At 36.1% G+C, this 144,179-nt stretch overlaps 8 protein-coding genes, 2 long non-coding RNA genes and 1 pseudogene across 16 annotated transcripts; 5 read left to right on the forward strand and 6 right to left on the reverse strand.

Moving 5' to 3' along the window:
- Positions 1–16,830: 16,830 nt before the first annotated feature.
- On the reverse strand, positions 16,831–17,862 carry LOC121252994. The gene is made up of 2 exons (XR_005938316.1): positions 17,817–17,862; positions 16,831–17,700 (listed from the first exon to the last, which is right to left on the reverse strand). It is a non-coding gene; the product is annotated as an uncharacterized LOC121252994 (long non-coding RNA).
- Positions 17,863–18,669: 807 nt separating this feature from the next.
- Positions 18,670–26,000, forward strand: LOC121252993 (pentatricopeptide repeat-containing protein At5g48730, chloroplastic). Of its 6 annotated transcripts, none has more exons than XM_041152867.1 (4): positions 18,670–19,238; positions 20,273–20,679; positions 21,143–21,872; positions 25,669–26,000. In XM_041152867.1, exons 1-3 carry the CDS (start codon positions 18,792–18,794, stop codon positions 21,858–21,860), a joined length of 1,572 nt encoding a protein of 523 aa, XP_041008801.1. In that variant the 5' UTR covers positions 18,670–18,791; the 3' UTR covers positions 21,861–21,872; positions 25,669–26,000. The 6 variants fall into 6 exon arrangements, with proteins under 6 accessions (XP_041008801.1, XP_041008800.1, XP_041008797.1 ...); XM_041152866.1 differs by lacking the exon at positions 25,669–26,000 and adding an exon at positions 24,742–25,547; XM_041152863.1 differs by lacking the exon at positions 25,669–26,000 and adding an exon at positions 24,586–24,731 and having other exon boundaries at positions 21,143–21,876.
- Positions 26,001–36,858: 10,858 nt separating this feature from the next.
- Positions 36,859–67,333, forward strand: LOC121252995 (annotated as a pseudogene).
- Positions 67,334–68,023: 690 nt separating this feature from the next.
- Positions 68,024–70,116, forward strand: LOC121253346 (trihelix transcription factor ASIL1-like). The gene is made up of 2 exons (XM_041153372.1): positions 68,024–68,030; positions 69,011–70,116. Exons 1-2 carry the CDS (start codon positions 68,024–68,026, stop codon positions 69,838–69,840), a joined length of 837 nt encoding a protein of 278 aa, XP_041009306.1. The 3' UTR covers positions 69,841–70,116.
- Positions 70,117–74,561: 4,445 nt separating this feature from the next.
- Positions 74,562–81,612, reverse strand: LOC121252996 (phosphatidylinositol/phosphatidylcholine transfer protein SFH9-like). Of its 2 annotated transcripts, none has more exons than XM_041152870.1 (14): positions 81,148–81,612; positions 80,736–81,045; positions 80,103–80,202; positions 79,282–79,548; positions 79,106–79,183; positions 78,911–79,012; positions 78,778–78,827; positions 78,457–78,556; positions 78,225–78,314; positions 78,026–78,133; positions 76,959–77,043; positions 75,731–76,119; positions 75,555–75,632; positions 74,562–75,100 (listed from the first exon to the last, which is right to left on the reverse strand). In XM_041152870.1, the coding sequence occupies exons 1-14, from the start codon at positions 81,152–81,154 to the stop codon at positions 75,050–75,052; spliced, it is 1,815 nt and encodes a 604-aa protein (XP_041008804.1). In that variant the 5' UTR covers positions 81,155–81,612; the 3' UTR covers positions 74,562–75,049. The 2 variants fall into 2 exon arrangements, with proteins under 2 accessions (XP_041008804.1, XP_041008803.1); XM_041152869.1 differs by having other exon boundaries at positions 74,562–75,103.
- Positions 81,613–92,816: 11,204 nt separating this feature from the next.
- LOC121252997 (probable LRR receptor-like serine/threonine-protein kinase At5g48740) lies at positions 92,817–98,327 on the reverse strand. The gene is made up of 16 exons (XM_041152871.1): positions 98,002–98,327; positions 97,050–97,566; positions 96,509–96,960; positions 96,293–96,410; positions 96,139–96,207; positions 95,980–96,048; positions 95,826–95,894; positions 95,648–95,719; positions 95,478–95,546; positions 95,175–95,410; positions 94,891–95,096; positions 94,625–94,751; positions 94,474–94,542; positions 93,752–93,941; positions 93,530–93,662; positions 92,817–93,225 (listed from the first exon to the last, which is right to left on the reverse strand). The coding sequence occupies exons 1-16, from the start codon at positions 98,090–98,092 to the stop codon at positions 93,007–93,009; spliced, it is 2,706 nt and encodes a 901-aa protein (XP_041008805.1). The 5' UTR covers positions 98,093–98,327; the 3' UTR covers positions 92,817–93,006.
- A 3,446-nt stretch (positions 98,328–101,773) lies between these two features.
- Positions 101,774–103,281, reverse strand: LOC121252998 (60S ribosomal protein L13a-3). The gene is given in 5 exon segments (XM_041152874.1): positions 101,774–101,912; positions 101,914–101,959; positions 102,157–102,230; positions 103,010–103,254; positions 103,257–103,281. Coding segments are annotated over 5 exon segments (417 nt in total). The 3' UTR covers positions 101,774–101,885.
- Positions 103,282–106,034: 2,753 nt separating this feature from the next.
- LOC121252999 lies at positions 106,035–107,977 on the forward strand. The gene is made up of 2 exons (XR_005938317.1): positions 106,035–106,169; positions 107,499–107,977. It is a non-coding gene; the product is annotated as an uncharacterized LOC121252999 (long non-coding RNA).
- Positions 107,978–111,566: 3,589 nt separating this feature from the next.
- Positions 111,567–113,722, forward strand: LOC121253000 (cytochrome b5). The gene is made up of 3 exons (XM_041152875.1): positions 111,567–111,817; positions 113,009–113,075; positions 113,336–113,722. The coding sequence occupies exons 1-3, from the start codon at positions 111,731–111,733 to the stop codon at positions 113,584–113,586; spliced, it is 405 nt and encodes a 134-aa protein (XP_041008809.1). The 5' UTR covers positions 111,567–111,730; the 3' UTR covers positions 113,587–113,722.
- Positions 113,723–115,967: 2,245 nt separating this feature from the next.
- Positions 115,968–121,475, reverse strand: LOC121253001 (BTB/POZ domain-containing protein At5g48800). Its single transcript, XM_041152876.1, has 4 exons — positions 121,118–121,475; positions 119,561–119,627; positions 117,113–118,285; positions 115,968–116,779 (listed from the first exon to the last, which is right to left on the reverse strand). The coding sequence occupies exons 1-4, from the start codon at positions 121,210–121,212 to the stop codon at positions 116,246–116,248; spliced, it is 1,869 nt and encodes a 622-aa protein (XP_041008810.1). The 5' UTR covers positions 121,213–121,475; the 3' UTR covers positions 115,968–116,245.
- Positions 121,476–129,539: 8,064 nt separating this feature from the next.
- LOC121253003 (cyclin-dependent kinase inhibitor 4) lies at positions 129,540–132,536 on the reverse strand. The gene is made up of 3 exons (XM_041152877.1): positions 131,849–132,536; positions 130,051–130,254; positions 129,540–129,916 (listed from the first exon to the last, which is right to left on the reverse strand). Exons 1-3 carry the CDS (start codon positions 132,289–132,291, stop codon positions 129,847–129,849), a joined length of 717 nt encoding a protein of 238 aa, XP_041008811.1. The 5' UTR covers positions 132,292–132,536; the 3' UTR covers positions 129,540–129,846.
- Positions 132,537–144,179: the final 11,643 nt, after the last annotated feature.

Below are 144,179 nucleotides of genomic sequence, written 5' to 3' on the forward strand. Positions count from 1 at the left end.
CATAGGCCGAAATATCGGCCGGTACCGGCCGAAATATAGGCCGGTACAGGCCGAAATTCAGGTACCGGCCGGTATTTTGGCCGGTACGGAACAAATATAGTACCTGTACCGGCCGGACGGCCGAAACGAAAAATTTCGGCCGTACCGGCCGGTACGGTACGAAATTTAAAACTATGATGTAGGCTCTATAAAAGGACATTGCCGAAAATAGGCAAGGTCTTTTGCTCAAGTTCTCAATCTTGTTTCTAAGGATTCTCGGCCACCACTATTTTCTCTCTAAATTCTTATATTTTCTCACACTTTCTCACCAACCAAACGCCACCATTCTCTTCACCATTTTGAAAACCACCAAGAATACTTCTACAATTTTTCAGCTAGAGGAAGAACTCAAGGAGATAAGAACCATTTCATCATTTCTTGCACATACACACACGGCCAAGAGGGAAAACAACATCCACAAGTTTTAATTTTAGGGTTTCCCACATGTACACTTTCACTTTAGAAACTAGGATTTTTCTTTAAGAGAAGGAAGAACCCGAAAATATTCTTTTGTTTCAAGCTCTTGAACACGAAGTGAAGAGGGATTGAAGGCCACGACCATTACTTAGAAGAAAGACTAGGGTTTCTTCTCTCTAAGAGTTTTGGGCTCTAACATTTTTCATGGGAAATCATTTTTCGAAAACCCTAGACACACACACATTCACTCTTATTTCGAGACTAGGATTTCTCTAGTTGTTCTCTAATATGTATTGCATGTACTTTTCAGATTTTGTTATTTTATACTTCAATTTTTTTTTTTAAGAAAACTTCCAACTTACTTTTGATAGCACTTGTATATATTTTGTAAACTCTTGTTTGTTTATCATTACTTGAATCTTGTTATATTGTTATATGTTAGGTTTTGGTAGAGGAATGTGATGCTATGTTTCCATGATGGTTTGTTGAAGTGTATTTTGAATATGCCATGATTAGGGTTTCGGTTTTGACATGTATATGTGCCATGCATGCTTAATTTGATATATGAATGTGTAGGAGTATGAGAATATGTGTTGTGATAATGAAAGTCCATGTTTGGAGGACTTGTATGTTTCGGCCAAGACCATATCAAGGGAATCTAAATCTTTTTTGGGTTTGGATACGTGTGATTCAACTATGTTTACATATATTCATCATATGATTGCATGTTCTAATGTTTTCAAGCCATATTATAAGATGCACATTGAGAATTGGACCATACATGTTTCAGGTTTTATATGTAGCATGAGTATGGTAAAGTCTAACATCATGTGTTCATGTCTCATGCATTGAAGTCTATGTTTTCAGAAAGAAAAGAGTCAAAGTATGTTTTATCATGACTCCAAATACTAGGACGGGAAAATGCCCTAGTGGAACTCCCTACCACTCTGGAGTGTTTAAAATCGACTGGAGACCCTTGGGTCGACGAAGTATAGTCGACGAGCCTTAAATGGTTTCTTAAGGAAAGGATACCGGAGCTAGGTTGCATCTAAAGCTAGTGGGTGCCAAACGGTGAAGGTGAAGTAAGTGAACTGCCATAAAAGAATAAGATGATGTTATGACGTAGTCACCTCAATCAAGTAGATCATTGGTTGATGTGGAAACTAGCAAGAAACACACGGTAATTAAGGGAGCCGTGATGCATCCATCCATGTGAATCATGAAATGAACAAGGCATTTGAGCTCCGTGTTATGATATGTCATGATATGCTATGATATGCCAGGATATGTTACGATGTGATATGATCACAATATGAAAATATTATGAAATGATAAAAATGGTATGATATCTTATGACAAGATCAAGTAGCCAAACTCAAATAATATGACTATGTGATAAGAAGTCTAAAAGATGAAAATATTTTTTTATGAAAATTCTATGTCGCATATGTCAGAGTTTATGTCCATGTATTTATCTATGGATTGCAATTATTTGTGGTTTATTCGTATTTGCATGTGATATCTACTGTATGTTGACTGTTTACATGCTGAGATTTCTTGAAATCTCACTGTGGTAGTTTCCACTACCATTCCCGGTGGGGAATGATAAAATTTGTGATAGGTTTAGATGACAGAACACAAGAGGATCAAGGTACCCTTAATCACTGGGCACCAAGACCAATGAGAGCTCATTGGAGCCCTCTCTTTTGGATAGGATAGAGAATGTCAACCGACTCATTTTCGAGACATTACAGCTTATAGAAGAGACGAAGAGGCTAAGGAATAGAGATAATCGCTTTTTGGAAAAGAGAAAGAAGACGGATTAAAGAAGTACCTTTAAGAAAGAAAAGAAGAAGGGGACCATGGAAGTAGTAATAGTAGTAAAAGGACATGAATTATGATTTTTGTGAATACAATATTTTGATGGTCCCTTGTTTTGGGAGTTGTTTAAAACAATTATCTATTTTAGAAAGAACAATTATAAAAGTTTTAAGCTTTTGGGATTTTACATTCGGTGCCATGATTATTATATTGCCACTGTCCTTATGCAGTTAAAAGAATTATCCGTTGCAAATTGCTGCATACTGCTATATTTATAAGTGAATTGCATCTTATTTATCATGTACGAATGATATGTAGCCTTGAATTACATGTCTCGACGTTTCTGCCACCGTTCAATCCCAAGCGAGAGCTGGGGGCGTCTCACATGTACTATAATTAGAGGCTTGAAATTATAACAATTGATATAGGGCATACTTCATATCATACATCTTACCATATACAAATATTCAACAGCAGCATATTTACTTGCATATATATTAGAGTAATTGTTAATTTTTATATCATGATAAATTATTGATAAATCTTACATATACTTAATGCTAGTGTATGCACTCGTGTATATCATAGAGTAGTTAATGGTTCTATTGTGAGATACTTAAATATGACTGTGAGGGGATTTTTTCCCGGCCCATGGAATTTCCTAGGCCCAACCAATGAGGAGGGGATTCAATAGAAAAAAGATAAGAGAATGAGATGGGACAAGAAAAGATTAAGGTATGGAAATGTTTGGAGGCATGAGAAAGCAAGGTCAGAAGAGGAAAATGGGAAAAGTAACATAAACCAAGGAAAAACAATGTGTCAAGAGAGAAACATTAGGAAAGTGACTTAAAGCAAGTGGAGGGTAGGAGATAACAGGCAAGAGGAACTTACGGATTGGAGACCTTTTTACACTCTCTTTCTGGGAGGACTTCGACTTTTTCAAACTTTGGGACTTCTTTTTTCATCTAGAGAGCTCCAGAGATAACTTCTTCTCCAGAAAATAGCTTTGCACCTTCCATTGTACAATGCGAAATGAGCGTCTACTAGAGATTGTAAACAAGTTTATTATAGTGGAATCTCCCATCCCAAACCTCAGTAGACGTAGGCCTCTTGCTGAACCATGTAAATCTGTATATTCATCTTTATTTATTTTTTGCATTTAAATACTGTTCATCACCATAAATGTATGAACCGACATCATACAGTCACACTAGACCACTGCCATGGTGTCCATACAGCACCGATTGAGGCCCAACATCTCTCAACACGTCTCGAAAATTGATCTCTCTGCCTTTTTGGATTGTGCGCATTTTTTGACTTTAACAGTTAGTGTCATCTGTGGGATCGAGATTTTTTTTTATATACCGGAAGGGAAAAAATGATGTTTTTTTGGTGCGCTAAATAATCTCCAAATGAGCAGATGAAACTTTTCCAGATAATAATTCTCAACCAATTATCTCTGAAGGAGTAGATGAAACTCTCTTAGATAAGTTTCTCAACCTTTCGACTTTTATTTTTATAAAAAATATTGTTGTAGAAAAAGGGCGAGTAAACTTTTCCTCGGCCAAGCAATTAAATGCAGTGCACTTAAGCACTTTCCAGACACGCAGTGTATAGGGCCAGGAATCCAAACTCCCTAGCCACTTGAACTGCAAATACTCAATTTTGAGCATGCTTTATAAGTAAAGAAAGGTCGAGGTACACCGACAGCTCGCAGGCAGGGACCAAGTGTGTACTGTGCACCATGGACATGGTCATGCATGGCATGAACAGTGCCATGCACGTACCACGTTGGGTGCACGACGACGTGCACTAAGAGCTTGCGGCATATAGCCACGAGCCCAGACCATTCACCGGTGGCCTCCGCACGAACCACAGACCGCTTCTGATGGTAGAACCGTCGGACTCTACCGACGGGATTCCGTGAGCGGTGCACTCCCATGCGCACTTCAACTCGCACAAAGGGTAGCAGTCCTGTCCTGCAGCGGCGCGACTAGGGGACCTCACTGCCAGTGTCGTCTATCCCCGATGGACTAATCTCCAGCCACCTTGGCAGACGAATGCCGTCCCGCGGCCATGCACGGCTTGGAGTCACAACGAACTCAAGGCAGACTGTTGCTCTTTGTTCCCGCTCGCCCACGGCTAGAGGCCCCCACTCATCGGCCACTACATGTCGGCCAGCTCACGGGTAGACTCACCATGCGACCTCCTCTCCACGGCCATGCACTGTAGCCATGGGCAAAATAGCCAAGGTCCTCCAGCAGCCGAGGTCCTCTTCTCATCGGCCATATGCAAAGCGGCTTCCTCCACATGGCCACCAAAGGGCAGGCAAAATTGCACTTTACTGATAAAGCTCCATGGCCTCCATTTGTTGGCCATAAATTGCAGCCAAAATGCTCCACGGCCTTAGCTCCTTGGCCAGAACCACTCCCTTCCACGGCCTTAACAGACTCTCCTTGGCCATAGACTCCCCACGAGCATGGACTCCTCGGCAACCACTCTTCTCCACTCCTCAGCCATTTGCATTAGGAACTCATCACCAAGCACGACCAAGACACTTGTCACCAAGAACTCATCAGGAACTCATCACCAAGAATGACCAAGACACTTGTCACCATCAACTCATCAACTGCATGCTTTTCATCTACTCGAACTAACCTCATCTATGCAGATCGCCAAAAAAAAAAAAAAGGCAGGAGCAAGGAAGAATAGGAAAAAAGAAAGAAATGAAAAAATGGAAGCGGAAATAAAAAGAAGGAGCAAGGAATAGAAGAAACGACAAAACAACTACGGGCAACTTCGGTCAAGCAACAGACAAGCAACAACCAAAAAAAAAAAAAAAAAGAAGAAGAAAGAAGAGGAAGAAGGAAAAATAAACAACAACGGACAGAAAATCAGTCGTAGCAGCTAAACACTTCGATTTGTCTCCTTAAAAACTTGTGTGAATTCTATTTTACTAACGCATTTATTTTCTATGGTGTGAAAATCGACTAGTTTTCATCGGCAAAGTCAACTCCAATAAACGAAAACTTCATTAACAACTTACCTCTCTGCGAGGTGAAAGGAAAAGGTAGGCCTAAAAGGATGTCTTATCCCTCTTGTGGAGGAGTACGGGTCGGTCCTTAGCCACCCGAGGACAAAATCTCTACCGACGGAATCTACATTAGCAAAATCTTCATCAACAACTTACCTCCCCGTGAGGTGAAAGGGAAATGTTGCCTTACCCCTCTCACAGACGAGTGCGGGTCGACCATTGGCCACCGGAAGACAAAGTCTCCACCAATGGAATCTCCATCAATAAAATATTTATCAGCAGAATCTCCATTAACAAAATATTTATTAGCGGAATCTCCATCAACAAAATTTTTGTCATCAGAATCTCTATCAACAAACTATTTATCAGCAAAATCTCCATCAACAAAATATCCATCAGCAGTATCTCCACAACAAAATCTCCCTATAAGGAATCTTCACCAACAGAAACTAACACTCTTGTAATGCATGAATGTGCAAATGAAAAGAAAATCTAAGGAAAAGCAGTGGGACTAAGCAAAAGAAAAGAAAGGGAAGGGGCAAACGAAAAGAAAAGTTAAGGAAAAGCGACAGGACAAAATGAAAGGAAAGAAAAAGATAAGAAAAAAGGCTTGGCGAGGTAAGGCAACTAAGGAAATATGAGTGAAAGAAAAAGGCAATTAAGGAAATAGCAGCGAAAGGAAAAGGCGACTGAGGAAATAGGAGTGAAAGGAAAAAGCGATTAAGGAAATAAGAGCAAAAGAAAAAAGCAACTAAAGAAATATGAGCGAAAGGAAAAAGCGATTAAGGAAATAGAAGCGAAAGAAAAATGTGAATAAGGAAATAGGAGCGTAAGAAAAAGACGACTAAGAAAATAAGAGTGAAAGGAAAAAGCAATAAAGGAAATAGAAGCGGAATAGTAAGCCGACTAAGGAAATAAGAAATGGAAAGGAATGCGGCTAAGGAAATAAGCGCGAAAGGAATGGAGCTAAAGGAAATAGGAGCAGGATAGAAAGCCGGCTAAGGAAATAGGAAATGGAATTGAAGTGTGGTTAAAGGAAGTAGTTAAGGAAAAGAAGATTAAAAGAAATTGAAATGACAAAGTGACGACATGAAGGCTCGGCGGGGTAGAACCCCACCTAAAGATCGACATGAAGGCTCGACCAGTGGGAAAAACCGACAACCCAGTAGAATGAGGCGAGGCTAATGGAAAACAGGCTAAAAAATTCTCATTGGACACATCTGATAGAAATTAGCAGGATAACTATGAGGGAATTTTTCCCTGACCCATGGAATTTTCTAGACCCAGCCAATAGGGAGGGGATTCAATAGAAGACAAAATATGAGAGAAAGAGAGGGGATAGAGGGGATTCAATAGAAGACAAAATATGAGAGAAAGAGAGGGGATAAGAAGAGACTAAGGCATGGAAGTGTTAGGAGGCATGAGAAAGTAATGTCAGAAGAGGAAAATAGAAGTGACATAAAGCAAGGATAAGCAAGGTGTCAGGGGAGAAACAATAAGAAAGTGACTTAAAGTGAGCGGAGGGTAGGATATAAAATGCAAAAGGAACCTACGAATTGAGGACCTTTTTACACTCATGGTAGCACCATATGTTTAAAAATTTTCAAGTAGCACAATTGCATATTGCATAGCCCACTATACAGTCAACATGGATTTTTTTATTGAAAATGTTTCGCCCAGATAATTACAAACTTTATAATTTAATGTGATATCAATGCTCTTAATCTAATGTGATATTGTATTCTAATTTAATTTCGTCAAATAAAACAAGAAAAAAAACTTTAGTTACCATAAAATTTTAAATGAGACCAAATTCTAATTTAATGATATATAAGAAAGATCTATAAAAACATTGTTGACAATTTGCAAGACACCCCTTAAGACTGGCAATTTAAGAGCATTGACCAGTGCCAATTATGAATCGTAGACAAGAATAAAAACAAAAGTATAAAAAAATAAAGAAAAAATATATAAATTAGACAATGTTATTTGATTTTGTAGCGTATACAATAGTACAATGTCACAATTTCCAATCATCTTCAGCATTGATTATGCATTCATTTTCCCTCAAGAATATCACAATTTTGCGATAGTGTTTAGAGGTTTGAAATGAGAGCAAAAAATATTTGCATGTTGAAATTCGATTCCGACATCTGCTTCATTTTACAAAGTCAGAAACTTAGAGGCAGAGTGGATTTGGAGTCCGATGTTTTTGATATCCTCTTTTTTTTTTTTTTTTTTCACTATATCAATTCATGTTTGATCAATCACCCTTCGCCCATTAATCGCAGCACACGCTAGGCTACTGTGCTCACTAACCCGTTATCTTCAAGTAACTGTGGAAGTGCTACCAAATAAATGGCGCTAGTACCACACGTGCCTCCCCTTCACGTGTGGATACATATTATTGCCATTAGAAACCACATCCCTGACTCCAAGTTGTTTAGGTTTATTCCATCTTATCCTACCTCATTGGCGCATGATCTATATACGTTGTCACATGGACCAATTGTACTATTTAAAATCCTTTATACTAGGCTTGCAGAACGACCCGATTCGATCAAATTTGACCCGACCCGACCCGACCCACAGGAAAGTCAGTATCAACTCGACTCGACCTGACCCATAAATCCCGTATCAGGTCGAACCTGTTCTTTTTTGCTTTCAATCATATCCTTCATTGCTTCACCCTCATAATTTCATTTGCAGACCCATGCCCCACTCTTGCTCCTCTGCAAACTCCGCATTTCCCACATCGTCTGTCCCTCCTTTTCCACTTCCACTTCCACTTCCACTTCCTCTTCCTCTGACTCCACCCCTCCCAAACCCACCCTCCCTCTGCAGGTACACCTTGAGGGTCTTCACGTAGTCCTCGAAGCCGAGGGTGGTCATGGCCAACCGCAGATCATTACCATTGATCGTCGTTTCTTTGAGATCTATTTAATTTTTTTGAGATCATCGACAACCTTCACCTCGGGAGGAAGCAAAGGCTTTGGGTGGAACCTCGTATCAGTGTTTGAGACCTTAAAGGAGATATCCATATCAGAAGGTTTGAGGAGAAGTTTTTCCTCAACATAATCCCTCTTTGCTTGAACAGAAACACAAATTCACTATTGTCCTTTTGTTGTGGTGATAAGAAAATTTTTGAATAAGGCAACACAACAGACAGACCCTTTTACAGATCATTTCTTTTCTGGTCATACCCAACAAATTAGATCTGGAGAAGTATCACCGTGAGCTCACTGTGCAGATCTGGAAGGAAGCAGCCAAAAGCTTTAGAGCACAAAGCAGATCTGGGCAGATGGAGAAGATTGTGACTAGGAATGGCAACAAGGAACATCAATGGTGAACGACGACGACGACAAACTACAACGATGAATGACAATGATGAACGGCGGGGTGGCTAGGCCAGGTTTGAGGAGAAGAGCTTGGTTCAAACCTGTGTTTTGAGTTTTGAGAGTGTGAAAATCAGTTTCTAAGTCTTTCGACGGACATTAGGTGTATTAAACCCGTAAATGGATTGGATCCGATGAACCCAACTTTTGTCGGGTGGGCCCAATCGGGTTGAGCGGGATGATCAGCCCATCGAGCTTCTTGCATAGGCCTATTTTATACCATATATCATCCACATAGCATAATTTGATTTGTAAAATTCAGATTTTAATATTTATCTTATAAGTAAATTATGTCACGTGAATAGTATGTGGTGTAAAGGCATTCAAATAAAATTATTATCATAAATATTAGGGGTACTATCCGCACTCTAAGACAGAGTGTCCATGATTTTGGGGCCCATAACCCCGATAGCGCCCCCTATGGGCAGGTGCCCCCATCCAGATGTCGGGGGGCGAATTGGCCCCCCAATCCGTCCGCCATCCTGTCCAACACTACATTACGAATTCCAGAGGACCAAAATACAAATCTTACAAAATAAAAATCTTACAGAAATTCTAAAAAAAATTAGAGAAACCATTACAGATCATATAAATCCAAACAAAAATCAATAAGGCCCCGTTTGGATTCAGAACGGAAAGTGTCTCATCTCATATCATCTCATCATTACAACTTTTCCAAATTCTTATACGAAATATAATAAACAATTAAACATTTTCAAATCCTAAAATAATAATAATATTAAAAAATAAGATTTTTTTCAACTTTCATTTTTCATATAAAACCATCTCTTCTCATCTCTGAATCCAAAACTTACAGATAAAAAAATTTAACAAATTTAACAAATAACCAAACAAACAAACAAACCTAAAAAATACAAAATAAATTCAATAAATGCACAAATCCATAGGCTACGACTGCAGTCATGGGTCATATAGATCCGTGCACAAATCTTTAGAGATCTATGGGCATATTTGTATGGCCCATGGTCACCATGGTTGCGGCTGTGGGTCATTAAACTTGTAAACTTGTCACAGTGTCACCCACAGTCGCATCTGCCAGCCACACACACCTAGCCTATGGAGTTCTAATGCCAATTATGGCCCATGACAATGGAGAGAAGTCCTCAGCCAGCATAGAGGCAGAGGAGAAGAAGAATGGAAGATAGATGAGAAGAGAAAGGAGAGAGAAGAGAGGATGTTGGCCATTGAAAGAAGAGGGGAATGGGAGAAAAGAGTAGGAGAGAAGAGGGGATGGCGCCTGGGAAGAGGGAAGGATAGAAATGAGAGGTGGGACAAAAAATTTACCTTTTTATAATTAGACTTATGTCTTGAAATGACACCGTTTTAGGTATCATTTTGAGATACCTAAAACAACATCATTTTTTTCGTTTCAAATCTATTATATATATATATATATATCATATGTAGGTCGAACAAGGTATATCTTGGGCAGGCTGGGGCCTCGTCCCTGCATGTATTTTTTTTTTAGTAAGGCCCTATTTGGATTGAGAGATGAGATGAATTGAGATGATCACAAGTTTTAACATGCAAGCGAATGTCCTGTAGCTCGAATTTGCCCGGCAGGGCCGACCTAGGGGGATGGCAGGCTGACTGTCAAAGGCTACTACCCCTGATAAATATCTATATATGTTTAACCTTTCCTATCCGAGAATCTATGAAAAATTATGTTTGTTGCCAAACATGGCTTAAATAAAAAGAGTTCTTCTATACTTAAGCCACTACAATAACCAACACCACACACTACTTATGTGGATTTTATTTATTTATTTATTTATTCTACAGGAAAACACGCCCATTTTACTCACAGACAAACTTTTCGACTTTTTTCCCAAATCAGTCCATTCAAATTTTTCTCCCTCCAACTTCAGCGTCGCCTCTCTCGCTCGTTCCTGCTACTCTTCTGCCATTGTCCTTCTGCCATCATCACGGTATTCGTGGTGGCATTTGTTTACCCATTCTTTGGTAAAGTGTTGCGTCATCTCTCTCTATCCCAAATGTTTTTTTTCTTTTTGGTTACCCATTTTGACGATTATTAGGTGTTTGCGGTGGCATTTGTCCGTCGTCCCTATGCCGTCTGTCGTGTCGTCTATCATCTGCGTTGTGCTATTCCTGCGAGGTCACCCATTTTCGTGAGGTCCATTTTACTGTTGTCTGCCAAAACTCGATTCCGATGTGTTATTTAATATGCACTTTGGTTGGATTTTTGAGATGTTTCTTAGTCTTATATCTTAGAGAACCTGATGTCAGTTGGTATTGGACATTGCACATCTCTATGTGGCTTGTTTTAGTGCAAAATAACTGGCAATATATCATACTTGTCCTGAAAAATATACAGAAAGTTTTTGATGTAATACTTGCTGGTTTGGAGTTACTTTTAGGGACTTTTTTAAAAAACTTTTGGCAGGATTTGCATCTCTTTATGGACAGGACATCATCACTCCAGTTGAAGTGAGAAGTGTTTTTGATGGATTGAATCTCTGTATTAGGCTGAGTCGGTTTTATATAGTGGTTGAATCTAATTTTTGGGAAATTGTGAACTAGTTATAAGGAACTGATTGTATTCATTGGGAATTAGTTGATGTGTCACACAATATTCTTGCTCTCAACTACAACTACTTTGTTAAAAAAGAAGAATGAAATGAAATTCATTGCAAAGTTGTAAATCAACACTAATGTTGGACTAATGTTTTTTTCTTGTAATAGAGTGATGGACAAAGAGGAAGATAAAAGGTCACCTAGGCCTTCTACACTAATTCCACCGACTCAAGTACGATACATTGGTCCTTCATAATGTGAAGGTCTTACTATTCCAACTAGTTAATGTATTTTTATTTGTGTATTGTAGGTCTCTCTCTATCTAGGCAATGCTTACTACTCGTCATTTATGATGCATCCAAATGCATATCCGAATTCATATACATATGCATGGAGTAGCCAGGTACATTCCATTTTAAACTTTCAATTTTTTCCCTTAAGTACATTGTTACTCGTTCTAACACCTTGCCTGATTGCAGCCTCCACCAATGCCACATTATCCAACAACGTTCATCTACCCTCCGTTGACTAATGCTGAGGGTTCGGGTCGTCTTCAACAAATGACTTAGGTACATTCCTTTATAACATTTTATTTTATTTTTTTGGATGGGTGCGCTGTTACCCGTTTTAACACCATGCGTGATTGCAGCCCAACCAATGGCACCATTTCTAACAACGTTCATCTATCATAAGTCGACTAATACGGAGGAGTCAGGCCATGTTCAACAAACGAATCAGGTAGATTCATTGATGATCTTTTTTTTTTTATGCGTGCATTGTTACCCGTTCTAACATTGTGCCTAATTGTAGCCCCTACCAATGCCACATTTTCTAACAACGTTCATCTACCCTCCATTGACTAATGCGGAGGGTTTGGGTTGTGTTCAACAAACGATCTAGGTACATTCCTTTCTAACTTTTTTCTTTTTCTGGATGGGTGTGTTGTTAGCCGTTCTAACACTGTGCATGATTGCAGCCTCCATCAATGCCACCATTTCTAACAATGTTCATCTACTCTCCGTCGACTAATGTGAAGGAGTCAAGTCATGTTCAACAAACGATCCAGGTACATTCATTTCTAACTTTTTATTTTTTTGGATGGGTGCATTGTTACCCATTCTAACACTATGCCTGATTGCAGCCCCACTAATGCCACATTTTTCAACAATGTTCATCTACCTTCTGTCGACTAATGCGAAGGGTTCGGGCTGTGTTCAACAAATGATCCAGGTACATTCCTTTCTAACTTTTTATTTTTTTGGATGGGTGCATTATTACCCATTCTAACATCGTGCTTGATTGCAGCCCCCATCAATGCCACCGTTTCCAGCAACGTTCTTCTACCTCCATTTACTAATGCAGAGGAGTCGGGCCATGTTCAACAAACGAATCAGATAGATTCATTGATGATTTTTTTTATAAGTGCGTTGTTACCCGTTCTAACACTGTACCTGAACCCCTACCATGCTCTCTATCGAGTACCGAAGAGGAGTTCAGAAGCTGTGAAAAGACTGCAAGTAATGCAAAAACTGTGGAGACTGCTCCATTTATATCTGAAAGTAAAAATAATGTTGGTAATGACGTAGAAACAGAAGTCGAGGAGATAAATGAAAAAAATTCTGGTAATGACCGAGTTGAGGAGGAGCCCAAACTTGGTATGGAGTTTTCCACTGATATTAAGCTTATGACCTATTACATGCGATATGCCAAGCAACAAGATTTTGGTGTTATAACACAAAGGACGAAGAGAGAGGCTAATGGGAGGGTGAAGTCTTTGATGATTGGGTGTGCGAGAGGCAGTAAGTAACAATCTAACCATAGTAATATCTAGAGGCCAAACCCAACTATTAAAACGAAATGTAAGGCAAAGATAAATGCTCACTTGGTGGAGGGCACTTGGGTGGTGACTACTGTTGAGATTGCACATAATCATAGTACTGTCAACCTACAAAAGTCTAGATTTTTTAGATTGCACAAGTGTTTAGACGAATACAGTCAAAAGATGCTTGATTTGAACGATAGAGTAAGTATTCGAATGAACAAGAATTTCAGAGCATTTGTTGATGTGGGTGGGTTCGAGAATTTGCAGTTTCAAGGAAAAGACTACCGAGATTTTATTGATAAAGCTAGACAATTAAGGCTAGGTAAAGATGGTGGCGAAGCTCTGACTGAGTACTTCAAGATGATGAGGTTGCAAAATGATGGTTTTTTTTATGTGATTGATGTGGATAAGGAGTTGAGGCTGAGAAATGTGTTGGGGTGACGCGCATAGTAAAGCAATGTATGAGTATTTCAGAAATATTATCACTTTCGATACGATATACCTAACAAATAGATATGGTATGCCGTTTACTCTATTTGTTGGTGTAAACTATCATGGGCAGTCTATACTGTTAGGGGCTCGCCTAATTTAAAGCGAGGACACAAGTACTTTTGTGTGGTTGTTTTGAGCATGGTTGGAGTGCATGGATGGTCGTGCTCTAAAAGTGATCATAACAGACTAAGACCGAGTAATGAAGAGTGCTATTGTGTTGGTATTCCCACACATTTGCCATATATATTGTCTATGGCATATAATGGAAAAACTGCCAGAGAAATTGGGATCTCGCGCTGCCTTCAATGGGGGGTTGAAGGTTGCCATCCAGAGTGCCCTATATGATTCATAGACATGTGCTGAATTTGAGGAGAAGTGGGGGCAACTTATTCAGAAGTATGAGCTAGGTGAAAATGCATGGCTACAAGGGTTATACAACGAGAGGTCATTCTGGGTACCGGTTTACCTTAAGGGAGTATTTTGGGTTGGCATGAGCACAATACAACATTCTGAAAGCATGAATGCTTTCTTCGATGAGTTTGTGCATTCAGGTACGACGGTGAAAGAAATTGTCGATCAATTTGATAATGCACTGAGGAAGAAGGTGGAGGTCGAGACGACAACTGATTTCAATTCCTCCAACCAAACCCTCCCATGGTCATCCACATTTCACATTGAAAAGCAGTTTCAAGCCGTGTGTACGAATGCAAAATTTAAAGAGGTCTAAAGAGAGTTATGGGGAATGATTTTATGTAACTGTATACTTATCAGCAAGGAAGGTTGCATTTCAACCTATGATGTTTGGGATAAAATTACCACTAAGGATGACCATGTCAAGAGCATCAAGTACACTGTTTACTTTAATGATGAGGAGGTTGATGTGAAATGCACATGTTGTTTAAGATAAAAGGGATTGTCTGTAGGCATGCATTGAACGTTTGTCAGATGAATAAGACCCATACGTTACTGGAGAAGTGAATCTTGGATCGATGGAGGAAGGACTTAAAGAGGAGATACACAATGGTAAAAAGTAGCTAGATGACTTGAGACAAAATGTAGACTCACAGAGGTATGACTTTGTGGTGAAACGATGTGTGAAATTAACAATCTGTGTATCATCCAGTGATGCCCATGTTACTGTATTCATTCGCCACTTGGATGAGTTTGAGATTGAATTTAAAGAATTAACACTTGAGTCCGATTCAACCAAAGTAACAGAGACTGTGGTCATGGATAAGGATAAGAAGATATTAAGCCCACATGTTGTCCGATGGAAAGAGAGGCCGCCAACGAAAAGGAAGGTTCCGCCTGTGGAGAAGACAGCAGCCAAGCGAAAGAAGAAACATGTAATAAATTCTTACTTGTATTAATTACGTGCGTTGCTTCCCATTGCATGCATATTTCCTTTTAACGGACGTGTATTTTTGTAAATAAAATTTATTTAGACACACAGAAAAATATTTGATGATACATCATAGAATTGTGAGGTATCAAAAGCTCAAGAAAGTGTTCAGGTAATACATTTTTTCTATATTGCTTCCCACTGCATTCATAAGCACTTTCTAAAGGCGGTTTTTTTTTTATTATTTATTAAGATACCCAGTACGGCAAGGATGATTTTGTTGTTCTAACATAGTGCAGTACTGTCACACAACCAACACTGCCGGGCAATGAATAGGTGCTCTAAGAAGACTATGATGTAGTTTGGGAGATTGTTTATTTTGATGTATTTTTCATATTGATGTATTTTGATGTTTGGGAGACAATGATGTTTTATTCTTAGTTTGGGAGACTATGATATATTTTTCATATATAGATGTATTTTTTATATATTGATGAATTTTTGAAGTATTTTGATGTAATTTGACTAACGTCATTCTCCTTTGTAATTAAGGGACGAAAATTCTGTTATTTGTGTTTTAGCTCCATTTACAGCTCCTTCCCCTGATTAGAACTTATTATATTATGACCATTGTTACAGCTCCATTTGCTAGAGTTTGCAATTTCATTGAACAAAGATTCTCAATTGCGTACTCTAAGATAGAAAATGGTGTATTTAGTTGAACAAAAGTGTGTGCATGATTTCCAACACAGGGATTAACATTAATCCAAATAGTACTATTAATATAAGTTAATCCAATGTTGTTCAAAATAAATTTATAGTCCAAGGCAACCAAAAATTATTACAATTGATAACACCCAATAAATACATAATAATATTCGTGCACATCTATTCTCTACGAGCTACTTTCCAATTTTCTTCTCTTGCTTTGAAAGAACACTCTCTCTCTCTGCACTAGTTTATCTTTCGTTTTTTGAACTTCATTCTCGCGCAACAATAAATCGTCCTCTTTTTTTCGAGCTGCATTTTTTCTTGTGTAGATTTTCTCCTTTACCAATGCGAGTATATTTGTCCATATAAAGAATTGACACATTGCTTCTCCCTGCATACAAATTGTTAATTTGACAAACGTTAAATATGACAAGTTAAAAAGTAATACAAAATTATAATAAAAAATATGTTATACTGTGTTATACTTTCGGGCAGGTGTAAAATTTCTTTCCAGGATTTTTGCTAGTATGAGAGGTCTTTAATAGGGCTTTCAAGCCACACCAACGAGTTGGTGCTTCCATTTAAAACTCATCAACAACACATGACGATTGACTTGATGCCATAGGTGATCTAAATGAAATATTGAGCGTATTCAAATGCATCATCATCAAAAAATGATTTCCATACAAAAAAGGAGATCAAAACATGACTCAAGTTTTCTGAACCAAGCTTAATCAACACTCGTGGGGTAATGCTTCAAATCTGGTGTTCCAAATCTTATTTTCCAAATTCTGTTTTGCAAATGGCAAAAGTGGCAGAGGGGTTGGCTGGCGGCTAACTTACAACCCATGTGCCTGCAGTGTCAAGCCTATGGATCTCACAAACTAGTTGGTATGACAAACTATTTGATGGCTGAATTATGGACTTCAAAAGATGCAATTGCATTAGTCTTATCAATTCCCTATAGTACAGAGTTTATGCTTCACCTAAAGATTAAGATATTGCACATTCTTCTAGTTCATATATACAAAAAATGCCTAAAATGTATGCTGAATGTATAGGGTATCAATTCTACTTGTTTCATTTACCATAGACCTAAGCCCTAAAAATGTGATCATATAAGGTCTGATCCAATTAAGGGTCAGTCTGCTCTTGGGGGTTAACTCACCCACATTGTTGCCTTTATGTGACATTTGTATTTCGACAATCAAAGAAATAATATTACTGCTAACTGAAAAGTGGAATATTTGATGTACTAATACATGCCAAATCTAAGGAAGTATGATCTTAAACCATTCTTTTTGAATTTTTAGAACTAATGCTTTTGAATAGATATAGCTTTAAGGATCATCCAGGCACCTCAGCCAATAGATAATTTGAGAGTTGAAAGGGGACTCTTTCAGGCAGGTCATAACTTGAGGTATTGACAAACATACAGTTCTCGAGGGAGCAAATTTTGGAGGAACAAAGTGGCATTGTGGAATGAAAGATAAAAAAAGAATTGAAGTTATCTTCAACTTCATCTAACAAGGTCTTGTGATTTTGAAGTTGTGTATATCAACCTAGGACCTTTGCTTGGGGTAACAAGTCAATGGGTCAACTTTATGGACTTTAGGGTAACCCTTCCAAAAACCAATCCATTCATTTTTCACAAATCCAATGAACACGTATAACTATCAGCGTAGGTAAGTGAAATTCAAAACCATGCACACAAAAATCTCTTTATAATCTTGTGCTTGTGTGATGACATGCTTGTGCAAATCATGTGGCAAATTTTTGTTTAATCATATGGGAATACACTCTTGTTTTTTTATTCTTTTTCTTTCCTTTTCTTTTTAATTAATTCCATCTCTTAGCTTTTGGGGTGAAATAGTATGCAGTGTGGCTGTCAGCCAACCATCACAACTCATGAACAAACCTTTTTTCCTATTCCATTCATCAGTCAAGGCCGAAAAATATCACTGAACATAAATTACCACTAGATAAGCCATTAGAATATCTATCTGTGTTCCTGAGTTCCTCTAAATACAATTACGATAGCATTAAGATCTTTTGCCACTCCAACAAAGCCCTACAATGGTTAGGCATAGTAATATCAATGCCCAAAGAAAACTCAAGTAAACAAATAACAAGATAAGATCGGGAAAGAGATGCTAGTTTAAATGCCAGCATGCTAAGATCATCTACCTGTAAGCAGTGCTGAATGTCAACAACTAACTCTATGACTTCATATTCCTATTTCCATTTAAAAAAGCACCAGTCTAGCTGTTTTAGTAGGAAAAATGGCAAAACACCATCTTCTAGCATTTACAAAACTTAAAACCCACTCTTGCAATCACCTAAACATAGGGAGTGGATAATACCAATCTAGATACCTTGATCAAAGCATCACATCTTGCACATGCCCAAGTAAATAACTGTGTCAAATCTGCTACGTACACCTGCAAGAGCAAAAGTTTCTTTGGGTCACCAATTTCATGTTACAGAATCTCTTGGCTATATTATCTGATGCTAAAAGTCTTGGCAGTTGCATCATAAAGAAAAATAAGATCATCTTAGTTCAAGCAACACATAACTAAGGAAAAATTCATAATCTAGTCTAATTATTTTGGTAGAATGCAGCACTGCGCTTAGGGTTTCTTCGAGGCAGATTGATAAAGATGAAGGAGTAGAATCGACGGATTCGTAGATGGAGGGGGGGAAGAAGGAGGGAGGGGGAGATTCGCGTAGAGTAGTGTCTGAGATGCTTCTTACGTGGAGATGGATTCGCATATGGAGGGGCAAATTCGCATCATTTAGGGATTTGATTCGTGATGTTCATGTCACCTCTTTCGTGAGAGATTCGTTATTCACAGATGGAGGGGAAGCAGCATTTGAGATGCTTTTGTGGCGAGACAGATTTGCAGATGGGGGGGCCAAATTCTTGGTGTTCGCGTCGTTCGCCTCTTTCGTGAGGGATTAGACAAGAGTAGATGGAGGGGAGTTGGGCAGGAAATAACTCAAAGCCATTGGACTATTTACCCAAACCCGGTCAGCCACATCAGCTGTGTGGTGTTAGCGGCTAGACCGGATATATTGAAATAAAAATGCCGAAAAGATATAAAACCGTTGTTTTGTGCAAAGCTTCACTAAAATCTCTCAGCTCCACAGACTAAAAAATCCATGGCCTCGTTCTCCAATCCCACCCACCCATTCCCACTGTCGTTCAATCGCGGACCCACTTCAAAAGCCGTGCCTGCGCTATCACAACCCATACCCATACCCGGACCCAAACCCAAACTCCCCTCTCCTTCCTCTCCTTCTTCTTCTTCCATTACCTCTAATACTAACCCGGAGAAACCAAATGCATTAACAGTGACTGATAGAAGTGAAATAAGAGTAAGAGACACACAGAAGCTAAAGAAGCGCGAAGCCAGGGAGAGGAAAGAGGAGGTAAACAGTAAAATAGCGTCGAAGAAAGCAATCTCCGTGATACTGCGGCGAGAGGCCACCAAGGCCCTCATTGAGAAGAAGAGAGGCCCCACCAATTCCAAGAGGCTGCTTCCCAGGACTGTGCTCGAAGCTCTTCACGAGAGAATCACTGCTTTGCGCTGGGAGTCTGCTCTCAAGGTCTGTCAGAATGTTTCCCTGTAGTATTGAATGTATATGTGGAAATCTAAAGCCTAACGATTATATGGTAGACTTGGAATCGAGTTGGATATGCTTTTTGTTTATGAAAAATGGGCTTTTGGTGTTCTTGTTTAGTCGAGGAGTTGTGCTGCTAAGAAAATTGTAGGTTAAGGGGGTGTATTGGGATATCGGATAGTGGGCTTTGTTTAGTTTGAACACATATTTATTTCTTGTTGATATTTACAAACCAACCATAAATAATTTTGGATCCTAAGCTTAATTCCACGCTTTTTTAAGTTTAGGATATTTGCATTATCAGGAAAATCTAGAATTTAGTAGACGGATTCCAGGTTTTAATTTTTTTGTATGCTTGTTACCTATATATAAAAAAAGGTTTGTATGGTTATGTCTAACTTTGAAGCCCAGTGGGTACTTCCGAAGAAGGGAAGAAGGACTGAATCACTTGAATGGTGCAATGTAAAATGATACAATTGGGGAAACCAAAGAATGGGTACTACCAAAGAAAAAGAAAGACATTGGAAGAAAAGTGGAGAAAAGATAAACTTGATTGATAGAATCAGCATCCTTGTGCATTATGTGGTGTATTTGGACGGAAAGGAATGAGCGTTGCTTTGAAGATAAGGAACACACAATGGCCGAGTTGAAGAATTTTTTTCTTCACACTTTAATGTGTTGATTTTCCACTATTGTATTGCATGGGGACAATGTTCAGGATTTCTTGTCTTTAATTTATCGTTTTTAGAATGTATTTAGGTGTTCTTATGTATACTTCTTGTGTACAAGGGCTATGCCTATTTCATTTATATATATACTATCTATCTTTTACTATAAAAAAAAAAAAAAAAATCAGCATCCTTGTTTTAACATATTGTATGTTATTTAATTATAGTTTCTAATTTTTTTTTTACATTCTGGTTTGGTTTCTGTAATGCAATCCAAATTCTATTTAATAGAAACTAAATTAGTCATGCCAGGGTTTTGTTTCATGATTAAGGTATCTTTTGTATTTACAGGTTTTTGAATTACTACGTGAGCAGCTCTGGTACAGGCCCAACTCTGGAGTCTACATCAAGTTAATTGTGATGCTTGGAAAATGTAAGCAACCTGAAAAAGCTCATGAACTCTTTCAAGCGATGATTGATGAAGGCTGTAGTGCAAGCCGTGAATCCTATACTGCTCTGTTATCTGCATATAGTAGGAGTGGTCTCTTTGACAACGCATTTTCCCTCCTCGAGCATATGAAGAATACTCCTGATTGTCAGCCTGATGTGCAGACTTACTCAATCCTCATAAAATCATGCCTACATGATTTTGCCTTTGACAAAGTGCAGGCCTTGCTTTCAGACATGGTGGCTCATGGAATCACACCAAACACGGTCACATATAATACTTTAATCGATGCCTATGGGAAGGCTAGAAAGTATCTTGCCAATCTCACCTCACCTTTTTATGATTTGTTTGTGTCATCTGGTTGCCAATAAAATAAGGGAACATAGTTACACCAATTTTTTAAGTGTATCACGAAAATCAAGAAAACGAGCACGAGGGAAGTACATAGGAAATTTTACTAAAATCTTCTTTTTTCATTACTTGCCATTTCTTTATATGGGGAGAGAAAGGTGGACAGACAGCAACCATCTCTTCCACTATTACTCTAAACTGCTACTCCATTCAGACAACTGCTGTTGCCTTTATAACTGCTGCTTCCATCATTTTCACTTCCCATGGCATCACTCCCTCTTCTCCACTTGACCAAGTTTGAGAATTGTGTTGGCTTCATTTCCGTACATTTTATTTTTATATTATATACTTGGCAACCAAATGAAGCATGATATTATACTTCAATCTCAGAGCAGTAACTTATTATCTCTATTTCTTAAAAGGTTTGCAGAAATGGAATCGATACTTGTGGAAATGCTCCAAGAACGGGGTTCTGAACCTGATGTTTGGACAATGAACTCCACACTCAGAGCCTTTGGCAGCAGTGGGCAGATTGAAACAATGGAGCAGTGTTATGAGAAGTTTCAGAGTGCTGGGGTCCAACCAAACATTCAGACATTCAACATTCTCCTAGATTCCTATGGAAAAGCTGGAGATTATGGAAAAATGAGTTCTGTAATGGAATACATGCAGAAATACCATTACTCTTGGACGATTGTTACCTACAATGTGGTGATAGATGCATTTGGGAAGGCCGGAGATTTGAAACAGATGGAGTATTTGTTTAGGCTAATGCGGTCAGAGAGGATCAAACCAAGTTGTGTTACACTTTGCTCGCTTGTAAAGGCTTATGGGCAAGCTGGTAAACCTGAAAAGATTGGTGGTGTTTTGCGTTTTATAGAGAATTCAGATGTAGCATTGGATACCGTGTTTTTCAATTGTTTGGTGGATGCTTATGGGAGGATGGGATGCGTTGCAGAGATGAAGGAAGTTCTTGACATGATGGAGCAGAAAGGATGTAAGCCCGATAGGATTACATATAGAACCATGATTAAAGCTTATTCTGTTAAAGGGATGACTACCCATGTGAAGGAGCTCCAAAATATGATTGGATCAGCTGACAAGACTCCGCCAGAGATGGGGAAGCCCGACTTTCGATGAAAAATTTTACAGGTGATTCCTTCCTTATATGCACACCATTTTGTATACTAGTAACTCCTATTTATGAATACATTTGTATTAAGATTGAAATAGATAAAGACAGCAGTATCACTAGCCTGTATTTCTTTTGGTTGTCTTCGGTCTGATATTGTGACCCGCAAGGCATAACCTGACACCCACTTGCATTGTTATCTGCAACTTGTAGAAATATTATCCATCATTGATTCTGTGATGGATTTGATTTTCCAATCAGCCAAAACAAAGTGCCAGTTACACAGCAATGCTGGAGAAGGTGTACCATATAAGTAAAATAGCTAGAAGAGTGCTCAATTTGACATATACAAGGTTTCAATTCCAAACTATTTCAAATGGTATATACATGTTTATCACCTATTATCTGTCTAAATAAACAAAGAAAATAAGTACATTGTTCAATGAGTGACTAAAAAATAGTGTGGTTTGGATAGATCTTAGATGGTAAAAGAACAGTGGGGTTTTGAAATGTCTTAGATAAAATTAACTGAAACAGTATACCACTTAATTCGTTAACTGCAATATGAAGGAGTGAATGTAAAATGATGTGCTGAACTTTATGAACGAGGGATAGGAGAAACGTAGCAAGCTAGATTGTCAGAGGATTAAAAAATTAACGGGAGGCTATGATATCTTGGAACAAGGAAGTGGTGTTTAGACTTGTACGATATCGTAAGTGACACGAGAAGGGGACAGAAAAGTAGATCTTCGTTAGAGAAATTCCAAAACCAAACAAAGGGAAGTATTATTGTTGTTATTATTGAGCAGTATTGTCATATCATCCATCAATTTGGGTTAACATAATGGAATCGCAATTTCCCAAGCATATGAAATTTAGAGCAGAACACAAATAGTGTAACTACTAATTAATGGAAGAATACTTTGGGAGAAGATGCCATCTGTAATTCTTTACTTTAGTACTCATTACAAGTATTGATATGATTGCAACCACATCAGGTAGCTTAACAAATTAAAGAATAATGATGTATAAATAAGCATTACATGTAGTTATTCTTTTCCTTTTAGTTTCAAAACATGATCTATTTTGCATGTTGAAATTGGATTGTCATCAGTATGTTCCACTCCCTCTTTCTTTTTCTTTTTCTTTTTCTCTTATTTTCATTTTGCTCTCTAACTCCTTTCGTGAGAAGGGCCAAAAACTTTATGATGTCGCTTCATGGATTTACTGTTTCTGTCTCTGGAGATGAATTTATCCTAATCTTACCCTACAGTTTCTTATCCTTCTGAATCACCCTTGCCAGGACCACGTATTCTACCATGCCCTATCCCTCAAGATAACTCCTTCAGTCTTTGTTTACATCCTTTTTACCTTCCTATTTACCTTTTCCTGAACTTCCTTCAGTCTTTAACCTAATGTCACATTGCCATATATCTCAGCTTTTGCCTTTTGTGTCTGAATATTTATCCTGGTTTCTTATCTCTGTTTGTCCACTCTAGCTTTCCGCTTATTGATGTGCCGTTAAAAAATTGCGCCATCAAGACTCGTTGAATTTGACGGTTTTCATATGAGACAAAATCAGGGATGATGCATCATTTTTTTATGAACAAAGCATGTAATACCAATAGCCTATTTTCTTGAGAACTCACCATAGCGTAAATGATGGGATGTTCTGGATGAATACATGTCCAGAAAAGTTTTTTTAATAAGAAAAAAAGGAAAAAAACTCCCAAAGGTGGTTAAGGTGAAAATTGGAAATGCAAGAATCTGCAATTTACAATGGTCATATATCGTATGCCTGTTTCAACCTGTCTTAGATTCCCTGATTTTCTGCATTCCTCTGTGTGTTGACTGGTCTGTTATTGCTAGCCCTCAGTTCTTTTTGGGGAGATGTGAGAAGGAAGCTTTAGTGGCCCATCTCATGGGGAGAGCTGGTGATCTAACCCAATGGAATGTGAGCTTTACCAGGGTGGCCCAAGATTGGAAGACTGACAGCTTTGAGGATCTCTTTAGACTCTTGTACTCCATGAAACCAGGCCTCCAAGGATCTGATACGTTGTGGTGGGTACCTGCAGGTCTTGATTCGTTCTTTCTATAAGTCACTCACACAATCGCATAAAAATCACTTTCCATGGAGAAAGATCTGGAGAAACAAGATGCCCCCCAAAGCTACATTCTTTGCTTGGATAGTTTCTCTGGGTAAAATTTTGACGATGTATCATTTATGGAAATGCAGTGTGATTATAGTGGACTGGTGCTGTATGTGTAAAAAAAGTGAAGAGTTTGTAGATCATCTTCTACTACATTGTGAGGTTGCTAGAATGTTATGGGAAGATGTATTCAGACAATTAGAACTAACCTGGGTTATGCCTACCACTGTGGTTGAGCTTCTAGCCAGATGGACAAATCTAGGTTGTATTCCACAAATCACAACTATGTAGAAGATGGTTCCTATCTATGTTATGTGGTGCGGATGACAGGAGCGTAATGACCGAACGTTTGAAGACAAGGAGCGCTCATTGGAAGAGCTTAGATTACTTTTTGTTAGAACCTTGTTTTTATGGGTCAAAGCTGTTGATTTCAGCGGCCTTGATTTTCATGGTTTTCTTTTTTTTTTTTTTATTTCTCCTTCCTAGATAGGTGTCACCTCTTGTATACTTGGCTATGCCTATTCTTTTTAATGCAATCGTTTACTTATTAAAAAAAAAAAAGGAAAAAAAGATATTGTATGCGGATGAGGCACTTGGTTGAAGATCTGTTGCTGCTGTGAAGTTTCTTCTTCTATGCACTAGCCAGATCTTCTATAGGCAATTTCCTCTGACTTGTGGGGGCAACTTGAGCTTCTGGTAACGGGTATACGTCCAATTTGAGTTTGTATATGTCTTGCAGGTGAACTCCTCTGTGAAGCTACAAAATATATCATTTTTAGTGTCGTCTTGACAATGTATAGTAGGAAAATGCAGAAGTAGTACTGATTCTCCAGCTGGTGAAGATTTCCAACCTTCTGCTTCGAAGGTTGTGGTAGACTCCATTACTCTTGACAAGCCCAGCCAAGGAGCTGGAAAAGCATATTGAGTTCGATATTTGTAAACAGCTTCAACATACAATAAAAGTAGCATATTTTCATACTGACCAGTGGAGGGAGAGTTAGGAGGCTTGCCTTGAGGATATTGAGCCGGATCCAGGCTTTGAACTGCTCCCGGCTGTGGATCTATGCTCCAGTCCCATTCCTACAGTGGAACTGAGAAATCTAGTGCTTCTTGGTGAAAGGGCAGTCCCGAACTTGTGCCCCTTTATCTGCATGGTCCTGGAAGATGATTTTGAGAGCCGAGAGAATATTTTGCTCCCATTGTTGACTGGCAATGGCTAGAGCTTTTCCTGGTAGTAATTCATCAACCTTAGAGTTGACCTATGTGGCAACCTTAGTGGAGGACCTTCTAGGGGGATTTTATAAGGCAACTTTAGAAATAACAAGACAACAGACGAGAAGTTCTGTGCACCTACAACTCTCATTTAGATGTAATGATTCACTATATGGTACCGACCACCGGGTTTGATGTTGCAGAGCTAATAAACTGCGGCACTAGAGAAAAGTCTCCCACTTTGTTGGTTTTTAAGTTTCAACCTCATGAGCTTGTGCTGCTGCTAGCCGTAATTCAAACTTGGCATGAACCGAGCTTTGACTTGCTGTTGAACTTTGCTGTGAACCTGAAAAATGTATGCCATTAGTGGCTTAGACTTTGTTTTCGTAACACATTAGGAATAGGGACGTTAGGCACCATTTTTGGTGATGAAGTCTTTATGGTAATGAAGCAGGAACCCGTTAAAAAAATCTAGCAGATCACAAACGGACCTCTTTGAACAATTCTTCCTTCTCAACCTGCATGATTGTTCAGCATCAACAAGGTTCCTGGTCCCTGGCTGGACTCATTGGCGTTCTGGAAGTGATTTCTGGCAAGAAGAGTTTATTTTCAAGGTAAATGCATGGTCAGTTACTCTCGGAAACATACTTTTGATTAGATACCTGTCTATTAATATTCAAAATGAGCGATTTTATCTTACTCCTCTGAGCCAGGTGTCAGATCTATTTAACTTGGATTTGGTGTCGCAACTGCAACATAACAATTTAATTTGGATATTTTCGATAAGGGCCATATCTTCTTGACCATTTAGTCGTCTCTACATTATGCGATTGTGCCATTTCTAGTCATAGATCTATCATTGAAAATGGACTATTTTTAGCTTCAAATAAAAGCTCCTTTCTGAGCTCTCTCCCTGTTTCTCTACCATGCATTTTTATAGTTGCAGCACTTTCTTCAACCTCACCGTGTTGATATGCCTCCGATCTGTACTGCATTTTGGAGAAAAGTAGGGAAGAGGAATTAAAACCAATGTAGCATCTACATTGGAGTAGTCAAAACTCTACTTATGAGTTACAGTAAATCTTTCTCTAAATTTATTCAGCCACTATTCATCTCTAAAATAATATTTTACTCTAAAAATATTTCTAATGGCTACAATTGGATAATTAGGTTGAGGAAAAAAATAGTGAGGAAACAATAATTTCAAGTAAAAATTAAATTATTAATTAATATATGAAATGTATTTGTAAGATATAAAAAAAATATTTTTATTAAAATATCTAATATTATATTATTATTTTGACTTTTATTTGGATAGTTTAATGTGGATTAACCTCTCTAATGATTTTGCCTCAGCTTTTAGTCAAATTTTAGACTTGACAGGCCATTACCAATGCTCTTAGAGTATAGAGGGAAGGAGCCTTTAAATATTACATTCGATTAGGCAAAGATTGCAGTTTAAGATCATATGTAACTGAATCAAGTAACCCACTGTCGACAGGGAGAGAGCGGGAAAAAAGAACACTGTTGAGTATGAAAGGGGCAGTTCAAGGAGATAGTACAATATAGCCTAAACTTTGATTATTTTCAGGTATGCCTTGTCAAAATTGATTTGTCTAGTAATCGCATCATAAATCCCTATTTCTATTACCTTTTAAAAAAGCGCTATAAATCCCTATCATGCAAGCTTATTAGGTTGATTAGAATGCTTTCATGTAGTATTTCCCGTTCTATGTGATATCATTCTCAATTACACTTGTCAATTTGTAGTATATTTTAAATGATTCATAAATTAATCACTTAAAATGCGACGCATTAGTTGGTATGATTGGAAATAATAAAATTTAAGATGAACAATAATATTTCTCTCATGCTTAATCTCTAAAAAAGACTAATTGATAATTTTTGTATTTTTTTACTTTTCATTGAGATCTAGACAAATGAATGGAGGGAAAATTGAAATACTAATCTCTTTTGAACTTTAAAGATATTTACGCCTTGTTTATTTTCGCATATGGATATATGAGTTGAGATTAAAATTAAAAATTAAATAGAATATTGTTAGAATATATTTTTTAATAATATTTTTGTTTTGAAATTTGAAAAAATTGAATTGTTTATTTTATTTTGTGTGAGAATTTGAAAAAATTGTAATGATTAGATAAATGGGATGAATTGAGAGGAGTTGTGAAAATAAACAAGACCTTAGTTTGGAATTGATTTTTTTATTTTTAAAAGAATTTTGAAAAATGAACTTGACCGAACATGACCTATTCTCTCCACCAAAATTCTGCAATCCACTCTTTTAACCGAGAGGATGAGCTTGCCCTCATTTTATGCCCCCAACGTGCTGAGGATTAGCATCTTGAGACTGAAAGCAAAGCTCATGATATTGCTGAAAAACACAAGATAGTTTTCCTTTATACAAGAGAAGGAAATTATTACCTTCAAAAAACGTATGTGCAAGATTTTCTCCTTGCTACACCTCCAATGTTGCTTAAACATCTTATCTGAAGCCTGCCATCATCCCTGAAAAATCTACCCAGCTCATTATTTATGTTGATAGAGAATCTAGATGTGTAGCACATTCCCTTATCCATCATACCATAACATTGGGGCAATTCGATAACGAATCGAGTTCGTCTGAATACTTAGAATATATCACTATATTTGTGAACAGTAGTAAAATGATTTGAGTTAATATATTTTATTAAATTTTGAAAAATGAGAGAGAAAAAATTGAATAAAAATATTATAAAGTTAAAAAATTTAATATAATTTTTATTTTGAATTTTGAAAAAGTATTATTGTTTTTTGTGTTTTATTTGGAAGTTTGGAAAAGTTATAATGGTTAGCTAATAATTAGATAAAAAAAAATGAAAGATTTGAAGTCGAAAGTATTTTGTGTTTGGGTGATATTTGTGAATGAAATATATAAGAATATCTGAGAAAATTTAAAAACAATTATCTTGCCTAAAGTACCCTTAGTACCAACAATAAGAAATCTCATCTAACAATGTTGTAAGTCTTCATGATGCCTATCTTTATTGTGAATCTATGAGATGCGTTGTCTCGATGATAATTCCATATAAGCCCTAGGTCTTGATGAATGTATGTGGTGGTCTGGTGCTTCCCAATCAAACATGGCAGTTGATTAGGACAAATTGCCAAGATTTTGGGAATATACTAGGTTATCGTGGTATTGTTCACTTCTTTTAGCAATTTCTGATAGGATATTCTATTGAAATATTCAAGAAACTCACATTCAACCATGCATATACACACTTTCTTATTTAGAGGAAAAAGTTTTGTCCTCTTCCATGAAAAATGTCTAGTAATTAAATCTCTACCCTTATTCTCTTTTACGGAGAAATAAATTTTTTTTCTTCTATTCCATGAGAGAAGAGTTGTAAATAGGGGTGGCTACTCGTGTTTATGGATTTTGTTCGTGGCTTATCAAATTATGAGTATTAGACAATGTGGATCAATTCCAAATAGATAAATCTCATACAAGCCCTTTATAAAAAAGTAAGTCATACTGATGAATTTTTTTTTCCACTTTTTTAAGGTGGAGTCCACCTTTTTATAAAGGCTTGTAAGAAACTTGTCTATTTGAGGCTTGTACAAATCATTTTTCTTTAACATGTTTCTGTACAATGCAAACCTTAGGAGAATACAAAGAGCAAAACCCTAGCACAGTAAAAGGGATGAAACCCTAGTAGAGCAAAAGTCGAGAGAAGGTTCTGGAGAAAAAATACCTCTATTGTATAAAAGTCGTTCATGTATAGTGACTAAAGTAAGTATTTATATCAGTAAATAGAGAAATAAAATACATGTGATTAACACGTGATACAAGAAATAATAAAAAAGAATTTAAAAGAATAAATTTAATTCATGATACCCCTCTTCAAGATGGAGGGTATATATAATCGACTCCCATTTTGGAAACTAAGTGATAAAATTGCTGAAAACCAAGAGGCTTGGTTAACACATCAGCAAGTTGATGATTAAAAGCCAACTGAAAAGTTTTGATAACTCAAGCTTGAATTTTTTTTCTCGAATAAAGTGACAATCTAGCTCAATGTGTGTGTGTGTGTGGTTTTTTTTTTTTTTTTTTTAAAAAAAATTTATGGAAGACTAGATTGACAACAATGTTTAAGGCAGCTTGATTATCAAAAAAAGTTGAGCACTATGAGTATGGAAAATACCAAAATCAGATAAGAGAGTGAAAAATAAAATAATATCACAAGTGGTACAAGTCATAGATCTATACTCAGTTTCTGCAGAAGATCTAGAAACAATGGTTTGTTTATTTGTAAAAAAAATAAAAAATAAAAAACTACTTGTAGATCTTCTACTGTCAAGACAAGAAACCAAATCAAAATCAGTAAAAGTTTTGAGAGATAATGAATTGGCAGCTGTGAAGAAAAGACCATGATCTGGAGTGCATTTGATATATTGTAGAATTCTGTAGGCTACATGTAAATGGAGCTGTCTAGGCTGAGCCATATATCAACTAAGCCAATTAACAGAATAACACAAGCCTGGCCGAGTTAATGTGAGGTAAAGAAGTCGACCTACAAGTCTTCTATAAACTGTAGGGTCAGGCAACAAGTCTCTTGCATCCTTACTCAACTTAATATTTTGTTCCATAGGAAAGGTAACATGTTTAGAAGCAAGTAAACCAGCATCTTGAAGAATCTCGAAATAATATTTTCTTTGACACAAAGAAATACCAGCATAAGACCGAGTCACTTCCAAACCAATGAAATATTTGAGCTTACCAAGATCATTAAGCTTAGACTTCTCATCAAGCAAGGATTTTAAAAGCTCAACAGATTTCATATAATTAATATATAAGAATATAATCAATATAGACAAGAAGGGAAATAAAAGATGAACACTTAGTCTTAGTAAAAAGAGAATAATTAGCTTTGGATTGTTGAAAACTCATACTGTATATAGAAGCTGAAAACTTGGAGAAGCACTGCCATTAGGCTTGTTTCAAAGCATAGATTGATTTATTCAACTTGCAAACTTGGGACCCCCATTTAACATGAAAACTAGTAAAACTATGTATACTTCTTCAGATAAGTCCCCATGCAAAAAATAATTATTTACATCAAACTGTGTAAGATGCCAACCTTTCACAGCGGTAATGACCAAAAGAGTTCTGACAGTAGCCATTTTAGCAATAGGAGAAAAAATCTCAGAATAATCCAATCCTTCAGTTTGGAAATAACCATTGGCAACCAACATTGCCTTATATCTTTCAATGGAACCATCAGTACGATACTTAATCTTATAAATTCATTTGCATCCTATAGGATTATTACCAGGAGGTAAAGAATTAACAGTCCATGTCTTATTAATTTCCAAGGTTGCAATCTCACCTGACATGTCATCTCTCCACTAAGAGTGCTTGACAGCTTGATGATAGAACTCAGGTTCAGTATCGGTAGAAATGGACATGAGAAAAGATTTATGTGAAGGAGAAATATTAACATAAGATAGAAAGTTGAAAATATTATATTTAGAAGAGGAAGACAAAAGGGTAGAAGAACCTGACGAATCAGAATTTGTTGAAGGATCTGATGTTGAGTGTGCAGAAGAGAAATTGTGATGAAAGTTCTGCAAATAACCAGGTACCTTTCTAATTCTAGAAGATATTCTAGGAAGATCGGAATGCAATGGTACAATGACAGAAATTGGGGAAGAAGAAGATGAATAATTTGAATGAGAATGTGAATAGAAGTTAAGAGGTAAATCAGAAGAATGTGATGTTGAAGGCACAATCAAAGAATCTGAAGTTGAACATTTAGCAGGAAAAATAAAAGATATGATAGAAGAAAAATCAGTGGTATTTTGAGAAGTAAAAAGAAAAATATGTTCATGAAAAACAACATTTCTTTATATAAATGATTGATTAGTTTTTAGATCAAGAAGTTTGTAACCCTTTATGCCAAAAGGATAATCAAGAAAAATACAAGTTCGAGTCTTAGGATAAAATTTGGTTTGAGATCTTTGTAAAGTTGAAACAAAACAAAGGGAACCAAAAGTTCTTAAATGATCATAAGAGGGAGGAGTTTTGAACAAAAGCTCAAAAGGAGATTTTTATTTTAAAAAAGGAGTATGAAGCCTATTAATGAGATAAGTTGCTGTTAAAACAGCATCACCCCAAAAATGAATAGGCAAATGAGACTAAATCATCACTGTTCTAGCTATATTATGGATGTGATGATGTTTTCTTTCCCCAATAGAGTTTTGTTGAGGAGTCTCAACATAACTGTGCTGATGTATTATGCCTTTAGAATGTAAAAAATGAGCAAATGAAAATTTTGTGCCATGGTTAGTGTGAAGTGATTTTATTTTTAAATGAAATTGTGTTTTAATCATTTTATAAAAAACACTAAAAATATGTGAAACTTCAGATTTGTATTGAAGAAGATAAAGTCATGTAGCATGAGTTGAATCGTTAACAATAGTCAAAAAATATTTGTAACCTTCAATAGTAGGTACATAATATGGACCCCAAACATCACAATGAACAAGATCAAAAGGAATAGCAGACAAATGAACATTATTAGAAAAATTTAATTTTCTTTGTTTAGCTAAAGGACAAATCATGCAAGGATTGCATGGAACACTCAATGTAGGAACAAAATTATTCACAAACAGCATCCTGAAATTAGAAAGATAACCAAGTCTATTATGCCAAAACTCATAATTAGAGCATTTGGAAGAAATGGAGCAAACATATGAAGATATTGTATCGGGTAAACAAGCAGCATATGTACTAGAAAAAGAAGTTGGTTTAGAAATATAAAGGCTTGACTGTTGCAGTATATAAAGGCCTCATTGCAATCTACCCACTCCAATCAACCTTCAACGAATCAGGTCCTGTATTAGACAAATGTCAGAGGAAAACAGAAAGCAGCAAGTCAATGATTGTGTTAACTTTCTAATGGAACACATAGAACATCATGTAAAACAAGTTGTTCAGAAATAGAAACAGAACTAATATGTGTAACAGACACAGATTAACCATTAAGAAGGTTCAGTGGTTCACAGAAGCATTAACAAAACTTGTAATAGAAGTAAAACAATCATTAGAAGGAACTATATGATCAGTGGCTCCAATATCAAGAATCTAGGAATTTGAATCAAATGTAGCAGATTGAGCAACATAAAAAATAGATTGAGTATTATTATAAGGAAAAATAATATCAGAAAAAGGATTCGAAACAACTGCATTGACAGTAGAAAGAACTCCATCAACAAATTTAGAAGGATGAAACATGGAAAGAAATTGCTTATACTGAACCTCAATCAAGGAAAATGGAGAAACAGCCAAGGAGTTGCTATCACTAAAGACAACATTATTAGCCATAAACTGTTGCCTCTGTTTCAGTTTGTAGCCTGGGGGAAAAACATGCAACTTGTAACATTTTTCAATTACATGATTAGTAATTCCACAGTATTTACATATTGGTCTATCCTTTTTAGAAAATGATTTAACAGATCTGGTTCCATCAATTTGAAAAGCAAAAACATGTGAATCAATATGGGCAGATAAACAGAAGAGATTTCTCGCTATTGTTCCTATTGTAAAACAAGAGAAAAAAACTTTATTAAGAGAAGATAGATGCTCCATAAGCAGAATCTGTGCATGAGCAAGTGCAAAAATAAGAGAAGATAGATGCTCCATAAGCAGAATCTGTGCATGAGCAAGTGCAAAAAATTCATTCAATCTAACAAAAAATTGTAAAACACGTTCCCGTTGAACATAGGAGTTCAAAGTTTGTACAGCTCCGCAAGAACAAGTAGGAACAAACTTGTAATTAGTAAGTTCATCCCAAATGACCTTAAGACAAGTAAAATAATTACTCACCGAAAGAGAACCCTGAGAAAGAGAGGAAATCGATTTGTGCAACTGAAAAATGCAATGTTCATTTTTTTGAGAAAATTGTTCCTTAAGATCTGACCAGATCTCACAAGTAGTTGTAATATACAATATACTAAAAAAAATTTTAGAAGAAATAGAGTTTAAGATCCAAGATATCACCATATTGTTACATCGGAGCCATAAAAAAGGAGATAATTTGTTGGATCCGAAGGTTTAGGAATAGATCCATTAGTAAATCCAAACTTGTTCATCATCGAGAGAGCCATGCACATCAAACGTGACAAGCATGATAGTTCTCACCTAAAAGAGACTGAGTGACCAAAAAAACACTAGGACTGTCACTAGGATGAAGAAAATAAGGAGAAATAGCATCCTTAGAGACGAATTTGTGAGACGACGCCATGGAAGCAATAAAAAAAGACGTCTGATACTATGTAAAATGCAAACCTTAGGAAAATAAAAAGGGCAAAATCCTAGCACAGCAAAAGGGATGAAACCCTAGCACATCAAAAGTTAAGAGAAGGTTTTAGAAAAAAAAATACCTCTATTGAATAAAAGCCGTTCATGTACAATGACTAAAGCAAGTATTTATATAAGTACATAGGGAAATAAAAAACATGTGACTAACACATGATACAAGGAAGAATTAAAAGAATAAATTTAATTCATGATAGTTTCAGACAAATGCATTGAGCTGACTTGTATACTTATTTTTTAATCCAATTATTATAATTTCATATATAATACAAGAATAACTATGTAATATAAATCATTTACAATTATAATTGGATTCATGATAAGATGTTTTATTATCAATATCCAAACCAATAATATATAAGTAAATTTATATTTTCATAAAATAAAATTACATATTAGCAAAAGACACATAAAACTAACATTTATAAAATTTAATAATATAATTTATTTGTATTATACAGGTTGACTGTAAGTTTTGCAGATTGACCTGTTTATTAATCGTATATTATTGAATTAATCCGTTTTGACTCAAACCCATTTTAAATAGACCCAAACTCATTTATATAAAATAAAATACACTTATTTCATGTAGTGGTCATGGACGTGTTATATTCCTAGTTTTCAATAATAAAATTGAGCTAATATGTATATTTCTTAGGCTTCAAATTGAAATATGTACATTGGATATTCTATTGTAAAGGCATATCTTTGCACTGGTTGGACAACCTTGTCAAGAGTCAACACCCTAACGGCTCGCATTTCTGAAAACACACCATTTTATCGATTGGAAATTTTGACTTTGGAATTTCACATAAATTTAGCTCTAATAAAGGGGAAAAAAAATCATTACTAGCCATTTTTACTTAATTAGTTTTCTATTTAAAAACTATTACCAAATTACCCTCAATCAATGCCGCTTATTATATCATTTCTCATTTAAATATAATATTAAGGGTCCTTCTATTGTGTCGTCTAGCTCATCTTGCTGGGCATGCTCCTAGTACAATTACATTTTTTTTTTGTTTTCAAATATTTTTTAAAATACACAAATATACGAGTAGTAAATTTTTTAAATAATTAAAAAAATTAAAGTACATGAGTGGTCAAATCCATGGAACAAAACTAGAGACAAACTAGCATGTTCTTAATATTAATTGAGGTAAAAATAGGACTATTTTTATTTTATTTTAACGCAATCAACCTTGAGTAAATTATGTTTGACTTATATATTATCCCAACTTAAGCCGACACGATCCAAATCTAAGATTTGAGATCTAGATTTGTCAATTTTTATTACAACTTATGAGCTCGATATAAAATTGACACATTAGGGTTGAGAGATTTGTTTCATTTAGTTAAATGAGTCAAATTATGGTAAGACTCATACGACATGAATCTGACTTAATACGAAGTGAAATTAATATAGAAACACTAAATTGTCAATCCTAATCAAAACTAAATAACACCGTGTTATGATCACGAGAGTTAAAGATTTAACCAAATTAGTATTCAACAGTTCTAGGGCTTTTTAATCAATGGTTGGGTCTTTAATAATTGGTATCAGAGCATGGACCACGTTATGGGTTCAAGTCATGGAGAGGGTGACCTATATGTGGGATTAAATTGTCTTGGTACTTTGTATAAGCATAGTGTTAAGTTATTGAATATTGATAGATGAGTGAAGCCGCCAAAAGAGAAAGGGCTACCACCGAGTTAGTGTCGATAAAGTGGGAGCCGTGGACGTCAGATTCAGAAGCGTGGTAAAATGTTATGATCTTGAGAATTAATACACTAACAATATTTTTTCCTATTAAGTGAAAAAACAAAGAGATTAATTTTACTATTGAAATTACGCGTTTTAGAAGTTGATAACACTTTTTCAATATGAGAATTGACTTCTTAAGTAAACTATATTACCCATCCATTGGCCTTAACCATAAATGAAGTATGATTAAGTAAGTTTCCAAGTGATACACATAGTTCCTTTATAAGTTTCATTTACTAGAGATACAAGGCTACAATTAGAGATGTCAAATTGTGTTAACGAGTAGTGTTCATGTCATGTCGTGTCAAGACATGTATATTATACCATATAAGTCAATCCTAATCCGACCCGTTAAGCTTATCGTGTCAAAATCTCAAACCCTAACACGATCCATTAAAATAACGGGTTGTGTCTTGTCAACTCGTTTTGACTCGTTTATATAAATGGGTTGAACAAACCCGAAATTAACCTGTTTAACCTAGTTAAATTTAATATAATTTTATATAAATGTTAAAATTACAATATCTATAAAAAAGATATAAAACTAACTCCAAGTCCAAAATTATAATCCAAACAATAAAAATGTTGAAATTAAAATTTCAACAATTTTATTTTTAGGTATAAAGATATAATTGTAACTTTAACTTTTTTAACGGGTTATAGCGGGTTGATCCGTTATCAACCTGTTAAACAATCGTGTCTTAACGGGTCAACCCGTTTTCACCCGAACCCGTTAAGACTAAACCTTAACTCATTTTTATCGTGTCATGTTCATATTAGGTTAACGGGTCGTGTCACATATTATCACCCCTAACTACAATATGTCATGATTGAAGAAGATGTCTTGGAGATAGTTCTATGCGAATAATGTTTCTTTTTAATTGTCTGATTAAATTGAATAGTTCAATGTATAGAAAGATAGATAGTATATTGTGTGAAAATTCTATAAGAGTCATGCGATTAAAGCGTGCAAAGTTTATATGACGTGTCAAATTTGTACAATCAAATTCGATTATATAATTAAAGAAACTCTCATCTCAATTTAGGCATTACAAAAAGAATAAAGTTGGTGCCCATATGAATAGTTGAGTGAAGATGCAAAAATTGTTGCTTAACAACTTGCAGCATGGTGGATGGATCGTGTTGAAAAGGGAGGCAAAACGGTCCATCAGACTTTGGAATAAGTTTAAATGGAAGATTATTATTTTTAATTTGTGTTATGATTTCTATTTATTAATTAAATATGTACAGTCATAAATGGTCTTGAAGTTTGATATATATATATATATTCACAAAAAAATGATAAAATTCTGAAAAAAATAGTTTAATCTTTCTCACCAAAGAAACTTAAAAAAAAAAAAACTCATATTAATAATAAATAATTGTTTTGAAAAAAAAGAAAAACAAAAAACAAACTTATATTTGTTTATTTTCGATTACTAGCATTAAATATTTATTTGATCAAATAATAAAAAGCCCAAAAAGGACGTCCAATTTCTTAAAAGCCCTCTTCTTCTTCGTCTCCTTCGTCTTCTCCATGCCCAGCCCACTACTCGCAGAGGTCGCATAGTCCCCCCTACCCCTCCCTACGAACACAACCTTACCAAACCAAAGCCTATGCACCATTGAGAACGAGGAAGAACCGAACCCTAGAAACTAGAGGGAAACGTAGAGACAGAGAGAAGACGTAGATACGATTTCATGGCTGGCATTTGCGGGGGCGTTTTGCGTCCTAGGGTAAATTCGTGTTGATTTCATTTGGGAATAGGGTTCGTGTTGAAAACCCTAGGAGAGAGAAAGTGTTCCTAATTTCAAGTCTCCCGCCCCAATTCAGGTACTTTTTATTGCTCTTTTGGCGTGTGGTTTTCTTCCCCGTGGTTATGAAACCCTAGAGTCCCGAAATTGGTGCGTATTGCGGGGGGTTGAATGGCATTAGGTTTTTATAATTTGTTATAGTCAATTCATGTGAATTCTGTTAGTTTTTTCGACTGTTGTGCATTGTGATCAAATGCTTGAAGGTTGAAGCAGTAAGTCACGTTCTTTGTGAAGATGTTATATTATATGTTATTGTAAGTCATAAATAGTGTGCCCATCAGGGGGAACTTAGTGGGGGCATGTGTTTAAGTGGTAAGCTAATGATTCTGGTCCGTAACGGATTTCTCCCAATGTTACGAGAATTTGATGGAGAATCAATGCCGGCAAGGCCCTTGCATGCAAGTGTTGCTCATGGGATGTGAGTTTCTATAACGAGTGTCCATAAATGTAGTGAATCTTGTTTACAGTTATTAAAAAGGGTAATTTGACAATGCATTTGTTGCATCATTTTTTAATTTTGACTGGCAATTCAGTTGTTCCCTTATTTTACTTAACTGTATCAACTAGACGCCATCTTGTAGTGATAATAACTAGTTTGATAGTTAAATGCTTGTCACAATTTGTGGTTAGCGATGCATTACTATTTTTATAAGAAAGACAATTTTATCAAATGCGCAAAGGGCGCTGTCCAAGTACACAGGGTGACAAGAGGAGCACCTAACTAAGGAGTTGAACCCTAATAACTTGGGGAGGATTGAGGGAATTATCACATCCCTCACTGGGTCTCATTCTTGGCTTACAGAGGGGAATGGCGGCAATCCAAAACCTTGGGAAGGAAAGTGAATTGGCATCTAGCCAGCTTTAAAATCATTTTTAATGCCCAGTATATAAGATGTTTTAAATGTCTTTCAGATTGAATGGGACCTTATTAGTGCTGATTTTCCCCCTAAGTGCTTATCTTACTGCAAGTTCCTTTAGCGTGTGCTTATATATTGCATTACTAGAATATAAGCAGATTTCTCCTGGTAGTGCAGCCTGTTATTTATGATGCATTTCATTTATATGTGGTCATTGTGAATGTGTAAGCAAACATCCTCTCATGATTTTAGGCCTAGTTTGGTTACACAGTTCAAACCATCTCATCTCATCATTACAACTTTTCCAAACTCCCACACAAGATATAATAAACAATTCAACTTTTTCAAATCCCAAAACAAAAATAATATTAAAAAAATTATATTCTAATAATATTTTATTCAACGTTCAACTTTTATCTCATCTCATCTCATCTGTGTAACCAAACGAGACCGAGTTTTGCTATTGAGGAGATGTCCATGCAAACAATTTTTTTGCCCTCTTGTTTTGAGAAGCACATCAAGTAAAACCTTATGCATCACTTTTTAAGTGGGATTCTTCTATACGTTAGCTTCCTTTTCTGTAGTGAATTTTTTTAGAAACTTTTTGAAGCTGACAAGATTTTATTGGTGCAAAATTCTTTTGTTCAATGCATTAATAGCTGATTGAATCTGTAATTCCAATAATTTGAGCTTTAATGCATTTTTTATAGATTTTTTTTTTTTGGCCAATACTCTTGAATTAAACTGATGAACCCAGCAGGCGTGACATGATGCCAGGGCTTGGCATTGGATAGCCTCCCAATGTATCACTCTTTAATTTTATGTATTTTTTCTTAGCTCACTTATAAAAGAATGCAATTGTTAATTAGCTGCCAAAATTTTTATGTTTCTGTGTTGGTAACTTGGTATTCTATCTCCCGTATACTTGGGCCTTTGTCTAGTTTTACGATCAATAAAATTTTGTTTATAGATAAAAAAAACATGGTATTCTATCTTTAGCTTACTCATAAAAAAAATCTGCAGCTATTTCTGTACTTTGAATCTTAGGTCTTGAATGCCAATGGTTTGTGGAAGAAATGGCATCTCCACCCTGTAAAATAAGTTGTAAAAGGTGATGAGGTAATGGGTCCAATCCTATATGGGTTTGTGAGTTGTTTTTACCTAAAAATTATAAAAAAAAGTGTTTATTTACCTGCAAATAAAAATTCCCATGTCTGGAGTGACTTCTATGTTGTAACATCATTTAACTTTTGTGATTTCCATTTATGTGACATTTATGCAACCTGAATATTCACTTGTAAAAGGGGGCTTATTTCAAGGTGTTTGGTTTGAAAACAACATTTACGATTTTAAGATTTACATTTATTTATTTAGCCACTTCTTCATTCTCACAAGACCTTTTGTCTTTTGCTATCACAAGTTTGTGGAATGTTGAAGAGATGGGAGGGGGAAGATTGTAGGTATAATGGTAGGTATGCATGGATGTAGCTCAGAGTCTGGCCTCCTCGTAAATGCTGAGGTTGATTCTATGGGTGGAGTTGTTGATGGCGGGGTTGGTATTGGTATGAAAACCTCTCCACGCCGAGCAGCAATTGAGAAAGCTCAAGCAGCACTTAGGTGATACTGGCGTGCTCCTTTTTGCTTAATCTCTTTATTAGTCTAATTTCTTTATCTCGGTGTATTCTCTGTTTTTTATTTTGTATGTAAGAAGATATATTACTTGTTGGTAACAGGCAGGAGTATGATGTTCGTGAGGAAAGGAGAAGGGAGCTAGAATTTCTTGAGAAGGTACAGAATTTTGACTTTCGTTTGCTGTTTATGAAACTCCAGTTTGTGGATGAAAATAATCCTAAATATTTTTTTATTTCAGGGTGGCAATCCATTGGACTTTAAGTTTGGGAATGCAGCTTCAGTTAGTGTCCAGTCTACTTCACTCACTGATCAGCATCCAGAAGTAATTGTGACCAGGTAGATTCTTTTTACTGTTGTGTATTTCTGGGTGATGGATTTACAATATATAAAAAATTATTTCTGATAGGTTAGTTATATCTATTTTGTCTCATTTTATTTGTTAATCAGTGAAGCGAGAGGTAGTTTTGCATTGGCTGCCTCACCTCATGGAGATTCTGTTGAGAGTAGTGGTAGACCGGGGGTTCCTGCAGTTTGTGAACCCAATAGTGCTGATAATCTGTTACTTTTTGATGGTGACAATGAGTTACTTGAAGGTGAGAGGAGTTCTATACAGCCTGGTAGAAGAAATAAAATTCTTCCATCAGAGCAATCTTCTCAGATGGATGGGAGTCAAAATGCCAAGGAATCTGAAGATTCAGCTTTTCTCCGCCCATATGCTCGAAGGTATAGGTCCAGACCAAGCCGTGATGGCTCTCATGGAAGGGATGGAAAGGAGATGATGTCTGAAACAAACAACGCAAAGGAACATAATTTATCTTTTGCTTCCAATTTAAAGGCTGCTAGTTCAAATGGTGATATTGTTTCAAAAATTATATCCTCTGACAATCAATTGGATATGGACATGGACGGTTTGCGAACGCTAGAGACTATTGGCAGTAGCCTGCCTGAAGGTAGGTTGGATGCCAAGGCTCCCAAAAGCTTGAGGGATAATCAACACGATCAAACTTCTCAAGTTAATGCCCAGCAAACTGCTGTTGATATGGCTTCAGGGGGACCTGATTTTGTTCAAGAAAGGCATCGGGTAGTTTCAACTAGTGTTGAAGACCCACCTGTTGCAACTACAGCAAAAGCAGAGAATGAAACTAGATCTGGTCAGCTGAATGGGTTTGACAGCACTCAATTGGATAGAGAAAGCAAACTTAATGAAGGTCAAAATAGTAATGCTGCATTTGGCACGAAGGGTTTAGATTCAGAGTGCTCTGGTACCCAAACTAGCCTAGGCATAGATGTAAATAATGATAATGAAATGTGTACTACCACAAGGAATGCTGTATCTAATGGGAAAACTAAGGAGCAAACTTCAGATTTTGAAGAGACAATGGATTTAGTAGGTGGTGAGGTGGTTAAAGAAAAGGATAAGTCCTATGGTGTTGACAAAAGGAACGAGACCAAGCTGGTTGATGGTGGTCTTATTTTCAATGCTCATTGTGATTCTGTTTCTCAAAACCACTCTAGAGATGGTACTACAGTCAAAGTTGAGGAAGATATGCACACGAGTAGATCTGAATTGCAGAAAGAGGTGACATATTCTTCTAACATTGAGGGGATGCGACAAAATAAACATACTGAATCAGATATTGAGGGGAAAGCAGATGAAGTGTTGGTTGATAATTCCAACCCTAGCAAGGAAACCATTTGTGCTGGTAGACACGAAGAACCCATGGATATCTCGAACCGTGAGCTTCCAGGGGCTGCTTTGTCAGGGAGGGACTCTTCTGGTGCCACTGACCTTCAAAATTGTTCTGGTAACTCCTCAAAATTGACAGACAAGGCGCATGAAGATTCTATTTTGGAAGAGGCACGGATTATAGAGGTTCTTAGTTTACCTTTTCTTCTGGTTTATGACCCCTTTTTCTCAAGTGTGGTTTGAAGCAATTTTCCTATTTTCTTAATCCATCATAAAGCTATAAAGGACTGACATGATGCCGTATACAGGCAAAGCGTAAGAGAATAGCAGAGTTGTCCGTCTGTACTTTATTTTCGGAGAATCGGCGAAAATCTCAATGGGATTTTGTTCTTGAGGAAATGGCTTGGTTGGCAAATGATTTTGCACAGGTATGATTTTATGGAAATTCCATTCTTTCAAATTTTTTCTCATTTGGACCTTTCGTTCTCTCTTGAATTTTATCTTGTCTGGTAAGGACTTTCTAGTGCACACAGTTTGAAGTACATTTTTTTTAATAATAAGAATTTCATTAAAAAGCACAAAGGCACAATCCAGTTGGAAATTTACTTTTTGTCAAAACTTTCTGTGGTTAACCATATCCGACTATATCCCTGCTGTAACTCTGTTTCCCTCATTATTGTTATAGGAGCGTCTTTGGAAGGTAGATGCTGCTGCTCAAATATGTCGGCGGGTTGCTATTACTTCTCAGCTGAGATTCAAAAAACAAAATCAATTTTGGGAGCTAAAAAGAGTAGCTCACACCTTGGCAAAGGCTGTCATGCAGTTTTGGTGTTCAGCAGAGGTTATTTCAAATAATGATAATCCAGGTGTTGGTCAAAAGAACTGCAAGTACAGTTCGTTTGGATCAAGGAAGGTGGATGGAGATGAAGTTTCTAAGGACAAGATTGAAGGATCTGATACGGTGCTGGTTATTTACTTGAGACCCTCTTTTCTTGTGTGTTTGTTTGATATTTAACCGTTGTTCATTGTACCGCAACTTTTTTCTTTTCTAATATCTCATCTATATTATCACATATTTATCATAATGTGCAGTTAGCTCTATGGTTATGGTTGTTTAAATTTCATGTCCTAAGTATATATGAATCAATACACTTATAAAAAAAAGTATATATGAATCAATACAAACTTTGTTTACTAAAAAAAAAGTATATATGAAGTGTCACTAATGAATTTTGAAGGAGAGAATATTTGGAAAATGGAGACGGTTTTTCGGAGAAAGATAGAGGCAGGTCTATTTGCAGCAGTATGTGGATAGTCTTTTTCATATGGAAAGATGGAGTAGCAGTTTACTTTCTTTTATATTCTGATTTCAAGTCAAGAGAGTAGGAGCCATAGGAGATAAATTGATCATTAGGAGTGTGGATTTTCTCTGGGACTTCTGTTGGATTTGAACCTCATAAACTAGCAGAAGTGGGCTGGATATTCTGAAGCATATGTTCCAATAATATAGAATTGATCCTTTTTAACTACCTTTAAAAGGCATGTAAACTACTTAAGTTTTAGATGTTTCGTCCTTTAGTACTTGGATATGATGCAAGCTTGGATGTGTTGAGTTTGAGTGATGTATCTTGTAGCTTCTGATCTGTTTATCAACTGGAGCATTGGACCTTTGGTTTTAAGATGAGTGTCTTCTTTTGCTGAAAAATTCTTATTTGTATGCCCTCGCAGTTCTGTCTTACTTTACAGCAGATATAATACTGTCTAATAATCTATTTTTTTTCCCCTATAATTTGTGATTCTGGGCAGAATGCAAGTGAATTGTTTTCCAAGTAATAGAGTTTTTATCTTATCTTGGTGTACTTGTTGATAACTATTTTTGTGGTCATGGGCAGAAGACAAGCAAAGAAATGGGGACACAATATCCCAGACAAAATACTCCAATTGCTGTAATGGGATATGCAACTAGATTTTTGAAATATAACAGCTCTCTCGGTCCTTCTCTTCAAGTGCTGGCACCAACAACTCCCGACAGGATATCTGATATGGGAATTGTGGAGATTTCATGGGAAGATCATCTTACTGATGTATGATCCAAGTTTCATTATACTTGTATTTATTTAACTTATCAATGTTGACGTTTGTGAACCAGCATTCTGTCCTTCCCTTCCTTTCTCACTTACAGACATAGATATGCTGTTATTCTTGTGCTAGGTTGGTTATGATGTCTTGAAAGCCTTCTAGGCTTGCCATACGTTACACTACCTTGTTTTTTTTCTTGATAACCAAAGGCTAGGCTGCCTTGTAAAGATGACTTCGCATGTTTGTTTCTATTAAAATTTTCTTTCCATATTAGATCAAAATTTCTTTCCAAATATTTTACACCTTTGAGTTTATACATTGGCAGGAGTGCCTCTTCTATTCAGTTCCATTTGGTGCATTGGAGACCTACAGGAAATCTATTGAATCTCATCTGCTACAATCTGAGGTAAATATATATATTTTTTTTTTCTGAAAATATTTCTTCCATTCATGTTTACATTGTGAATAAGATTGCCTATATATCTTTTTCCTATGCTTTCATTCATTTGTTCTGTGGTTGTGGGTGTCTTTGATGTTTTAATTGGCAAAAGACAGTATTATTCTGAATGTATTTCACATAAGCAGATATTTCTTTTGCAATCATATTCTTACCATGATTAAATTGAATTATCCCAGAGAACTGTGAGTGCCATGCAAGAAGAAGTTGAGACATCAGCTTATGATGCCGCAGCAGGTATTGTTGAGACTACTGCAATCTATCAGTCCTTGTTGATCAGTCTAGTGATCCTTACAAGTTTATTTTTCAAATTCAGGGTATGGATATGAAGAGAGTGCGTATGATGAGGATGAAGGAGAAACAGGCATGTTTTCTTTGCCTGGAGCCTTTGAAGGTAGCAATTCATCAAAATTTTCCCAGAAGAAACGAAAGAAATTGAAGTCATACACTTCGAGGTCATATGAAGTGGGAGCTGATTTGCCATTTGGACAATGCACAACTGGAAATCAACAATCGATGTTGATTGGAAAAAGGCCTGCCAGTCTTCATCTTGGTTCAATTCCTACCAAACGTATGCGCACTGCTACTAGGCAAAGGGTTTCGAGTCCTTTCAGTGCTAGAACAACTGGGACCGTACAGGCTCAAGTTAAGACTGATGCTTCAAGTGGAGATACTAACTCTTGTCAAGATGACCAGAGTACTTTGCATGGTGGATACCAGATCCAGAAAAGTGCTGAGGTTGAGTCAGTTGGGGACTTCGAAAAGCATTTGCGATATGACTATGCAGAAACATCATCAATGAGGCCTAAAAAGAAGAAGAAGGCAAAGCATCTGGTACATAAGAACTCCTGTCAGCAGACACCAGGGGCTTCTTTATTACCTAAAAATTGTTGTTATTTGCTTCTTATGTTCTTCCTTTACCTCTGTTAAGTTTCTTAAATTTTATATGGTTGCAGGCTTCCACGTATGGCCTAGGATGGCATCTGGATTCTGCTGCTTTTAATGAACAGGTGATTGTTGTTCTGTTCATTGAAAGTTGTTTAATATAATATGAATCTGATTCTGCTATTTTTAATGAGCACACGACCTTTGTTCTTTTCATTGAATACAGTTTCAAATTTCATGAAACTTTATTTTTCTTTTTAATAAATTGAACTAAAATGATTGTAGTCATGTATATTACTTCTTGAAGAACAGCACAATTACAGCCAAGAACTGGAATCAGAGTAAATGCAAAACCTAAAGCACTGTTCTGTTTCTCTGTATTTTAGTGTTCTAAATTTGGGCTTTATTCTTTAACGTTATAAGGTGTTTATAAATCGGGCCATTATCAAGTTGAAGATGATAAGAGTTCATCGCTGAGGAGGATTTTGTAGTGGGAAGGATTTTTTTTTAACATTAAACAAATTTTTGTCTCAAAAGAGTAAACAAGAGCCCAAGTGTACGGGACATATACAAGTGCAACGCCTAAGCGTGCTAGTTTAGTGATTCAAGGAATTCATGAAAAGTCATGCCATGAAAATTAATTACAATTGACCCATGGAGTAAAGTATTAAAAAATAAGTTTCTAAGCTTATCCATTGACCACTCTTGATCTTAAAAAATTAATGAGTGGAGGAAGGGTGCTCTTCACTAAATTTTGATGGGGAGGATGTGTGTAGACTGGCTACTGCCTTTTATGAAGGGGTTTAATGGATGAGGAAGTATGGACAGATTTCTCAAATTCAGAGTGGTAAATGGTACTACAGGGTCCAATGGTGCTCAAATGAAAATGGCATATATATATATATATATTTTTGATTGGCATCGGGTGTCTGGGAACACCACCCAAACTAATCCTGGGGTTGCACAGGCCCTTGGCAAGGAGTTTCCCGCAAGTGCACCTTGGGTAATTAAGGAGAAATCCCCCAGTCCAATGGCGCCTAGAGATTGTTTTCACCCAGGGAGATTTGAACCCTAGACTTGGAGGGGAGCAATACCTCCAAGCCCAAGGCCTTTATCACTTGAGCCAAACCTTAGGGGTTATGGCATATATTTGGCATTAGTAGGGTTCGGTGGTGGATGTAGGCAAGGTTATCTAGCCATCCCAAGAGGTAGATCATGCAAAAGGATGGTTCATATAAGAACTATGTAAAGTGGGAACATAGTTCTAGGTCATTATGTTTGTAGGCAAGGCGGTGGAAGAGCTGCTCCACTGTGGCAATGTCACCGAGGGACCAATTATTGTGGTGGCACCGACTCCTATGGAATGTGATGACATATTGATCTATATATAAACATAGTAAATTTTCAAGGACATTGAAGTCTTAAAAGGAGTTCTCAGAGACCAAAAATTGAGGAACATAACAATAGCATGGTTGGTAAACTCGAGGTGTGCAAGGTTGTCAAAGATAGGGGTACACAAGAAAGGAACTTGAGAATGGATGCTAATGTTGGGCTTTTTGATGAGCAAGTGACATCCAAAGCTTGACACATCAGAAGAGCACCGGTTGATACCAAAGGTGAGTATACATTTGAAATGAAAATGTTGGGTAGTAGACAATTCCTCACAAGGGGAAACGGGGAGGAAAGCTGTTATGGTTGGTATTCTTGAGTTGATATCAAAAGAACAAATAGGGCATTTCCTATAGATTTAACTTTGTACACTGGGTATGTAGTGGGTGAGCCAATAGAAATTGGGCATTTTGTTCCCATAAATCAAGGCTTATCAAATGGGGTACTACAAAAATGGAAGGAAATTCAAGATTGTGTAGGGATATCGTGTGAGGGCTTTGAAGAGCAATTTATGGCTTTGTTTATTGCAATTGTAGTGGGGTATCCTCATCAAGGATCAACCCCCTCACAAAAATTGGGCCTAAAAAGATCTAGAAATCTAAAAAGACTCACTTGGTCTATCAACTATGATTCAAGTGGGAGTTCTAATCGCTGTTGACTCGAGGGGAGGGCATTTTTGGATTCTTTATGAGTCCTAAGCTATTATCGTGGAATGTTAGGGGATTGAATGGGGGCAATAAGCTCCTTAGAATTAAAAATCCACTTTGCAATGGAAGATAGATGTTATTCGTTTGCAAGAAACTATGCTAGAAGTGGGTTTTAGAAGCATTTATAGCTTGTGTGGTTGTCATAATGTGGGATGGATTTATTTAGTGTCCAAAGGGGCGTCAGGTAAAGTATTGCTATGTTAGGATAATAGGGTGGTGAAAAAGAAAAACAAAATATGTGGGAGAAATTATGGTGGTTTGTTCCTTTAAAAACAGAGGAGACAACATTTATTGGGTTTTTGTGGGTGCTTATAGGCTAGATTTCGATACGAGTAGAAGGGGTGTGTGTGAATTGGGTAGGCTTTGTAGTTGGTGGGACTAAACGTTGCGTCGGTGGGGATTACAATTCCACTTGGTTTCCAAGTTAATGATCAAGTGAAGTTCATCTTTTTTTGCTATGGTGGATGTCGTAATTCTCATTAGTGAGTAAGACCTTATGGATATTCCCCTTGTTGGAAGTTCTTATACGTGGTCAAATAATTGAAAAACTGCTTGGTCTAAAATCAATAGATTTATTGTATCTGTAGGCTGGGAAGTGCATTTTCGAAATTTATGTCTAAAGAGGGTACACAAACTTTGCTTGGACCATTTCCTTGTTATTATCGATTGTGGAGGCATTTAAAGGGTTAGAAGGCACTTGAAATTTAAGAATATATGGCTAAAAGTAGAATTAACCGGGGTGAGACATTGGTGGTCTTCATATCATTTCCAAGCAATCAAGTGTTATTTTGGCTTGAAAACTAAAGGCTTTGAAGAATGACTTAAAGAAGACTTGCAATGAACTTTGGCAACGTGGAGCATTGACTTAGAAAGGGTCTCATTAATGGAGGAATTTTCTTGGAGGTAGAAATCCAAGGCCTTATGGTTAAATGAGGAAGATGAGTGTACAAAGTTTTTCCATCAAGTGGCTAACTCGAAGAGGAGAAAAACTATGCTATCGAATTCTTCGAGTTGATGAATCAATCTCATCTGATGAAGTTTAGTTAAGAACCACATTGACCAATATTATAAGCATTTGTTTTTAGAGCATTTTGTATGGATGCCTAAACTTGGTGGATTAGCACTCGAATAATTGAGGAAGAGATGACCACATGGCTAGAGAGGCCATTTGAAGTTAGGTTCATAGAATGGTAAAAAGTATGATTAGTGATGAAGCACTGCTCCTAGATGGTTACTATTTGTTTCTAATCTTGTTGGGATGTGATTAAAGAAGACAATATAAACGTAGTCAAGGAGTTTCATGCTATTAATATGTGATACCCCATATAATAAGAGGATAAGGTAGGTGATGTATGTGATCCCACATTGCTTGGGAATGATAAATTCTTGCTCTTTATAATGTTTCAATGGGCTCCAATTGTATCATTGACTAGTCCTTTTGGAGTATAGGCCATGTGGTTTGGGTCTTCCATTGGGGTGTTACATAAGAAGTTTGAGAATGTCTTGATTCCACTTTAATAGTCTTTATTCCAAATAATGGGAGTAGTTGACTTTGATGACTGCCACATTAGCCTTGTGAATGAGGTGAGTTGGGTTGTTGAGAAGATTTTTCGAAGTTAAAAAATGCATTTATGAAGGTATTTCATCAATTCTTCTCAGTTGGGAAATTTGAGAAAAGTCTCAACGCCACTTTTATTGCACTTATTCCCAAAAAGATTGGGGCATCAGAGGTTAAGGATTACCGGCCCATTAGCCTTGTGAATGGGGTGTATGAGATCATTTCCAAGGTGCTTGCAAATCGACTGGGAGATCATTACGAAACCCCCAAATGCATTTGTATGGGGAAGACAAATTTTGAACTCAATTCTCATCGCCAATGAATGCTTAGAAAGTAGATTAAAAGAAGGCAATTTGGGTCTCTTGTGCAAGTTGGATATGAAGAAGGTTTATGATCATGTTAATTGAGATTTTTTGTTGTATTTGCTGTGAGGTGTGGTTTTGGGGAGAGGTGGTGCGCATGAATTAGGTGGTGCATATCGATGGCCAGTTCTCAGTTTTGTTGAATGGCTGCCAAGTTGGTTTTTTTAACAGCTCCGAGGTCTAAGGCAAGGGGATTCTCTGTCCCCACTTCTCTTTATCATAGTCATGGAGGCATGTAGTAGAATGATTTCAGTGATGGTTAATAATGGGTTTTAGGCTGGTGTTTCAGTTGGTGACATACATCGAGGTACTCTTCACATTTCTCATTTGTTGTTTGTAGGTGATACTCTTATTTTTTGTGAGGCAGATCTAAACCAGATTCAGGCACTAAGGGCACTTCTACTTTGCTTTGAGGCTGTTTCTGGGTTGAAAGTGAATTTATCCAAGTCAGAGTTGGTTTCAATTGGCAACATTTGTAATATCTGGCTGTTGGGTAACACCCTTGGTTGTAAGATCTTTTCCTTCCCTATGAATTACCTTGGGCTTCCTTTGGGGGCCATCTCCAGGGCTAAAACTATTTGGGATGCAGTAATTGGGAAGATTAAATGAAGATTGGCAGGTTGGAAGAGATTGTATTTGTCGAAAGGTGGTAGGATTACTCTAATTAAAAGCACTCTTTCCAATCTACTTACTTTTTTTTTTTTTTTTTTTTTTTTTTTTTTTTTTTTTTTATCCTTGTTCCCAATTCCCTTGAGTGTGGTAGCATGTATTGAGAAACTTCATTGTGACTTCCTTTGGAGCAGACTTGGGGATGAGTTTAAATTTTATTTGGTCGAGTGGGACAAGATATGCTTCCCAATCTCTTATGGTGGTTTGGGAGTTAGAAATATGAGGGTGTTCAATCGGGCTTTACTTGGGAAATGGTTCTGGCGCTATAATACGGAACACGAAGCTTTATAGAAGTCAGTGATTGATTAAAAATATGGAGGCTGTCAAGATTGGTCTGAATGCCTCTTTCCATTGTTTTCCTTCATTTATATAGAAAAGGGCTACAACTGAGCACTGATTCCAGCGCTTAATTGTTGCTGGTCTTACCATACACGTTAGCTTCTATTTACACATTAAGTCTATTTACTGTACACAAAGAGTCTATTTACTGTACACGTTATCTATTTATCTGCTATACTATCTAGATATAGAAAACATCTCTATAAAATTATCTCTGTAACATCTCTCCTCAAATTGATGTTGGTGGATCAAGAAGCATCAATTTGTCAACCAAGAACTGATCCGCTGCTGAGAAAGAGCTATAGATTGCTTTTGGATGTTGAGTTGAGTTGAGTTGAGTTGAGTTGAGTTGAGGTGAGATGATAAAATATTGTTAAAATATTATTTTTTAATATTATTATTATTTTGAGATTTGAAAAAGTTCAATTGTTTATTATATCTTGTGTTAGAATTTGAAAAAGTTGTAATGATGAGTTGAAGTGAGTTGAGATGAGTTTGGCTTCCAAACGAAGCCTTAGTGAATATGTTTGCAATTTGACGTTCAGTGGAAATGTGAGGGAGTGTAATCACATGTTTGTCAAAGGATTCACGTATAGAATGGCAATCGACTTTCATATGTTTCGTACGCTCATGGAAGACAGGATTAGCGGTGATCTAAACAGTATTGGTATTATTAGCATGAAGAGGAGTGAGATGTAGCTGAGGAAAATCAAGTTCACCCAATAACCCATGAAGCCATGTGATCTCAGAGCATGCGGAAGACATAGCACGATACTCAGACTCAGTAGAGGACTTGGAAACTCTGTCTTGCTTCTCACTCTTCCAAGAAATGAGTGCATTGCCTAAGAACATGCACCAGCCAGTAACAGAGCGACGAGTATCTGCACATCCGGCTCAATCAGCATCACTATTCCCCACCAACTGTAAGGAAGATTCTTTAGAAAAGAACAATCTACGTGTAGAGGTGCCCTTCAAATATTGGATAATGCGATGGAAAACGGCTAAATGAAGATGTTGGGGAGCCTGCATAAATTGACTAACTTGCTGTACAACAAAAGAAATGTCAGGACGAGTAATCGTCAAGTAATTCAAACTCCCAACAAACTGCCGATTCAAGGATGGATCTGATAGAAGCTCCCATTCTTTCTGATGAAGCTTAAGATTTACCTCCAAGGGAGTAAAAACAGAGTTACCCGATTGGAGACCACCAATGGAATAACGTCTTGTGTGTATTTGTGCTGGTATAACAACGTACTAGTTGGAGTAAGCTGTACCTCAAGGCCAAGAAAATATTGCAGGGGACAAAGATCTTTCATGTGAAAAGAGGCCTTGAGATGGTGTTGTAATTGCTTAATTAACTCAGTATTGGAGCCAGTGATCACAATGTCATCGTCATATACGAGAAGCAATACGATTCCTGTAGAAGTCTTGTAGAGAAAAAGAGAGGATTCAAATTGACTCTTTAAGTAAAATGAAAAGCAAGCAGGTTAGAGCGAAATTTGTCAAATCATGTACGCGAAGCTTATTTCAGTCCATACAAGGATCGGCGTAGCCAACAAACCTCTGAGAAAGGTGTAGCAAACATGCCGGGAGGTGGAGACATATAGATTTCTTCCTTCAAATCCCTATGTAGAAAAACATTCTTCACATCCATTTGCCGGAGAGACCACCCTTACGACGCGGCAAGTGCCAAGATAGTTTGCATAGTAGTCATTTTGGCAACAAGTGCAAATGTTTCTTCATAATCAATACCATTCTCTTGTCGGTTCCCAAGAACCACGAGACGGGCCTTATAAATGTCCAGTGAGCTATTAGCTCGAAACTTGATTGAGTACACCTATTTACAACCAATAGGTTTGACATTAGAAGGACAAATTATAAGGTACCAAGTGTGATTTTCTTGAAGAGCTTGGATTTCCTCTTGCATGGCCTGCTGCCAACACGCTTGAGTGGATGCCTGGGTATAAGAGTGAGGAACAGAAATAGTGTCGAGAGTGACAGTAAGTGAGATGTGAGGAAAACCATACCTATATGGTGGATGTGTAACCTAGGTGGACTGCCGAGGTATAGGAATAGTAGAATCAGGTGACGGATCAGTGTCTGGAAGGGGTGTTGAAGAAGGGGGAAGATGTCGATGATACACCATACCTGATTGAAATTGCTTAATAGAAGAAGACACATCATCAAAAGCGGGAAGAAGAGTAATAGGAGGATCAGAAATAACTTGAGACTGAAAGAAATATTGATTTTCGAAGAAAATCACATTCTGTGAGATTTGGGATTTATTTGCATGAGCATCATAACAAACAAATCTTTTCTGAGAAGGACTATATCCAATAAAGGCACGCGTGACAGACTGTACAGCAAGCTTGTGACGCTCAACAAGTGGTAGATGAACAAAACAAATACACTCAAAGGTATGAAAGGATTGATACTCAGGAGATATGCCAAATAATCGAAAATATGGAGAATCATAATCTAGAGTAGTAGTAGGCAAACGGTTGATCAAATAGACAATAGTAGACAAAGCTTCTACCCAGAACTTAGAAGGTACAGAAGAATCAATCAACAAAGTATGGACGAAATCTAAGAGATGACGATTTTTACGCTCAGCAACTCCATTTTGTTGAGGAGTATAAGGGCAAGAACGTTGGGAAATGATCCCCATTTGATGAAGAGAAGTTTGAAAAGAATGAGACATGTACTCTCCCCTGAGTTGGAGCGTAAAGTTTTTATACAAGTACTGAACTGTGTCTCAACAAGCACAACAAATTTTTGAAAGACAGAAAATACATCAGCTTTAGAATGGAGAAAATATATCCAGGTGAATCGACTATAATCATCGAGAAACATCACAAAATAAAAATACTGACCATGAGAAATAATAGGACTCACACCCCAAACGTCAGTATGCACGATCTCAAAACAGTTAGAAGCATGACTACCATGCGCAGGAAAAGGTAAAGTTTTACTTTTACCAAGACGACAAGTAGCACAATCAAAAGATACAGGAGAAGAAGAAAAGGACTCTTTATTGCCCAAAAACCCATGTTTCATTAGATGAGTCAAGACAACAGAATGAGGATGACCTAATTTCTTATGCTAGATTTCATTAGTATTGGCAGTAGCCGTACAAGCTAGAGACACAACATTAGGAATAGAAAATTGTAAGGGAAATAAACGTCCTATTTTAGGCCCCTTTGCGATCACCGTCCTCAACACCTGATCCTGCACAAGACAACCACCACAAGAAAAGTGAACATCACAATTATTATCTACCAATTGTCCTACATAAATCAAATTGGTAGACAATCTAGGAGAGACAAAAACATCGCGAAATGAAGAGCCCAAAATACCAATAGCAGTAATAGGAAGAGTACTGTCATTAGCGATCTCAATAATTTGCGTGCCTCTATACTTATGAACACCATGGAGACGTGTCGTATTACCAGTCATATGATTAGAAGTGCCTAAATCAACAATCCAAGAAGATGAGTTAGTACCCGTACCTTGCAGGCCTAAGGCCGTAAAAGCAGAAACAATCATCTGTTGGACCATTACTGGTGTGAGAACAGATGAATCAAAGCTTACAGTAGGCGGCACATAAGATGAAGAAGAAGATTGTACAGCAGCTTGAAAAGCTTGGGATTGGCGATTCTGAGGTCGCACTCGACAATCTTTGATGAGATGGCCCTCTTTCTTGCAATAGTTGCAAACTTTCTTAGGACAGTTGTGAGAGTGATATGACCAAATTCCTTGCAACTAAAACATTGCAACTTGTTCCTCCCTCTCCCTTGTGCTGCATAGGCTACATTCACAGTCTCAAAAAGACCTTCTCAGAAGTTATACCCATTTGAGTGGATAACCGCTGTTATTCAGGCAACAAATCTCCCAAACAAATATCCAAAGAAGGAACCGGATTACGGTTCAACAAACCAGCTCGAACGGGCTCAAATTAGGGTCGAAGCTTCATTAAAACTCGTTGACTTTCAACATGAACTGCTTGAAGAGCCGCGAGTGCCATAGTGGGAACCTTAGCATGAACAATGGCAGAATACTCGCACCAAAGGTTAATAAAACCATAATAAAATTGTGCGATAGGTAAATTTCCTTGACTATAAGTACTAATTTCCAATTCTAATTGGAACTTCCGAGCACTATGATCTTGGTGGTAAATACGGTGAAGATAATCCCACATAGCCTGAGCCATAGTAAAACAACGAAGATTGATCACAAGGTGAGACTCAATCGTCCCAAATAGCCAAGAGATTACCTTGGCATCCTTGACCTCCCATTGAGCAAATTCTTTTTCATTAGTAGGAACTTCAGCAGAATCATCAATATGATTTGATAATTCTTTTTTTTTTAAAAACATCTTAAACTGAAATTCCCACGTAGGAAAATTCTTTCCAGTAAAGTGAACAATAATATTTTCAATAGACATGATGAAAAAACACTTACAAAAATATGCTCAAGTAGTCCATCAAATAAGTGAGTCACAGTAATAGGAGGGGGGGGGGGGGGGGCAAGGTCCTAACTAGGTTCACACCCAAAATAAAAGGCCCAGATTGAAAAGAAAGGGGCCCAAAGTCACGAAAATAATTGCTCAAGGGGAGAAATACCTTACGGACCAAAGGAGAGAAACACCAAGAAAATCGATACCTGCCCAGAAAATTACGGAAAACACCTAGAGAGAGCCGACTGCAACACAACCACCTAGAAACTTTCGGACCGCCCCAAAGACCTCCACAGAAATTCAGATACTCACCAAAGGAGACACCCGCACGTCTTCAGCTGCCAGAAACTACCCAGAAACTACCGACAAGCCCCAAACTGCATTGCCCAGAACAGGATCACAGCAAACCACCACACAAAACCTACTGACAGCCTCAAAGCCACCAAGGTGATGAGCCCACAAGTCGAAACTCACTAGACGTGTGAGAAAACACTCACCACAAATTTAGAAACTTGCCAACGTGCGAAAACAGAGAAGGAAAACAATTCCTACTATTGCAACTCAGAAACTCTCAAGGATAAAGACCACAGAGAAACGATAATCAGAGTAAAAGCTCTGATACCATGTCAAGATTGGTCTAAATACCTCTTTCCATTGTTTTCCTTCATTTATATAGAAAAGGGTTACAACGGAGCACTGATTCCAGTGCTTAATTGCTGCTGGTCTTACTATACACGTTAGCTGCTATTTATATGTTAAGTCTATTTACTGTACACGACGAGTCTATTTACTATACACGTTATCTATTTATCTACTATACCATCTAGATATAGAAAGCATCTCTATAAAATTATCTCTATAACAGAGGCTTGTTGGGGGGGGGGGGGGATGGTGCTGCTTTAAGGAGGTAAGTGGGGTTTATGGCGTGGGTATATGGAAGCACATTAGACGAGGGTGGGGAGTATTTGCTCGTCATACTAGAATTGTGATGGGAGATGGCTCAAGAACTAAATTCTGGCATGACATACGGTGTGGAGATAGAGCTCTCAGAGACTCATTCCTTATAGTGTTCATACTTGCACGTGAGAATGAAGCGTCAATGGCGGACCTCATGGAGAGGAATGGTGATTTACTCTAGTGGAATGTGAGCTTCACTAGGGTGGCCCAAGATTGGGAAGTCAGCAACTTTGAAGATTTCTTCCAACTCTTATACTCCATGACACTGAGTACTCAAGGAGTTGATACTTTATTTTTTTTGATAAGTTACTCAAGGAGTTGATACTTTCCGGTGGATACTTACCAGAAAAGGTATATTTTTAGTTCGTTCTTTCTATAAGGCCCTCACACAACTGCAAAATAATCGCTTTCCATGGAGAAGAATTTGGAGAAACAAGGCCCCTCTTACGGCGGCATTTTTTGCATAGACATTGTCTTTGGGAAAGATTTTGACAATGGATAACTTACGGAATCGCGGGGTGATAATGGAGGAATGGTGCTGTATGTGTAAACAAAGTGGTGAGACTATGAACCATTTGCTACTACATTGCGAGATTGCTAGAGCGTTATGGGTCGATGTATTCAGATGGTGCATTTGGAAGGAACGAAATGATCGGATGTTCAAAGGTAGGGAGCATTCATTGGAGGAGATTGGATTACTATTTGTTAGCACTATGTTTCTTTGTGCCAAAGCTGTAGATTTCAATGGCCTTGAAGTTCTTATTTCTATTTCTTCCTCCTAAATAGGTGTTATCTCTTGTATACTTCCTGTGTACTTAGGCTATGCCTATCCGTATTAATATAATTTAACCGTTTACTTATAAAAAAAGCATTTACTAGAAATAGACAAATTTTAGGCTTGGTGGTTATTACTAATGAATGCTTGGGTAGTAGGCTCATCTCAAGAGAACCAGGGTTGCTTTGCAAATTATTGAGAAGGCCTATGATCATGTGAATTGCATCTCTTCTTTATTGGCTTGGGATATGTATTTTGGGAGAATTAAGGATCTTGGTGCGCTCTTTATATTTCATAGTGCAATCTTTTGTATTGGTGAATATCCCTCCTATTGGCTTTTTCAGTAGTTCTTGTGGTCTGAGATTGGGTGCTTGCTTTCCCCATTACTTCTCATTATGTCATGGAGGCTCTTAGCAAAATGTTACCAGTGGCATTTGTTGGAGGTTTTATCTTTGGCTTTTGAATGGGAGCAAACAATCTTGGCATGCTTAGTATTTCACATCTATTGTTTGTATTTCATGTTCTGATATCGTGTGGACCAAATTGGCTCATTTGCGCTTTGAGGGCTCTTTGTTTATGTTTTGAAGCCTCTTTTGGTCTTTGGGTAGAAAGTGAATTCGGCCTAGTTAGAGCTGATTCTAGTGGGTAATGTTCCTACTGTGGATAATTTGGCTAGCATTTTGGGTGTCGGGTATCTTATTTTCCCGTGAAATACCTTGGCCTCTCCTTGGACACCTCTTTCAAGGCTAAGTCTTTTGGAAAGGTGTGATTGAGAAGATTGAGCGCCGATTAGTTTGTTGGAAGAGGATGTGTATGTCCAAAGGTGGTATGATTACCTTGATAAAGAGTACTCTTTCCAATTTACCTACATATTTCTTATCTTTGTTTCCCCTCCTTATTAGTGCGGCCAATTGAATAGGGAAGCTACAAAGAGAGTTTTTATAGAGTGAAAAGGTAAAGAGTTCATAATCACCTAGTAAACTGAGCGAGCTCGAAACTTGCTTCTGTTCAACTATTGCCGTCTAGGGAAATGGATTTGGTGGTATCAAAATGAGAGTGGCCTTGTGGAAAGCACTGGTGGATTATAAGGGCATGTTTGGACATTGAGAATTCTGAGGAATTCTCAAAACTTCTCATAATTTCTCAAACCATTTTTCAATTTTTCTACTTTTTCATCTAATTATCACCTAATCATTATCAAAATACAAAAATCAACACAACTTTTACAAACTTCAAAACAAAAATAATATTCAAAAATTATACTCAAACATTATTTTAACTTTATAATATTTTTATTCAACTTTTTCTCTCCCTTCCCGAAGCCCAATAAAACATCTTCACTCAAACCATTTTACTACTATTCACAAAATTCTGAGATTCATGGGCCAAATCATATGAGGTGGGTTATGGAAGAATATCATAAGAAGATGAGGGTGTTTTCTAGTCATACTAGGCTTGAGGTGGGTGATAGCTTTAGGACTCGGTTTTAGCATGATTTATGGTGTGGTTATAGGGCCTCATGGAAGCTTTCTAAGAGATCTAAAATATTGCACTTGCACAAGAAGCTCCAACAGCTGTTCTATTGGAGTTCTCCAGTGGCTCCTTGCATTGGAATGCTAATTTTTTCAGAGCTGCCCAAGATTGGGAGGTTGATACCTCCACAGAGTTCTTTGGAGGGGTGGATAAGATGCTTTGGGTCCCTACTAAAAAAGGTGTCAGACCGTTGGGCTGCCAATCTACCTAAAACCAATTGGTGTTAGGGAAGACACACTCAAGTCTTTTATGGCATTCAACATTGCACCCACAGGCCTGTTTATAGAGTGCTCGCAGGGAGCGGTATTGTGGACACTCTTCAACAATCCCTTCCTCACGATGTTGCTCTTGTGAATCAAACCCATGACCTCTAGCTCTAATACCATTTATTTAACCGTTGAGCTGCCAATCCACATAAAACCAATTGGTATTATGAAGACACGTTCAAGTCTTTCATGGCATTCGACATTGCATTCCGTAGGCCTGTTTTATGTTTATTAAAAGGGAAGCTCATTATCTGATCTTTCTGTATGGTCCTTACACCTTAGTATTGTAACCCATTCCTGGCGTGAATATTTGGCGACAAACACCTATTAGAGCAGCTTTGTTTGCCTGGACAGCTTCCTTGGGGAAAATTCTCACCATAAACAACTAAGGAGACATGACATCATTATGACAGATTGGTGTTTTATGTGCGACAAAAGAGTGGGGAATCTGTAGGCCAACTTTTGAGATTGCCAATATACTTTAGAATGGCGTTTTTAGTTGTGTCGGCTTGGGCTTGGGTTATGTCCAGAAGCATAGTAGACTTCACCAATTGGAGATGGTTAATGACAGCCCATAACTTGCAACAGTATGTGAGATGGCCTCTATTTTTCTAGTGTGGTGTATTTGGAGACTAGACCTCATTATTTGGAGAGGGTTATTTGGCCATCCACAAATTGCAGCAGTATGGAAGATGATCGGTATATGTCTAGTGTGGTGTATTTGGAGAGAGAGAGAGGAGGGGATTGCATGTGAAAATTGAAGTTTAAAACTTTTTTTTTTTAATAATTTGTTCTTTTGGATGGTTTCTATAGAATGAGCTGAATTCTGTGATTGTCTCGCCTCTTTTCCCTATTTCTAATTATGTGTTCTCTCGTAAGCTATTTGTGTACTTAAGCTATGCCTTTTGCACTTTTAATGAACTCTTCGATTACCTATCAAAAAATAAATAGATCTAATGTTGACATTTTGGCTTCATAGTTTTTTGGTAAAATTTGTGCTAGAGGGAAACTTTTGTCGCATACATCTTTCATGGAGACCTAGAGATAATATCAATTGTGCCTTAACTAGTTTTTAAGATAAAGGGTTCAGAGGGGAGGTTTTTTTAGCAAGCTCTATTTATCAATGCGCTCAAGCCCAGGTGAAGAAAAAATAGACTGTAAGTGGAGGGCGTGTGGAGAAGTTTCGGTGACAGGGAAGCTATAAGTGTCTTCATAGCATTCTGAGGACTCTTATGATATGGCAGTTGTTTCACAATGGGCCAAGCAGGCGTCTCTCTGCTCTATCTCGTTTCTTTTCATTAGCAAGCTTGGGTCTTTTTGACACAAGTTACTATGAAGATTCTAATTTGTTTCCTTTTCTGGTTTTAGCATGTTTATAGCTTAGTAGTTTACTTGCTTGTTCAAGTTATCTTTGAAATAATACTGTATTTTTTTTTAACCATCTCCAGAGTAGTATTCATCTCCTTTATATGCCTTTGATTTTTAGAGGGACCATTCCAAGAAGAGATCGGACAATCACCAATTTGAATCTAATGGAACAAATGGTACAGCTCTTTTTCACTGACAATAGATTTAGTAATTTGCTTGAAAACATACTTAATATATTTTATGTTCTCTGTCTTTTACATTTCAACTTGTTTCTCTGAAGGTTTGTATGGGCAACCTAATGCTAAGAGGCCGAAGTTTCTGAAGCAATCACTTGATAATACTTTTGACAACATTACTCCTATGAGCGGGTCCATTCCTTCCCCTGCGGCATCCAAATGAGTAATATGTCCAACCCAAATAAATTCATTAAATTGATAGGTGGTCGGATAGGGGCCGGAAAGTTAAAGCTCTGAAGGTACTCTTTGTGATGAACTATTGTTGGGCTTTGTTCATATGTTTTGTTCATATTGTTGCTAATTTACCTGTATTGTATACTTTTCCCCACTGAACTTAAGCAATTAATCTTCTTTGCAGATATCAACCGGGTTGTCTGGTTCTGGAAGTCCCTGGTCGCCGTCTGAAGATCAGGTCATTACATTGTCATAACATCATCTATCTTTGGTTATTTCTAGAGTTTTCACTACTGCTTGTGCTAGTTATCTGATATTTTTGGTTATTAGGCTCTTCTTGTTCTTGTACATGATATGGGTCCTAACTGGGAGCTCGTAAGTGATGTTATCAATGGTACTCTGCAGTTTAAGGTAGTTATCTTCTTATTTAAATTTATTTATTGGATTTGTCCTATCATATACCTGAGCTAATTTACCTGGGGCATGCTGTATGTTCTACTGGTAAATGGTAACCTTTCCTGTTGATTTGATCATGGTTATTTAAAATCTTGAGCAATCCTGTTACTTTGTATTGCCTTCTTTTGGGTACTGATTCGATTGGTCCGCCTAACATATGCAGTGTATCTTTCGTAAGCCTAAAGAGTGCAAGGAGCATCACAAACTTTTAATGGACAGGAGTGCTGGGGATGGGGCCGATAGTGCTGAAGATTCAGGGTCTTCGCAGTCTTATCCATCTACATTACGAGGCATTCCAAAGGCAAGAATATTCATAAGCTTTCTGACAATGACGTCAACTTTGTCTCTGCATTGGAATGATAGCTGTGTACTGTCGAGCTTATTCATATTGTTTTGCATTCATGCAGGGCAGTGCCAGACAGTTGTTTCAACGCTTGCAGGGGCCAATGGAAGAGGATACCATCAAGGCTCACTTTGAGAAAATCATTATGATTGGGCAGAAGCAGCACTATCGAAGGAATCAGGTTTGTGATTTGAAGTGCACATTAGTTGTTTTTGTGCAGATTTGAACATATTGATGTAATTCCAATGCAAATTGCTAATGCTGTTTGTGCAGTTGCCAATAGTTATTGGTTGTAGTTTATTTATATTTCCTTTCAAGGCAGAATCTTTTTTTCTTTTTCCCCCTTTTGGGGTGCAATTTTATATCAAAGTCTTCAAGCTTCCATCATCTGTTAGATAACTTAGATCAGATATCATTATAGGATGCCCTGTATGAGCTAATGGTCGAGGTTCATACTAAGGCTTCGTTTGGTTACTAAACCCATCTCAACTCATCATTACAACTTTTTCAAATTCCAATACAAAATATAATAAACAATTCAACTTTTTCAAATTCTAAAATAATAATAATCTTAAAATATAATATTCTAACAATATTTTATCATCTCAACTTAACTCAATTCAACTCAGTTCAACATCCAAAAACAGCCTAAGTCATTGTTTTTTTTGATCTCCTGCAGCTTTTTTCTTTATAAGAATAATGTTTTTAATCCACATTAAATAATTTTCCATATTGAAGTCTCAGTTTTTTGAATGAAACTTCTTGATTACTTGTAAAAAAAAAGTCTCAGTCTCAGTTTTAGTTTTTGTAATTTTCTTTCTGAATCTCTGATTTAGAAATTATGGGAACTATTATAGACTTAAATTGAGTCCTCGATATTCCATCAAGTCAAGATATAGTTGAATCTGAAAAGTATTATTATTTGTGTTTGCATATATGCCCATTAATAAAACTATAAGACCTTGTAATTTTTGTTGGCTTTTCTTTGGGTACTTGCACGTATGCACATACATAAATTTTTGTATTGTTCAGTATTTTCCCACTCTGGTTGACTTCCAATTTGAAAAGTGGTCCCTGCCATATTTTTGAGATGGCATTCACAAGTCTAAAGTTTCCAATTTGATTAATAGAAATTTCAAGGGCTTGCTTAAATTGTGACAGCTTGTTAGCTATACAAAGCAAAATGTGTCACATTTGAAACTACAGGCGTATGACCTGAAACCAATCTATGTTGAGCTTTGTTTATGATTTAGTTTAAACTGTTTCCTGACCAGTCTTTTATCTTCTGAAGAGTGATAACCAGGATAGAAAACAAGTTGTACCTGTTCACAATTCTCATGCTCTGGCTCTTAACCAAGTTTGCCCAAATAACCTGAATGGGGTTCTAACGTAAGTTTTGGCGCCTTTCTGCACATTTGGTTTTGCATGCTGGTTTTTATCCTACTTACTGCTACTAAATTTAGTATTTTTTAATGTATTTTCTCAAAACTACCTGGCCCATATTTAGTTATTGTCTTGCAAAAAAAATTATTTTGTTTCGTTTTGTTGTTTGCTTGAAGGCCCACCGATCTCTGTGATGCAACAACATCAAGCCAAGATGGTATTTCCATTGGTTATCAAGGTTCTCATGCGTGTGGTTTAGCAATATCAAGTCAGGGTACTGTTGCATCGGTACTTCCTACTTCTGGGGCAAATTCCACACTGCAAGGGTCTTCCGGTGTGGTTCTTGGCAGTAACTTGTCATGTCCATCTGGTACACTGAATGCCTCTGTCAGGTAGTCTGCTGTTTTGTAGCTTGACTTTTTTACTGTTTGTTTACCACCATGTTCTTTTTATATTTTTGTTTTTCCAAATTTCTTTAAACCATTACTAGTGGGTCCCTATTCCTTTTCAGGGATGGCAGATACAATGTTCCAAGAACATCATCTTTACCAGTTGATGAGCAGCAAAGAATGCAGCAATACAATCAAATGTTATCTGGTAGAAATATTCAGCAGTCTAGCATGTCCCTTCCAGCTGGTCTTCCGGGAACTGATCGTGGTGTCCGTATGCTACCTGGTGGAAATGGTATGGGGATGATATGTGGGATGAATAGAAACATGCCAATATCAAGGCCAGGGTTTCAGGGAATGGCCTCATCATCTATGTTGAATTCTGGGACAATGCTTTCTTCCAGTATGGCGGGGATGCCAAGCCCCGTAACTATGCACTCTGGAGCTGGTTCTGGTCAAGTAAACTCTATGTTGAGACCCCGCGAGACTTTGCATATGATGCGGGTGAGTTTTAACTGTTACATTTTTCTAGTCTACAGTTGCTTGTTTTGATAGTAGCATTTAGTTTTGGTTTTTGGTTTTTGTTTTCTGTGTGGGTGTGCACTGTGTAGAAAAAAAATACTTCAAACCATGACGAAAATCCAGAATTTTAAAGCCTATCAATCTACAAGCTTCTTCTAGGATTGAATGGATGTAACTATTTTAACATCAAGTTGCATCAATAGAGCTATATATCTTAATAGGTTGCATCAGCTTGATCTCTTCTCTCTCTAACTAGATCTAGTTGTTGTACCCCCTGCATTCTTTCTTTTGGTTGATCATTAGTTGAACTTGGCTTGCTTATCAATATAGAGCTATGCATCTTTTTTTTTCTAGGTAAAAGAATATTTAGCTCTATATCTTACTCTCTTGTTTATTCCTCCTGGCCAAGGGTATTGTGGGGTGTGTTTGGAGCTCATTTGAGATCTGTTGGCTGAATTTGAGCATTCCATTGTTTCATGTGAGCAATCCAGCCCATGTTAAACCTTACTTGAACCCTGGATAGATGTATTTGAGATCGTTTGGCTGAATTTGAGCATTCCATTGTTTCATGTGAGCTGTCCAGCCCATGTTAAACCTTACTTGAATCCCTGGATAGATGTATTATACTGCCAGGAGGGAAGTGATGGGTTGAGTCTGGGTTGTCTTAAATTAGAGGTAAGGGTTGTTTACATCTTTGAACATGCCCAATTGCTAAAGCCAAAATCCACATCTCTCTGTCTCTCTCCAAAAAAAAAAAAAAAAAAAAAAAATCATTTTCCTTAATTTAGTTCTGCATTAAATGCGCACCTACTGATTTGTGAAACTTGTTGTAGAAGCAAACCCAGTAATCCAGACTCGTTGATCCTACTTTGCTAACATGCTTAATATCTTGGTTGTCGATATATCTAGTAGCACATGTATTATTTTCCTCTCAAGAGCAAATCTCTGGAATTGATACTATCTTGTATTAGTTTATGAGACATCATGATTCTGATATTGTAAGGTCTTTGCTTGACCGTACTATTATGTTTCTGGCTGCGTCAATACTTCCTATTCAGTATTTATTGAGGTGTGAACATCTATATCTGTGCTAAATTACTTTGCAATGGACAATCCCAAATGAATGAGGTTCACGGTTAAAGAAAGAGTCCACTAAATCTCACTTCTAAACAATTCGGTAATGACTAGTTGTTTGTTTACAAGCTTTGGAGGTGTGATTTCGAATTATGTTTGACCTTAACATTCATAAACACTAGCCAATCATGCACACGCAATACTTGATATAAATTAGCATAGTGGAGAAAAACATTTAGGTAAGAACAAAGTAGAGAAAACCCTGTTGACTTTGACTGTAGATGGAAAAGGTTGGTAATTATTTACATGAAGAATAGAAGACGGAGGGTTGTACAAAACAATTATGGGTGGTTAAAAGTGGGGGAAGAAAGGGCATGATTTGGTTATTAGAAATTCGAACGTTTAAGTTTAATAATGATATTAATTTGATAACCTAGGTGAATTATTTTCAGAGTAGTTAAAGCGGATTATTTAAAGGAATTCACAAGACAAATTTAGACGGAAAACTATCTATGGTTTTATTTTTTTGATCAGTAAATAAGAATTTTATTAAAATAGGTAAAGCCAAGTATGGAAAACTATCTATGGTTTTGTGGGCAGTAAAGATGCTTGAAAGTAGTGATATTTGTATTCTTTGGCTTTTTTTTCCCGAGCATCTTTGGAGCAGTATCAAATTTAAAACGGGGCTAATGATTTCAAGTCCTGTATTCGTAATAACTTGTGCTCTTACTGATGTGGCAGTTAGATATGGTTATTTGACTTGGGTGCCTGTCTCACCTCAATTGGTTACCTATATTATGTTCTTTCACATGTTGATTTGTCATCATTGGCTTAGTAATACATCACTATTCACTATTATATTTCATTTCACAAGAAATGTTATTTGTGTTATAGCCTGGCCATAACCCGGAGCATCAAAGGCCAATGGTGGGTCCTGAGCTTCAGATGCAGGCCACACAAGGGAACAGCCAAATTATCCCCCATTTCAATGGATTGACTTCTGCCTTCTCTAATCAGAACACTTCACCACCTGTTCAACCATATGCTGGCCATTCTCAGCATCATCAGATGTCTCCACAACAGTCTCATGCTCTTAGTAGCCCTCATCACCCTCATATTCAAGGCCCCAATCATGCTACAGGTTCCCAGCACCAAGCCTATGCAATCCACCTTGCTAAAGAAAGGCTTCTACATCAGCGGTATTTGCAGCAGCAGCAACAACCGTTTGCTGCATCGAATGCTTTGATGCCGCATGTCCAGCCACAGCCACAACAACAGCCACAACTTCCCATATCGTCTTCTGTTCAAAATAGTTCTCAGATTCAATCAACATCAACTCAACCAGTATCTGTGTCACCTGTGACGCCGACTTCCCCGATGACTCCTTTATCATCTCAGCATCAGCAGAAACATCATCTACCACAACATGGGCTCAGCCGGAATCCTGGTGCTAGTGGGTTGACCAATCAGGTGGGGAAGCAACGGCAACGACAGTCACAGCAGCTGCAGTTTCAACAATCTGGCAGGCACCACCCTCAACAACGGCAACAACCAGTGTCTCAACAGCAGGCTAAACTTGTAAAGGGAATGGGAAGAGGGAACATGCTGGTTCATCAGAACCTCTCCATCGATCACTCTCATCTTAATGGCCTTTCTATACCTCCAGGAAGCCAAACTCCTGAGAAAGGAGAGCCGATTATGCATGTAATGCAAGGTCAAGGCTTATATTCTGGCTCTGGCTCTGGCTCTGGCTCTGGCTTGAACCCAGCCCAACCATCTAAGCCATTGGTTCCTTCTCAATCTTCAAACCCTTCCCAGGCACAACAAAAGCTAATTGGCCCAGCACCACCTTTGTCACAGCAACTGCAGCAGATGCCTCCTCACTCTGACAACAGCAGTCAAGGCCAGACTCCACCAGCTCCTTCAGGTCATACAGTATCAACTTCCCATAATACAGTTCCATCTGCTGTTGTTGCTTCAAATCACCAGCAGCCGCAGCTACAACCTCAGCCGCAGCCACAGCCACAGCCTCACCAAAAGCAGGTTAATCAAACTCAATCAAGTGTTCAGAGACATTTCCAACAGAATCGTGTGAATTCTGAGTTTCAGAACAAGTCTCAAACTGAACTAGCTCAAGCTGACCAGCAGGCTGTGAATAGTGCTTCTCCAATGATTTCTGGCACTGGAGTGCCTCAGATCTGTAATGATTCAATTGATGTGGTTCCTGTTGTTTCTTCTTCCGTTGCTCAGTGGAATGCTTCGGAACCAGTATATGATTCTAATAAGCCTAATTTGGTGACTCAAGTGAGTTCTGTGGGGAGCACACCTGTGTCAAATTCATCTGGGAGTGAGCCATTACCACCTATTAGTCAAGGGTTAGGACCAAGGCAGTTATCTGGTAGCTTTCCCTCGCATGGACATAATGTTGGATCAAAGTGGCAGGCTCAGCTACCTCTGCAACAGTCTCCAACACCCCTACTTCAACCCCAACAACAGTATCAGCTGCAAGAACAGCAGCCGCAAGAACAACAATCACCTCGGCATCTCCAGCCACAAACGCAGCTCCTCCAAGCAGGGCAAGGCAGTTTGTATATGAGGCCCACTAGTTCTAAACTGGAATGAAGCCATCTAGTGGATTGAGCATTTCGAGACCAGTCGGCCTACCGGCATTGAGTCTGCATGCCCTTTTAACAGCAACGCACAGGTAATTTTGTTTCTCTGCTCCATCGGCAACTGTAGTCTAAATGCAATATGCAGAAATGATTTAGTGTTTAGTCAATTGATTGTTAAGAAGGGATCTAATGTGTGATTTGCGTGTGCCTTTTTCATACACATTGAAAAGGTAGGCAGGCATTATTTGACAGGATATTTTTAGTCTTGAGTTATACGGGATCCCTTTTGCCTAATGCTTGGTATCCCAATTTTATTGTTTTCGTCATTTATGTTCAGACTCGTGTTGTTTTCCTCCTGCTCAAATTGATTCTCAGATTATTTATTTTTTTACAAACTTTTCGTAAATAAAATCCATAGTTGAACTATTTGTGGTGGGTTGCTCTCTAGTTGCGTGAGTGCTGGATAATAATGCAATACTCTGATCCATTAGGCCTCTAGTTGTTTACTTATTGGGAGGTGCATTCTTAGTTCTCTGAAGAAAGCTAACTCAAGGTATGGGGTTTTGATGCAGATGAAGCTGGTTATTCCATAATACGCATTGCAGGAGAGAAGGAGATGCTGATCATTATTTGCAGGTCCTGTCAAAATGTTAATTGAAGCAATTTGACAAGGCGTTATGATGTTTTTTGTTTTATATTTTGGGAAAATCTTGTACATTACCACTGGTTTAGAATTTTGGCAAGATAGAGATGATATAGAGGTATGTGTACAGGGTTCGCATCTCTCCTCTTTCTCTTAACTTCTTTTTTCTCTCCTCGGATCCCTGCTCATGTGGAGGGATCCTATTCCTTTTTGCCCCAATAGATTAGTGCATGTATCATTACCCTTTCTGATTAATGGGGTAGCAATTATTTTTATGGCCAAAAGCCTTTTGAAGAATTTGTGAATATAAGATTTATGGTGTATACGCTAGTCAGTGTTTAAGAACAATCATCAGTTGTCACTGCGCCCATGGAATTGTCGTCGCATGTAACTATTTTCAATTTGTGTATTTCAACAAACCTTGACAGATCATCCTTTACCTGCTGTGTATATTGAACAACAAGCCCTTGAAGCTTCAACATTCCTCTGTTTAAAAAAAGGCTATTCCGTTCTAGGTGCTTCACATGCTAGTGATTGATTGACTGACACTTCTACATTGCTTGGAGGTTTTGGTATTGCGCCTGCTGATAATGGTGAGAACCTGTAACTTGTATGTGCCTTTTTGTAAGCATTGTTTTCCTAGTTGAAGAGCATTTTACTTTCATTTGGGTATGTTTTTTATGCAATGTTTAAATGTTAATCGCTGCAATGCATCAGTGCATTTGTAAGGGGATGTTTATTATGGCTTGTAAGATTTTCCCTTGTTGCAGGATCCTTTGATGTGTAAATTTACTTCGGGTTGAATGTAATTAATGAACACTAACACCATTTATGGAATGTGTAGTTTGTAGTTTGTCTGTTTAGGTGAGGGTTGCCATTTAGTCCTGTAGTTCATGGCTCTCAATCCAAATAGAGGAAGAAAAGAAATGTTTATAATACCATTCTGGCAGAAAACTTCTAAAAGAAAAAGAAAAAAACAGGGAGAGGGAGAGGGAGAGAGCAACCAGAGATTAAGGTACTTATTTTTAAGAATGAGATATGGAAGGTGTGCAACATGACAGCATCTGCATCAACTACAGGATAAAGGTACTTATTACTAGTTTCTTATTTTTCATTTCATGCTGTCTCCGTTTCAATGGTATAAATTATAAATTTAGCAAACGATATTAAGTATTTTTTCTTTCATATTACTTATAGATATTATTCTTTTAGAAACACAATGACTGCCCATTTTTAAGGCTAAATAGATACTTTTTAATAAAATAAAATAATTAAAAAAATCTTATTCCAGTCCCATATTAAGAAATGATAAAAAAGATGATTAAAAAGATTATGACTATTGCTTCTCATGTGAAATTATAAGCAAAAAATGCTTTATCTTTATTTAAAATATAATTATATAAAAGGTTATAAAAACGACTGTATATCTATTTTTTCAAATAAGGAATGGAGTTGATGAGCCATTCCAATCAATCTAACGAGTGAATGGATGAGTCATCCTCATATTTTGTTATCTAATTTACCTATAAAAAAAAAAAATTGTTATCTAATGTCTTTTAAGTGAGTTTATAAATTAATACATTTAAAATAAAAATTATTTTAAAAACGATAAACCAATGTGTGATTGGACAAAAAAGAAGACAAAAATATTTTCCACAACCTTTTTATAATCTCTGTTTTAAAAGTTTAGTATTTTGGAAAATAGAATTTATAAAAGTATTATTATTACTGAACAAGTGAATAATTTCTTTACAAGTATGGAAATGGCCCCATCATCCAATGCCATGTAAGTTGTAACCCAAAGTCTTGTCTTTGGTCCGCACCAACTACCAACCGCCGCCCACCACCATTCCAGAACCTAACATAGCATAGCATTTAGCCCCCTCTCTCTCTCTCTCTCTCTCTCAACCCTAACTTCTCCACCCGAAGGTCCTCTCCAAACTCTTCGACAAAAGAAGAAAAAAGGATTTTAATACATCCATGGCCGGCCCCGGCCCCAGCCCCTCTCCGAACACCGCTTCTAAGAAGCCCCAGCCCTCCCGTGGACCCACGAGGAGACCCTCCACCTCATCCGGGCCTACCAGGAGAAATGGTACTCCCTCAAGCGCGGCCAGCTCAAGTCCTCACAGTGGGAGGAGGTCGCCGTCACCGTCGCCGCCCGCTGTGGCTACGACCACACCGAACCCTCTTCCAAGTCTGCCCTCCAGTGCCGCCACAAGATGGAGAAGCTCCGCCAGCGCTTACGCTCCGAGAAACAGCGCCTACCTACTCCCTCTTCTTCCTCCTCCTGGCCCTACTTCCACCTCATGGACTCCCTCGACCGCGGGCCTCTCCCTCCCATCTCCGCCCTCCCCATCTCTCTTGTACCACCACCACATGATGAGTCTGATTACGACGACGACAATGACGTCAAAGAAGAAGGGGGTTTTGACGAGGAGGATTACGATTGTCATGGCAGGTCTCGGAGTATCGACTACATACTCCGTCGACCGACAATTGTGAATAGATTTGCTGCCATTGGAGGCGACGGCGATGCCTCCGGGAAAAGGAGTGGTGCTTCCGGAATTTTTGGGGACCCGGTGGCGAAGAGGCGGAGGGAGGAGTTGGTGGGCAATGATGATGATCCGGAGGAGGAGGAGGAGGAGGAGGAGGAGGGGAGAGGGCTGGTATCGGAGTTGGCGGCTGAGATAAGGGCGTTTGCGGAGAGGTTTATTGGGATGGAGAATATGAAGATGAAGATGATGAAGGACGCGGAAAGGTTTAGGATGGAGATGGAGAACAAGCGGATGGAGTTGATTCTCGAGTCTCAGCAGAGGATCGTTGATTCCATTGAGAGGACCTTTGGCTCGCCGTAGAGCTTCAAATTCGAAGGTTCGATAATGCTCTTCAAGAATTATCTTCTTTTCCGGTTACTGCATAGTTGATAAGAATTTCTTAGCTTTAGGTTCAGTAACACGTTTGTATAGTCGTGACGTAAACTCAAGCTGAATTTTTTTTGGCTTTGTGCAATAATTTCTCTTTTTAAATAAGCAATTTGTCTGTTCTTTGGTTCTACTTCTCTAACGCACATTCTTTTGGTGATCCAAGTGTGTAATGCTTCGTCAATAATGAATGACCCAAATTTTCTCGTACTTCGTAGCTTGTGTTGTTATTTTGCAGAAAATATTGTTTCGATCTGTGATGTTTATAGGACAGAGATTCAAAGTGTACTACTTTCTGTGATGTTCTAATGTCTACAAACCATCTGGTATTGGTTGGCACGTCCATATCTTTTTTTTGATAAGTAATAATTTTATTCAAAGAAATAGGCATAAACCCAAGTACACTGGACGAATACAAAGGAAATACCTACAACTTCCAGAAACAATAAGAAAACTAACACCATAAAGCTAAAACAGATGCAGAAAATTATCCGCCATTACAAAAGCTTTAGCCCAAGAACTCAAAGTACTCGAGAAAAAACCCTAAGATCTCTCAAAGAACGTTCTCTATCCTCGAAGCATCTCCCATTTCTTTCGAGCCAAATAATTGGTTATTCATCTTTGGCCTTGTTGGGAACCATATGATTGGTTAGTGTAAACGCTTAACCTTTTCTTTTTGCTTGGTACTTGTTCTTACTGCAAATTAACCCCCCCCCATTTATTAGCCAAAAGTTGTCATTTGTATGGACCCGAATTGTCTTGAATTCATGCTAAGCTCATTTCGAAGACATCACCCTTGGCTTTAAAGTTTGGTGCTTTTTGGACCTCCTGTTCTAGGTTTATGTGATTCGCTGTTAGTCCTTGTCTCACCAATCAATTCTGCTAGCTCTTCTTTCTGTCTTCATGGAAGTTCCTGCCCCCCTTTTTTTTAACCTTTTTTGGATTGTCTTACAGAAATTGTCTGATAAAAAAGTTGTTTTTTAAGCCTGTCTATGATGAAATAATATTCATTATTTCAATATGGAAAGCATCTACTAATAGCATCATTAGGATGCATTCAGATATTACAAACGAAAAACCCTAGCTGAAAAGATACTACCAATGAAGCTGTAAAGATATCTTGGGCGTAGGTTTTGGAGATTAAATCTTGATCAATTTACTCATATCGGTTGAAATTCCAAACCAGTGTTTAGTTTCCACTGGAGAGTTTGCTTTGATATCAAAATTTGTTGCCAGGTAGACATCCTGGCGATTCTATCATAAGAACGCAGAGTGAAACAATCACAACGTATTTGAAGTTTGATCAAGCTATGCATGGATTTTGAGTTTAGTTGATTCCTTCTCTAGCTAAAGTACATTTCACTGCCTTTGGCCCTTTGGTAATTTTTGTACTTAAAAAAACAGCACCTTACCTGCAAGAACTTTTCCTCATGTGTTGAAATTATTTAAACATGTAGAACTTGGAGCACTCTATTGGTTTGTTTTACGACGATCCTTCCAATTCGGCATTCCTTCGTTTCTTTGAAGCATTTGATTTGCACAGCTGTTTCGCGTTGCCTTTCCATTGTAATGACTATTAGTGGTTTATCATCATCATCATTATCATTGCTGTCCTTTAAACTCTGAGCCAGCCGAAGACAGTTGAGAAATGGAAATAATTAATTGCAAAGGTATCTCAAGGGGTTAAGGACCTTGGTCTTAGTGGTATACTCCCTCTAAGTCTAAGGTTTTAATCATTTTGGGTGCAAGCCATTTCTAGGGACCATCTGATTGGGTGAATTTCGTTTTGAATTACTCGAGATGCACTTACAAGAAATTCCTTGCCAAAAGCCCGTGCACCTTTGAGATTAGTTGAGGCTTGTTCTCTGACACCGATGCTAATAAAAAAGGATTAGAAAAATGATGGAATTTATGTTTGTATGCAATATAGTACGCATGAGTATTTCCAATTGCATCAAACGAGTTTCTAAATTTAACCGTCCAGAATGCTGATCTTGAACTATATGTCAGCAGCCTGAGTTTTCTCTTTATTATTCTTTTTAAAGTAAATAGTGCATTTTGTGTTTATTCGTTAGGTGGGACTATAAATTATATTTTAGCAATTATACTATAATACTACCTATAAAAAAAAAAAATTATACTAGAATACTAAAAGTGATAAGTGTTTTTGGGTAGAGGGATGTGGTAACTTGTTTTTTCCTTGCTTCAAGGGAGCTCCAAGTCTGGATTTTACTACAAAAGAACTAGTTAATGGTATAATTGGAATCTAATTGAAACCATTACAAGGAGCAAGAACTTATTTCTCTCAAGTAATGTGAGATTTTATATACTATCTATCCTCGTTACTCAATATGGGGGTATCACAATATTATGGGGGGTATCACAAAATATTGTGATAATGATCGAATAGCAAAATTCGTTAAATTATACATATTTAAGTAAAAATTATGCTTAAAAAATATGGTTTTTATACACGTGGTATATACTTGACAAATATATTGCCCTCAATTTTGTCCACTACTAATCAAATCTTGGATTCATTTCCCAATCAATTGTGCAAGTGCTTTTGAATTGCATCAACCCCCCCCCCCCCCACCCCCCCAAAAAAAAAAAAATTGCTTATTGGTGGATCTCTTTGGTCAGATTTTTTCTCTTCAAAATATGTGGGGAATGATTATATTGCTTTAGTTGTGGTGGTGTCCAGGGGATCCTGTTTCTGGAAAGGAGTTTTGTAGGTTTGGCCGTTGATGTTAAGGCATTCGAGATGGTTGGTCCGAGAGGGTTCCTTGAATTTTTGGTATGACAATTAGCTTGAGAATGGGCCTATTGCAAATCGGTTACCAGTAGTGGGCAATTCCAAGTTGCAGGTTTGAAATTTATGTGATGGGGCGGTTTGGAATTTTGCTTGGCTTCGACATCTGGTTGATGAGGATATGGTTCAAAAAATTATTCAAGCGAGGGTACGTGTTCGAGAGGGGGATGATGTCCTGGTTTGGAAGCACACAGTGGATGAGGTTTTTCTACGAAGTCAGCCTGTCAGCTTATTTGGTCCCATGGTAATGTTTGTCTTTGGAAGAAGTGGCTATGACAAGATCATGTGCCAAAGCATATGTCTTTTTTATATTGGTGAGCGTGTCAAAATGCCATTCTAGTAGATGAAACCATTAAACAGCTTGACATTTTTGTTGTTTCTAAGTGTCATTGTTGTGCCTCAAAGAAGGTAGAGTCTATGGACCATGTGCTTTGTGATGGGGAGGGGCCGAGGAATGTTTGAGAGTTTTTTGCGGCAATTTTTGGCATTCGATTACCACTAAATCGGGTATTAAATGTTTGGTGGTGTCGTGCTTTTTCTTCCTCACAAGTTCGTTGGCTTCGTGGTATAATTCCTATTCTTATTTTTTGGGCTCTTTTAAGAGCTCGTTGTGCGACACATATGGAAGATTTGAAATATGAATGGAAGGGTATTATTTGGATGGTCAAAGGATTTATTCTGGACATCTCAGGTTCCATGCAGAAGTTCAAATCTGTGGGGTCGCATGACTTGTGGGTGTTGAGGGAACTAAACTGTCCAGTTGTGCCTGTTGCAGTGCAAGTGCCGAAGTTGATTGCTTGGTCTTTGCTGGCAGTGGGGTTGGCTAAACTCAATGTTGATGTGGTTTGCTTGGTAACCCAGGGACGTCTGGCGGGAGAGGTATTGTTCGGAATGCGCAGGGTCATGTACTTGGGGGTTTTGCTCATTGTTATAGACAAGCTACCAACACAATTGTTGAATGTTGAGCCTTTATTGATGGTCTTCGTCTATGTCAACAGTTGGGTTTGAGGGTTTTTTTGGTTGAGTCGAACTCAAGTGTTGTGGTGGGTTGGTTTATTTCGGAGGCTTGTAATTATTGGTATTTATGAGATTTTTGGGAAGAAGCCCAGACTATTATTTCTTCTCATAACATTCAGTTTAGGCATGTGTTTAGAGAAGCGAACATAGTGGCGAATTTTTTAGCTAAACATGAGACTAATGGAGGGACTTGGGATTTCTTTGGGGAGGAGTTTGGTCCGGGGAGGCTTATGGGTCTTAATTGTACGGATAGATTAGATATTTCTTATTTTAGACGTTAGGTGATATTTTTTGTTTTGGTTGAGACTTTGGTTGAGATTATTGTTGTAATTATGGTCGTTTCTCTGCCTGAGTGAGGGTTTTTACTAATAAATGGAGATGCCGCCCTCCTTTTCTTTTATTTTTTTTCAAAAAAACAAAGTGTTGTTGATGTCACGTAGAGATTCATATAGTTTGTAATTATCTAGCTTCCAAGTGCTTTGTCATTGAAACTACCAGAAAATGACAGCCATACGGGGGAGGAGGGAGTGAGGAGAAAGGAAAGGGAAGGTGGTATGGGAGGAAGGAGCCTTCCCTCCGTTCATGGGATAAGGCTGGGGGATGGGCTATCAGAGAAGCAGCGTGAGTGAGAGAGTGAGGAGGGAGACGGTAATTGTAGTTAGTTGAAGTTCTAATTGACGAGATTAAAATCTTAAGCTCCATTATTAAGACCATCAACAATGTTTGAGCTACCCCCAAAAAGACACCCCCCCCTCCCCCCCCATTTTTGGGCCTAAAAAAACCTTTAACGATGGTAAATAATCCACACGGTTATTAAAGCGAATCATTTCTTAAACACCATTCATTAGAATTCCAAGACAAAGCAGGTTTACTAAAGTCAAGAGGGAAATCTTTCAATGAAAGGTGCTGGTGGCCACACAGCCTCTGCTTTGTAAATGTGCAGCTGGTGTTGAATACAAGTTAGTCAAGTAATCAGTATCACATTGTATACTAGTCCAGAGTAATATATTTGTATAAAGTATTATGTACAGGAATGCCTATGTCTATCTTAAGAGAACTGGATTCAATGGCTTTGCTGTTTTCTCTGCTTGGTGGATAACTACATTCAACGGGCCGCAAACGCAAAGAAATCTGAGAAAGTTGGAAATGAGAGAGAGAGTGGCTTGCCTAAAAAAATGTTGAAGTGACAGTCACCTAAAATGAGAACACCTTCGAGTTTGCCGATTGAACTCAGCGGAAGTTACTGCAATTTTGATTTTTAGAGTCAATAGGGAGCCAGCAGCTTCGGCAAAGCTGTGTCACGAAACAATTTATTCATCTTCCTGGCATATAAGATTTATTTCTTGGCCAACAAGAGCTTGTCCCCTGCTATTGGCAAAACAAAATCTTATCAGCATGCGCATGTCATCCGGTTATTTGAACAAGCATTCAACGATGTAATCAAATCAAGTGTTGGTAAGAACAGGATACATCAACTCCTGCAGATCTATGAAAATTGGTTTCAATAAATTGGGCCGTAGATGAAATAAAGAAATTGTATTTTTCGAAAGGCTTTCATATCCCGTACGAATACAAGGCATGCAACCATTGATGAACAGCTTCCCAAAGCTTATCCATTATATCAAGATACAGATTTTTTTTTTTTGATAGGTAAAGATACAGATTTAAGTAACATTCTGAAGTTCAATTTGAACTTCAAGTAAGTTTAACATTGAGAAGTTCAACTTTCTTTAAGTTCAAGGACATTAACTTTTTTTCTACTCGTGAATTTGAAAATAGATACTCTCACTTTTCTTTTTCTATGGCAATAGGAACATACCCGCGCTAAGCTGGTCACCTTTAAACTTTGCATTGAGTCAGCAAGCTCCACTTGCTTTGATGCAGTTGCAAGCAGTGCCTGCAAACAATGACAAAATACAATCAACACAAGAAAAATTTCTTGAGCAGGACCTATATTCTTCAAAATTACTCGTGACTGAGAGAAGGGTATTTTACATTTTTTGTCTTCTGCAAGTCATATTCAATTGATTTAATACGAATTAAAGATTCCTGAAGCATATCCTCCTTCTCTGGAGGAATTTTTGTAGGTTTGTCAACCAGCTCGTTTACCAATTTTTCTAAATGTTGCAGCCTTTGCCAGAGCGGATCCTCTTTGATTAAAAGTGAATTGAGCTGCTCTTGAGATCTTGAATCAGCAAAATGGGGCTTGCTATGTGTTACTAACTGTTCGTCTGGATGCCGAACTGCAAACACTCTTCGCAACCCGGGTAGTACTAGATATACACATGCTAACATCTTCAATGTGACATGAAACATTAAATTTGTTAAATAGGGAATGAACTTCTTCAACGGCTTTCTATGGGTGCTGTTGTTGGTTGGATCACCTGTCACAAGCACCAAGCTAACTAAGAGCATGCAAAAGCTCATTGCAATAACAAGTGTTGTAAGACAAGATCTATATATAAACTTCTGCACCGAGGAAAAGAGAGAGAGAGAGAGAAAATGATGAGAGTCATCTTTCATACTAAATAAACCGACTGATGCTATAATGACAACCTCTAACTTCATTAGCATTTTGTCCCAGCCATCAGATCGAGCCCTTGAAGAAACTAAATGAAATTTGCATATTTACTAGGTTGCATCAAATGCAACACACATAAACCGTATTCTTGGTCTGGTTCATTTAATTACAGGACAGTCATTCCTTTTGTTGTAAGTACATGCTACACTTTCATTAAGCTTCCATCACAGGATTATGTATGGGCAATGTCCCATGCTACCTGTAGGTACGATTTGAAGAAAAATCTTTAATGCGTTGGTATCCGTTTATGGTACATATGAAACATTTCAACAACGAATTCTCTCTTCTCCTAATTAAAGAACTTCAGCTGACAACCTAGCCCAAAAATGCGGATGGACTCAAGAAAAATCTAGCTTGTCATAGACCGACGAAACCCAATGGCCCCGCAAATCGTAAGTGAGCCTAGACAACAGGGCAGAGGTTACCCGACACGTCACTACCTACTAGAGTTGCTTTAATATGACATTTACAGCTGGATGCAGAAAGTAGGAAACAGCTGAAACCCTGCCTCTAGTAAATTTTAGTGGGTATGGAAAATCATTACCATAAAAGTCAATTATGAATATCATTTGCTGTACACCAATACCAAAGAAAACCAATGGAAGGCTTTACTAGTGGAAGACATGCTGAATGATAACCTACTTGTTGAACTGGTATTTTCGAGCCTTACTGCAGTAGCAACTGGTCCAACTAAGCTGCAGCTACATGCCGGGTCGCCCAACCTTTGCTGAAACATATAGGCATAAAGCAAAGAGTTATTTATTGAGAAGTAAAGAAGAGTTACTAGAAATGACTTGATGTATTTGCATGGGTAATAGTGTACACAGTTCAATATTCACATCAAGTGATAATGATCAAATGGCACACATAAATGATCAAACGGATTAAATGCCTCTTATATAGGTTAGCTCATGTGTTTTCTATATAATGTACTCCTTCCATAAAAACAGTTGACACTCCATTTCTGCCTCACCGGTAATTTTTTTCCATTGTAAGAAAATCCAAGTTACTAACTTGTTTTACTTTCCCAGCATAAAATGTTCGTCAAATTGTTTACAAGTTAAAGAACTTTATTTAGATAGGGGCTCTACTCCGAGTAGATATATGGTAGATAGATGGGAGAGGAATTACATGTCATTCCTTGAATTTGTACTCTGCTGACAAATGTACTGATAAAGGTGTATGTCTTTCAATAACAACATTTTATCTGGATCAGGCCTGGTTTTAGAGCTTAGATTTAGAGAAAGATAGAGACAACATGCGGGCCTTATAATGTTATTTACCATTTAATGAGGCTCAGGAGACTTACTCAAACAGTAATAAATCTCACATATTGTGTCTGCCTCTCCATATTTGAGCACTAGAATTCGGACAGGAATTCTAAGAACCTTAATCCATTTCATCTCTTCCATTAACAACCAACATTGATTGCTATGGCCCAACCCAACGAGCTAGTTGAATGATTTGCTACTAAAGAAAATCCATTTGCGAACCAAAGAGCAAGCGAGTTCTTTGTGTTCAAAAGAATCAAAACAAATAGCCTCACGTAATAATCTCTTGTTTGGGAGTTCAAAAATAGATGCTATTGAAATAATAACTCGTATGATCAGTTCCATATAATGAGGGTTGTTGCAGAAAGCAGTCAGGACAATGAAAAGATCAAACAATGAAAGTTAACGAAGAAACCAGTAAGGACAGAGAAAACTGACTTTCAGAACATTCATTTCGTGACAACGTGGCGCCAACTGCTTGAAGCCAGAAGCACTTGGCGGCATGTCCAATCCTGAGGAAGCAAAAGATATTTCACTACATGCAACCTGAAAAAAGAAGAAACATAATGTAACAACACGGTATACGACAATAAGATGATAGGAGACGGTTTGAGATATTAACATATCTATCGGTCACCTTAGAGGCTGATAAGTTGACCTCCGAATCGTTAAAGTCACAGGACCTTTTAATCCCTCTCCAAAACATTGCTTCGCCAGCATGAACCAGCTGCAAATAAAAGTAGACATGGGATGAATCAAGTTTTCAGACATGACACTCCGTGAAATGTCAGGGAATTAGTTTTGAAATTCAGTTTTCCTCAAACATCAATGATTATGTGTGCTGTACAGTCCTCTGATTAGGAACATACTTTCATTATTTTTGAATCACTCCAAGGACCCTTGTCAGATCTAAGACACCCGCCTTCATTCTGGCATGAGCAACTTCCACCGAGAAAATCTGGTAGCTGGCTGTTCATAAATGCTCAAATGCTTCTTGTTACAAAAACACTATATTTGTAATTTGAGAAATGATTAGTACACGGACCCACTGCAATGAACAGTAAATATTTTGTGACTAATCCTTGTTTTCCCCGTGAAATGGGTCCGTGTCTATAGCATGATTCTTGTAATTTAACATAAAAAATGAACAACTTCATGATAGGTGGTAAAAGTCAAGAGGGAATCCCGACCTTGCGTCTATTGCCTCTAACAACTTATTTTGGTATTTGTTGCCTAAAACCTGCGGAATCAATGAAATCCGCCTATGATTAATACGGCCTCCAAAAGTAAAGGAACTTAAAAAAGTAACATAAGCACTCATACATGTATCTTTGCTGTAGTCCTGGGGTCTAGAAAACCTTTTGCTGTATTCCATAGTAATTTGAACCCACTACCAGCATTAACAATGAACATCTGATGTAATGTCTGTAGAAATCGAAATATCAGAAACGATTTACGGATGCAAACTTTAAGAATTCAGATACCATATTGTTTTTATTTCATATACTATTAAACCACCTCAGGATAGTTATCCCCATCAATTTTCTGCATGCGCGTAACAAGATCATGGGCAACCTTGCCAAAGTTTACCCAGTTCTGGAAAAGAAATAGGGCAATGAGAAGCAATGACATTGTTTAAACGCATACATTATACAGAAGCGTGATGATATAATTATGATGAGCTAAGAAATTACCAGACCGTGCACGTCAAGTATTGTTGTTGTGGAATCTATGTGTCTCCTGGCAGCAATAGAACATGCAGGGAACTTCTGACTGAAGACCTTCTCAAACCCCTGAACATGATATTTCAAAAACCGGTCCACCGTGGTGATATTCATCAGCTTGCTAGGTTCAATTTTGCCAAGCCTTTCAATATAAACAGGTCGGCCCCCTCTGTCTACACCATGGTAACCATGTGGATACCAACGCTGAACTTCTTCATATTCATGATATACAAAATCCTGACATAAATCATTCCAATGCAGAACCTTTTAGAACTGGAAACATTAAAAAAAAACGATTAACACAACTGGTAGTCCAGGAAAAACTTTCAACTGTACAAACAAAGAAGGATAAAGCCAGACCAAATTTGCAAGCCTCAACAGCCCATTCGGGGTCCTGATATTGGTGAAGACGTTTTTGGTTTCTAGTGGCCACATTGTTGCCACATGGAAGAAGATGATTCCTTCATGTTTAATGTGGTGCTTATGGTTGGAAAGGAATGGCGGTGCTTTGAAAATAAGTAACGTTCGATGGGAGCACTTAAGGAAGCTTTTCTTTAGTACTTTGTGTATTTGGACTAAAGCTCCTTATATTGAATGGATATAACCTTCATGATTTGTTTTGAGTCTATTCTAGCTCCTAGCTTGTGTTTAGATGTTTTCTCTCTAGACTATGTCCATTTACTAGTCAATAAAATCTTCTTGTTACTTATAAAAAAACATCCATCTTATCAAATTATCATTACAGCAGATCAAATACTACAGAGGAAAGGGATGCCATGATGATATCTTACCTGTAACAAAGAATCTACTCCATTCTCTTTCCTCCAGTTAATCATTTCAGCCCACATATGGAATGTTTTATCCATATCAAACTTTCTTGCCTTTAGAAACCTGTAGCAAGGAAATCCCGGTTTTCTATAATTAAATGGAATAAACAGGAAGATAGAACATAGCATGCCCAAAGAAACTATTGTATGAAAAACTAATTACGCAATTAATATATTTTGATTCTAATGACAGAGTTATTAGCAAAACTGCAACACAATATGGTTAAGGATGCTAATTAAAAAAATATAGATGGTTAAGAATATGTTAAGATGCTTTTTCCCAATATTCAGACTCAATATTATCGTTTCCTCTGCGCTGTTCACTTCTGCATCTGTATAATCCAGCAAATTGAACAAAATCTATATTTTTACTGACGATACACTGTTCTCGAGTTCCAAATTTCTCACAATATAAAGCGGCCCCGGCTTATGTATAAAGCGATAACTGCGTTTAAAATTCAAGTCGATTTAACATCTAAAGATTTAACGCGCCACTGTATAAACAATAATATCGTTAGAAAATGTTTCGAATAATGCTCAGATATACGAACTAATGAATAGAAAATTTTAGCTTTCGTTACGCGAAGATTCGTTTACCGCAGCAAAGTGTGGTAATCATCGTGGCGTGGCGGGAGCAGATCTTTCGCAAGCAATGCATCTCGGAACGCGTTAACAGCAACTTCTTCCTTGGGGTCCCGGACATGGTGGATCGAGATCGATGCGAATCGGCAATCGGCTACCACCCGGTTCCCGCGCTTCCTGAGGGATTGTGAGAACTTCGTGGAAGCACTCATTGCCTTTTTCTTCAGAGATCTACCCCGAACACTTCGCCTCTCGTCCTCCGACGCAGTCTCGGAGTCACAACCACTTTTGCCCTTCCCGTCTTCTCGAACGGAAGCCACTTCTCCTTAATTCAAAACCAAACAAAACAGCAACCGAGCTGAACTTTTCAATATTCCAAACTCATTTGATCTAAATATGATTTCGTGCAAAAAATAAATAAATGTACCAGGCATTGCGTCAAAGATACTCTCAGAATCCAAATTTCCAGATCAAAATCTGCTGTAAACAAGAGAAAAGGATAAGAATTGGGATAAGAGCTGCGTCGGCTTTTAGCTCAAGATTTCGAAAATCGTCAAGATTCTCAGCGGATGCCCCATGGCAAAAGACAAACTTCCTGACAGAACAAAAAGGAGAATCAGAGAATTCCCCACGATCGAGCTGAGAGAGAGAGAGAGAGAGAGAGAGAGAGAGAGGGAGCTGAGGAGGCGTAGGACAGGTCGTTGTCAAAGACGTTAGAAAGGAGACGTTAGCGTGCAACGGCCGCTTCAGCCTTTTTGTATATATTATTAACGCCGGCTATTTGGGTTGACTCCTGTAATTTTACGTTTGTTACCTCCAGGAGAGAGGGAGTACGTCCATGTCACGGCACACTTGTTCCATGCCAGGTGGAGGAGGTAGGTGATACCGTGACGGTGCTGGTACGGTCAAAAGTTAACCCTCACGAATCATTCACGCACTATTTTCATAATCCTTTATATAATTTATCGATATTTTTATAAAATAATTTATAAATTTGTATAGTTGATTCGTTTTACACAAGGGTGCTGCTACTATACCCTCCGCTCTCCGCTGGCGTGTCTTTAATGTAAATTATACTTATTTTTTAAATAATTTTTTAAAAAAAATACTAATTAATAGTCAATTTCTTAATCATTAAAAAAAAATTAAAATAAAATAAAATACATAAGATGTCAAATTGATGAGGCAAACTAGAAGACATAGTATCATTTTTCTTTATAGAAATATCCTTAATTTTAAACATAATTATATAAAGAATTATAAAAAAAATACTGTATTAAGGTTAGTCTTAATTGTATTGTTGGCAAAATAAATGCATTCATTGAATTAAGGCCACCTGTTATTAGGATTAAGTTTCTCAATAATAAATATTTTTAATAATTAGGTAAAAAATAGCCAGGTATCTAAATTTCAGAATATGTAATATAACCCATAATAGTAGTGTTCTTAACATTAAATCCTATTAGATACTTATGTTTTATCTATTTTTCCCTAATTGCAAAAAAGGTTATGACTATAATATAATGACAGATCAAATCCAAATATACGACTTTGTCTATCAATTTTTGAATTTATTATTTAAAATATAAAGATAGTCTGGAATATATAATCTGGCTTGGATGACCTGATCTACCATTTCATAAGCAACAATGGTCTTCTCCACTTGCAAGTTTTCAAGAGCTAATTTGATTTGATTTTCAAGACTATTTGCTATGGAATTTATACTGATTATCAGATAAATGTTACACATGCTTGCTTAATTTCCAAGCCTAAATTCATTTAGAAGGAGAGGATGAACCGCTCTTCTAGCTATTTTTAAGATCTAAAAGTTAGGATTACTCTAGATTTTGCTATTCTCGGTTATACCTACTGATGTAATATATTTTAAGTGATTGTTTATTTAAGTGATAGACATATATAACTACTAAAAAGTTATCACAATATCAACGAGCGTGACTAAAGATTATAAATTTTGAGATGATGAGTAGCATTACTTATATGATTGTAAAATGTGACTCGTAATAGTAACACCGATGATCCAACACCATTATCCTACTTCAACCGTCCATTCTTATGTATCCTAAGAAGTTCAATCGATCTATGACAAGTTACTAATGTTCATAGATGATCAACAATGTTTTTTCAGTCATAATCGTGCTTATGTTGGTGAAACTGTATCTTTCCCTCGAATGAATGATTGAAATTGTCTTCTTATCGAAGAAGGATAATGAATGAACAGAAAGCAATATGCTTCAAAGCTTCGCAGTTCATTTGAAAATAACAACAATAAAGCAATCTAAGGTCAGAACTTTGGTTAAAAAATCATATTAAAAAGAAACTCAAAATGTGTGGTTTGGATAGTGATATATATAAGATGAGATTGTTTTAAATAAAAGTTGAAAGTTGAATAAAATATTATTAGAATATTATTTTTTAATATTATTATTGTTTTGAAATTTAAAAAAGTTGAATTGAGATTTGAAAATGTTAAATTGTTTATTATATTTTGTGTGAAAATTTGAGAAAGTTATAATAATAAAATGAGATGAGATGATTTTTGAATCCAAACGACCCTAACTTAAATGCTGGCCAAGAAACATTTCATAAAGTAAAAAAGATAAAATTACTTATGGGGTAGAGGGGTAGAAATCTCCAACAAACACTTCATTGCAACTAATACAATATATAAAAGAACTTAAAAAATAAATGGCTTTAAGACCAATAAGTTTAGGAGAAATGTTTGGTTTACAAGAAAAGATTTCACAAACTAAAACCTATTAACTGATGTGACTTATTATGATATATTAGGTTGTATTTTTTATAAGGGTTAAATACGATTTTAGTCCATGTGCTTTACACTTTAGATAAAATAATTTCTAAACTTTACCATTGAATTTTATAGTATCAAAACTTTTAACTTTGATTAAATCGAAGATAATGCATTAGCTGACAATTTAGCCAATTATGATGTCATGAGACATACGGTAAGTTTTCGTCTCTCCTTCAACTCTCTAAGTATGTGATTGCTCTTTTCTCTTTGAATCGTTCAAGTTTTCCATTTATTAGACACTAATTTATCTCCGTTAATTCTTATTCTCATTGTAATTTGTTATATATATATATATATATATATATATATATATAGTCTTTATTTATTTTATAGGAAAGTGGCTTTTGATATTTTTATTTCTGTCCTTGTAATTCCTAATTAGTTTTCTCTCTTTGTAAAAGATATTCATCTTCCATACATACGAGAATAATCAATAAAATTGAGATACTGTACTCCTCTTTTTCTTCAAATAAAACTTTGATCGAATCAACCCATTCATTAAAAAACGGTTACAAATCTGTTGAATTATTATGTTATCACCAATATTGAAAGACTATAATATATCATTTAAAAAAAAAATTATATTAATACTAAAATTATAAAAACATTCCAACGAAACTAGAATTTTGAGAACTTTGGACGAAGTCTGTGCAAGTTAGACGAAGAATAATAAGTAAAGAGGTTGCCGCGGAAAAGTCCGAAATGGGTAATTAAGTGACACATTTGACTTGACATGTATATATGTATTTATGATGTATGTACAGGTGAAAGCGAGAGAGGGCGGTCGCATTCGAAGATGATCTACAAACCGTTGACATGTTAAAACACAAAAAAGTCAAAGTGCTGGTCCCTAAAAATTAAATAAGCAGCCCATAATTTTTTAAGAGGTCGTGGTCGGGACTGTGGTAGATTATAACACACGGTTGGGTCGGGAGTTTTTCATGCATGTGGTTCTTTTGTCGATAGTAATGTTATACGCCACCTTCATTTAATTTTTATCTTCTTATTAAAATGTAATATATTTATCACAAATAATAATTTAATAAAAATTTATTTAATTATAATAATATGTCACATTTTATATAATTAAATAATAATATAATATATATAACTTTTCGATTATGCAAGACCACAACCACCTCCACGAGTCCATTAATGTCCATCAGTCATGTGATCATGACCATCACTTTTTTCAACAACTTTCTCTTTTGATGTGGACATCTTTTTCTTTTCCATTTTTTCTCTATGGTGCAAATAAATGTGCACGTTCTAACTTTATGTTTTATGGGCAAGTTTCACACATTTTGTACATCCTAACAAAAATCTCATCGAGGTATAATAAAAAAGTAAAAAGACAAAATTGAGAAGCAAAGCTATAAGCATCGTGCGGCACATAAAACACTAACTATATTAGTGGGCAATTTTTTTATTGTTTATGTAAACAGTACATTAATAATAACAAAAAGTTACCTTCTTTTTTATTGGGTGCAATCTTTGTGTGTTCATCGTTTACGTAAAGCTAGATTCGGTCTTTCTTTTTTAGTTATTTGAACGCTAAGATGAAAGTTGTCGCGAAGGCGATTAATACAATGATAGAATGATATGGAACATATTATGTTGAAGCATAAAATCGCCCAATAGGTTGAAACGAGAAAAAGATTCATCCACACGGTTTGGGCGATGGTACAGTTTTCATACGTACATTCATAACAATAACTAGAAAAAGAATGCAAGAAATGTAAATAGAGAATGAGATATAGATTTACGTGGTTCAGTACAGTACCCATATTCACGGGTTATTTGGAAGATAAATCAACTATGATAAAAGTATTTTATAGTATCTCATTGTCTCTCATATGTTTCTGTATAATGAAAATCGGAAACCTCTTTAGCCTAAAGAATAGCGTGTAAAGGATTGCACTGTTAAGGATTTTGAAAAACTGAATACTTTTATTTCTATTCACCTCAGTATATATAAATACAATCCAAGAGCTTTACAAGAATTATGTAACTGAAAAATAACATTTACAGCAAGAATAAAAACTATTAACTACATAAGAATAAAACCAATTCTTGTGATCAAGCTTAGCATAAAATCTGAGACTGAAGGCGATTCTTGTGATCAAGTTTAGCATAAAATCTGGGAATGAAATTTGGAGTGATTTATTGTTTTGTTGACTTTTGCATATTTTGAGCATCTTCCTTAATATGCCCCGGCAAGAACGGGCTCCTATCAGTGAGGCTGATCTTGTTTCTAAGATAATCAGTACATTGGCGTGAGAGGGGCTTGGTGAGTAAACCTGCAAGTTGATCATTTGTATGAACATGCTGAACATGAAGAACATTCTTTTCAACCAAATCTTGCACAAAGTGAATGTCGATTTGAATATGTTTCATCCTTGAGTGCTGGACTGGGTTAAAGCTTAGGTGTGGTGCTCCCAAATTGTCACAAAGTAATAGTGGTGACTGTTTTAATGAAAACTTCATTTCATGAAACAAAGAAAGTATCCACATGGACTCAGCTGCAGTTGTTGCTAAAGCTCTATACTCAGCTTCGGTCGACGATCTGGCAATGTCACGTTGTGTTTTTGAGATCCACGAAATGGGGGTTGTGCCAAGTAGAATAAGATAAGCTGATGTAAGTTTTCTGTCATCCAAGTTACTTGCCTAGTCAGCATTCGAGAAGCAAGTGAGGGCTGGATTCACTGATTTGGTGATATTAATACCATGAAAAATGGTATTCTTCAAGTAACGTAACAGCCTTTTTGTTGATGTCCAGTGAATCGTTGTTGGGCAGTGCATGAACTGAGAAAGTTTATTTACTGCAAAACTTAAATCAGGCTGAGTTAATGACAAGTATTGCAATGCACCAATAACTTTTTGATATTCCGTAGCATCAACTTTTGAGGAGCCATCAACCAGCTTGAGAGGGACAGAAGTGGACAGGGGTGTTGTGACATCCTTGGCACCATCCATACTAGTTTTAGCAAGGATATTCCGGATATATTTATGCTAAGATAAAAATAAACCATCCTTTGTAGGAATAACCTCAACACCAAGAAAGAAGTGTGATGGTCCCAAATCTTTGAGGTAAAATTTTTGTCCAAGTTGATCAATAACACTTGCTACAAAGGTCGAGGTATTTCCTGTGATAATCAAATCATCGATATATACCAAGTAGTAGACAAGTATAGAATCTTTAGAAAACACAAAGAGTGATGAATCAGATTTTGCATTGATAAATCCAAACTCTAACAGTGCTTGTTTGAGGGCTGAGTACCAAGCACGAGGTGCTTGTTTCAAACCATATATTGCCTTTCAATGACAACATACATGAGTTGGCTTTTCAAGATCCAGAAACCCGGGTGGTTGTTTCATATACACCTTTTCCGTGAGATGCCCATGAAGAAATGTATTGTTTACGTCTAATTGCCTCAAGGACCAATCATGCATCACAACAAGTGTTAAAATAGTGCATATGGTGACTGGTTTAACTACAGGACTGAATGTCTCTTTGTAATCCAGACCGGGTCTCTGATTAAACCTTTTTGCAACAAGCCTTGCTTTAAACCAATCAATTGAACCATCAGAATGTCTCTTAATCCTAAACACCCACTTACAACTGATAAGATTGCAGTGTTTTGGTGGTGGAACCAGTTGCCATGTATCATGTTTCAAGAGGGCAGTTAGTTCAGATGACATGGCATCACGCCAGCGTGAATCAGAGAGTGCTTCAGTGACACTCGTGGGTTCTATAGAAGGAGGGACTGGGTGCTTAGTGACCAAGAAAGATTTTTTTGGCTTGTAAATTTGATTCATGGATCTGGTGGTCATTTTGTGAGTGCGCACATCAAAATTTGAAGATATCTCAGGTTCATGCATTTCTAAAGCTGGGATGGTTTGCAAAACCAAAAAAGAAGAAGAAGGTACACTTACCTATGGTGAAGTCGGCGTAGGAGAGGACTCATTCGCAGGCGATGTTAAAGGAACGGTACCCACGGCTAGAGAGTCATGAGCTTGGATAGGGATCATGCGAATTTTTGACAAGGAAATGATAGCATCTGAAGATTGAGAGGCACCCGAAATCTGAGAGGATGAATATGAGAATTTAGATTTGGAAGTGGCGAAAGGGAAAGTTCCCTCATCAAAGAGCACATGCCGAGAGTGATAAAACTTTCTGGTTTTGGGCTCAACGCATATGTATGCGTTTTGGGAGAGTGAGTAGCCTAGAAATATACACGGTTGGGCCTTGGGTTGGAGTTTATGAGTATTGTAAGGCCTAGTTAAAGGATAACATAGACAACCAAATTGCTTAAGCTTCATGTAGTTGGGTTTTTGCTTAAACAATTTTTCAAATGGGGATTGATTTTGCAACGCAAGAGTCGGCATTCTATTTATGAGATGCACAGCTGTTTGAAAAGCATATGGCCAATATGAGAGAGGCATGTGAGCATCAGTGAGAAGTATAAGTCCAGTTTCAACAAGATGACGGTGTCATCTTTCAGACATGCCATTTTGTTGGGGAGTGTGTGGAGCAGTAGTGTAATGACTAATGCCATGAACGGACAAGTAAGATTTTAACCCAATGTATTCACCTCCATTATCCGAGTAAATGCTCTTTATTTTGGTGTTAAATCTATTTTCCACAAGATTTCGAAATTGTGGAAAAATCTATTGAACACTTGATTTATGAGACATAGGATAAAGCCATATGTATTTGGTAAAATGGTCAACAAAAATGATGTAATATTTCGAACCATCAATACCAATTTCATGAGACAGACCCCAAACATCAGTATAAATTAATTCCATGGGAGTAGTGCTAGTGAGATCACGAGAATTAAAAGATTGACGATGAGCTTTATTTTGAGCACATGAAGAACAAAGAGATGAATGCCCAGTTTTATTTGTGGGTAATGAAAAAGCATTAATCAAATGGTGGACAATTTTTTATGAGGGATGACCAAGTCTTCTGTGCCATCCATCAGTGGTGGTACGTTCATGAACATAGGCAACCGCATTTTGGAAGGCATAGCTAGTTTCTCCTGAAATGGGTACACGCCATCTTCACATTCGCCTTTGAGTAGTATCCCCCCGTGATCCGATCCTTCACAAAAAAATAAGATGGATGAAACTCAAGAAAAACATTGTTTTGCTTTGTGAAATGGTGAACAGAAATGAGATCTTTTTTAATTGTGGGAACACAAAGTGTATCACATAAATGAAAGACACAATTAGGCGAAGAGAAAATTAATGGACCAACATGAGATACGGGCAAACCTGAACCATCACCAATTACCACTTCATCGGTACCATCATAGTCCGAGTGAATGGACAAATTTGAGAGATCAGTGGTCATATTGTGAGATGCAGCAGAGTCAACGAGCCATTTTTTATTTTTTTCCTTGCGAGGTAGAGGTACAATTTGTTGTAGGTTCAACAAAATTCATCTTGGGACAGTTTTTGGCCGTATGGCCCATTTGATTACACCACTAACATTTGGGCTTATATTTACGAAAGCCCGAATTTGAAGACCCACTTTTGTTGTTGTTGGCACAGCTCTTGTTGTTGTAAGAGCGATTGGTGGACTTGTGCATTCCAGAGTTGCTTTCTTGCCGATGAGTGGAGTTTACTGTTGCAACCAAAGGTGCTATCGATTGAAGTTCCAGCCGGCGAATATAGCTTTCATGTCCTACCAGAAGGTCATGAATTTCTTCAAACTTTAGAGAAGTTTCACGAGCGCGAATTGAAGCTGCAATTTCTCGAAACTTAGGACCCAATCCGTTAAGGATGTAAAGAGTCAAGTCATCATCCGAGACAGGATGATCAATAATGCGTCCTGTCTCGGATTGCACTGCTAAGGATTTTGAAAAACTGAATACTTTTATTTCTATTCACCTCAGTATATATAAATACAATCTGAGAGCTTTACAAGAATTATGTAACTGAAAAATAACATTTACAACAAGAATAAAAACTATTAATTACATAAGAATAAAACCGATTCCTGTGATCAAGCTTAGCATAAAATCTGGGAATGAAATTTGGAGTGATTTATTATTTTGTTGACTTTTGCATATTTTGAGCATTTTCCTTAATATAGCATCCCCCATTGCTAGGTCGAAGATGATGCCTCGTTGAAGACCCCCATAAGTTCCCCTTTCCTTTCTGCCAAATCCCCGTTTTATTAAGCCTTTGTCAGTTGATGAGGAATTTGACTTTATGTCACTTTATCCTCTTTTTCACGTTTGACTTTCATTGCGTATCTGACCATCCTACCTCAGCCTTAGTTTCTTGTCTCATCTCTTTCCTTATATTTTTCACTCACCTTGGAGATTACGTTTTGCTGGCATGGGTATGATGATCTTGGACCTGGTAATTTTACCATACACATTATTTTGATTGTAGTGGAGATACTAGGGGCCACAAGTTGCAAATATATCACAATTGTTGTAGCGATATATTAGATATATCACGTGGGGTGGATCTTCGATCATTTTTTGTAAAAAAAGTTTTACTCATCATTCTTACATTACATACTTTTATTTTTTTTTCCTTAGCAAGTGTATGATGTAGAGATGATGAGTAGAAGAACTCATTTAATTTAAAAAGAATAAAAATAATAAAAATAAAAAATCAAATCTGATATGCAATGTAGGCAGTTGGATAGAAGAACTCTTCTGATAAACAACCGCCCAGGCTAGATCAATGCTAGAGAGGCGGCCATACCTCAATGGTCGGACCATCCTAATGGTGTGGCTATTTAAAAAAAAATTAAATAAATCTTTGAAAAACAATCTATTGTGAGGTAGCTTTTTGAAAAAATCGAAGAATAGATCCTTAAGCGACACTTTACGGTAAAAGGTTGGGTTTTACATTTTACGCCACTAACCTCAATAGACAAGGCTATAGTCAACTTTAATTAATTAATCATTTTTTATTAATTAAATTTGGTTTTATTATATCTATGGGAAATGCCACTTTAGTCGCTATCCAAAAAATATACCCATTTTTTTTTATATACTTTATTGTTAAGGAAATATTTTTAAATAAATTTATGATTTTTTTTAAATGTTTAAAGGGGTTTAAGAAATATTTGAAAAAAGAAAAAGAAAAGAAAACTGTACTCCTCGATACAAAAATTCGGTAGAGCTCTCGGTCCTAACACCATCCTATATCTATTATATTAGGTATTATTACTTATTAAATTGACGTGATGCTCACGCGCGTCAATATCATGTTAATCAATGCACAATTTTCATTGTTTTGAAAAAAAATAGATCGAAATAGACAACCACGTGACGCTACTACATTAGTTTGTATGCACAAATGGTAGTGGATGTTGTAACCCAAACATGCATTTTCCATTAAGGTTTTATGTTGAAGTAATTTCAAGAATCTTTTGTTTTGGGTCCTAAGTTGTTAGGATTTTTTGGGGTTCTCAAACGTAGATGTCATATCATCTATGATTTACAATATTAAAACAAAGCATATAAGGATCAAAAATAGTTAAAAGATGTCTTGATCATGAGTGCAACCTTTAAAGTAATTTGGCATTTGAGTAGTGAGATATTCTTCTAAGGTATTCTGTGAATAATAATGAAAATAATAATAATAGAATATTGAATAGTAGTGAATAGTAATAAAAAGTAAGTAAAAAGTAATAATAAAATAATAATAATAATGAGATATTCTAAAAATACTAAGATCATACCCAAACCCCTCCAGGCTCAAGTTTTCACCCCCAAGATATAGATTTTATTGAGTCATTTTTCTTTTCCTACACAGATCTCACCCTCTTTTTTTCAACATGTAATGTGTTCAACATAATAAATAAACCCATGGGCCTTTCAGAGATAATAACCCAAATCCAGAGATAATAACCCAAATCCAAAGCAAACATGATATTGATGGCTATGCATGATTGATGATAGGACACTGTTAATCTTTTGCCTTTCCCTTATCTGCCAAGGCAAGAATGGTGTGGTGGATGATCAGTTGGAAATTACAGCTTCAAAGCTTCAACATACAAAGAGGTATTGGTGAAGTTTCTATGCTCATTCCAGCAGTCAGCCAGATTCGTTTAGGAATTTTCTGAGGATGCAAACTGGCCTAAGAGTAGAAAACAAATTCTTTACAGTTTACACAACTGGTATTTGTTGTACATGGTTTAGGAGCATTCATGGGCTTCAGAGGACACACTTGGGGGTAGTTTCTTTTCTTCAAAATCCCCTGAAAATGAAGGGCCCTCAACATCATAAATAAAAAAGTGAAATGTAATAATTGTTACTCCAACATCTTTAGTTTGCCAATGAAGGGCTAGCTGTATATATATTAATGCTTTACATTCTTAAGCCTTTCCTGCTTTTCCTTCAGCTAAACTTGCAATTGCCCCCTCTCTCACTCTCTCTCTCTCTCTCTCTCTCTCCAATGGGTGCCTTTGATACCAGAAGTGGTAATTCTAAGGGGAAAATGGTGGCTGGGTTTCATGTGGATTACCTGAGATGGTGCATGGGCCAGTCAAAATGTTGGTCTGATGGCTAGCTACAGTGATACATCGGCGGACGGCAATACAATGATGCGGCATGTGGCTATTATTTGTAGGTGGACAGATGGCGGTAAACTCGACATTTTTCTCTAACAAAATTGGAGGAAAATGGAGGATTTTGAATAAGAAAAACGGAAATAAAATGTTGAAGGCTGATTTTGGGACCTATCAGCTGACAAAACCGATACAAATTTTTGGTCTGGAAAAGTGTGTAAATACATCAACTCAGCCCAAAAAAAGAATATCTAAAAATATGATATTTGTATCTTGCCGGAGCTTGGAACACTGGCTATTCATCATCTTAACACATTACACATTACATACTATATATTACATTTTTTTTTAATTTTTTAATTTTTTTTAGTTTTATTCTTCTTAAATTAATTGAATATTTCTATTCATCATCTATATATTACATATTTGATAAGAGACAAAATTAAAAAATTATATGTTGTGTGTGATGTAAGGATAGATGAATAGAATTCCTTTCATGACATATGTTAGGAAGAGATTCCATGTTGAGAGAGTTGAAAAAGCACCATTTCATTTAAATGTTGTGTACATCTCCCATTTTCTGTAGACATTGCTTTAGACAAAAGACTCATTTTTTCTATTTTCGGATGTAAGTATTTTTCAGAACATGAAGAGGATCCTTATCCCGCGGAAGGTTTCGATGGTTGGCGATGAAGGTTTTCTTTTTGGGTGAGAAAGTTTGGCAGAGAGAGATTGTTTACAGAAAGCTTAAAGCCACCGTTTATAGCGTCCACATGCTTACAATATCCTCACATTGTAGAATACTTTATACAGCAGAAGTTGAAGAAAGCAAAGATGTCTTCATCGCTGCTATTATCACAACAGATCAACATATCTCTATAAATAATCGCCAAAATGTATCATCACTTAAGAAATCAGCTGGAATGTTCACGAGATTGGAGATAAGAGAGCTGAATACTGTAGGCTTCTTTAAGCTCTGCCAAAACCTCTGCAATTGCTGGTCTCTGTGATGCATCTCTTTCTACTGATCTCACAGCAATCAAGACTGCCTTTCTCATACTCTTCACGTCGAAAGTTCCCATTAGGCTGTCATCAACAATCTCAAATGCCCCTGCCTGTAAGTAGGGCTTGGCCTGCACTTGGGAATCCCCAAACAACTCAATGAGAGAATATATAAACAGCAGTCTTTTATGCCATCACATAGACCATATTTAGAATTTATCAGGAGTTGCTCCGACTTCCTAACAAGCAGAATAGCAATAAACACGACCAGGAAAGAATAATTGTGGAATTATAGCCACTTGTTCTTGCAATGTTGCGCTTACATACTAAAGGTAAATTAGACTATGATGAATTGTTAAAGAATTACAGGGAACATCTATGTTCTGTTTACTTGTAAGGTAGAATATTGTCGTTTTAAAAGGAATTTCAGCTTACCCATAACACCAAATTGAATGAATCGGGAGTTCCCGAGTGACTCAAAGGTTCTCTTCCACAGATGAGCTCCAAGAGAACAACCCCAAAGCTATAGACGTCACTTTTCTCAGTCAGCTGTCGGGTGGAATAGTATCTGCACACAATATGAACTTGACTTCATAGTTATCAATAAAAAATAATTATCTTCTGTCTTGTTTTATTTTCTTGTTTTGGAAAACTTACTCTGGATCCAGATACCCAGCAGTTCCTTTGACAATAGTTGTGACATGAGTTGCGTCTGCCTGGGTGATTTGTTTTGAGAGGCCAAAGTCACAAACCTTGGCATTCACTTCCTCGTCCAAAAGGATATTACTGCACTTCACATCACGGTGTATGATTCGTGGTTCATTTCCATTGTGTAGATAGTCCAATCCTTCAAAAGAAACAAGACTCAGAAATAGTCATTTGTCTTCTTCAATAGTAACTATGGCATGTTAATAGCTCATTTCTCTTTAATGTATGATCTTGTAGTCGTCTAGTTTTCCATGGTATTGCTTATGGCTACTCGTAGTCATGTACTTGTTACAAAACACACAGGTGGCTACTTATGTAGATGATGAATGATAGAGCATTATCCTCAAAACCGTTACATGTCTACTCAAATAGCTGCCCAAAATGCAGTACACTACTTTAGTGAGATACACTTTGTCTAAATGGTAGAAACATTTTGCAATGTGTTTTCCCATTTCTCTATCATTACATTCAACAGTTTCCATGTTAGCACTATATCTATATTATCTAGTATGGTAAGCTCTGTTAAGCGTTACATTTTGATTATGGAATAACAACATAGTCTTTAAGCTTTCATGTTTCTTGATGGTAACTCAGATTTTCATGTTTCTTTCAGATGAAATCGTGATTGTTTTCCTATGTAGTCTTGAAGGCTGATGATAGAGTAGAGATACCTTTTGCAGCATCGACAGCAATTTTCAGTCTGCGAACCCAGCTTAATGAAGCTTTTTTACAGTTTGGACCTGAAAGTAACATAATCAATATCAACAGGAAGTTTCTCACAAAAGTAAAATTGTTCCCAAATTGGTATCATGCATAACATACCATAAAGGCGATCAGCCAATGATCCTCCAGGAAGATACTCATAGACTAGTATTTGCTGCTTTGATTCGTGACAGAATCCTTCCAAACATACAAGATTTTGATGGCGAATTTGTGACAGTAGAGACACCTAAAAACATTCCACAATATTGAAAAACGGTTAGGCAACAACAATGCAAGAGAATAGTGTCTATTCAACAGGAAGAAATTTATTTTCCTCACTACTCCATGATCTGGAAAATTGCACTTGAATAGTTCAGTGGGTGAACCTCATTCATAAAAGAATCAGCCCCAAGTTGGCTTTTATCAGACCGCACTTTCACAGCTACTATTTTGCCATCTGGAAGCTTTCCAAGGTAAACAGATCCGAAACTACCACGGCCTATGACCTCCTTGAAGTTGTTAGTAGCTGCTTTGATTTCTTTGTAGGAAAAGACTTTTGCTGCATTCCAGTTTCTAATCTCTATTGCACCCTCTAATAATGAAAATAATGCCTGTATAAGAATTAAGTAAAGGACATCAATGTGCACTAACGAGGTAAACTTTTACATACTTGATGCATATGTGACTTCAGTTCTCTTTTTCTTCATGAATAAGAATACTGTAAGAGAAATAAAGAGAAGTGCAAGAATGGCTCCACCAACTGCACCAGCTATAACTGCTACATGATCTTGTTTGGTGCGCTTTTTTGGGGGGAATGCTGTAACTTGTGGTGTCTCAATGGAAGGGTTGGATGAAACGTCATTACATGACATTGTGGAGAAGGAAAGGCACAAATTCCCTGACGTTCTGAACAAAATCAATGCATCAGAATGATAAAAATACAAGCATAAATGAAACAATACCAATTCTGTACCTAATTTCCAAAGCTTCTTTGTTCAAAGACTCTGGTAGGGTACCTTGTAGTTTGTTGTTCTCCAGATTCCTGTAGAATGCAGGATAGGACAAGAGAGATGTTATCTAAATCAGAAACATAATATTTTGTATATCACTAATTGAGTCTAATCCATTTTGATGTTCACTTACAATAAGTGAAGGTCCACCAACTCTCCCAAGCTGTCAGGAACTATTCCCTGTAAACTATTATTTTGCAAGTCCCTGTAGAAAAAGAAGAGCAGCAAATATAGAGGAGATGGTGAAAGGAAGCAACATCAGTACCACCTTTCGGGTCCATATGTTGGTCTAGAAACAGAATGCAACTTACAAAATTTGAAGGCTGACCAAGTTCTCCAACTCTGAACCAAAGGATGTGAGCTCGTTGAAACTCAGGTTCCTGAAAGTTCCATTTCAAGTGACAATTGCCATTTTTTCTTTTGAAAGGGATAAAAAAGGTGAGGAATACTACAAAGAGGTCTTACAAATTCTCAAGCCGTTGCAAGCTACCAAAGTTCTGTATCTCTCCAGTAATGGATGTGTTATGCAAATCCCTGGGGCATAACAGCATAAAGATAATAAGAAACTGAGTGTGAGCAAACGTAAATTACTTTAAGGCAGTTTCCTGGGGTTAAAATACTTACAGTGTTTTAAGATCCAACAAGTCACCAAATGTGGGGCTAATTGACCTCAGATTGATGTCTGAAAGTTCCCTAAAATGAAAGCCCATATCATGAGATCAATTGAGGATAAATAGACCAAAGATTTAAAACAAACATACATTTTTTATGTACATACAAAGATGTAACAAGGCTTCCTTCACAGCCAATATGATCCCATGGTGAAGGAGAGCATGGATCATCTTGCCATCCCAGATCTAAACCTGTGGACTGCTGAATAACCTGAAGTGCCGAAACTGCAAGAAAGTTTGACAGACCACTAGATTCATGTAGACTTTCCTAGCAACTGGAATCAATTAAAATCAAGTATGCACAACCAAAAGGTCAATGGCACCTGTGGTTGAGGAAGCTTCCTGTGGAATACCAACTATCTCGTACACTTCAATTGCATTGACTTGAGGATAGTAACTGATACTTTTCAGTGTGAGGTTCAAACTCTTAATCTCCTTCTGAGTAAAGTATAGGGCACTGACATCTGATATTTTTATAGTATAGTTTGATTGTATAACATCTCCATTAATGATTACATCAAATGAAGGGGACACAGGAACAATCCCAGCAAAATAAAGGGCAATGAAGTAGTCCCCAAGGGTATCCAGAGGAAGGTTATATGTCAACACATTCCTTCTTGCCAAAACTCGTGCAGTTTGAAGAACAGCAACAGGGGGATCCTCCCCAAGACTAGACACATTGAAGTTCTGTTGAATCGCAAACCCCGCGGACACGTGAAAGGGCATAAAGTTTTGATCAGCATCCCATATACGATCATATGGATCCAAAGGATACCTACAGATACCACAAAGTTACTAACCCATCTCTGAAAATCACATGAATCATCCAAGCTTTATATGTCAAAATAAATTGAATGTTTATACCGCAACGAGCCATTGGCATAGCCACAATTGATTCGATAACTCTTCCTGAGTGAATTATTGGGGGAATCTCCCACTCCACTTGCATAAGCTCCTTGAGGTAGTGGTCTTATTTCAAGTGAAGAAATGACAGGAGATCCGCCATCTGGAATAGCATGCAAACAGAAGGAGAGAGTGTCCTTACTAACTGGCCAAATAAACTCTTCTGTCCATGGATCGTTAGTAGTGAGGTTTATGGTGCTGGTAATAGCTGTCCCAAGAGAAACAGAAAATGCAGGGGGTTTCCCACGTCCATCATAGTTCCGGTAAAGAAACTTTGCTCTTACAAGTACTAAAGAGGAAGCATTATTTACAGGGACTCTGTGACAATTTCGACCTTGAGTATCCGGGAAAAACCGAATTGGGTCATTAAACGAGGTGGTGATGTTCCCTGTGCTTACATATTCATCGTCGGGGACCCATGATATGTTCGATGAATCAGTATAACCAGTTGTTCCACCACAAGATATACTCAAGAAACCTGTCCCATATATGCACAGTAATAATTAAGCAACGTTTGAGCTCAAAACAATGTTAGATTCTGTTTGGGAACAATATTCATAGTTAATGTCAATCATGAGCTATAAAAACAAAGCCCTAGTATTTGACTTTGGCAATATATAATGCGGTCCGCATATAATTTCACTTGTACGAAATCTATATCGAACAAAATGATCTACTTTCCAAGGACTCAGCATAATGCAAGGGATAAATGAGTTGTAGTTTCCACTTTACGTAATATACAGAATTGGCACTAACAGTCGCTTTTCAGAGAAACCGAATGAGAGAAATGAAGGCATGACGTTTTTGTAATACATAATTCAAGAAACTTTTTTCAAAACTCCAACACCAAACAAGATTGACAAGAGTAAAGATTTCCAGGTTCCAAACGTTAGACTGATAAAACAAAACGTACCATCTTTGTCACAGAAACCACTAACCCAAAAGCCGCAGAACAGAAAGAAGCCGACCCAAAAACACCGCATATTCATCAACTCAGACCCCATCGACAACTTTTAAGTACTTTTGTTATATCTCAGAACCGAAGAGAAACCCCACAGAGACATCCAAAAACGCCATGACTCGAAGTTCTTGATCCATTATCTTCTGCTGCAGCTAAAGAAAAAGAAAGGGAAAAGATGGGGGTAGTGGCAAATCATTGTTTCTTTGGTGGGCAGTGACAGATTTGTTGAGAGGCTAGGTAATGAGTAAAAGTGGGTTCTTTCTTTCTTTAGTTTGAAGCTGTAAAGGAAAAGAGCTCTAACGGTAATGGATGATGGTACGAAGGGAGTGATTATTAAGCATGCTGAGTGTGGGTGGTAATGATTATGGTTTTTCGTTAGTGATGAGAACATTACTATTGCTGCTGCTGCAGTAGCTGTGGCAGCAATTGAAAAGCAGTACTTGCAGAGGAGAAAAAATCGTGCAAGTTGCTGATTAAGAAGAACATGACAGACATGCATACGTTCTATCTAGTGTACTAGTTTTAGTGAGTCTAATAATATAACATCCATATATATATATATTTGGAAGGAAATTTTTTGAATATGATTCAATCTGAATTTAGTTAAGTGCTAATACGGGTATGAACACTTCAGCATTAAAAGTTAAAAACTTACAAAGTCAAAAAAAAAAAAAAAAAACCAACCAAACAAACAAACTTAGGCGTGAAGGACACTATACGATAATTTGATGTAGCAAGATTTCCCAGAAAACGATCATTTTATACATTCAAAGAAGTGAAATTTTCAAGGGGAAGAACTTTTCCTAAAAGTTTTTTTTTAGTAAAGATATTACTTTAGTACTGAAAATAAAAAATTACTCTCCCAAACTTTTTCTAGCTAGTGTCAAGGTATTCTCAAGTATTTTTAGAATATAACACTATTATTTATTATTTTATTATTATTTTTTACATATTTTTTATTATTATTTTTTACTATTCAATATTCTATTTTTATTTTTTCATTATTTTTTCACTACTATTCACTGAATATCTCAAAATACCTTACCATCCAAACCTAACAAATTGGTGGAAGATGCATAGGATGCTTGGTTGACCGGCACCGACTCAATGATTTTTTTTTTTTTTTTTTTTAATTAGTGTTCTTTTTAGCTTTGCTTACAATTTCATTCTCAACATGATCAATAATTTCACCGCCCAGAATGCACTCGAACGATTAGCTAGCTTGTTGTCGTTCTTGCTCATGCATTAATAATGGTTGATGTTTTACCCAACTGAAAAAGTATTGAAGAATTTACTAGCGATCACAAATTCAACTCTTTTTTTTTTCTCTTTCTGATTAATAAATTTGATCAATAGCCCTTTGTGGTTTCGATAGGTTAAAATTCGCTCTTTGTGCAATGTTTTTTAAGGAATAATAATATTATGATTCTGTATCATGACAATTTTTTAATCAACTCCCTCTTTATAAATTTTTTTCAATTTTAATAATTAGAAAAACACGTTACACTCCGTCCGTAAGACTATCATATATAAAATTCATTTTCTTTATTTTTCAAAATTAAAATCAATGGGAGGAAAGGCCGTTACTCCCTACCAACTACCTAGTTCTAGCCAAGTCTAGCCACCCCATGGTTGGAGGATTCGATTACAATCCGTCCACGGTCCACCTTATGGTGGCTAAGGTCTGATCGCAATGAGCGGCTTGACCACCATAGGGCGACCGACGGTCTCGTTTAGATATAAAAAATATTTCATCTCATCTAATTTTATCTTATCTCATTATTACAATTTTTTTAAAGTCTCGTTTGTTTTCGTAGATGAGATAATATGAGTTAAGATAACAGTTAAATAAAATATTGTTAGAATATATTTTTTTAAATTATTTTTATTTTAGGATTTGAAAAAGTTGAATTATTTATTTTATTTTGTGTGAAAATTTGAAAAAATTATAATAATTAAATGAAACGAGATAAAAAGTTTTGTGAAAGTGAACGAGACCTAAATTTTCACACAAAATAAAATAAATAACTCAACTTTTTTAAATTTCAAAACAATAATAATATTAAAAAATAATATTTTATTTCACTTTCATCTCAACTCATCTTATGTCAACTTAATATCCAAATGGCACTTAGCCCGTCACCAGCCTCCCATCACAACAACACTATTTTTTCTATTTTTCTTATTTAAAAACAAATTATTAAAATCTAATTTTTTATCTGAACTTCAGTTGTTTAAACTAAAGAAAAATACACATTGTAGTCTTAAAAATGCCACCATGTATTTTTTGTTTATTAAGAGACGCACGAAGTTTGAAATGGAACAGACTAGTTTAAAACTTGTCATAATACAAACTATTATTCTTTAAAAAAAATTACACAAAAGGCAAACCTTCATTCTGGCCAAAGAATGGGAGGTTATTGACCAACTTCATCATGCCGTGATTAAGTTGGAGAAATATAGGAATGTTTGGAGAATGGAATAAGATAAGAAATCTGTGAATATTAATGAAATAGTTTGTGAATAATAGTAAAATTATTTAAATTATGATGTTTTAGTGGATTTTGAAAAATGAGAGAGTAAAAAAACGTTAAATAAAAATATTATAAGATTAAAATATTGTTAGAGTATAATTTTTTAATATTATTTTTGTTTTAGAATTTGAAAATGTTGGATGTTCTTTTGTGTATTGTTTAGAAGTTTGGAAAAGTTATAATGATTAGGTAATGATTAGATAAAAAAGCTAAAAATTTAAAATTGAAAAGTACATGTTTAAGTGGTGTTTAGGGGTGTAAATCGTTCCGAGGGATCATCATTTTCCCAGACACCAAACCGATCACCCCTAATGGACCGGAGTACTAGACCGTTAGCTATCGGTCTGGTCAGTCTATATTGATCCAAGCCAATTTTAAATGGAGGCCTAATCATACAAAAAAGCCCATCATTTTTTAAGTATATAAAAAAGCTCGCAATTTGCATTTTCGGCCCATTAGTATGAAAAAGGCCTAAAATATTTATAATTTTGAATAATACAATTATTTAACTTTATTTTCACATTTTTTACTTAAAAATAGCCTAAAAAAAGTTGTTCAAATTATCAAAATTGATAATTATATATAAGTTAATTAATAATTATATATTTAACATTTTATATTGCCAATAGTCATAGGTTAGATGAAAATTACATAATTCACTTATATAACAACTATATAAAATAATATATATAATTTATAAAAAATATATTTATAATTCGATTGGTCTGGGATGAAAAATCCCACCTCAAGATCGGACCGAAACTCATTCAATCCCACAAATGGAGGATAGAAACCGACCAAATAAGTTTTCGATCCTGTCCAGTCGATTTTTCTGGTCTGGATCAAAAATTTTACACGCATAATGATATTTAGATATTAAGATGTAATAAAACGAGAACCCCAACACAGGGCTAGCCGAACTAGGAGAATGGTTGCCCATTAATGCAATCTGCATCTCTCTATGTTTCCTTTAGCCGGCACAATGGTCATCCACTACTGAATCAACCATAGGTCCCACAATTGGTCCCACCACCGTTGAGAAAAAGAGCATCAGGAATAAGTTATGAGATATTCTACAGAAACAAAGAAAAATGGAATAGCTTATGAGACATTCTACAGAAACAAAAAAAAATGGAATAGCTTATGAGACATTCTACGGAACCCAAAAAAAATAAAAATAGAAGAATAACCATTCATAATTCTTCCAAATATAGCCATCTCAAACAAACAACAAAACTAATGGAATTCATTATGACATAATCCTCGGACAAAACTGTATGCAACTACCTTATTTGTAAAATTTTAGTACTTAACAGGAGCAAGGTTGTCTTAACTGGGAGCCAAGCTTTTTCAGGCACCCTTTCTCAGCCTTCCCTCTAAAGTTAGGTTTGGATTAAAAGAAAAAAAAAATTCAATCTCATCTAATCTAATTATTCTAAATTTTTTAAATTTTCATATAAAAGACAATAAATAATTTAACTTTTTCAAATCTCAAAATAATAATAATATTAAAAAATAATATTATAAGAATATTTTATTCAACTTTCATCTTATCTCAACTCACTATCCAAACTTCCCAAGTCTGTTCAGCTCCTTCTTCCTATCATAAGCAACCTGAGAACTCTCTTTTCTCTTCTCCTCCAGCTCCTGAGTGAAAAACAATAGTTAAAAAACTTGCAAAACTAACAATTAATTAGCTATTCGGACTTTATCATTTCATAAATCAGGGGGTGGATGATTCAAAATCATTTCTTACAAGTCGCAAACATTTATTCAAACAAAATTATGACCACTTCAAAATTGAAGGCCATAGAATCACATCAAAGAACACTTCGATAATAAATTAACTGCGTCTCAGGTTCAGACGGCAAAAACTGTGGGCAAGAAAAGAAGGAAGACATTTGGGATTATTATTATTATGAGTAAATTATGCGATACTAAACAAGAAGATGACCAGTGAATGGGACTTGCACTGGGACAATAGAACCATAAGGACAATCATCACCCCACCACAAATTGTTTATGTTCAGATGGTAAGAACAACATAAAAAAACAACATATCCTGTTGCAACAGGCTCCAGTTTCGTGGTCTAAATAACCAAAAAAGACTCCAACTCAGCGAGAACAATGTAGAAAACTTAGAATCATAGCCATTCATATCTTTATGCTCTATATGCAATCATTTTTGCGTATTCTTTGTGCATTCTGCTAATGCGATAATCACCTTTGCGTATTCTTTATACATTCCACTGACGTGATTGGCTACGTTACTTTTTTTTAATATAAAATAAATATTGAGTTCCGCCAAATCAATAGAATGCATAAGAAATACGTAACAGTGACTATATGTAGTAGAATTATTACTGATAATAACAAAACTTACGGTAAAACATCTTGATTGGAAATCAGACAAGTTGGCGTCTTACCCTGATCATGTCATAGTGGTTCCATCCAACCTCCGATGAGAAGCGGCCTATCAAACAGTACTTGTGCCCCTTCTGAAGCCTCAAGTCAGTATCTATTGGAATCAGAAACCCACAAGCCAACCAAAGTCAGTATTAACATTTCAAAAGGAAAAGTAACTTTAAAGCATTGGGGATAACCATCCTCTTGGTCTTATCATACAGTCGAGGAATCCCCTCGTATGCCTTCAATTGAGCAAGCGTCGCCGCCCAAGCTTCGTTTAGTGCGGAATCATCCTGCATAATAAAGATAACCAGACCAAAATAAAATTAATTAAAATAAGTTTCCCTTGTATAAATAACGAACATCCTATACATTAATTCTCTCTTTCAAAATCTGTTGCTTGGAATAATAAAATTATGTAATAGCAAATATATAAGTATGGCAATTTGAGGTGCCACAGGCCTCCAGCGCGTAAACAATGTAGTGATGTAAACTGATGATTTCATTGAATTTAAATAGACATATACATAATAGACCTATTACTGCACAATTACAATAGCCCAAAGGCTTTGCCCACGTTCTACCGTATTATAACCCAACTAATAATAACTAACCCACTATCCAGGACTCAGTCAAAACCCTAAACAAATAACAAATAAAATAAAATACAGAAATAACCCTGAAATAAACAAAATAGACAAACTAGACGTAGCTTTGGACACTTCTCCGATTAACAATGAAACCCTACATATTAGGGCATACACCACCGCACATAACAAATCCCCCTACTTAGGGTTGCCCACAAGGTCTGGGTAGCGCCTCCTTAGGGTTGACAAATCCTCCCATGTGGCGTCTTCCTTAGCTGCCCCTTTCCAGTGAATCAACACTTCAACTCCTGCTCTGTTCCCCTTCTTCAAAAGCCTCCAATGTAAAATTTTATCGGGCTCAGGGGCTAGGGTTCCTTCCGAGAGTCTTGGTATGGGCTGTACTCATTTCTCTAACTTTCGTTTGAGGCACGAAGCATGGAAAATAGGGATGAGAGAATCTGTGGGCAACTTGAGCTCATACACCACCTTCCTCATCTGGCAAAGGATCTTGAAAGGCCCATTGTACTTGGGTGCGATCTTAAGGTTCTGCAAAAAATTCCATTTTTGCTTGGGCTTTTTGTAGGTTTTATCGGACCAAGGTGGCTATGAAGTCATGACCCCGATGCTCCTCGTCAACTGCTTGTACCCTGGTTGAGCCTGATTCATATGGCAGCATGTGTGGTGGACGTTGGCCATACACTGCCTCAAATGGTGAGATTTTTGTAGAGGAATGTGTAGAGGTATTGTATGAGTATTCTGCTAAGGGTAACCACTGCACCCAATCTTTTGGTCTATCACTGGAGAAACACCTCAGGTAACACTCAAGTACTTTATTCATAGCTTCTGTTTGACCATCTGCCTCCAGATGGTATGTTGAACTGAGCAAGACTTCGGTACCACTAATTCTGAACAACTCCCTCCAAAAATGACTTATAAAAACTGGATCTTGATCACTGACAATGGGCGAACCCATGTAATTTAAATACATTCTCCATGAAGACCCGTGTGACAATTGAAGTTCTATATGGATGAGTGAGGGTCATAAAAATGAGCATACTTAACCTATCCACCACCATTATTATTACAGTTTTTCTACCTGAAGGTGGTAACCCTTCAATAAAATCCATACTAATATATACTCAATTTTTTGAAGGAATTGGTAAAGGTTGAAGCAACCCCACAGGATGGAGATTTCAATCTTGTTCCTTCGGTATGTGTCACATTCACGTACATAAGTTCGGACATCACTCATTAATCCATGCCAAAAAAAACTTCATTTTTACTCTTGCATGTGTTTTATGTATCCCTATGTGGCCACCTAATGTTGTAGAACTATTGCAGGATTTGCTGCTGAAAAGATACCAAGGATCCGAGATGAAGCATGCCTTAATAGAAAAGTAGCTCATTCCGGACTTGGTAAAAAGTTGGGTTCAAGATCCCCTGATGATAGTGGCTAATTAGCTGCTGCAACTGGGGGTCTTGGGTAGGGCTGAGCACCAACCAAGTCGGAGTCGGTAGCCCAGCCTTCGACTCTAACTCGGATTTTGTCGGAGGTCAAATCCGACCTCCGAATCTTACTCTAAGATGTACATCCTCTGATTCGACTTCGACTCTGACTTGTCGAAGCAAAGTTAGATTTTGAACTTTTTTCAATTTTATATTTGACCCACTTTTTAAAAAAAGAATTTTTGTGTGAGCTTTCAAATTTCAATTTTTTCAAAAATCATAATCTAAACAAAATAGTTCACTTTTGCTTCAATTTTACAAAAAACATAACAAGAAATACAACTAAATAAAAACAAGTATTATAGTAACATGCTTCAAATATTAAAAAAAATTAAAAAGAAAGTCATATTGTTACAGGTACTCCTATCATCCATCATCCACATCCAACTAATTACTACAATAAACATTCACACCCATCATCCATCGTCTACATCAATCATAATAATATTTCCTTTCAACTACTACAACAAACATTTTCTGGGTTCCCATTCTGACAACAAAAAAAAAAAAAAAAACCCAACATTTTCTAAGTGCCAACAAAATTAAATGTTCCCAACAACAACAAATGTCAATGCCCAATAAATGAACTAAAATAAATTAAATGTTCCAAGTGTCATTTCAACTTCCAAGTTGTGCCTAAAAAAAATATGAAAAGAGTTTAGTAAGGAAAACATTTTTAGACATACATAATATATCAGTACAGGCAAGGGCGGAACTAAGGGACTTCCCCCCCCCCCCCCCTCCTCCCCGAAAAAAAAATTTGATGAAAATTACATTTTTTCAAAGTTGTTTTTATAAAGTAGACTATATAAAAATTAGTAATTAATTGCCGACTCCCCCCCCCCCCCCAAATTATTTTCTTGTAACTTTGACGTCCCAAACTAGATTTTATAAAGTAGACTGTATGATTGCTAGTAGGAAAATCATAAACATGAGTACCATTTTGTGTATTGACAAACCCATTAATGTTCTTCAAATTTTACCTCATTTTTCCATGTGATTCTAGGTTTGCACCGTACATTTGTTTGGCTTCGGGATTCTAGGGTTTAATGTTCTTCAAATCTGGGCGAAATCTTACATTGAAGAGGTATGTTGACGAATTTTTGGGTTTGTATTTTTATTCCATAAAATAGCAATCATTTTATAAATTTCGCTTGGTACAACGTCACGTGCCCTTTCTTTGATTCTTCATTTGGTTTCTGTGACTGTATATATTACTGAAAAAAGACAATGCATTATTTTCTGTTGTACATGTTGGCTTTGATGCAACAGTTAGTTTGAGATCTCTAAATATGCATCCTATAATTTTCATGAAATGGATATAAATGATATTTTTTGTGTGCATTTCTATGATGGTACATTGATTAATAAATCTTGGAAGTTGAAAAATCTAAAAAAAAAATTGATCTTTTGATTGGGATCAAATGAGTCTCCTACATTACCTTGAGATGACTCTACTATTATATTTATTGTAATTTCTAGAAGACACTTCTTAGTATAGTTTGACAATTATAATCTTTTTTTTTTTTTTTTTGGGGGGGGGGGGGGGGGGGGGATAGAGGATGGAACTACTTTATGGTCTACAAAAATATCAATAAGGGAGACTGCAATGCCTTCATAATGTAATCTATCTCTAGATACCCCATAAAAAAAGGTGATCTCTACATACAGGAAGTAAATGTTTCAGGTATCAACAATTCCAATAGTCTTGTCTTAATATATAACTTTGTTGTTTTGGAACTCTTTGATTATGATCGGAGGCACTTCAATGTCTAGCAGGTGTATCTCCCCAAGAATCTAGATAGCTTCCCCGCTTCCCCTCGAAAAGATTCGTCAACCAAGAAGCTTGACCGTCATTACATAGTTCTTGTCCTGCAAGGCATGCCCCCAAGAGTGTCTTGGGCCTTTTATTTTTCGTATCATCATCATCATTCTTATAATTATGTTCTTATGTTATCTTAGACTTCCTGTTTCTTATGAAAATAATCGCAGATGTATCCAAACTCGTTTTGTGAATTCATGCATTATTAGTTTGTTATAAATGTAGCCACATATATTCAGATCTTTCAGGAATGGGTTGCCCATCAATGGAAAACAAACATTAAGTGTTTATTTCATTTGTTTTGGGGTGGCTTATAAAAAAATAAAAAATAAAAAAAATCTTCCAAAATATGTGGGTTTCCACGGAGGTAGAAGAACATAGTTGCAAATCTAGGATGTAGGTTGTGGTGCTACTTGCTTCCCATTACTTCTGTCTTGCAAATATAGGATCTAACTCATATCATTTTAATTAGCCCAAAGTAGGATACTTTTCACTTTTATTGTTACTTTGTTGCTAAGTTATGACGTCCATGCATTTTAAAGTTACTGCTAACATTCAATTGTTTAAGTTCTCAATGGATTTCAAAATGTGCAGGCCTTTAACAAGTATAATGAAGTGTGGCAGAATTGGTGGATCCTTTGATGGAGGAAGTCATCGATTCAGAGGTACTTATGAAAATGTTTTCTTCCACTGTGCGGCATCGATTCGGACTGATTGCCCAGACATGAAATCAGTGGGAGAACAATTGTGGGCAATAAAGACAGACTATCTTAAGAGTGCAAGGAGAGTTCATTGACTGCAATTTGGGAGTTGTCATTTGTAAATCAATTGAACAAATCAATTTGGGAGTTGCAGATTTTTCTTTTAAACAAATCTTACTTTTTTTGTTCTTTGCTTTATTCTTAATTCTTGAACGCAGATGAAGATGTTTATTGTTTTTCAACTTCTCATCTCAAAGCAATGCCTCATTATGACAAGCATCAAAAGGAAATGCAATTAGAACATTTGCTTCTTGAACTTTGCTATGTTGTCAAGTAGAATTGAGAATGTATAAGAGTTTTGCTTCCCTTGAACTATGCAATGATGTCATATAAGAATTGAGCATGGTGTCATGGAGACACTTTCCATGGAAAAGCAGGCAGTGGAGAACAAGAATATGGGTTCAAGGGAAGCAAAATTTTACACCTTAACCAGCCTCGAATGTTTTACTTGAATGATGAAAGGGACTAAGAGATATTTATTAATGTGCTACCAGTAACCTTGGCCATCAAGAATCAAAATTGAAAATAAAAGATTGCACTTTATTCTATCAACCTGGTCATCATCCAGGTAATGCTCTAACCTCTAGAAGATAAAAACTTCCCAAAAGTGGGCATTCATAATTTATTTTCCCGTAACATTGAGAATTATCACAACTAATGGTTCATGAAGCATACACTTCGTTCATTGTATCATCTAATGTATAAAATTTGATGATATAACAAAACATTATTTGTCCTCGTCTGGCCCTCTTCAGCTTTAAATTTTGTAAAGACTTTGTAAATAAAGAAATCAAAGCCAGTCCTCTAATAATTCTATAATCTTTATCAATACTGAAAAGATTTGGAAAGACAATCTTAAGAGGAGAATCCCCACACCAAATGTCGCGCCAAACATGCCCACCACAGGGGATCTCTGCAATTGAGAAACAAGGCATTTAGATGCAGATAGTAAGTGAAATGCTACAGTGGAAATAATGATAATTAGAAGTGTTTCCTCTGTTATGACCCTTGTAGCAATAACATCTCTAGTGGTGTAGTCCCTACAATGCATTGTTTCAGCCAAAACTGGCAATAGCATTAAATTTAAATGGAAAATACTAGAATAAATTATTAGCACCAGAAATGAATGAAACTAGATTGTTAAGGCAGTGATTTCCTTTGTCTTAGATCAGAACCAAGGAGATGCTTGTAGAAGGGTCAGCTCAAATGCAAATAAGAAATGCAAGAATACTACACCTCAACATTTTTGTTATAAAGAATCTATCTTATTCTGTTATAAAGAATCTATCTAGAGATTTTTTTGAAGTCCAGAACTTCTCAACCCAAGAAATTAAAATAAATATATATACCTAAAGAAATGAAGGAAAACAATACCTCAAAAAACTTGCAAAAATTGAACTCATGAATACCAAAACATCTATTTGGACATTTTTCTTATGAAGGTTCATTTATATATATATATATATATATATATATATATAATCTTGCGAAACTAATATGTCTTCCAGTAAATGATTGATAAAAGAAGTATTCCACTGCATAAAAATTAAATGTTATGATCAGTAGGCTTAAGTTGTTCTTATATTTGTCCGTCTCTTCATTCAATTTTACATACAAGTTGAAAATGTCAAATTTACATGCTTGAAATAATAAACCCACTATTTTTTGTGAAGTTTGATCTAATTACACACCAATGCTCGCTTTTTTATTCCACATTAGAGTCTTTAAGTACAAATGTGTACACCCAATTCATTAGAAAACCACGTTGTACCCATGGACAACAGAGTTTGGTCTTTAACAGCTAGGTTGAAGTATTGGAATTGATGCCAAGGTTTAACATCGATATAGAAGAAACTGAACAGAAAAAGTTAAAAATTTTATAACGAACATATTCTCAACAAAAAGACCACAGACAAATCAACTTTTAGAATAAAGAGAAATTTCCCTGCACTTTTTGTTATTCTATTCTAATGTCGTTTAAGGGTATAATATTATACATAGTCAACTATCTAGGTGGAGGTTTTGATTTCTCTTATATGAGAATCCTACAATAGTAGTTATTAATATGTCATGGGTCATGAATCTATGTTAAACAATGTGCCATAGTTAACATATTATGTCTTGTTCTGCAGTAGCAATAGCATTCAGAAGATGATATAGAGGAAAGAAGTTTAATAAGAGTAGAGACTGATGTTAAAGTAAGCTCTCTTGTGAAGGAAAAAACTCAATGAAGGAAAAGGTAAATCCAAACAGCAAGTCATTCAAATTGTAAATACTATATCAGGATATAAGCTTACTCCTTAAGTTATGTATCATATTTCAGTTTCATCCATGAAGCAGTGATTATTCAATTTAGTTCTTACCTAATTCTTACCCTCACACTTTTTTCTTTGCACATCCTTCTAATACAGTTATGACACGTTAAGCTATATACAAATCTCGGGAAAAATATATATAGAGAGACAAGTAGTACACATGCTAGGTGTCACAAAGCTTAAATCCACATCTCCAAATATTTAATTATCTTTATATACATGTTGCTTTACTATGTATCCATTTACCATCTTGCCCTTTTTTTTCGTCCTTTCTTTTTCATTGCAAATGTAGAATCGAGGAGATGCTTCTAGAACGACAAGCTCAAATGAAAATAAGAAATGCAAGAATACTACACCATAGAAAACTCTAGATAGATTCTTTATAACAGAATTAAATAGATTCCTTATAACAGAAATGTTGAGGTGTAATGCAAGGTGTCCTAAGTCCCGAATTCTATGGGATTTCTCTCTGCTATGAAACCGGTCTTATATATATCTTAAAGCCTTTATGCAATGCGATAGAAATAGCAGAGTTAAAAACCATTATTATGACCCTTGTATAACTTTACTCAACCCTATACAATACTCTCCCCCAAATTCAAACCCATAAAACTCCTCTCTAAAAACTTTCATTATCCTCCTCAACTTAGGGACACAAAAACAAGAACCTACACAGCCCAATTCATCTTTCCCCTCTACAACAAACAAGCCAAGTTCTATATTATACTTGTGAGACAAATCTTACCCAAATAAAATCAACAACCTCCCCTTAAAACCCCTCTCTATCTTCGGGAATCAAGACCCTGTCCTTTTCATGGAGATCTTCCAAGAGCCAAGTGAGCCTTGGATTTAGAAGAAATTGAAATCTTTGGAAATCGCAGTTGAAAGAGGGCTAGTGGGGTTGGTATTTGAGGTCTCTATACATATGGTTTGGAGCAAAAGGGATTGCTTGTCTGGAGCCCTAGTGGTTCCACCATAACAACAACCAGACTCGCACAAATGAGAGTACACAAGCAATAGACAAATAAATCGATCTCAAGATAAATTGGGAACTGCAAAGTTACCTACTTCTCTGGGCAGAGGGGCGCCCAAACAAAGATCTGAAATGAAGCGCTTGTAGTCTGCATAGAGAGATGAAGAAACGCGATGCTAGTTGCTTAGCGAGGAAGGAGGGGGGTCTTCGATGGGATTCTCTCTGGTTTGCTCTGTTTAATAATCTCCTAGGGAGTGGCGACGCTGTACAGACGGAGGAATGTCGCTCGGTGTCGCTGGATAGAGAGGCGTCTTCGCCAGTGGCAGTGAATAGAGGAATGATGCGATGCGGGCGAGGGAGTAGCTTTTCGCGTGGAGGAAATTTGAATGAATTGAGGTAGAAGAAAATAGTAGATAAAAATTGATTTTTAGGTATTCTTAAAAAATACTAAAAAAACAAACGAACAGTCCAATTAGTAGGATGTGCAATTAGTGTGCAATTAGTAGGATGTGCAAAAGTGTGCACCCCTACCGTGGCTGACCCGTAGTACTACCCTCGGTGACAATTCATTACAGACGTACCAACTACGGTAACACTACCAACCCACTATCCCGGTCAAATCTAATATTTAACTTCTACTACCCAGGTCTCTGTTTTTGCTCAGAAATTCAAGCAGAGCTTTTGGGGATCAGATCAGAGAGGCACTACACAAGCGGTGCCCTGTTTCAAAGCCTTTGAAGAGAGAAAGAGTCGTGTAATCTTTTCTCCTTGGAGCTAATGGGTGGAGAACGCAAACTCTACACTCTAGTTGAGGTTTCCGAGCACAATGACCCAAAGGACTGCTGGCTTGTTATTGAAGGCAAGGTATATCAGATTCTCTCTATGTTGATTCGATTTAACTCTCCTGGGTTTTTGTTTTTACTTTAATGGGCTTTGTTCTTTTCCTGTGAGCTTGTTAAGAATGTAATGTTGTCCAATGGATTAGATATACTGGGAATTGGATCTAGGGAGATTTGAATAACTTGCATCTGGGTTTGGAGATTATATTTTTTGTATTTGTGGCAAAGTTCCTTTTTCCCCGTTTGATTCCCAGTTTTGTTTTTCCATTTTCACGTTTAGGCCATTAACAAAGCTCGTATCTGTTGAATTTTTGCTGTGCCTAATTAAGGATGTGAAAGGAATTTTTGGTGTGTTATTTTCGGCACTACTCATATTTTTTAGGAGTTGGTCTTCTCTCTTAGGCCATCTTGATCACCAGGTAGTTGTGCATCGTTTCTCAAGTAAGTTACTATTATGAAGTAGTTGGAATCCTGATGAGGATTTACTTTGATTCTCCATCAAAGTCCTAAGATTCTTTGGGGGAAATAAAGGGAAAACCTCTTAGTGTATAAGCAAAACCCTGAAGACTAAAAAGGAACAAACAGGCCAAAAATGATTTCCTTGATAATTAAACCTCCATTTATAAGAGGATTGAGCTTTAAAATCCTAGTTCTTTATTCTTAATAAAGGAACAAAGGTTCATAGATGGGAACAGTTGGATTATTTTGTATTTACTAAAGTCAAATATGTTCATGGATTAACCTTTAGGTTTTAGCTAGTAGAGGAATACAGTAATTTCCAGAAAGCATGAGATAAATCACTTTTAGAAATTTGGAAAAGAATACAAAATAGGTGGTATATTTTGGGTAATATGATGGAGTTTCCTAGACTCAAAAGTGGAATCCTCTTAATAAACAAATGAAGGGATACAAATAGCTTAGTGGACAGTGTCATTTTTACCTCAAATATCACAACAGTTTTTATACTACTTGTTTATCGGTTAATGCTAGAAAGTTCATGTGCTGGGCGTCTAAGAAAACTGCCTTTGAACTATGTGGGAGCACTTCAAAAGGCTGGAGCTTTAAGGAACATTGAACACTTTTGTGCCCACGGATGAACTCTAATATTTCTTATCTTCGTTGTGCTTGCTTTCTTTTGATATGACGTGTAACATTGTGGTCTTCAATTGCAATATCCTTGAATACTGTATGCTAATGTGCTGAAAGCTGGGAACAGGTATATGATGTGACAAAATTCTTGGATGATCATCCTGGTGGCGAAGATGTTTTGTTGTCTGCAACAGGTACGATGAAAGCTGCAGTGTTTTGGCATATATTCATTAGGGAAATACTTTATCCACAAAAGCAAACCACAAGCTGATGTGGCTTGATGTGATACGTCAGATTGTAAAATTATTTTTATTGTAAAGTAGATCTAACGGATCCCATGAAACAACGCCAGTTTGTAGGTTTATTTTTGTATAATCTTTGTGTCTGTAGCAGTTCTCTATTCATTATGCATCTACAAATAATTGCTCATATGGCTCTAACGGTTGGTTTGCAGGAAAGGACGCAACTGATGATTTTGAGGATGTTGGCCACAGTAGCAGTGCAAGAGCAATGATGGAAGAGTTCTATGTAGGAGACATTGATTCATCAACCATCCCCGCCGAGGTCAAGTACACTCCTCCCAAACAGCCTCATTACAATCAGGATAAGACAGCAGAGTTCACTATCAAATTACTCCAGTTTTTGGTTCCCCTTCTAATCTTGGGTTTGGCTGTCGGCATTCGCTTCTATGCCAAATCCGCATAATTTTCGATACCATGACGGAAAATTAGGACTTTTACAATAAGCTCAATGAGTGGTGGATAACCACTTGTTAATTATTTTGTGTTTAAAACTGTTAACATCGTTGGAATGCATGATGGTAACTTCTTTCTTGCGATTATATATGTGCTTGTTTTGCAGTTTTCCTCAAAAGTTTAGTTTTCGTGTGAAATCTCAGATGTGTTCTTCTGTCTTTGATATGCCATTGGTAAAAGTACTTCGGCCTTCCTGTTTTTGATGATTCCACAGACTTGATCCCAAAAGGAACCACAGACACCCAATTGTTGCATACTATCATAGTTTATTTGCTCTGTTTCATTGTAAAATGCATCCTTACAGTTCGGAGCAGCTAGCTAGCAGTTAGTTTTGTCTTGAACTAGGACCAGAGTATCCAAGTTTAGCATTTTGGACAGTGCATTTATGTCAAAAACTTTAGCATTAACAAACAAAAAAAAAAGAAAAAAAAAGAGAGAAATGATAGTTGCAGTCGTGAGTGTGCAAACGCCGCACAATCACTTTGAAAAAAGTGAATAAATACAGGATTTACATGAAAAAAAAAATTAATTTTTTAATAGTAGATCTCACTCTTTTTCAAAGCGATTGTACGGTACTTGCGCACTCCACGACTGTATATAGCATTACTACCCTTCACCCATTCTATTGGCAACCTAACAAAGCATTGTTGATATCTGTTAATATTATATGGCATAATTAACTATTACTCGTTTAGCGTCCTCGGCATCATAGACAATGAAACTCATTGTGGACAATTCTTGACATGTAACATTTATTGCTCTGTTATACTATCATTAAAAAAATGCAGACATTAACTTCAAAGTTTGGAGAACGGCACAACCTAGGAGCACAAAATACTTCACTTTGAACAACTACTAAGACAATGTTCTAGCAATCTTTGTTATCATTGCTGCAAGCATGATTCTTTGGAAGCTTTTGAAATTTTCATTGGGCCAGTAATAGGTACATGAAAACTCTGGGTCTGCTAACATATTCGAGATTCACAAGTATCTGGCTTTGGGAACGATATAGAACATACAGTAAAAGAGTTCACCTGAAAAAAAGAAGGGAGAGATCAAGGAAGCCAAGCCAGTTTTACATCTATAAGTGGCTAAAAATTTCAGGTATGACAACTCCTAGGGAACAGGTGTAATCTGTCCAGTCCGGGCTCGACCAAAAATTTCGGTCCACCCTTTTTCCGGATTGAACCGGAACGATTATCCCCAAGGACTGAACCGGACTACTAGCTATCGGTTCGATCAGTCCAATCGGTCCAATTCAATCCATATGAGTTAGGAATATTTTTTTCTCTTTTCTTTTTTTGGTAGATAAATAAATACAAAAAATTAATTAAATTAGTAAAATCAAAATTAAGTGAACTCTTTAATGTGGATTATGTCACTAACTCATTAAAAAAATAATTAATTATAATTATATTTATGATGTTAATAGTTACTAACTTCGTGCTTTAGTAGAGTATGTATCTACATATAAAAACATATATTATCATATGATTTATCGTATGACGTATTAGTTAATTGATTGCATATTATTTTACATTTTATATGGTTAATGGTGATAAATTATAGAAAATTACATAATTAACTTATAAAAATTACTATATAAAATAATATATTATATATATATAAATATTTAAAAAATTTATATGTAAGTGATTCAGTCTGTTTCAGTCTAGTCCGGTCCAAAAAAACCACACCTCGGGACCGGACCAAAAACTGAATTTTTGAAGACACCATGGACTGAGACCGAGTAGGGGTGAAATCAGTCCGGTTCGGACCGAAAAGTTTTCACCCCTACTAGGGGTTGGCTCGAGTGGTAAAGGTTTTGGTCTTGGTGGTATACTCCCTTCAAGTGTAAGGTTTGAATTCTCTTGGGTTCAAACAATTCTTAGGGACCATCGGACTAGGGATTTTTCCTCTTGAATTTAACCGAAGTGCACTTACAAGAAAATTCTTGCCGAGGGCCTATGCACCACTAGAATTAGTCAAAATGTTGTTCTTAGACACCCGGTGCCAATAAAAAAAAAAAAAAAAAAATCAAGTATAACCGGAAAAATGTATTAGGGAGAATGAAACACCATGGAAGAAGGTGATGAAAAATTTAAGAGGCGTAAATACAGGAAAATAGTAATCTTGAAATAAGTTTCAGTTGGGATTATTCTGGAATTTAATAAATCACCTAAAACTACTACAGGATTAACAGAGATTTACTTGTGAGGAAAGAACAAGTGATATTACAAATTACAAGGTTATGTTTGTAAAGCCCAAAGGCACGTACGGTTTGGAACCAAACAATTTATCATTCGTCATGAATTTAATTGTCAACAAAAATAACAGAATGACCATTTTATGCATGTCCACATCAAAGATTATTTTACATTTGTGTAGACATTAAAGCAGTAATTACCAAAGCCCATCACTTACAATCAAGAGGCTACTCTTGCTAACTCAAAGCACCAGAACTCATTTACAAGGTGGACTAAAAGGAAAAAAGAAACGTTACAAAGTAAAAAGCCCACCAAAGATAAAACATGCAAATGCTCAACAAATACAGGAGATAACAGGTGATAAACAAAAGAAAAAACAAAGTTCCCATTGATGTTAATTACCTAATCTGTGCTTGCACATGTTCTCTCAATAACCTTAGAGTCTGTTCTATGCGAATGCTTTGATGGGGAACTTGATTCCCTTGAAGAACTATGTCCAAAGAAGCTCAAGTTACCAATTTTCTTTGAGAAAGAACTCATAAATTTACGAGAGTTGGACTTCTCCATATCCCTCTTCATAAAAACATGTTCTTTCTCGAGATCATTTAGTCTCATCCGCAACCGTGTTAGCTCAAGTTTTAGTTCACGATTTTCTCGTCTCAATGATGCATAGTTGTCTCGGGGAGACATTGCTGCACTTAGTGCACCGCTGCTGATCCGCCATGACTGGTGCACTGGCTTTTGGTCATCTTCTCCATTGGAACAGCTCAAGGAATTTCGGAGCCTTATCTGCTCAAAGTAGAGCACTTGTACAATAGACTGGAGAGGAAGGCGCTCATTTTGTGCAGCATGTGCACCAGCTTCTTGAGAAAGCTTTTGGAGATCAATCAATTTGCATAGCTTCTTCCGATCCAACTCTGATAACCCTTGATGTGCCTGAAATTCACATAAGAATCAGATATACTGAGATTCTGAAAACCAATTGTTAGGATAGTCGGAACCTCTTTACTCCAGATCAGTCTCATTGAATAATTACAAGAAAGGATATAGAAGCATCAGCAAAATATATTTCAAAAGCAGACTTGGTTTGACTATCAAGTAAGAAAATAATTTAACTTTACTTTTTCCTTTCTTTCTTGATGTTTATCACTACTATATCTTGTATTAAATCTTAGGAGGGAGTGGTTCCGATTAAGAATCAAGAATGAGTATTTGTAATACACAATGTAAAGCCCCCTCTAAAAACATAAAAATATGAGTAATACATACTTTCAGGTAAATATCAATGGCTCGATACAACCCATCATGAATGGTACGTGCGTGTGCTGGTAAAGCATCTGCAATAACCATGAACTTAACCAGCTTGAGATTTGCATCAGGAGCAATTTCGGCAAGATAATTATCCACTAATTTTGCAACTTTGAACAAGGCAGATTGGGAAGGTGAATGAGGACTATCAGATTCAAATACAGAGGCATCTTCCATATCATCTTCACTATCATCTTGCTGTGAGAAATTTACCAAAATCCTATGAACTGTATCAACATCAAATAAGGTATCACCTGCATCCCTGAAAGAAGGTATCAAAAGATCATCAAGAGTAGCAATATCCAACTGGGACCCAATCCTCCTCTCCAGATCAAGTCTACAAGCAATTGTGCAATCAAGCATTACTGCACTTCGCAAAAGCCCAAAAAGGAAAGTTATTGGAACAATAAGTTTCTCCACTGGCAAGAGGCTGACAATTGTCTCAACCACAAGTTTTTCATGTCCAGTTGGAACTGAAAGCAAATCCACTTTTGCCTGGCTAGATGGATTCCACAAGCTGGATTTCTTTGTCAACTCTTTCTGGGCATAACTCATTAGTGATGCACCAATACTCTCAGGACGGACCCCACGACATTTCATTGCTGTCATGACTTTTTGATACAAGTCAATCCGCAGAACAGAGAGATCTTCTATCCACCAGTCACCATCACACTTGGCTTGCCTGTTCATATGAAGCCTCCCTGAGCTGCTATACTCTAAGCGTGAGAAGCTTGAAGCAATTTGCTCTGCACAAGCCTTTGAGGCTATTGAATCTATGCAACGACTAACTATTCTAAGCTCATCAGCAAGAGGGAGTAGATTTTCACATTGTTGCAAAACTTCAACACACATTTCAAGGTTCTTGCAAACAATACTCTCAAGATATTCTTCAGTGCGAGAACCAAGGTTATCTTTTGAAAACTCTTCAGTCATTTCAAGGTAATCAGAAACACAGCATAGCTGTGCAACATTCATAGACGTAATTTCAAAGTTGATCCCATAACAGAATTTGGCTGCCAACTCAAACGACTCTGCACCTCCTGGTAAATTAAGAAGCTCCACCGTTGAGATAGCAGAATCCCTATGTTCTGCAACTAACTTTCGAATTCGCCCACTTCTAGAGACGAGTGGGAACTGCATTTAAGAATTAAGACTATTGGAATTATGAAAACTATGAAAGAAAAACATAACCACTACACATAGAGCAAGTTCTTATAAATTAAGAAATGATTATTTAGACCGTTCTTCTTATTAGAGTTTTTTTAGTGGTTAGGAACTTAGGAGGTCCATGAGATAATGGCTGGAAAGAGAAGGTTATGGTCGCTCACCTTCTTTATTTATAATATTGTATTTTGTAAGCTAGGTTGTCTGTGTCCGATGCACATTAATTTACTATGGCCATTTTAGATAATTATTTTTAAGATAGCCAAGCAGTGGACCATGAGAGGAAAAATGCTTCACTCCAGGATCTCCTGTTCAGTTAGTACCTAACTGTGGAATCTATGACACTAGTCACACAATGAGGAAGAGCATCACAAATCCAAGAGAGTGTTCTTAAAGAAATCATGATTTTAGTAATATGTGAGTCTAATGTGGTGCGAATATATATTTCTTAGTAACCTAAATTGAATGTTGTTTTAAACTTATGATGAAGGAAAGAATTATCATATTTGAAACTCTGGTAAGAAACATCTACAATTTTAGGAATTGATCATAATCAAATGAGTAACAAAAGAAAATTACGGACAACTGGAATCATTCCATACTTCCCAATTAATCAATGACAATCAGAATGGGTGAAGGCGATTGCTCCCAATTTTCTCTCTTTGTTTTTTCCCCCACGGCATACAAATTATTTATTCTTCTTCTTTCCAAATATGAGTCACACTCCGAGAAACTTGGTTTTTAGTTAATCTTACATTGTTTCTTTGAGGCAAAATATGAAACTAGGATCAACAATCCCAGTCCCATTCCACACAGCTATAACCCAAGGGCACAGATGTTTTTTTTTTATTGGTAAACAAGATTTTATTGATCATAAGAGTAGGCAAGAGCCCAAGTATACTGGGACATATACAAGAGCAACGCCTAAGCGTGCTAATTTAGTGACCAAGTGCGCAGATGTTAGGTAATATTCACTAGTATATAAAACCTGCATTTGATATTCTCAAGAATAACTGAGAAGAACAAACAAACTAGATTTACACACCTGAAACCTACGACGATATATTGCCATATACTTTACTCATACTGTATGCTTATAAAAGATAATACTGCATACAACCATAAAAGTGCATTTGAACAGAGGTAGCACCAAAAATTAAATAGGAGCTTTAACCATCACAAAAATCATGCTCTCAATCAAAACATAATGAACAAGTTTATAATAGAATAGCACTGAGTAGTTACCTTATGTAATGGAAATGTTCCTCCGCTCGCTTGTATGGTAATATCACTTGGAACATCCCGAAAAATCCTACAACAGTTTATCAGCCGATTGTTTACACAAAAATGCTTGCATCCATGGGAAAAATGAACATGTAGAGTTCAGGTTAACTTGATAGTGTTTGGATCCTGCTTTTATGCTAGCTAATAACAAACAGTATATTTGCTTGAAGATAGATGTAAAGAACACTAATATTAAGTGTAATCCAAATTTAGGGATCACCACTAGCTCTAAGACTATATGTTTACATCATTTAAAAAAGCATTAGTGGAAGTTATATATTGATTTAGCACATAAAGAACTCACGGTCATCCAGAGCCTCATCACCATGATAATAATTATTGATATATAACCTCACAATTAGAAAGGGAAAGGAGAAAAAGCCGCATAGATAAACAAGAATTTGGAAGAAACGCATACTTAGTAGGAATATTATGCAAAAGTAGCAAGATGTCAGTATTACAATTTTAGTTACGAAGTTAGAACAAGGATTTATAAAGATTTATAAATACCAACCATAAAAAAACCTTTGATAAATTTAGTTCTGTAAAGATTCTTAAATCTGCAAAAGAAAACTTATAAATAAGGCACATCGTTTGATGTGTTAGATGTACCATATGTACATATCTTATAGATCAGTAACTTCTTCACTTTGGATCATTCATATTATACGCAAATATAGGGAAGAGGAATACTCTGAAAAAGGATGCCATCATTTTGGAGAAGGTTTTGTTTTTTTGAAAAACAAAAACAATACTAGGGAAGTATCACTAAGAGAGGAAACTCGATCAAAGAGGTGCAACGTATTTATTTAGCAGAAAATCAAAAGGAAACGCTAACCATATTAGATGCAACCCAGTAAACTAATGGAAAGAGGTACAGTATAGTAATGATGATAATGAAAGCTCGTATTACAATAATAGTTATAATTTTTTTTTTTTTAGCAGAAAATTTTTTTATAGAGTTCTAAACGAAAGGTCGTTTTACAATAATTTGAGTGTTTTTATTTAATTTTTTAGTTCAAAGGCTTATACCTCCCGCTTTAAGGCTTATCGCGGACCTCATGAACTAATTCCAGGTCGTAGCCTATCAAAATAAAAAATTGTACGGGTGACATATGAAGCCACAATAGAGATTAAACAGACCATTCAGTATATCATTTAAGCCTATTTAAAATAAATGTATATGCATACAAATTAATTATCTCACACTTATAAAAAACAGTTCTCATTTAAGACTGTTGAAACGAATCGCTTATTGCATCACTCCAGCGACGATGAAACAACAACAATAAAATTCCGGATTACACGTGAGCATCAAGAGGAAGAACTGATGACAAGATCAGAGATGCCGAGTAAAAAGAAAGAAAAGAAAGGACTACAAATCAAAGCATAGAACAAGATATCAAACAATTGTGAAAAGAGATGGGAGAAGAAAACTTCCTATATGAAGTAGAAGTAAAAATATGATAATTCAAGTGAATTAAACATTCAAATTTACAAAACATGCATGTAACAAACCATTCATTGCATTGCTGCCGTGCGCAGTTTGCCAACGACAGCTGCTGATGGTGGTGGTGCTGAAGCGGAAGCTGCTGCTTGTCGTTACGGTCCATGGAGAGCAAGAGAATTCCGGAGAGAAAAATGGAATATCAGGGGAGAGAGAGTAAAAGAGGGTGGTAGTGGTGGTGGGGTTGAGGGAGTGAACCGGGGAAAGAGACAAAGACAGAGACCCAGTTGGAGATGTTGGTGTTGGCGAACTTCTTCTTCGGCCATTTTCGTCAACAGCCGTTGTTCAAAGCCATAGATTGCAATTGTCCAAAGCAAATGGGCCTCTCTTGTGGGTCATTCTTTCGCCCCCACCTCCCCCCCACCCCCCCCCCCCCCCCCCCCCCCCCCCCCCCCCCCCCCCCCCCCCCCCCCCCCCCAATTATTTTTCTCTTAAAAAACATTGATAATAACTCTCAGAATTGTCCATTAGCTCCCCTCCACTCCAAGATTGACCATTTTTCTTTAAAAGTTTGGGTAAAGATTTTGGCTTTATTTGAGCATATAATGGGCCGCAAAAGGAGGAGTTTCTGTGCCTGTGTCTGTGCGTGTTTTGAAGCAAAGTCAAACTGATTCATTGCGATCCGAACACGGGGGAAAAAGTAGCCGTTCGCTTTTCGACAACTTGGATTTATTTTACCTTTTTGTCCCCGCTCTTTAACGGTGAAAAGTGTGCCCTTTGTCTTTTCTAATTTTGCTTTTGTCGCCCATTATTTTCTTCTATTTGCACAAATATCCAAAAGAGTGTTTTGGATTTGTCTTTTAAGAAAAACGTAGAAGAGGATAATGGGAAGTATGGGTGACAAGCTCTCACACAACCTATGAATTTAATATGAACACAATACAAAATTAACAGATTTGATTTTAATATTAACGAGTTCGGATTAAAACAGATTGACTTGTTAAGACATAATTTATAAACAGATCAATTTGTTTAACTCAAAATTAACTCATTTTGATCCGTTTAGATTTTATTTCAAAATCATAATTTAATTATTGTTGAGTTTAATATTTATATTTCTCAGTATACTTATATTTTTATTGTTAGAATCGTACTTCTCGACCTATGCTCATATTTATTATTATAGGTTTGTAATATTGGTTTGTTATATATTAAAATTTGAAAAATATTGATATTTTTTTATTAGTAGGTAGGCTTTTCTTTAAGATATTGTGACTACTAATAAATATAGATTTTAATTTTAAATTAGATTATGTTAATTGGGTCAAATGGGTAATACATGTTATTAGTTCAATCAATTGATATGAAATGTATTTAAATGAATCGTATCGTGTTGATATATTTCTAATTAATTATTAAACAGATTAAAACGGGTGGTACGACACGACTCGTTATTTAAATGAATCGTGTTAGAGTTTAAAAGTTTGACATGTTTAACTTAATGAGTTGGATTTAGATTGATCTATTTAATCTAATATTCATGACTTGACGCGACACAAATACGATTCGAAAATACGAAAACATGAATTGTCACTCCTAATCGAAAGTTACTTTCCTCCCTCAGCATAATCATAACAAGTGCTAGTATCAACCGACAAAGATGAATTCATGTTTGAGTTCGAACCTAAGACTTATATACATGTCAAATCACTTGAGAGCAATTCAAGAACCATTGAGCCACCACTCTTGATAGTGAAAAACATAAATTTCTTTATTCCTTTTTATCTAATATCATATGCATAAGTAAAGTCAAAAAGAAAAGAAATTTTGCTAATTCGTATCATTATATAGAGTAATTATGGATGTTTTGATCTGATTTCACGTCTTATTTTTAATTAGTTTTTGTGATCAAATTTAAATTGACGATGCAAAATATTTAAAATTGATAATTTTGAGTTTGAATTTTGATATTTCAGAATTTATGTTTTAGAAGAAAAAAAAATTGATGATATGAGATTAGATAATGAGAAATGCTAATATATCGTCTGAGTTTGCCCTCTCACTTTGACAGCTTATATATTTATTTATTTATTATTTAATAATTAAAAAAGTAATTTTTAATGTATTGATATTTTTATTTTTTAAAAATATTTAAATATATTAAAAAAATATAATAAATAAATAAATTTAAAGTAATGCTAGAGAGAAGTCATTATAGCAGTGTATACTTTACATTCACTGCGTGGCTGCTTCTAGTTGATTATTCCTAACACTCACTTAGAGATATGTATGGTCTAGATGATGTCACATTATATATACAAAATGAATATTCTTAATAGTAACTTCTATTTATATTTATTCTTACTAAAAGAGTATCCTAGGAAGCATTCAAAAAGTGTGAAGTTCCATTTTCAAGGAGGCTAGCTAGCTACTCGATACCATATGCAAAGGCAAAGTTAATTTCCAAGAAAAGGAAAAAATATCTAAAATTAATTAATATATTTCAAATTCTCACTTTCCAAGTGAGAGGAAGCAAACAAAGAAAAGGTCAAAAAAAGAAAGCACAATCATAACATGGATAGGGAGAGGTGTGGGCAACTTTTGTTTATAATATTCATGATTTATGATTACCCACCTCCACCAAGTGGGTCGTCTTGGGATTATTATTGGCCCCACCCCAACAATTACCTCAAATGATATCATTTCATGATATGATGTCTTTCACCACCTCCACCGTTTCTTTCTGCCCAAAAGTAAATAAATAATAAAAGAAGTTTGTTCAAGTCAATGTCTCAAAAGGACCATGTGTGGTCATGTATGGTCATACACATTATCATGCATGCGAAGTCTGAGACTCAATTTGGATGTTAAAAATTGTTAAGAATATTTTAAATAATATGTAAATAATAATGAGTATAATAATAAAATAATCTGAAATATTTGAAAAAAATTGTATTCCCAGATAGACAATGAGTACTTTTTATATGACATTTGGATATATTCTAGACAAATTGTTTCGTTTGTGTCCTATAGATAATTTAAATACTATATATATATATATAAGAACTTAAATAATTCCTTTATTACAATATACATGTGGTGTATATCCTTTGAATCTCAAGATGGGTTGATCTGTTATCAACCCGTTAAAACCGACCGTAATTGCTTCAGACCTGCCGCCAGGGTATGGAACTAGCCGAAATTGGCGTAGAACCAATCGGCCAGCAATAGAATTATATCAAAACTGCCATCGGTCGATTCCGTTCTAGTTTGAAATTGGACCAGATCGCTTAACTAACCAATTATATAAATTATATTTATATATATAACTATTTTAGATAAAACGACGTCGTTTCAAACGTATTGGTTAAAAAAAGTTAGAATGAAACAACGGTGTTTGGTTTAATACACCAAACGATGTCGTTACACAACGCCACGACAACGAATCTCTTTCTCTCTCCTCTCTCACATAGCGGCGTATCTCCCTCTCTCTCTGTCATCTGACGCGCATCACTCTCTCTCTCTTTCTCTCTCTCTCTCTCTCTCTCTCTCTCTCTCACATCTCACGGTCGTGATTCGCACGGCAAACAATTTCTCTCTCATCGTGATTCGCATCTCCGATTCTCTATTTTTGAGTTTTGCACCATTTGCAACGCCGAAGGGACACCAACGACCAACTAGGATAACACCGAAACCAACGTCGCCAGTTTCCTCCACCTTTACCGGCTAGTTTCGATCAATTTTATCCATGTATAATAGTTATTAGTTTGATTTTAGTTTTGGATGGGAAACAAAATGAAATCATCTATTTTCACCCCTAGTTTGTGTGCCATGTATTAGGTTACGTTTGGATGTTGAATTGAGTTGAATTGAGTTGAGTTGAGATAATAAAATATTATTAGAATATTATTTTTTAATGTTATTATTATTTTAAAATTTGAAAAATTTTAATTATTTATTATATTTTATATTGAAATTTAAAAAAATTATAACGATGAATTGAGAGGAATTTAGTTAAAAAAAAAACCTAATCTTTAATTAGTCGATGTAATATATTGATGTCACGTGTCAATCAATTAAAAAATATAACAGAATATTGAAAGTACTTAATTGTGAATTTTAAAAATTATAAATATTAATTTTAAAAAATTTGAAAACCTGATTGTTGTACTGATTTTGAAATTAGTACATGCACAGGGGAGAAGTTGAAGCTCGGAAAGCATGACCCATTTTCAGAGAGAGAGAGAGAGAGAGAGAGAGGAATCTTCAAGCTGTAAAAGCGGGAGGCTGGAGCAGAAAAAGCAAACGGTAGAATGCATGCGAACGTCAATCCTAATCATTACCATTGCACGCCGAGTCGTGATTCCTGATTGCTCACTGATAGCGATCGATGATGTTCTCTACATAAACAAACAAACCAAAGCAAATAACTACAACAATTGAATGCAGAAGTGATTCTGTGATTGGACAGAACATCTTAAAAGGCATCCTATGACTTTCCTGTTCCGCTTTTACCTTTAAGGATAATTATTCTTGTAGTTTATAATTGTATAATAAAATATTATTATTTTAAATTTTATTTAAAATCTTATTTTTGATTCGATGGATTTAATTTTTTTTTCAAAAAATATTATTATATTTAAAGTTATATATAAATTATAAATAAGTTGTAAGCCAATCATTACTCAAAAATAAATTCATAAATTGATTATGTTTAGGCAAAATTCATTTTTTAATTTTTCTAGTTTTTCCTATTCATATATTTTAAACATTTTTAAAATCTATAAAAAAAATCAATACATTAATAGTTATTTTCTTAATTAATAAGTAAAAAAATTAAAAAAAAATTAAATACATAAACGATCAAAATGATGGGGCAAAATAAAGCGACATAGTAGTATTATTTAATGATAAAAATAATTTTACAATCTAACGTATCATATCAAGTCTGTCATTTTATGAATTTACTTTTGTGTAATTCTTTTTTTATTAAAATATTTTTCATATTTATAACTATATTTTAAAATAAGAATGTTTTTATAAAATGATATTACTTTTACGAGACATTTTATAAAAGAGATTTGCTACTCATTATTTCCACATACCACACACCATACTTTAAAAAAAAAATAGTTTTATTCTTCCTAAACTAATTGAGTTCTTTTACTCATTATCCATATACCACACATTTGACGTGAAAAAATAAAAAATTATGTATGATATGTGTTGTGTTGGATGATAAGTAAAATTTTTCTTTATAAAAATATCCCTCATTTAAAAAAAAATATTGTGAAAAATATTGTTGTGTTTTTATCCTTTTCCTTTACTTTCAGTTTCAAATTTTCAATACATATAAGAAGCCTCTAAATTCCACATTATTAACACATCAATATTCCCTAGTAGGTAACATGTGTGCGCTACACACACTACCATTGTTTCTACTTCATACAAATGAAATATGTGTGTTAAAATTAATATGCTTCGTTAGTTACATAAGGTGGCTTATATATATGAGGGAGGTTAAAAGCTATACAAGAGACATTCTCAATCAATGTTGGATTATAACACTAACACACTAACTATTCTAACAACCCCATCAAACATAAGGTGGAGTATGTGAAACGAACTTGAGTTTGTTAACAAGATCAAGAAACTTCCTCGAATGATGTGACATAGTAAAGATATCTATGAGTTGTGACATAGTAAAGATATCTATGAGTTGATCATGAGAAGTAACTGAAAGAAGTTGCAGCCTGCCCTGAAGAAAAGTTCGTGCGTTAGTGTTATAATCCGACATTGTTTGACAAATGCCTCTTGTATAACCTTTGGCCTCCTATATATAGGTCATCTTGTATAGCATATTTATTATATGGTTAATGAAGCATATATATTCCAATATGATGTGTTATATAAGTTGGCTTAACAGTAACAATGAATATGTTATATATATGAGACCCAAGGCTATACAAGAGACATTCTCAAGCAATGTGAGATTTTAACACTTGCGGGATTCTAACACTAACATACTTAAATTCTATTTTCTCTCCTATCCTATTTACTACGGCGACAAAGAAATTAATTATTAGTATTAATAATTTATGGTATTAGTAATTTATGGGCGAACAACGGGAATTGAACCCGCACATGGTCGATTCACAATCCACTGCCTTGAACCACTTAGCTACATCCGCCCCTATACTCCATGTAGTACAAATTACATAGAGATTTAAATTTCTACTATTCTATTCATCAGATTTACCTTTCTTCTCTAAGATAAGATACACAAAATAAAGGAGCAATATCAATCCTCTTGATAGAACATTTGGCTGAGTTTGGATGCTGAAATGATCTCAGATGATTGAATTGATCTGTGAATAACATTGTTTTGTAGCTTCTATTGAGATGTGTTTAAATGTAAATAGGTTGAGATATATGTGTAAATGTATAAAGTAGGTTTAGATAGGTTTAAGTTTTTTTTTTTTTTATATAGAAAATTGAAAAAATAGTGGATCCCATCAATAATTAATTTGAAATGGGTTGAGATCACTCAATCAACCAAACATAGACTATTAGGAAGTGAAAAGTTTTATGGCTTTTCCACCTAGGAGCTAAACCGGTCTGGGCTTTCTCTGCACTTTTTTAGTTGGGCTCACATCCCCCCATGACTACAATTTCCATAATACAATCTAGGAGTAGCTTGAGTGGTTTGAATTTAGAGATGAGTTGAGATGGTTTGTAAATAGTAGAATAAAAGTTGAATTATTTATTATATTTTGTGTGAAAATTTAAGAAAGTTGTTTTAAGATTTGAAAAAATTGAATTGTTTATTATATTTTGTATAGGAATTTGAGAAAGTTGTAATGATGCGATGAGATGAATTGAGACGAGATGAATTGAGGTGAGTTTTGAATGAAACGAGCATAGCTTAAATTTGAGCTTCACATAGCTTTAGCTTGTGTTTGGGTAATGAGATATTTTGTTAATAGTAATAAGAAAGTAATTATAGAATATTAAATAGTAGTGAATAGTAATAAAAAGTAGATAAAAAATAATAATAAAATAATAAATAGTAGTGAGGATACCTTGACACCCTAATTAGAGAAAACACACTTTTCACTAGTTTACTTTCAGCACCTTCAAGAATTTCCCATTTGTTCATTATTAGAAGAATTTCCTGTCTTTCATTATTAGAATTTAGTAGATTTGCATTGAAGAGTTAGATAGCATGAAATCAATTTTTGGAGACTGAAATATTGAATGTTGTTTGTTCTTCGGATGAACAAAGGGAGACCGCAAAGCTGGCTTTTCATGGGCTCACCTCAGATTCGTTCCTCTTGTTTTTGTTTTCTCTCTTTTGGAGAAATTCTTTTTTAAGAGATAGAGTGAAAGCAATTCCCTTCTTCATCTTGAAAAAATTAAAAAGATACATAATATCATAATAGAAAAATTCTTCATATTAGCCACTATTTATCACCCCAAAAAATATTCTCACTTTATAAAAAAATATTCTCACATCCTATAAAAAAATTATAGATATAAAATATGAGAATAAATAGTAATTTATACATAACGTTCCTCTGTCGTAATAACTTCTTTTTTTCTCATTTTTACCATGACTTGAATCCTCTTTATGCACATCCCAAATCTAACATCAACATTTTCTTCTTGAATTTTAATATTTTGAAATAGAAAATTATAATTTAAGGTTGTAAAATGTTTTTTTTTTCTCCTTCACTAAAATCTATGCTGAACATAAAGTAGAACCGCAGTTGATGACGTAATCAGTGCGTAAAAGGTCCAGTGTTCCCATGTGAACAGGCAAAAAAGAGCTTACTCCCCATCCAAACGCATCCATGCGTACCCAATAAATAAAAGAAAATAATTTACGCACAACATTTTATATAATATATTATACAATAATATTTTAAATAAAAAATATTTTTTTAAAATATCTTATAAAAATAACATAATTTTATAAAAATATTCTATTTTATAATATTATTATATAATTTATTGTATATATATCATTGCTCATCAATAAATGATATGTTCTCTTGACAGACTGATGCAGCTGTATTACCCCAAAAGTCAATAGGGTAAGAGTGAAAATTTTCAAGAAACTGAAATTCAATGAAAACACCATGTCAATGGTGTCATGTCAGAAAGAAAGAACCTGAAACTCTGAAGCAACATGCAACAAAACAATCCGAAAAAAAGTGTTGAAAACAACCCCACCACCATGTGCTCTGTAAACACAGAGGACCCAGTTCCCTATTCAACTGCCACACCTGATTTTGCTTATTTGAAAAAAAAAAAATTATGCACCAGAACTGGTTAGACAAAAGACAACAGTCAACCCAACCAGGCAGTCAATTTGGTCACAGCCAGCTGCCCATTCATGATTTGAGATCATGGTGAAACATCCATGGCAGAAAACAATCTTGCTTAGATTTGAATAGGAACTGCAGGTTATATATCAGTAACAAAAACGCATGGCACCAAATAAGGGAAGAGACTTCATTAATCCAAAGAGCAAGGTTTATCCCTACCTAACTATACACAACACCCTAAAATTAAGAAAAGACTGGAAATGAAATCTAGCAATGAGATATTACCATTGATGGAACTATCAAAGCCCTAAAACTACCCTACTCAAATCTCCTCCCCTAATGAATCCCTCCCTATTCATAAGTTCTGTCATGTTAGCTCTAGCTTCCTTGCCCTACACACTTCAAATGCCCTAGCCAAGAATCAATTGAGTAATTGCAGGGAATGGCAACTCTAATAAAATGGTCTTTGCTTAGGAAACCATCTGCACCCATTCAAACCGTCCTGGAAGGGGCAAATCATTCACCACATCGAAGTTGTACCTACAAAACCAGAAATACAAATGATAAACGGACTTTATAAAGTTAACCCGGAGTTTGTAGGGATCATAATTGACATTCGAGCAGAAAGAAATAGAAGCTCTCGAGCAAAGAGTGCAAAAAAGAGAGTATCATACTTCTCAATAAACATTCTCTGTTGTGGCTGCTCGGCACAGACAAAAAACTCCTCCATCTCTTGTGTTGTTGGGATGTTTCTTCTCATGTCATTCCTAACTCTTTGGTTAGCTTCAGTAGAAATTGTTCGCCTGGAGGTTGAACCACAGGTTTTCATGGAATCTGAGTCCCTTATCAAACTGCATGGCACGCTGTGCCTGATGCTCCTATATACACACCAAAACATTTCACAATTGTGCTTACAGAGAAAAAAATAATAATTTAAAAAAAGGGTTCGTAATTGATACAAATTTACACGAGAAACAGTTTTAAATCACAGCCATTTTATAACATCTAAAAAAACAAAAAAACTAAAGCAACATTCACATACTTATCCGGTAACACCCCAAGGGAGGCCCAAGCCACATCTGGGTTCTATACTCCAAAATGATTAATCAATGATATCCAAACCTTATCATTCAGTATGAGGTATCACATATCCGTGGTGCAACAAACCCCACCTAAGGAAGTAACATGTTTTTAATATGACAAGCACCAATTTGGCACAACTGTGTTTAGGAAGAGATCTGCCAACCCTGTCAAATACTACAAGCCACCCAAACAGAGTATTCCTCACACATGTTTCAGTCGGAAACTAGAACCCATGAATACGATGTCATTACAAACACAAACACGGCAACAAAAAAAATATATTGCTGCCAGTGTTGCAACAATTAGTTTCACCTTCTTTTTCATTATAGGAGCAACAATTTTCAGCAAGGTGGTTTTGGAAATCATATGCAGAGACTTATGATTTCACTTTCTCGTTAGAATTGTTTTTGTCATTTCACTTTCTCGTTAATCCTTTAGAGCAGTAAGAGGATTTGGTAATGGAAATGTCAATTTGGAAATTAATAAATTCTTCTAAGAGATACTCAAGTTGCAGATAAGGACCCTCTCACAAGTGAGGGTATTCATGCTTTTTCAGGAACAATAAAACATTGATAAATTGGATCAAAGTGGAAAAGGAGAAAAAAACAACTAAAACGGCAGACCTTCCAATGAAAATAGAGTAACTACTTTTTACTATCTATAATTTTTCCATCTAAGATACTCAAGGACGCGATCAAGACTCAAAAACACACGTTTTACAGGACTATAAAGCTTTATTCTCCGTATCTCATATCCTGGTGACAGTGAAAAAAGAAGCCATGAAAGAAACAAAAAAGATTGGGGTTGTGCAAGAAAGAAGCCAGACAGATTTATAAAAAAACGGAAGGACCAAAGTTTTCAGAGAAATGTGCTTTCATCAAACCTTTTTTTTTTCTTTTACGTTGCATAACCAGAACAAAACAACACTGGAAACTTCTAAGATTCAAGTCCCTTCCATCAGTTCATGCAAGCCAGAAAAGAAATTATAAATGTAAATTCTTTCAGGACAAAAAAGAAAAAAACGAAGTTCTTTCCTTTTCGACTCGAGATGTATAAAGAAAGGAGGCTCCTTTTCAAAAAGAGAAAAAAAGAAAAAAATTGAAAGCCCCCGCAAAAACCTCTTTAGCCCAGAAGTGACAAAAAATAAAATAAAAGCTTCATTAAAAAACTTTTGAAGACGAAAGAAAGAACAACACCAGGAACCCCGACAGAAAACTTCATGAAATAAGCCCAAAGGAAAACTCAAAGGCCAAGCAACTGAGCAAGGAACCCATGAACTGAAAATCACATTAAAAGAAAAAAATGGATGAAACAGAGAGGAAAAGTAATAATTAAAATGGAAAATAACTTAATAAAAAAAAAACAAACCCATTTCAGAAAAACATTTACCTGTCGCCACCATCAAGCTCCATTCCAAACGAAGCCTCAACCCCGAAATCATTACTATCCTCTGATTCATTTCCCTTCGGAAATGCACCAACACACCCCTGCTCCTCCTCGTCCACCCGCCCTACCCTGGGCCTCGAATTGGGCCTGGGGCTTGGGCTCTCTCTGCAAAGCTGTGGCTGTAGTTGATGTTGATGCAGCTGTTGTTTTCTGAATAAAGGAGGTTTCTGGAGGCGGCGGCGGCTGCGGAGCTGGAGGAAGGAGAGGGAGGATGCGTCTGGGTTGGGTGCAACAGCGGGTAAGAGAGTAGTTTTCTGGAATCGTTGAAGGGCCAGGAGTTTGGCTCTGGTACAGGCACCAATGGAGGCCGCATGGGGTAAATGGGAGAGCTCCATGATCAGAGCCACATCACCTGCGATCTTCAATTTCTTCATGCACTTTCCCATCTTTGTTCAACTGGTTTTGTAGTTTGTGAGCGCAAGAGTTTGTTTGATTTCATGCAGAGAGAGAGAGAGACAAGCCAAATATTGCAGTCTGTGACTCCGTGGCAATCGATACTGGAGAGGTGATGTGTTGGGTGGAAGCGTGTAGTCACTTTGGTAGAAGTAAAAGCCTAGGTGTAGGCAAAAAGAGCTAGGGTTGACGGTTTAGGGAAGAGCAGTTCTTAATGGAAAAGAACAAGCATCAATCACGAGAACGTACAGACGACGGAGATAGGCTAGTTGGGGCCCGCAACCAATATCCTGGGCTTCAACGGCTCCGAAGACGGGCCAGTGGCGTAACAGCAAATTTTTTTCAGGGACCAAATATGTTTATCTAAAATAAAAAAATATTATAAAATTATAAAGTATATATAAAATAAAATTTTACTAATTTGCTAAATAATGTAGAAATAAAATTTTAAAAACACAAATTAATATTTTTCTCAGATTTTTTATGACAATATTTCATATAATAATATTTATCTATTATTATTTTTGTAAATAAGAAATATTTAAAATAAATTTTCTTCGTAGAAATTATCAGTTGATCTTTTAGAATATCTTTTTTATTATAATATCTGAGCTAATTTATCAAATTTTATGTAAAATCTATTTATTTTGGTGTCACATTAAGCATAGAATACTACAATTGAGACCTAAATAAACTTTTCTTTACTCAATGAAGTTTTGAGGATAAATCATCTCTATTATTTTTCATATAAATCATCAATCTTAAATAGTTTTTTTCTCGTATTTTCCCTTTAAATTCTATATTTAGAAACTTAAAATTGTATAATAAAAAACTTTGAAGCCAATGTTAATAGTTTATTATTTCTCTCACTCTTAGTTTTAATATAATTGTAGTGTGATTACATTCTTGAAAATAGGTAATATATAGAAATGATACAAAGTGTTGTGGTAATAGGAAAAAAATTAGAGGGAAACAGTTTTATGTATATTAAAATTTTACAAAATTTTAAAAAGCATAGGAGAATAAAGAAATTATGAATTTTTTTGGGCCGCCAATTTCTATAAGCATGAAAATATGAATAAATATACTTGGCCCTTTAAGTGCATGTTTGAGATTGTGGTAAGAAATATACCTTTTAGCTTTAGGCCTTATAGATTATAACTTAAATAATAAACTCTATAGTTCAAAAGTTGTTTGTTGTTTAGTAAACATGTATCTAAAACACTTTTAAAGTTAGTTACATTAATTTTTTAAAAATATATAGTTATTTGCCAGAATTTTTATATAAAAGTTTTAATTTGGTACTTTTTTAAAAAGTAGACTTTCAATTTTTTTAAGTAATTAAAGCAATTTTATAAATTCACATATCATTTTTCTTTAAAATAGCTTTTAAATAATTAAAAGCAATTTTTAAGTTTTGAAACTCAATCCTAAACAGGCTTAAGTATATGTACGTTGCAATTGCTGCATTTGCAGGAAGATTAGGGCAAAATAGTTTCTCGAAGTCTACATGGGGTTATACCGATGCGTGGTAAGGGACAAGATATGACGTAAGATCTTCAAGTTTTGGATCACTTGTTTAAATTTTACAGTTTTACAAAATATAAAAATAATATTATTTTTTAAAATTTTGAAATATAAATAATCTTAACAAATTACGGATATGCATCACGATCGGATTCTTTTTCAATTTCGATCCAAAACTAAAAAATTCAAGTCAACTTAGGCTATTATCTTCTCAGATTGGACTTGGAGGGGAATAATATTGCCCAGACCCGATTATGGATCCAGTCATTTAACCGATTATCCGTAACTGGATACTTTTTTAAAAATTAGAATTTTGTTGTGAAACAAAGTCGTAAATCAGAATTAATCTGAAGTCTCAAAGTCGACTCTCGTCACTCTCTCTCTCAATCTCCTCTCACTCTCACTCTCCCTCCAAACCCTAGCATCCCCAAACGAGATCCATCGTTGCCGGTGACTAGCAGGGGTTGCCGTCCTTTAAAGTCACGTAAACCCTAAATCTCTCTCTCTCTCTCTCTCTCCATCCATTGTTCTTCAAACTATAAGTTAACGGTAGTCTGTTTCACAATTGATCTTTGACAGCTTTCTAGGTTTGGTCACTTTGTTCTCACGCCCCCTGTGAAGTCTGATTGAGTGGTCTCTTGAAGAATCCTAAATTTTTTATTTGAGCTCCAGGTGATTTCTTGTGATTTGTATTTGTAATTTTTTGTCCCCTGCTTTTGGGTTTCTTGTCATTTGTTGTGATTTGTGATTTGCTATGATTTTAATGAATTCTTTATGCCGGTTTATCACATAGGCTACAAAAAAATATGAGTAGAGGTCTTGCATCCCCTAAAAACAAATAGCACAGATCTGAGTAGTCCATCTTGAAATTGTAGGTCTCAACTTTGTTTTATTTGTGAGTTTGTTGTATAACTTGTGTTTCCTGACTTGAACCATGTTCTAGAAGAAAAAAATGGCACAAAAATTATGGTCCAGTCTAAAATGATAATATGGGAAAATATGCACTGAGCACATTTGACCATCATTGAAAACTTGGGGCTATTATAGATATTTAGAAATATTTAGAGAAGTTAGAGCATTCTCATCCGTTTTCCTAAATTTTTTCCTAAATTTTAGCTAAAAAAGATACTCTATAATTTTATCTTAAATTTTACTCATCTTCAAAAAACATTCTATATCTCATTCCTTATCATTTCTCTATTCTATTAAAATAATATTCTTCTATTCTTTCTTTATTATTTTTTTTCTTTCACTTCATTTACATTCTTAACCACTAACTCTTTTTTCTTATTCTCTTCTTTTCAAATATCACATTTTATAAATACTTATATGATATTTTTTTTCTTGGATACAGTATTATTTTTCAATTCAACATCGGTATTAAAAATAATAATTTTTTTTTAATATATGCATTTTCCAACCCGATAATATTTTTTAATATGATTTTATCCGTATATACTTGAGTAATATTTAATTTGCATTTGTCTAACGATAACATTTTTTTTTTATTTTCATATGAAGGTAATATTTTTTTTAGTTTCTCTAATGGTAATACCTACTCGCATGTTGATGATAAATTTTTTTGCAAAATAGTACAATAGTAACATTTTGAATTTCCTCTAACGGTAACATGCTTTGTCATTTCTCCAAAGGTAACTTTTTTTGTCTTTTCTTCAATGGTAAGTTTTTTTGTCTTTTCTCCAACGGTAACATTTTCTGTCTTATATGTAATGGTAATTTTTTCCTCTATAAATACATCTTATGCTTGCATTTACATTCTCAAATACCCAAGTCTCATCTCCAACTCCCTTAATCAAATGGCTCGTTCTTTTTTTTTTTTTCGCAAATTGCTCATATACTTGTCATCTGATGATGAGTTAGATGTTGTTCTTAATGTTAAAGCTGATGGAGAGTCCTCGAGACATTGTGGCAATTGCCAACGTTATAAGTTTATTTAGCGTGATCATATTCAAGGGCACGAGTGTTTTTTTCGTGACTATTTCGCAGGAAATCTAATATATCCCTCCAATCTATTTCGAATGAGATTTCGGATGTATCGTCTCTTATTTCTCTATATTCTAAATGAGGTAGAGGCTTACGAGTCATACTCTGTCCAGAGAAGAGATAATGCCGGAATACTTAATTTATCTTCTATGCAAAAGATAACTGCAATACTTAAAATGCTGGCATATGGGGTTACTGGAGATTTTATGGATGAATACATACGTATTGGAGAAAGCACCGCAATGGAAAGCCTCAAAAAATTTTGTAAGACAATCGTAACTATTTTTTCAGATGAATATTTGCGGTCTCCAAATGCGAATGATATTGCTCAATTGCTTGCGGTTGGTGAACAATGGGGATTCCCAAGAATGCTGGGATTCATTGATTGCATGCATTGAAAGTGAAAAAATTGTCCCGCTGCCTGAAAATGTATGTACTTCGACCACATCCATGAACCAACTATTATTTTAGAAACAGTTGCTTCATATGATTTTTGGATATGGCATACATTTTTTGGTATGCCCGGTTCACATAACGATATTAATGTGCTAGAAAGATCTTTTATTTTCACTGAACTTGCCCAAGGGAGTGCTCCTCCAATCTATTACACAATCAATGGCAACGACTACACTATGGGGTACTACCTTGCCGATGATATTTTTTCCAAGTGGTCAATGTTTGTGAAGAAGATTTCATCACTCCAAGGCAATAAGAAGAAAAACTTTGCCACAACATTAGAATCAGCAAGAAAAGATGTTGAGCGTGCTTTTGGGGTACTTCAACAACGATTTGCAATCGTTCGTGGACATTCTCGATTTTTCAAAGTCAATGAGCTAACAAATATAATGAAAGCATATGTTATTCTACATAACATGATCATTGAGGACGAGCGTGATGATAGTTAGGGTCCAAACATAGAGTATGATCAAGTTGATGATGATATTCTAGAACTGTCGCGCAATCCAACAATCGAATTTATCAACTTCATTCAGTGCCATCATGAAATTAGAGACAGCTCGGCACATCATCAACTTCAAGCAGATTTAATTGAACATCAATGGCATATTTATTACCAACAATAGAAGAGAATGTTCAGTTGGATTCTCTATCTTTTTAATATCAGTAGCGACCATGTATTCCTGTTTCCACGATTTTCATTCCAAAAAAACATATTTTTTTTCAAGAACATGCTGATTGTTACTGTAATATTTTTATTATCTGTAATAGTTTAAAGATTTGTAATATCAAGTTGTAATCAAGCAACATCTATCCATATTAGACTCAAATTCAACAACCACGTTTTTATATATTCTCAATAAATACTTGTTAACGTACAAATTATAAAATACAACAAACGTGCTAAAGTCCTTCAAAAAAACCATCAACATCAGTCTCAATAGTCTATCAGGTTATACTAATGTGTCAAGCATAAAATATAAAGATACCGAGTACTGAATAAAAAAATAAGTTACAAAAAAGAATGTTCTAGTCAATTTTCTGATGTATTGTGTCTCGCCAATATCTCATTTTGAAGTTGCTAGAAATATACCCGCTGAACTCCAGGCAATGTACTCACATCGAGCAACATTATGCACTCCTCTCTCTCCCATCAGGCGATTTCCAGTTTCTCCGCCTCCAATCTTAGTCTCTCGTCCTCTTGTCTACTTTTATTTCCCTCATTTTCTCGATCATATGCCATCTAATCGACTTTGAGTAAAAAAGATTCTTTCTCCTGAGTACGTGACTCCTCTAGGAGAGTATACTTATGCTTGCTCAGCTCCACAAGCTCATCTGATGTCCTGGCTTGGGCCTTACGTTTTTCTTTCTCAGCTTTTTTTTCTCATTGACCTATCCAATTCGATGACATCATTATCCACCAGATTATCGGACTCTGTACCACCAACTGAATCCATAAGTGAATTAGGTGCAACTGTTGAGGTACGAGAATATGTCGGGGACATTATCAACCTTTGCTTCATCCCGTCCTTTGTGCAATGTTGATTCCATTTCGGCTGGTCCTGTAATAGCTGCCAATAATGCTCGAACTGAAAGGACGTTTTCTCAAGCGATTAGTACATGACCTTAGTTTGGTCAAACTTCCAATGAAAGCATAAAATCAAATAATTAACCACCCACTAAAAATAAAGGAAACATAACGCATAAATATCATAATGAAGTGCTAAAAATAATAAAAAAGTAGATGCTTATTCCTTGTCTTGCTCAGTCATGCCACTTTGATTCAACATTTCAACTTGTGCGAGTTTAGCAAAAAATTTGTTCGTCGTCTTTTGAATGGCAGACTGCCGATGTATTAAGGACCCAACACTCCGCTCATTTGTACTTTGTTGATACTCATTGAAGTATTGACTAACTTTTTTTCCAAAGTTGGGCATGTTTTTGGTCTGTTTTCTGGATTGTATCAACACTACTATTCAGCCATGCGGAGACAAGTAACTTGTCTTCTTCGAGGGTAAAGTTTGCACCCCTGGCTGATTTTCTTTAAGAGGGAGGCTCTACTTGGATTGAGGGTGGAGAGTCATCTAAAGTCACGGGAGATTGTTCACTTTGACTCCCAAAAATGTGGTCAAATTCACACTCCTGAGTCAGAAGGCTGGTGAAGAACATATTTTCATGCTCTTGTGAATCCATCTCTAAAAAGTTGTAAACATAGAAATGTGGTACACATATTAGACAATTATGAACAATATTCTGCAAGTGATTTTGGTAGTCGGCTCAAAAATCCTATGGTAACATATGGTCACACTCGGCACCCTCCCTAGCATGGCTGCAACAACCGGTTGCCACTATTTATTGGCCATCCAGGGTTACCATGTCATGGAGGTGTGTGCCAAAGTGTCACTTCACCCTTTTCAGATTTTATTATTATCACAACCGAGGGGTTAAGACAACTCAAATCCAAACAAGTAAAAAATTTACAAAATAAAAAATAAGAGCATTCCCATCCACTTCCCTAAATACTTTTGTATTTTAAACGTGGCTCGGAATGATTTATAGAATTTACAGTCATGTGTGAGACAGGAGCTCAACTAAGATAATGGCTGCAAAACACCAAAACCCTCGTTGCCTTTTGCAAAAACGATCACAAAATAGTTGGTGGCCATTCGGGTTTGGATTGCCCTACCATATCGATGAAGTTCCATTAAAAACACTTGTCTCGTAGCCCCCTCCCATGGAGTCCTACATCCCATCATCACAGCCTTACACTATACATATAACCCCAGAGAATATGCCTAAATCAGTACCAAACAGTAAATAAATGTATACAAAGACATTAGGTAGAATTCAAAATAACAACAACTTATTTAGTCCAAACTAGGTAATTTACACTAACAGCAAGTCAGTCCATGGTAATAAGACAAGAGATACCACCATTAAATATGCCAATGATAATTAATAATTAGTAATGATAATTAATGATACCAGAAAAAGTGATGCACAAACTAATAATAGTCCATGCCTAAAGAAGTAATTGCAGCTCACAAATGTCGTGATAAATAATAATTATGCACAAACTGAATAGAAAGAATAAAGCATGAATAATTTCCTTAAACAAACAATTGCTCATTAGTAGCTCAAGAACAAACAATTTCGTCAAACATCACCTCTCAGAAAAATGTCTCAGACCAATAAATCAAATATGAGATTCCTTAAGCCAACATAGAAAGAATAAAGCATGAATAATAAAATGCCCAAAAATCCATTAACATGGTTTGAAATTGCTCACGGCATCTCAAGAACAAATGGGAAGTCCAACTCAGCACAGATCCAAACACAAACTGAATACTAAGAGTTGGTTTTCGAAATTGCTCATTAGTAGCTTAAGAACAAATAATTTTCTCAAACATTACCTATCAGAAAATCGTCTCAGACCACCAAATCAAATATGGGATTCCTTAAGCCAACATAGAAAGAACAAAATATGAATAATAAAATGTCCAAAAATCCATTAACATGATTTGAAATTAATCACAGTAGCTCAAGAACAAACAAGAAGTCTAAACTCAACACAAGTCCAAAGACAAAGAACTAAGCATTGGTTGTTCAAAATTGCTTACAGCAGTTCAAGAACAAACAATTTTCTCAAACATCACCTAGAAGAAAAATGTCTCAGACCACCAAATCAAATATGGGATTCCTCAAGCCAATATAGAAACCCTAGAGCAGTGAATTAAGAAATGCCCAAACAACAAACAAATAAATCAATATCAACCACACTGATGAAAAAGAAAAGTAGATCGAGATGCATAACTCTAAGAACTAAAAAAGGTAACACAGAGCATCAAATACAGTCAATTTTGAGGACAGATCCTATCGAAATGCCAAACCCAGAAAGCACTGTCGTAAGGAATCTGGGATCACAAACATATTTCAGTGGCCAAAGTTAGATCCAAAGGTAAGGAAAAATTATACTGCCCACAACATGCATAAGATTCAGCCACCACGGGAGAGAGATCTTGTGTAAAATCGTGCATCGGAGAGGACAGAGTCTAGCCATGGGAAGGGGGCTTTAGATCCTAAAATCGTGTGAGAGATGAGTACAACTTACATATATTTGGGTCGATGAAGAGAAATCACTGTCAATGGTGGCAATAGGTGCGACAGAGGGCAACGTCGAAGAGGGTAACCGAGAGTGGAGGGAGAGGAATACGTGGGACTAACAACCCGAAAGGGATGAGAGAAAGAGTTGGGATGTACAATCGTTCCCCAAATATGGGGAACGACTGTAGCTCCCTTAAAATCAAAGCGTAAAATAGGGAATGTGAAGGGAATGAATTTTTCATCCCATCCCTAAAATTTCCTCCAAAATTTAGCTATAACAGTATTTTAGTCCCCTGGATGGGAATGCTCTTAGATAAAATCAAAGTAGACCATATGAATGCCATTATTTTTGTGCTCAAAGTTGTCTCTCAAAGTCAATCTGTATAATAAATCATCTATACAATGCCTATTGTTTGCCAAAAGTGCATTTGGCCTATGGGTTGAAGTCAATAAAGTCCTCCAACTTGAAAGGGTAAAGGATACCTTTAGGCCTCGTTTGGATGTTGAGCTGAGTTGAATTCTTTATTAATAGTAGTGAGTTGAAATGGTTGAGTGAGTTTTGTGGAACCCACCTAAGATAAGTTTAGATGTATTTGGATATTAAAATGAGTTTAGATGTATTTATGGAAAGTTGAAAAAGTTATAGGTCCAGCATGTAAAGAGGCGTTGAGTTGAACAATGTTTCATATCCCACATGTAAAGAGACTTTGAGTTGAGACGATTTTAGTGATTTGAGAGTTGGATGTTTGAATTTTAGACCCAACTTAAAATTAGACTTAAAATTGATCTCAGTTCAGTCCAAGTTCCAAAAGGAATCTAAGCCGCATTCCAATTTTTCAATGAAACAAAGTCTAACACCCAAACTAAGAAGCAAATTATTAAAACAATAAACCAAATCTGTACTTAATTGAGTCGTTTCCTGAGAAAAAAAAAAAGTAGTCTTCTTTTTGGCCATTTCTTGGTTAATTAATGGAGTTACAACGACTAGCACATGAGAAGATATTTGAGCAAGCAAAGAAGTTAAAGCAGATTTTGGTTCATATTATTCCCTTAATTGCAAACTCCGTTACTTTTTTTGACTTGACCTTTTTGCTAGATGGTAGGTGTAATGGCATATAAACGCGATTTGCACATCCCTGTGGAGATTAACAAATAATTTACCCAATTGATTTGGTTATTTTATAGTGCAAGTTACCAATAATAAAAATGGATCTTTATTTTTCTTTTATTATTGGCAGCTTGAAGTTAGCCATGTCTAATTATCCTTTTTTTAATGAGCAAATAAATGTGTTCGTCATTTTCTTGTTATTAAAGGGCAGTGAATCTTATAGTTATTATTGTTTATTTGGATATATATATATATATATATTTGTTTTGTTGTTCATTTGATTTTTATCATATTTCTCTTTTTATTTTTTATGTTTAAATCAGATGGAAGATAGTTTTAGTGTCTTCCTCATATTTCATTAGATATAGAGGAAAACACTAGTTCTTTAGTACCTTCCTCCATGAATACAGCAAACCTTACACTATCCCTCCCCCTAAAGGCAAAAAGAGACAAGAAGGCTACCAACTAATATATGGTATGAGATTATTTTACAAAGGTTGAACCTGTTAATCCTATCGAACTTAAAGCCCAATGCAATTATTGATTTAGGCTATATGGATGCCATTATAAAAATAGCACTTAATCAATGTCCCACCACCTAAGATTTTATTGTCAAGCCTTTTCCACGAGAGAGAAAAAAAAATATTGGGAAGGATTAATCACTATCACAATTTATTGTTGGGATGGATGGTAAAAGATCTAGTCCTCAAGAGTTAGGAAAATATGATCCTGAAAAAATAAGGGCGATGATTGTCAATTATTTTATCTAGTGTGAATTGCCATTCAAGATTGTAGAGCATCCTATATTTGTTGAACTCTTGAGTACTTTAGACCCTAAATACACCTTACCATCCCAAACCACATTGCAAAAAGAGTGTATTAGTTTATACAATAAGGAGAAATAAAAGTTGAAGGCTTTGTTGAGCAGTCAAAGAGTTTATTTGACTACCGATATACGGACATCGATGTAAAACAATAATTATATATGTGTTACGTTTCATTTTATTGATCGAAGTTGGGTCTTGAACAAGAAAATCATAATGTTTTGCCATATCCCTAATCATAAGAGTGAGAGCATTACTTGGATGTTAGAGTCTTGTATGATGAATTGAGAGATTGACCGCCTTTGTACGATCTCTGTAATTAATGCATCCTCTAATGATGTCGTTATTGATAATGTGAGCATGAGCATAAAAGATAAGGAGTTCACAATTTTGGGGGACAAGTTTGTACACATTTGATGTACTGCACATATTTTAAACTCCATTGTATGTGATTGTTTAAAAAATATATGTGATGCAGTAAATAATACTAGAGAGGCAATAAGATTTGTGAGATATTCACTTGCAAAACTTGATATGTTTAAAATATGTGCGAAGAAGCTTAACATTGAGTGTGGAAAAATGGTGTGTTTAGATATTCCTACTAGATGGAACTCAACATACCTAATGCTGAGTGTTATTGAAAAATACGATTTTTTTTTCTAGTAATGGGAGTGAGGGATTCACAACTTTTGGCACATGCGTATGAAGATTGGCAAAGGGCTCGAATTTTTATTAAGTTTCTAAAAGAATTTTATAATGTCACCTTGAAAATTTTTTGCTCATTGTACATGACTTCAAATATGTTATTTCAGCAATTTTGTATAATAGAGTACACTTTAAACAAAGTGTGTTTGAGTGAGGTTGACATGATATCTAATATGAAGCTAAAGTTTGATAAATATTGGCAAACACGAATAAGATGAACATGATTGTTTATGTACCTTTTGACTCTTGATACAAGATTATCTCCTTGGCATAATGGTTAAAATGGGTGCAAAAGGGATGAATGCGGAGATAGAATTGAGGCCAAAGTGAGATTGCTCATGAATTGCTTGATTGAGCAATTTCACAAGTTTCATGGACTAGTTAGTAGAAGATCAAATATGGCCCATAGAAGTTCCTCAAGTATTATTGGTGACGACCTAGACTATGAAGATGTTGATAAGGTTCTAGAGCAATATCTCGAGGAGCAAAACAACTCGATATTTAGCTCGGAGGTGGATATTTATTTGTCAGATTTGATTGAACCAAAAATACCTGAGTTTGAGATTTTGACTTGGTGAAAGAGGAACTCATTTAGATGTCTCATCTTTGCGGAAATTGTACGTGATGTATTGGCCATCCCCATTTCCACCGTTGCATCGAGTCAGCATTCAGCACTGATGGACGTGTATTGGACCAATATCGAAACTCATTAGCGCCGGAGACTGTTCAACCATTAATCTGCATGCAAAATTGGTTGGGTTGTAAACTAATTAATTTTGAGAGGTAGAGGAGCACGTAGAAGGCATTAACATTGAAAGCAAATGTTTTTCTTTGTTAATTTTGATTTTTTAATACTAATTTATCCATTTAACTTAACATCTACATTTTTTTTCTTCTTAAGATAATCATCTTTCTTCAACTTTATCAACTTAAGCATATTCCACTTGAGGATATTGAAGAACCCCTCAAAAGTTTCATTTGGAAGTTTGATAAGTTAAAGTTAGATTTCTTATATAGTTCTTATGAGGTAAAGTTAGATTTCTATTTTATCATTATCGGTTGGGAGAATATTTCTGTTCTCATAAATTTGTATGCTTTTGGCTTGTATGCAATTGTAGCATCATCTTTGTTTATTGCTTGCTTCCACTGAGTT

This window comes from Juglans microcarpa x Juglans regia, chromosome 2S (assembly GCF_004785595.1).
Source record: "Juglans microcarpa x Juglans regia isolate MS1-56 chromosome 2S, Jm3101_v1.0, whole genome shotgun sequence".
In the NCBI taxonomy this organism is placed as follows: domain Eukaryota; kingdom Viridiplantae; phylum Streptophyta; class Magnoliopsida; order Fagales; family Juglandaceae; genus Juglans; species Juglans microcarpa x Juglans regia.

What these genes read in the sequence shown, in the direction of transcription:
- LOC121253003 (XM_041152877.1), bottom strand. Translation starts at nt 132,291, where the DNA reads ATGGGAAAGTGCATGAAGAAATTGAAGATCGCAGGTGATGTGGCTCTG. An exon ending in GAGCTTGATGGTGGCGACAG is followed by an intron (nt 130,255 to 131,848) that starts GTAAATGTTTTT and finishes GTGTGTATATAG; the next exon opens with GAGCATCAGGCACAGCGTGC. An exon ending in CAGAGAATGTTTATTGAGAA is followed by an intron (nt 129,917 to 130,050) that starts GTATGATACTCT and finishes CTGGTTTTGTAG; the next exon opens with GTACAACTTCGATGTGGTGA.
- LOC121253000 (XM_041152875.1), top strand. Translation starts at nt 111,731, where the DNA reads ATGGGTGGAGAACGCAAACTCTACACTCTAGTTGAGGTTTCCGAGCAC. An exon ending in GGCTTGTTATTGAAGGCAAG is followed by an intron (nt 111,818 to 113,008) that starts GTATATCAGATT and finishes AGCTGGGAACAG; the next exon opens with GTATATGATGTGACAAAATT. An exon ending in TGTTTTGTTGTCTGCAACAG is followed by an intron (nt 113,076 to 113,335) that starts GTACGATGAAAG and finishes GTTGGTTTGCAG; the next exon opens with GAAAGGACGCAACTGATGAT.
- LOC121252993 (XM_041152867.1), top strand. Translation starts at nt 18,792, where the DNA reads ATGGCCTCGTTCTCCAATCCCACCCACCCATTCCCACTGTCGTTCAAT. An exon ending in GCTGGGAGTCTGCTCTCAAG is followed by an intron (nt 19,239 to 20,272) that starts GTCTGTCAGAAT and finishes TTGTATTTACAG; the next exon opens with GTTTTTGAATTACTACGTGA. An exon ending in GCCTATGGGAAGGCTAGAAA is followed by an intron (nt 20,680 to 21,142) that starts GTATCTTGCCAA and finishes ATTTCTTAAAAG; the next exon opens with GTTTGCAGAAATGGAATCGA.
- LOC121252996 (XM_041152869.1), bottom strand. An exon ending in GAGTAGATTCTTTGTTACAG is followed by an intron (nt 79,549 to 80,102) that starts GTAAGATATCAT and finishes GATTTATGTCAG; the next exon opens with GATTTTGTATATCATGAATA. An exon ending in CGAAAATACCAGTTCAACAA is followed by an intron (nt 76,120 to 76,958) that starts GTAGGTTATCAT and finishes TGCTTGTGACAG; the next exon opens with GTGATCCAACCAACAACAGC.
- LOC121253001 (XM_041152876.1), bottom strand. Translation starts at nt 121,212, where the DNA reads ATGGACCGTAACGACAAGCAGCAGCTTCCGCTTCAGCACCACCACCAT. An exon ending in GAACATTTCCATTACATAAG is followed by an intron (nt 118,286 to 119,560) that starts GTAACTACTCAG and finishes TCTTAAATGCAG; the next exon opens with TTCCCACTCGTCTCTAGAAG. An exon ending in CCATTGATATTTACCTGAAA is followed by an intron (nt 116,780 to 117,112) that starts GTATGTATTACT and finishes TGTGAATTTCAG; the next exon opens with GCACATCAAGGGTTATCAGA.
- LOC121252997 (XM_041152871.1), bottom strand. Translation starts at nt 98,092, where the DNA reads ATGGGGTCTGAGTTGATGAATATGCGGTGTTTTTGGGTCGGCTTCTTT. An exon ending in GGAAGCTTCCTCAACCACAG is followed by an intron (nt 96,411 to 96,508) that starts GTGCCATTGACC and finishes ACTTTCTTGCAG; the next exon opens with TTTCGGCACTTCAGGTTATT. An exon ending in ATTGGCTGATCGCCTTTATG is followed by an intron (nt 94,543 to 94,624) that starts GTATGTTATGCA and finishes TGTTACTTTCAG; the next exon opens with GTCCAAACTGTAAAAAAGCT.